Source organism: Stigmatopora argus, chromosome 14 (genome assembly GCF_051989625.1).
Source record: "Stigmatopora argus isolate UIUO_Sarg chromosome 14, RoL_Sarg_1.0, whole genome shotgun sequence".
Taxonomy (NCBI): Eukaryota; Metazoa; Chordata; class Actinopteri; order Syngnathiformes; family Syngnathidae; genus Stigmatopora; species Stigmatopora argus.
In genome coordinates, this window is record NC_135400.1 from 1479936 (window position 1) to 1624114 (window position 144179).

Genomic DNA, 144179 nt, shown 5'->3' on the forward strand with positions numbered 1-144179 from the left:
AGGCCTTATCAGGCCCCTCAGTCATTTTGCACCACATTTTCACATGGAGGCAGTTCATGTTTTCAATACTCTCCCGCGTCTCAATCAAATCAGCAGCCCCAGCTAACAGGATGCTTCCCTCCGCAGTCGACACATTATTTGGCAAGTCTAGAGTATAATAAAAAACGCAGGTTGGCAACCGTGCAAAACATTTAATTGCCCGTTTTGAATCTCTTTTTGTCTTTTAACCACCATATTCCCGCTAGCGGATGGGATCAAAGCCAGGCCAAGCTGCAACAGGCCATCTCATTCCAGTAAATTGACAGGATATTCAGGTGCTACTAACACAGACATTTTACACGTCTCTCCATTCGGATCTCTTATCCAAACCGGAACTGTTTCCGAAACGGCGGTATCCTGACCACCTGCCGTTGTCACAAAGACCCTCCGTTTTGTATGCCTAGCACCTGGAATATCCATTTTAATTGCAGTTTTACAAGCTCCAGTATCACACAAAAATTCAAATCGAATTCCTTTCACGAAAAATGTGATCTCAGGTTTAACCAAATCAAATGCCAGTATTTCCATTAAATTTAGCTCAACATCTCCATATTTAAAGTCTTCATTCAATTTGTTTTGAGCAGGCATGCCGGCTAGTCATGCCGATTCGGCCCCATTTTTAGAGGCCTTCTTGTTTGGGCAATCACGTGATATATGCCCCAATTCTCCAAAAACCCAGCACGCAGCATTTTTGCAAACTCGATTTCTGTTTAACCTCCTCATTTATTTTCTCCCAATCTCTTGGCTAACATTCCTACGCTCTTACCACCTATCTTGGTAAAAAAATCTCCTTCAGTCGAGGAGGCCCCGCTATTCTTTTTTTTCACACAATTTTTTCATCATCTTCTTTTCTGCAGAACAAAATAGCATGCTTTGCTTTTCCAGCCGTCTCGCTCTTATCAAATATGCTCATTCCCACTCTGCTCAACTTTCTTTGCATTTCGATCGCACCTTATTTTGCCATAAAAAAAAAATCTTAACATTTCCATCACAACATTTTTTTCCATCAAGAACCAATAATTGGTATCATCATATCCATCCTTCTCCATTTTATATAGATCATCCCTTCGCTTAGTATGTATTTTATCCTGCAGGTCTATTATTTTATGCATATTAAGCTGGCCAGCAAACCCATATTTGTTTATCCATAAGTTTAGGTGTTTAACCCTTGAAGCGCTTTGATTTTCAACAAATTTCCAATCTTTACACGGCAGACGTTGTTTTGGATCGTCTTTACTAGCCGCCTTGTTATTCGATTTCCCCATTTTGAAGTGAGTTGGTGTGCAATTAGGTAGTACCGTATTTTCACGCCTATTTGGCGCATCGTTTTTTACGCCGCAGTGTCAGTAACGAGTGCTATTTCTGTATTTTAGACACACAAAGCACGCACCATTTCATTAGACGCATATATATTATATATTATATATGGATTAACATCGAAACGCAATAGCATTGGCTACCGGAAGCAGCTTATTTCCGGGTTCCGGTGCGCAGTGACTGCTGGGAAATATAGTTCTTGGACGCTACACCCACATGCTAAAAACACGCTTTAAAAAGGCAACAGAAGCAAAACTGAGTTCGGCAGTGCTTTATTTGGACATTTTACAACTTACTCACGTCATCATCACCCACAAATCCATCAAAGTCCTCATTTTCTGTGTCCGAATCAAACAATTGCCCAAATGAGTCTTCCAAAACGCTGGGTCCCGCGGTTGTAGTTCTTAAGCCTCCGGGAATGACGGCAAGCTCCGAGTTATTATATATAATATATATACATAGTTCACAGTCTAGCTTTGAATGCTCTGTTGACGCTAACATTTAGCGGCAGGATTTCTTTTGTAAATACAGCCGAAATGACGGCCAGCACCAAATTAGTGTGGTTGCCATCATACTAACTGTATTGAAGAACTGGGTGTATGAAGAACTCTATATCCCAGCAGTCACTGCGCAGTACTTTATCTACGGGAAAATAGTAGAGTCGGGGGCTGGTTTCCGTAGTTGTCCTATTGACTGATTTATTTTATTTTATCGTGATAACAATTTTAGTATTGGTCCATATATAAAGCGCACTAGATTATACGGCGCCCTGTCTATTTTGGAGAATTTTTTTGACTTTTATGCGCGCCTTATAGGCGTGAAAATACGGTAATTTCCTTTTTTTTCCCGCCTTCGTTTGTTTTCCTTAGGTTATCACTACACACGCAAAACACAAGTATACCCCCCCGCTCCCGGTATACTTTCGGAGTTTAAGTACCTACCGGCCCACAGTATAGGACACCGACGCCCTAAGTTTTATAGACTAATGCTCTCTCTCACCTGTTAGGGACTAGTATTCACAGGGTTTTATCGTCGCCGTCCCCAGGACGAGAGTCCACTTCTCAAAATGGAAGTTCACATGCAATGCTCCATCCCCGCATTTGGCAACCGTCAACATTGCAAAAATTCATGTGGGCTCACCAGAGATGTCTTCAGATGTCTCTTTTAGTAGGATGGGTCTTCAACCATCGTGAACCCAGGCGCTCAGCTGAAAATCCAGCCCGCGAAGGGTTTTAGATGCCGTGGCCACAGTCTTTACCAGATGTCGACCAAGCGCCCGGATTCCTTCGGTATGTTGACATCCGGCTCGAAGGACCAATATGATAGGTTCACCAATAGGCATTCCCAAATGCACCCACAAATAAAAGAGAGACTCCTCTGTGGTTTTCTTGCAAGAGAGAATCGAACCGACCCGTCTTAGTCCAAGTTCATTCTGGCATTAGACACATCTTTTTCCTGTTTATTAGCTTCAAGGATCAAGGAACCTAGTTACAATAGACATCTCAGCTCTCAAGGGAGGGGTGTGAAAATAGGAGTGAGAAGTCAATAGAAATGTTTAGCTCTCAAAACAAATGAAGGTTATGTTGAGCCAAAGGTTCTTCTCAGCATTCCAGCAGTCCAAGATGATTCGACATTCATTTGTTTGGTCTAACTAAGGAGCAAGCATTTACATGGATGCAAGCAGATGTTCATTGCGAGCAAATATATAATAATGTAAGACTAATAAGCTAAGTAAAGCAAAGCGTTCTTCATTGCGAGCAAATATATAATAATGTAAGACTAATAACCCTAACAATTACCTTCAAATTCTTCAAGATAACCTAAAGTCATCAGCCGGAAGATTGGGTCTTGGGCGCAGTTGGGTGTTCCAACAGGGGCGCAGTTGGGTGTTCCAACAGGACAATGACCCCAACACATCAAAAGTGGTAATGGAATGGCTAAATCAGGCTAGAATTAAGATTTTCGAATAGCCTTCCCAAAGTCCTGACTTAAACCCGATTGAGAACTTGTGGGCAATGCTGATGAAACAAGTCCATGTCAGAAAGCCATCAAATTTAACTGAACTGCACCAATTCTGTCAAGAGGAGTGGTCAAAGATTCAACCAGAAGCTTGCCAGAAGCTTGTGGATGGCTACCAAAAGCGCCTAATTGAAGTGAAAATGGCCAAGAGACATGTTACTAAATATTAGCGCTGCTGTATGTATATTTTTGACCCAGCAGATTTGATCACTAAAGTCATAAAAGAACCAAACGTCATGAATGTTTTTGTGACAAAGAAGTATCTGTTCCAATCACTCTATCAGAGAAAAATCAGAGTTGTAGAAATAATTGGAAACTCAAGAGAGCCATGACATTATGTTCTTCACAAGTGTATGTAAACTTTTGACCACAACTGTATCTGCCGTAATGCCAATATACATAATAGTCACAACTTAAAAGAGTTTCCGCAATTAGATACATTTGTAAATAATTAAAACAATGCTTTTTCTGTCATACATTTCACTCCTTTGTCTAGTAATTTTTCCTAGGCTTCCTTTAAATGCACAGACTTAAGCATGATAAAAAGAGAAACAACAACAATAATGATAGTGGGTGTGAAGTGTATTAACATGTTTACTGCCATACTTTTTGAAGTAACCAAAAAGAATGTTTCAAAACGTGTCATAGCCTTTATCCGTGTCACAGCCTTCATCCGTGTCACAGAGACTTTGCCCTGAAGATGTCTAAACGTGTCATTCCAAAGCCTCTATGACAACTTACTGTACGTACTGGGGTTTTTGGCAAGGAACAGACTGTGAATCACCTAACCTGACCTAACGTAGCCTAGCTGTTCGAGCTTTCTCCATCCTGCAGTCTGGTAATAAACCCATTTCCTTTAATTTTCTGGGTAGGAGGCCATTTTGGGTGGCCACTAGGCTTAGCCTAAGCTGGACCATGATATCTCGCCCCAGTAGGTTGATCGGACATTCGGAGCATTCGGAGCAGTGACTTTGTTTCCGTCCTCATCTTCTAGGACGATGGCTTGGGAATAGAATCTTCTTTGTGGAATGACGGCTACTCCTATAACCTGGAGGAACAGGGAACTGGATTTTTTCTTCCAAGGAGAAATCGAAACCGGCGAGGTCCCCGCTTCGTTCTGGCGTCACACGTTTCCTTTCTTGTTTATTAACTTCAAGGACCCTAGTTACAATGGACGTCTCAACTCTCAAGGGAGGGGTGGGAAACAGAAGTGAGACCTCAATATATTCAAAACAAATGAAGGTTTGAAAGTCATGTGCAGCTCAAGGTGTTTTGAATCTTCTTTGTTTAGTTCACACCAAGTAGTCCAAGGTCCAAGGCGTTTTGGTGTTTAGTCTACCTTAAGTTCTCAGGAGCAAAGCATTTACTTTGTTGCAAGCAACCATATAATAATAATATCAAACTAAGTTTAATAGTAAAGCAAAGCATTCTTCATTGCAAGCAAATATATAATAATGTAAGACTAATAACCCTAACAGATTTATTTGTCCGTCTGCTGTTATTTGAATCATTTAAATCTCATACTTGTATAATGACAATAAAAGTATTCAATTTAATTGAATTCAATTCAACCTGCTGCCCTCTGGAAGGCGCTACAGAGCTTAATCAGCCATGACAAACAAACTCAAGGACAGTTTCTTCCCAAGAGCCATCACCATACTCAACTCAAGTTCTGCACCTAGGACCTACTCAAGACTTATTACTACTACTTATTTATTATGTTGACCACTTATTTTGTCGTGTCTTTCGGCGACATTGTGGTGAGGAAACATGGAGTACGACCCAATCGCAGGGAAACAGGCGAGGACGAGGAAAGTGGTGCTCAATCGAAAATTAATAACTCAGGCAGGATCTTTAGAAAATGACAACGACTTGGAAATCATATCACAAAATCAAAACTGACGGGAAGACATGGGGAAATGAGGAACATGGAACAGGGAGCATGGCATGGCAACTTGGCATAGTACAAACAAAGCAGACAATCCGACAATGATCCCAAACACAGCCAGGGCAACAAAAGAGTGGCTTCGTAAGAAGCATTTCAAGGTCCTGGAGTGGCCTAGCCAGTCTCCAAATTTCAACCCCATAGAAAATATGTGGAGAGAGTTGAAAGTCCGTGTTGCCCAAGGATAGCCCCCAAACATCACTGCTCTAGAGGAGATCTGCATGGAGGAATGGGCCAAAATACCAGCAACAGTGTGTGAAAAGCATGTGAAAAAAATTCATTTAAGTTAAATTTAAAGTTTAAGTTATGTTACGAGCGTGTTGCCGTCTGTCAAGTCTCACTCCTATCCTTCTCTGTCTCTCTCATCCGCACACTCCGCGGTAAGTCTGTACCGAGTAATGTTATATTTTAGTATTGAAGATCATAACCACTAGATATGTATTTATTACTTTGTGAGTAAGAGGTGAATTAGAACAAATAAAAATGTCAGGAGCGGCCCGTTTGTCCCTCCTGGCTTGCCATCAAGGCAGAGCAGCTGCAATCAATCTGGGATTACTTCCTGAGTTTGTATTCAAACACAAATGAGTTTTATTATCAGTGTCGGATCGTCCTGGATGCTCCTGCAAACTCCTGGATGTCACTGCGTGAATTCCATTGCCATGCAGCCATGCTACCCTTCTCCTCGATACCACTTGTGTTCCTGTTTCTGGTTTGGTTTCGTTTCCGTTTCACAAGTCCTCGTTTGTTTTGTAAGGTCCCTTCTGAGTATTAAAGTTATTGTTTTGAAGCTAACTGCCTTGTCCTCACCTGCTTCCCCACGACTGGCCCCTAATGCATTCCCGATCGTGCCACGACGCAGCGGTGCGATCATAACAGAACGATCCGACCAGAATGGACCCAGCAGGAAGCCACCCACGCTCGAGCCGACGCTCCCGTCGACGCCAGCCACCCTTCTCGAAGCCGACCGACCATATTGATTCAGCGGGAAGCTCCCCAAAATCTTTTAGGGAATTTATAATGACTACACCGTGGTGTGGGTATCTTAGAGACGTTCTGGCAGTGGAGGAATCCCGACTAGGAGGTAATTCTGAGCCTCCATCCACCTTTAAACCGACCCTTCGCTCAGCCCGTCGCACCGGGCTGCCAGCACAGCTAAGTCAGAATACCCAAGGTCCGACACCCCCTGTTCATCGCCTGAGTTATCTGAATTCAAACTTCAGCGAGTCTTTTCCTCAATGGAGGGAGAATCCCCAGCCTCCATTGGCCCTGTTGGAACGCCACATATTTGTCGGTTAGGACTCTGAATTTTCTGATGGTGAGGACGACCAGGAGCGAATTGATTTGTATGCTGTAGATTCGGACTCGGACAGTGATTTTCTCAGCCGATTCGGACTCCAATACACTCCACCGGAGGACGTTGACCCCTACTCCTTCTCCGATTACTCCGACCTGGATTACCCTGACCAGCATTTGCCGTGTCGGCTGGCCATGTACAGTGGTCCACCGCGTGGCGGCCGGCGGGGAGGCTCAGGTAGGAGTTTTGAACACCGCCCATCTTGTCTTTGTGGGGAGGCGCAGCAGCGAGGTATTTCACCGTGTCGGCTGGCCATCTACAATGGGCCACCACATGGCGGCCAGTGTGCTGTGCCGTCCTCCCGGAGGAGGCGGCGAGCGCCGCGCCACAGGGAGAAGTGGAAGGAGGGGCTGGACGCTCGAGCCCCTGACCGAGCTCCTCGCTCGACCTCGCCCGTCTAAGCTCCTCGCTCGACCTTGCCCGTCCAAGCTCCTCACTCGACCTTGCCCGTCCAAGTTCCTCGCTCGACCTCGCTCGTCCAAGTTCCTCGCTCGACCTCGCCCGTCCAAGCTCCTTGCTCGACCTCGCCCGTCCAAGCTTCCCGTATTCCCATGCAAAATCCACGCACAATACTCCCCTTGCCGGCTGAGCCGCCAGTCGCACCCGTGCCGAAGCCACGAACCAGGCTTCCCGTGCCGGCAGGACCGCCAGTCGCACCCGTGCCGGCAGGACCACCAGTCGCACCCGTGCTGAAGCCACGAACCAGGCTTCTGATGCCGGTTGGCCCGCCTAGTTCCTGCCCGCCAAGTTCCTGCCTGCCAAGTTCCTGCCTGCCAAGTTCCTGCCTGCCAAGTTCCTGCCTGCCAAGTTCCTGCCTGCCTAGTTCCTGCCTGCCTAGTTCCTGCCTGCCAAGTTCCTGCCTGCCTAGTTCCTGCCTGCCTAGTTCCTGCCTGCCTAGTTCCTGCCTGCCCACCTCTTGCCCGCCCAGCTCTTGCCTTAGAAGTGACTGCGTCTCTCCGGCGCCCCTGGACGAGGGGGTCGGCGGCGGCGAGAGCGACTCTCCGGCGCCCCTGGACGAGGGGGTCGGCGACAGCCAGAGCGACTCTCCGGCGCCCCTGGACAAGGGGGTCGGCAGCGGCGAGAGCGAATCTCCGGCCCTCCCGGCCGAGGGGGCTGGCGGCTACCCGAGCAGCCAGGGTAAGGTGCCCAACGACCGTTCTAAGATTCTGGTGTCTGTTAAGGGCAGGTGGCTTGGCCAGCACTTAAAGGACCAGCGGGGAGGCCTGCCGGACTGGCTGCTCCCACTCCTCTCCAAATGCCTACATGGACGCCCGCCGGATAGGGCTCTCTTACGCCTCTTCTCAGTCCGGCGTGGACGCCCGCCGGATCGGCCTCGCCTACGCCTCGTCTCGGGCCGGTGCGGATGCCCGCTGGATCGGCCACCCTGACGCCTTGTCACCGGCCAGCGTGGACGCCTGCCAGACCGACCACTTCCTCGTCTCGTCTCAGGCCGGCGCGGACGCCCGCCAGACCGGCCACTCCCACGTCTTGTCTCGAGCCGGCTCAGACGCCCGCCTGACCGACCAGTTCCTCGCCTCGTCTCAGGCCGGCGCGGACGCCCGCCGGACCGGCCACTCCCACACCTCGTCACTGGCCGGCGCGGACGCCCGCCGGACCGACCACTTCTTCGCCTCGTCTTAGGCCGGCGCGGACGCCCGCCAGACCGGCCACTCCCACGCCTCGTCACCGGCCGGTGCGGATGCCCGCCGGACCGGCCACTCCCTCGTCTTTTCACGTGTTGGCGCGGACGCCCCCGGACGATGAGATTTTTCTCTCCCATTGAACTACACCAGAACTGACTTTGGGTTCATTTAGTTTTTTGTTAACACTTACATTTACCGTATTTTCTCGCATATATGCCGTATTTGTAGCTAAAAAATGATGACTGAATCAAGGGTACGGCTTATATGCAAATACAAATTAGGCTTGACATGCATGAAACTGCTAGTTGACAAAGAGGAAACGCCATAACGCAAGGCAATGTGGTCATTTATTTCAAAAATAGAGAAACTGGTAAAATGCTAAACAAAATGCATTTTGATGTCTTTGAATGAAATAAAGAAAAACATATCTTGCATAAAACGTGAAAAAACTCACTTAATTGTGCCTGCCATTGCTCGCTCAGGGTGCCACCATCTTACCGTAGTTAAACGTGCTTAGACTAGCCATACCCGAGTAGCCTTGATATGTGTTCGTAGTGTTTACAATGTCAGCACTGCACACGTAAGTTCCTTTTTTCGATATGATTTTTTTCGTTTTATTTCTTGTTCGAAAGTGACAACTATTGCAGTAATATGAACCATTGCAAGACTCAAGATATTTCTTTGTTAGAAGTAATCAGTGGCGGGCGGTGCATTTTCTGGTAGCGCCTTCAACGTATCAATCTAACCCTCAAAAACTATTTTATGGCTATAAAACCTCTACTGCAGCTACAGCTGCGACACATAAAAAATAATCAATAAATTAATGCACAAAAATGGGGTAAAATCCACTTCCTAGAAGCATTTCATAATTAAATACAAATACTGGAGCTTTTCAGACATTAAAACCAGGCCAGGGGGTGATTTTCCCAGGAAAAGACAGCGATGAACGTCAATGGCGTACGGGCAAACATTGCCCGAAAATGGGGTAAAATCCAGCCAAAAACAGCATTTACAGACGCTCCCCCTACTTACGAACATATATATATACATATATATACATTTTATATATATATATATATATATATATATATATATACACAGACGCTCCCTTACTTACGAACATTCAACTTACGAACATCGGTACATACGAACATGTCTGCAAATTGCGTTTAAGTCGAAAAATGTTCGTAAGTCCAATTTTGTATTTTTTTCCGAGTAGTGCTGCTTTCCGCCGCTAATACGCCTGGCGCTGTGAGGGCTCAGCTCAACCAGCATCTACCTTCTTCGTTGCAATCCGGAAGTGCGTGAACGTATCTCCAGTGGGCAAAGAACCTTTTTCATTTGTATCATTAAATATCTCGTGAATCCATTATTGAATATGGTTGGTAAAAAGCGAAATGCTTCTATTGAGGGAGTTGCAAGGAAGAGGCAAGCCATTTCATTTGAAACGAGTGGCAATAATAACGAAGCTTGATGCGCGTGAGAGTGGTGAGCGTTGCACATTCAGTACCATTTATAAACAGAAAGATCGAGCAGCAGGACCCATATATTGAACGTTGCACAAAGTTTGCAAATCAATTGGATGATGCCATACAGTGCTACCGCATCATTTATGATGAAAAAAAGAAGAATACTGTGCAATCGTCGTTAGATCGCTTCTTTCGGCCAGTTTCTAATACATAAATCTCTCTCTCTCTATACAGTACTGTACATATTTTCTCCATTTGAGTAAATGTTTTTTTCAGTACAAACCAATGCGTGTTACTTATACAAGCCTTAAACATACAAATACACTTATATAAACCTTCAATATACTTATATAGGCCTTAAACATAAATTATAATACAAAATATAGCACTGAATCAACTTACAAACAAATTCAACTTATGAACAATCGCTCGGAACCTAACTCGTTCGTAAGTAGGGGAGCGTCTGTATTGATTAAATACAAATACTGGAGCTTTTTAGACATCAGAACCGGGCCCGGAGTATCATTTCCCCGGTAAAAAGACAGCGATGAACGTCGATACGTCCATACGTGAAATGACAAAAAAATGCACTAAAATTAGGTAAAATCCACTTCCTAGCATCATTTATTGATTGATCACAAATACTGGAGCTTTTGAGACATTACAACCAGGCCAGGGGGGTGATTTTTCCCGGGAAAAGACAGCGATGGACGTCAATGGTGAAACGCCAAAAATTAAACTGGGGTAAAATCCACTTCCTAGCAGCATTTTGTGATTAAATAAAAACACTGGAGCTTAAATACAAACACTGGTGCTTTTCAGATATCAGAACTTGGCCCACAATTGAAATATTATTTAGGAATCCATATTTTACTCACCAAAAATCCTTTTTACACAATATCCATCCTCCTTTCTTTCTTCCTTCTTTCCTATCGCCATCGAAGTTAATGATGAAAGTCGAGCCTGTCCTGTCATATTTCCGGAATAGTCCGTTTTGAAAATAGCTTTAAATCAATACAACAATATACTATTTGCTTGTGGAGCTAAGTTAGCGCGCTGAAAGTGCCCCACACACCATTTTCCCGGCTGTAACAGGCTTGCTAGCTTCGGAGTTGACTGCCCTTTCTTAATGATGTCCATTTTTTTCTGTAAAATTCTGTCTGGAAAATAGCTTTGTGAGCAAACAGAATCCATTTGTTTTTGCTTCTGTCGGCCATTGTGGGTGGGTGGAGTTTGCGATTTCGGCTGCCTCGGGTACTGCTTTGGCCCGCCTACTAGCCAATCATAGTTTGTGAAAGCAATGACATGTCCCAGCCAGCAAAATGCTAACGCCTATGAAAAATCATTGTGGGGTTGCCAACTCGAAATCTGATTGGTTAAAAGCAACAGTCTAGTTTAATGCAGCAGAGCCCGCAAGAACTGATTGTGAAGGCTTTGAGGCAGATCTGATCTGGCAACAAATAATGGCTGAAATGTGATTGGTTAAATGCTTCAATATGAAAACACACATGTGGTAGCAGTGCAACCAGGGGGAAAAGCAATGAAAGGAAGCTAACAGACCATTTGGAATAATAAGTATTGATGGACAAAATATAATATGATTCAGATATTTCTTAGGCCAGCAGAGAAGGTCTTGAAGGCCCTGACGGCCCGCCACTGGAAGTAATATGGCCACCACAACATCTTAAACTTTTGGTAAGAAAATTGTAATTTCTGTCATTAAAAAGCATCAGGTTCTCATCAAGATTGTTAGGTTAGGTTGGGTTGTGTTATTCCCTTTTTCCCTGTGTGTGTGCGTGTGTGCTTTTCGCCCCTTGCGTCCTTCCAGGCTTCCCTTTTCCTCTCGATTGTTTGGTCATTTTCGGATGGCCTGCTTTACTCTGCTTTGTTATGCTCCATGTTTCCATGTTTCAAGTTCCTCATTACCCCATGTCGTTCCACGTCAGGTTTGATTTTGTTATTCTATTCTAAGTTGTTGTTAACTTTCGTGAAAGCCCTCCTGCCCAAGGAATTAAAGTTTTGTTAGAGCACTCCATCTTTGTCCAGTGCCTGCTTCCCTGCATTTTGGTCCACTCTACATTGCCACACTTGACGTCGCCAAGACGTAATAGCGGCCTCTGAAGTTGCCCCTGTTTTGGGTGAGTGGCTCCGTCACTTCGCTGTCACCGCTCCAGAGACTGTCCAGGGCGAAACGCCTGGCTACTGACTCCTGGACTGGCCAGCCTGACGCGCCCTCACGGGCCGGACCGGACGACCGCCAGACCGACCAGACTAGGTTTCGAAGCCTCACCACGCCACACCACGTTATATAGCCAGGCTTAATATACTAATCCTGGCTAACGGGGGGTTGGTGGTTTAATCTCATCTCATTTTCTCATCTCATTTTCTGAACCGCTTTATCCTCACCAGGGTCACGGGGGTGATTACTCCTTGTTTATCATACACATTTTGTTTTTTCAACAACAAATCCCATTTATTAATAAATAATGTATTACTGATATTAGCACCTAATTTCTTCAACAGCTCCCAGGCCATTTGATGGATTGACACCAAATTAACACAAATGGGTGCTTACCTTTTGTTTATCGTAGTGATTTTAGTTTTTTAATCACAAACCCCATTTTTTAATTCTTAATTTATTACTGTTATTAGCATCTAATTAATTCAATAGCTCCCATGCCATTTGACCCATTGACTCCAAATAAACAAATGTAATGGGTGATGGCCTTCTGTTTATCATACACCTTTTAGTTTTTCAATTACAAACTGTTTTTAATTATTATTTTATTCCTGTCATTAGCACCTAATCACTTCAATAGCTCACAGGCTCCTTTGCGTTTTGACACCAGATTACTACCTGTTTCTCCTACACTTTTTGGTTTTATGATGACAAACCCCATTTATTCCTTCAATTAGCACCTAATTTGTTCAAAGGCTCCAAGGCCATTTGACGTATTGACAAAAAAATCAACACAAATGACGGGTGATTACATCATGTTTATCTTTCACGTTTTGGTTTTTCAATGACACTCCATTAATTAATTATGATGTATAGGAACTTTATGGTGACGTCATCTGTCATATTTCATTAAACGTACTTAAAAAATAAATGGCGTCATTTTATTTAATTGATTTAAAGAGTGACGTTTATTGGTCAAGACAGCATCTTTACATTTAATTAAATTGCAAAGCAGGACTCGAATGAGAGGGAGTTGAAATTAAATGCCCGAAGCGCTCGATTGGGATGCGTCGGCGACGTCGTCGTATTCTTTTTTTTCTCTGTTCATGCGCGCGCCAGTCATTTCCTGTCTGTTTTCCGTAAAACCTGAAGGAAAGGGGCAACCGAGAATGAAGCACAGCTGCCTAGACTTCGGAAAGAGAACAGAAGGCTCACTTGACCGCAGTCTGATGTCGAAGGTGAGCCATCTTGTGTTTATGAACAGGGCACGGACGGTGAGACTATATTCTCAAATGAACATAGTCTGCTGGTATATTGTCCCGTAGACTGTAACACCATGGGAGATGTGAGTTTGCTGAGGGCTTTCTTACTTTTAAGTGTACAGAAACAGTGGAGCTAACGAGAAATAGCTACTATGCAAGGGGTAGAAATATTTGATTTTCTGTACTCAGATGGTCGTTTTTTGGATAAAACAGTACCACCACACAGGCAGAGAAACTTTGAACTTATCACTTACCAGTCAATGATTGAACAATTTGTAAACACCAACATTTTAGCTCCAGCTTGTTAGCTTGCGAACGACGGCTGACAGCATTGGAGATGCGTCAATAGGCTATATTCTAAAACGGGGTTGCTCACGCTTTTTTTTGCTCCAAGATCTACTTTTCGAGGAGTCAACCTCCCACGATCTACTTTTTTCAAGGAGCCAATCTTCTGGGGGTTTGTCGGCACAGAGGTTGCGGGGCGGACAGCTCAGACGCGTGATTAACAACCAAGTGCGCCAAAATTAAGTTCAGCATAACAGGTAGCTGTGACAGGTCGTAAATAATAGCCCAGGCTGTCGCATTCCTGTCAATCTCGGCCAATTGCTCCCCTTATTAATGATTGCAGTTCCCCCTATTAAGCTATAATAAACCGTACATACACAATGCAGCACATATTTACTCACGTAGGCTGCACTCAAGTCTCAAATTTTCCCCAAAGTGGATGGGGTGCCCAATCAGTCGGTGCACCTTTTGTATGCACTAAATTCAAGATTCTGTAGATGTCGCTGTATGACGTTGACAGCTTGATTGTCTGGGTACTGTTAGTTTTCGTACCATATTTACTCACATATAAGCCGCTTTTGTCGGACAAAAAATTATGACTGAATCGAGGGTACAGCTTATATGCGCATAAAACACGTCATGCAAAAAACTGCAAATTGACGGTGCCGTGACACAATGACGTCATGACAAAATGGAGCCGTTGCGTCGGTGCGTGACGACATGATGCAAGCGAATGCAGCCGATACTTTCATTTATTTCAAAATAGAGAAAAATATAAACAGATAAAATGCTTTTTTTTTTTATTTTGACGTGAATGAAATTCAAGAAAAAAAAACGTTCGTATCTTGCATAAAACCTGAAAATCAGACATTCCTGTCACTGCTCACTCGGGGCACAGCCATCTTACCTAGGTCCCGGGCAGCCATCTTACCTTGGGCGGTGCCGTCTAAACCTAGTTAAACATGCTCTGACTGGCCAGACGCGAGTAGCCTTGATTTTGAAATGAAACTAAATTCCAGTTTGATTTTTTTTCGTTGTATTTCTTGTTTGAAAGTGTCAACTATTGGAGTAATATGAACCATTGAAAGAATTGAGATATTTTGACATTAGAAGCAATATGGCTCCCACAACATCTTAAACATCTGGTAAGAAAATTTTAATTTCTGTAATTAGAAAGCATCAGGTTCTCATCAAGATACACTTATTTCTTTTTTCAAATTAAATAATTTAATATTTTGCATTTACAAAGACAGGCACACTAACTGCCTTATGATATTGACCCTAATAATGTGCTTTTGATTCATACACTATCTCAGAAATACCACTTGTGATGATTTTTCTTAAGATTTTTCCTTAAAAGTAACACATATGTACTCCCTATTAAAACCATGAATATCGAGGTGAAAATTGGGAGTCAGTGGGGCAGCTTATACGCGACAAATTTTAAAATTCAAATATTTCAAGGCAATTTTCAGGGTGCCTCTTATACGCGCAGGCGGCTTATACGCGACTAAATACGGTAATTTTGTTCGGGAAGATTTTGTGAGATAAGTGACAAAACATAGACGAGACATTTTTTAAGCTTCAATGGTCAGTTCTCTTTCTTCGCAAGGGAAAATAGAATTTGCTCGTGATCTGACTCCTCCTTAACAGCTTTCTCTTCCCCAGCCCAAAGTGGGCGTTAATTTGAATATAAGTGGGTGGGTTTCAGTTACAAAGGAACATACAATGCCCTTAGCTAGTTTGAAAACAAATACCAGTGGGTTTTAACTTAAACATCCGTTGGGGCAAAGATCTCAAGATATTACACTTCTCTTTGAACTATAAGAACAGGATATTTGGACACGTTAGGAAAAGCTTTTACAATGTTTGTTTTTCTATGAACGGCTTTTACAACTGCCAGAACACAGCTCAATGGTTTATAATGCAAACACCAGGGCCACATGCTGTGGTCATACATTACCGTGACCAGGCTACACAATCCAATGATCAAATAGAAGCAGGAACGATCAGCAAGCATGAAGTCATATATGCCTACATTCTGGTGGAATGTATACTGTATTTTCACACCTATAGGGCGCACTTAAAAGTCTGACATTTTCTCTAAAATGGTCGATGCACCCAATTGGTTGGCGCTTTTTGTCTGTGCACTAAACTCAATTTCTGTATGGCCCTGACCGCTTGAGTGACTGGTTTTATTTCTTCCCGGCACACTACTAATTGCGATCAACCCAGCGGACACTCACCCTAAAAATAGCCTCCCCGTGCATTCCAAGCATTACGGTAAATCCATTCAAAACATCCCAGGGGAGTGGCAAGGCATTTGACTTCCGTTTGCTTGCAGCGCTTTTAACCCTCAAAAAGACTCGCAATACTTAAAGAAATAGCACATCAGAGCTATACAGAGGAAATGCCTGTCGTGAATGACAACACACTGCGGGTGTGAACGCTTGGAAAATGGACTGAAGCCATGGATCGAACACAATTTAACAGCTTTGCTAACGGATTGCTAACGGATGGCCAACATTGTAGTTCGGGCAGGCAGCGTCGCACGACTTACGTGACGATTTGGAATGAATTGTTGACGCTGATATAACAGCGAGGAGAATCAAAGGCTTGGGAGTAATGCATGTCGCAAGTTGCAATGGATTGTGGGTGACTGGGCTCAAGCGTCGGCCAGCACTCCTGTTCGAGCTTTCCTTAAAGCTGGAATCAAGTTCCCGGAATACCCAACTCTGACTGACAGTGGAGCCTAGCATGTTAAACGCCCAACTCTTTATATCACAGTGTACCTTGGACCTCAATAAAGCATTATCAAACTTAGTTTTGTCCGTGCTGTCTTTAAAAAAACACGCTAGTGCCAAGCCTAACAGACGCTTGCAACTAGCATAACATACGCTAGCGGATAGCATAACATAGGTACGCTAGCGGCAAGCATAACATACGCTAGCCTAGTGTCATGCTAGCGCCTTATCGGACGAGGCGTCCAATGTATTGACAATAAACAGAAAATATACACGCAAATGAGACTGCGCCCTATCATACGGTGCGTGTTATAGGTGTGAAAATACGGTATTTTGAATATATCACAAACGGGAATTTATAATTTGAATATATGAACGTACATTGCTTGCTGACCCGCAGTGACGGAGACGATAAGGATTTTACCCGAAATGGGTAAAACAAGATTGGTCTTACAAAAACCGTACTTGTTTCCCGTATAAAAGTCGTTATACGGTGTACCCAATTTGAAATGATTACAAAAACATATAAAACACGGGAAAAACATACCGTAGTTACTCGCGTATCAGCCGCCCCCTGATTCCCAATTTTCACCTCCATATTGATGGTTTTAATAGGGAGTACAAATGTGTTACTTGAAGGGAAAATCTTAAGAAAAATCATCAAGTGGTATTTCTGAGATACTGAATCAAAAGCACATTTTAGGGTCTATATCATAAGGAAGTTAATATGTCTGTCTTTGTAAATGCAAAATATCAAACTATGCAATTTGAAAAAAGAAATAAGTATCTTGATGAGAACCTGATGCTTTCTAATTACCTCACTAAGATGGCTGCGCCCCGACCTCACTAAGATGGCCGTGCCCCCAGCGAGCAGTGACGGGAACGTTTTGCGTTAAATACAAGATACGTTTTTTTCATGAATTTCATTCATAGACGTCAAAATCAATTTTGTTTATCGTTTTTTCTGTTTATCTTTTCTCTATTTTGAAACAAATGGCCGTATCGGCATTCGCTTAAGTCCTGGCGTCACGGCGCACGTATGGGCGCCATTTTGAAGTGACATCATCGTGTCACGGCGCCGTCAAATTGCATTTTTTTTGCAAGTCGTGTTTTTTTGCGCGTATAAGCCGTACCCTCGATTCATTCATCATTTTTTGTCCGACAAAAGCGGCTTATATGCGAGTAAATACGGTAAATCGATAGGTATGCTGTCGAGACCACACTTGCCGTATTTTCTTGCATATACACCGTATTTGTCTCAAAAAATGATGACTGAATCAAGGGTATGTATGGCTTGTATGCGCACAATTTATATTTGACATGCACGAAACTGCAAGGTGACAAAGACGAAACGCCATTACGCAAGTCTATGCGGCCAATACGGTCATCTATTTCAAAATAGAGAAAAGCAGAGCTGCCAACTTCTCAGGAATTTCTGGAGTTCACCCGGACAAGTAACGCAAACTCCGGGACTCCTGACAACCTCCCTAAACTCCGGAAATCCAAAAAAATTGCCACTTATTTTTTTTTATGCAACCATATCGGAAAAGTACCAAATTTCCAATTTAAATGCTTCAAAATTCACACATCAATAGGGTATCGGGATCTTCCGCATTTGATTCAACTGCAATGTAAACTGGATGAATTCGTAACACGAGTGCATTGTGAATAATCCGAGTTACAAGTTGTGACAAATGGTTCGTCTTGTGCAACTTCAGCGTGCCAATCGATTTGGGATTGATTGTATAGGTAGCCTCTATCGCTTTAACATTTTCGTTTTTGTCTTTTTCATAAGGGAAGTAATTATTATAAAGGCTGACTAAACCACCAGTCTTTTGTTTTGAAACAAATCCTATCTTTTCTGGCATTGTTCTCAAGGAAGTAGTAGTACACAGCACTGGTAAGTCTTATCAATATGCCTGCTTGGGATAAGCGCAAAATGGATGGCAATTTGGATGAAATTTCTAATATTCTAATATAAAATTAGACAAAATCTCCCACGTTGAAGCCTTCTCCAAAAGGACCGACATTTGCACATTGCACAACATGCAAGTGCAGGTAAGACCAGCTGAAAAACTTAATGTTGTTGAAATTTGAATTTGCCAATAAATGATCAACAAATTATACTTTGTTCACTTCTTATACTTATTTTCATTATGCTGTACTTTTTTCAATAGTTTGCAAAAACACTAATGTTCAATTCATGTAAAAACATGATAATAACAGTTACATTTAAATAGTCCGTTTTTTTTTTTTTACATTTTATATCGATTTTGTGTGAATTGCATTAACTCCAAAAAAACTCCAAAAATTGGATAAGGGTTCTCCTGAAATGGGATCGACGGAAGTTGGCAGCTCTGGGAAAGATAAACAGATAAAAAGCTAAACAAAATTTATTTTGACGTCTATGAATGAAATGCAAGAAAAAAATAAACCGTATCTTGCATAAAAAGTGGAAAAAAAACGTAAAACGTGCCCTGTCTGACCAGACGCGAGTAGCCTTCATACATGTGTTTGTACTGTTTACCGTGTAGGCAGATAGTAATTAACGCTGTTGGAAGGTCTTGAGGTCGATCATTAAAATATCAGCCTTGATACCTGCGTGATGTGTATGTTGGTATCATGGTATTACTACACACAGAGACTTGGTGAAAACTAGACCGCTACAAACACATTTCCTGGTTGTACTGCTCACGTGACTTCCTTTTTTAATTTTTCTACGTGCAGGCAACACCCTTTTGGAATGTGCAATCCAGCAGACGATCATTTCGATTCATACAGTATCTTAGAAATACTAGGTGCGATGATTTTTCTTAGGATTTTCCTTTCAAAGTAACACACTTGTCCTTGCTATTAAAACCATGAATGTGGAGGTGAAAATTGTGAATGAGGGGGAGTCTTATTCGAGAGAAATTGTAAAATTCAACGATTTTAAGGCAATTTACGTGAACAGCTTATACACAGAGGCGGTTATTATGCGAGAAAATACGGTAGACCCTGATGAAACCTTAACGACTGTTAAATGAGTCAGATATGCATGTTCAAACTAAAATGTGAGTAATGTGACGGGCACATTGTGGTGTCGCTGTACAAACGAGACATTGTTCAGGCCTGAAGGAAACTAACAAATTGGATCAAATCTTACTCTCAGGCGATCTACCTGTAGTACCTTGGCGATCAACGTAATGAGCACCCCTGCACTAAGCTCTGCTGTCACTGGACAAAGTGGTGGATCCTCTTCTCTTCAGACTTTGGCAAACTCTTTGATGGGTGGACCACTCCCCACTAGTTCTGCTTTGGCTGATGAGGGTGATCAAAGTGACCAAAGCCCTGAAGGGTCTGCAACGGAGGGCCTTGCTGCTCCTCAAACGGGCTTTTGGGATGCCTTTGTCCTATCTCCACCTGTTGTGTCCGTATCACCGAACGTACACACTGCTTCGCCCACTCAGGATGTTGGGCAAGGGGTTGCGGGAATGGCCGGACCGGGCCCCCTAACACAGGTCTACTCCGCTTCTTGGGATCCGACACGTAGTATGGACTGGGACAACGAAAAAACTTCTCAGCCTGCTATTTTAAGAATAAAGAGGTAATGTACTTTTCAACAATACAATAAAACCCCAACAAATTGTTTTCTCAAAAGTTTTAAAATCATGACATGAGAGCTGATGTTCTAATTTGCGTGAATTGTTTGCAACTGTTAATTCTATTAGCTGAAATTTGGGGCTAGATTAGTCTCAAAAGAAACACATGGACTTTTTCAATCCACACACGGGTGACAGGAAACACATTCACATTTTCAATGCACACACATGTGGCACAAAACACACGTATCTTTTGAGATTTGTAAACACATCTGACGCGAAAAGCACATGCCTAAGATGTGCGATCGCGAATTGTCTTACGTGCACAAATAACATGCTTTGCATTTGAAATCTGCCCTTAAGGTTGTGACAATTGTTGAGACTTAACTTTCGCAGAAGAGAAACACATTCGTAAGTTGTGATTTACAAATACGTCTGCCAGGAACACACAGGTTTTTGGGGATTTGTAAACACATCTGACATGAATCACGCTAATATTAATACAATTTGTGTGTGAATTGCCTTTTGCGCACATATGTGCTTTGCATTTGTACTTAAGGGTGTGAGAATCGTTTGGAGACTCATCTTGCGCAGCTGAGAAACATTCGTGCATTTTTCTTCTTTCAACCCCTTGTGTAGCCAAGCCGATGCCTCCAACTTTTACAGCAAAAAACATGAGCTGAAATGTTGTGTAATGTCACTGCTGTGCGCCCTTGTTAGGATACATGGTAAATGTAATGGTATCAGCCTGACGAATGGATATTTTGACATACATTTTTATTCCTATGTTTATTACTTTTAATGTATACATAGAGGTTGCTGCGATAATGGTGAACTTCGATAGGCCTACCCGTCGAGCAAATTGTACTTTGAACGTCAAATCTCCATGAATATATCTTTATCTGCAGTCATCTTTTAGATTAAGTGAAGTTGGTCTGAAAATGCTCAGTAGCAAAAACTCAAATTCCAGTAGCTGCGTCCACGTGTTCTGTATGCCATGTGTTTGCATCAAAAATGTGAATGTTTTCTGTGATGTGTGTGCATTGAAAGTTAATCTTTTTCTTTTGAAACACTCACACTCAAAAAATGTTTGAGCAAGTTAAACGCTCTAGTTCATAGGTGTCAAAGTGGCAGCCCGGGGCCAATTCTGGCCCGCCGCATCATTTTGTGCAGCCCGAGAAAGTAAATCATGAGTGCCGACTTTCTGTTTTCGGATCGAATTGAAATGAAGATTATAGATGTATATCATATTTCCTGATTTTCCCCTTTTTAAATAAATAATTGCAATTTTTCTAATCCAATTTTTTTCTTTGTGTTTTAATTCAAAATGCCTTTTGTAAAATCTAAAAATAAATGTATAAAAATATTTTGTTTTCCACTTTAATATTGAACATAAATATTTAGTTTCCTTTTGAAATGAAAAATAAATGATTAATAGTTGTTTTCCCTTACTAAGAAAAAAAAGCTCAACATTTAGGGCTTTTGATCCAGTTCTTTTAATCAAATTAAAAAAAAAATAATAATTAAATATTAGATCTAAAATGGTGCGGCCCACATGAAATCGAGTTGATGTTAATGCAGCCCACGAAACAACCCGAGTTTGACACTTGCTCTCGTTAGTGACGTTGAAATGGTGGCATAACTATATTTTGTATTGTAGGGATATCATGTCTATCTACAAGGAACCTCCTCCAGGAATGTTTATTGTCCCTGATCCTCAAGATATGACCAAGGTAAAACACCATATTAAGACTGTGGTCAAGCCAGGGGGCGTTCGTGTTCTTGTGGTCAAATGAGCTGATGCTAAAAATAGCCCACCCGCACCATCCACGCATTAGGGTAAATCCAATCAAAACATCCCAGGCGAGTGTCGAGGAAGTTGACCTCTGGGGGCTCGCTTCACCCTCAAAAGTACTCTCAATACTCAAAGAAACAACACCATAGCTTGACCATTGTCATAATTTAAAAATGAAATAAAGTTGCTCAATTAAAAAGACATACTTAAACTTATATGCACGTTACGTTCATGGTCACAACAGCACAATATTATGTGTTGGAGAGGTTATTTGGACTGTATAAGTTGCTCTCTCAATGTGGGTTATGCTCTATTCGCTGGGGGGGTTGGGGAGGGGTGGATGTGGCTCCATCAGAACACGGAATTGAAGATAAAACTTGTTTTTTTGGCACTTAAATCCAGAACTTGGTACAAGGCACTTAGCAGTGTGTGCAATCAGGGCATTTTAGAGTGAATGGGAGGGTGTGTGTATGTCCGTGTGTGTGTGTGGTTCTGAAATGACACACATACAGCATATCAGTGCTGAGGTGAACAATTTGACTGCTAAGCAATACACTACACAATACAATACAGTGCAATGAACAAAATACAAAGGATCCCTAAATGCACGTGCACCCAAAAGTGCACCACATTCGTACGTCCTCTTGATGATAATAATAATAATAATAATAATAATAATAATAATAATAATAATAATAATAATCGGACATAGGCCCTGTCGTCATCATCAACAACAAAAAGCCTACTTGTCATCACACCCAGAAACTGCGTATGACGAAATTGGTAGTGCTTCTCCATAAGGTGCGTTTACTCGGCAAAAGACCTAAATAAGTGATAGTTACGGACTTGTAATTTGGCATTCTGCTGTTATGAATACAGGTCACTTACCTCTCACTGTCTTTCACTTACCTTCAGTCAGCTAGTAGGAGGCAGATCACCACCCAAACATCTTTTCATATTACCTCAGAAGGGAATGTGTGTTGTGTTACCGCAAATTTAGAGTTCTGATGGATGTGGGGAAAAAACTGTCCTTAAGCCTATTTGTCCGTACTTTGTGGGACCTATAGCGTCTGCCAGAGGGCAGCAGCTGGAACAGATTGTGACCAGGGTGGTATGGGTCCCCTATGATGTTCCTGGCTCTGCTGAGGTAACGAGGGCTGGCAATGTCTTCCAGTGAGGGCAGAGAGCAGCTGAAAATCCTCTGGGCAGTGTTAATCACTTTCTGCATGGCCTTTTTGTCTGCCGCCGTGCTTCCAGCGTACCACACTGTGATGCAGTACACCAGGATGCTCTCTACAGTGGTTCTATAGAAGGTTATCAGAAGCTTAGTGTCCAAGTTGTTCCTCCTGAGTACCCTCAGGAAATGAAGTCGTTTCTGGGCCGCCTTCACTACTGCTGTGGTGTTTGTGGACCAGGAGAGCTTGTCCGTGACGTGGACCCCCAGGAATTTAAAGGACTGGACCCCGTCTACACATACTCCATTTATGAGGAGTGGGGCCAAATCTGTGCCGTAATTGCGAAAGTCCAGGATTATTTCTTTAGTTTTCTTGGTGTTCAGTGTGAGATTGTTCACCGTGGTGCTCGGTGAACAATCTCACACTGAACACCAAGAAAACTAAAGAAATAATCCTGGATTTTCGCAAACACGGCACAGATCTGGCCCCACTCCTCATAATCTTCTGTCATAAAGGTGGCATTGAAAAGGCACTCAGCATTCAGTTAGACTCTACAGTATACAAACAAAGTAAATGAACAAGTTCCGTAATAAGATACTGTGGTACCTCGACATACGATCGTAATCCGTTCCGAGACTGAAATCGTATGACGAGGTTCTCGTAACTCGAGCGGACGTTTCCCATTGAAATAAATGGAAAACAAATTAATTCGTTCCAGCCCTCTGAAAAAACACCAAAAACAAGATATTGGATTGGAAAAAATGTTTTATTTCTTCTAATTCCCCATCTATTAACAAAGTAACACATAACTAGTGGTTTAATAGAAATAAAATGTGTTTAATCTAACTAAAATTGGGCGGATTTCGCCGAGGGGAGAGGGAAAGGCGCACAAAAGAGGCGGGGGACTTCGTTTTTTTTTTCCACACAACGCACTCGTAAACGGAACAAACACTCCACCCTCACGTTCGCCATCGATGGGCTGTTTGCTGTTGTACTATTCCCTTCAAAATATTCCGAAAATGATGCACAGAAATGTCCTCACAATCGGATAACGCACGACCACTTGCCAACGAGCAGCAGTCTTTTATCAGCGATCGCTCCGCTGCTCATGGGAGCTTCGGGGGCGCTGGCTAACGGCTCCCTTTTAGCTTGTAGCATCTGTGGTCGCAAACGCTTTGAACGGCGCCTATGATAAAGTTGCTACCGGGGATGCTATTGCGGGGAGTTGCGAGCCAGTGCCCCTGATGTTCTTATGAGCAGCGAACGAGAAGTAATATAATACTCCTCGTATTAGATAAAAATAACAGGAAATGCAGCAGCTGAGCTTACCCACGTATTGATTGTGGGTAAAGTTTTATTCTGTGAAAGAGTGCCATTGCCTTTCGGTGTTGTGTGCACGAGTATACTTCATTACCCCCCAGAAAGCCCTCTTTTTCCCGCGCATGCGCGTTGTGCGTTTCCTGGTCTGAATAACTCATTTGGTGCTCGTAAATATTGTTATACACAAAAGATATGCAAAAAAGACAGTGCCATGGCCACCTGGCTTGGTCGCATCACGAAATTTTGATCGCATGACGGGCGAATTATTCGATCGAAATTTCCGTCGTAAGACGAGAATATTGTATGACGAGCGGTCGTATGAAGAGGTACCACTGTACATTCGTGTCACGAACATGACGTAAACAATGGTTAACTGTTGCGAGGACACACGGGATATACCACTACAGCCACTGTTACTACGACAGCATTGCAACTGCAGGGCATGTACAGTGCAAGAAAGTAATCCCTCGAATATCGCAGATATTGTAGACCAGACATGGTCGTGATTAATCAAAAAACGGGAAGTAGGATCACCTCTATTATTACGACATACCATAATACATGTCGCACCGATACAAAAATACAAGTACACAAGTACAATTATTGAAATGTATTTATTAAATTGTAAATACTGTACACGGTGAAAATATTTCCTTTCCGCTTGATATAAAACCAAAAAACAGGTGAATGGGAATTTGAGGCCAAGCCCTTGAAGGAGGGCCCTCTTTCAGCGAGGTACAGCTTCGCGTTCGGGATAAAACAGTTAGTGAAGGCTTTCTTGATTCAGGCATTCCATTTGCTCATCCAGTATAAGGGCAGCAAGGCTTTGTTCTTAGTTGTATTAAGTTAATTTTGTCTTCTGGCCATGTCTGGTCTACATTATCCGTGATATTCGAGGGATTACTGTACTCGCCTGACGAAGCGTGGGATCGAAACATGTCAGGTAATAAAATGACCTAAAAACACCATTGTCTTATATATATGAATCAATAAAAACATAGGATTTGTCTTTGGTTTTTTTGCATGAAGACAATCAAACTTGTTGATTACAGTTGGCTTTACTATTAAGCCAGCCAGCATCATCCCTACACATGAAGAACGTCAGGCGATGCGTGTGAACCATAGCACTTTCAGTTAATTTTGGAATAAGAATGTCTGGGAAGGCATCCTTTTCCCAAAAACGTGTTGCTCCCTGTTCTGGCGGGGGCCAGGTCGCGGGGCAAACCTTGCTCCCCGCTGGATCGCCGGCCGACGGGCTGCTTGAAGCGGCACGCAAAAGCCGCCGGATCGCCGACCTCGGTTCCTCTTTTCAGCCATCTCCTTGCTACGCAACAGGGAGGTGGCCCCGGCAATGATTCTTCCGCAGGAAGGAGGCATTTTAAACAACGATTCAAAATCCAAACAAAGCTGGAAAAGGCTCGTTGTTGGCTTTATCTATGTGGTAATGTGCGCAATGGTAAACTCAGTTGCAACAAAACAGGAGAAAGCAAGATCTTGTGCTACAGTAATTGGATTGGATTGGATAACTTTATTCATCCCGTATTTGGGAAATTTCGTTTTCACAGTAGCAAGAGGGTGAGGATGCAGAAATAGGAAAGGCATTTTAGACATAAATAGTTAGGTAATAAGTAAGTTAATAAATACATAATAATAATAATAATAATAATAATAATAATAATAATAATAATAATCGGACATAGGCCATGTCGTCATTACCACAACACAAAAAAGCCTACTTGTCATCACACGCAGAAACTGCGTGTGACGAAATTGATGGTGCTTCTCCATAAGCTACGTTTAATCGGCAAAAGACCTAAATAAGTGTAAGTTACGGACTTGTAATTTGTCATTCCGCTGTTGTGGATACAGGTCGCTTACCTCTCGATTACATACAGGTCGCTTACCTCTCGATTACCGCACACTGTCTGCCACTTACCTTCCTTCAAGTCAGCTAGTAGGAGGCAGATCACCAACCAAACATCTATTCATATGCCGCAGAAGGGAATGTGTGTATGTTAGCGCGAGTTTAGATGTCTGATGGATGTGGGGAAAAAACTGTCCTTAAGCCTATTTGTCCGAGCTTTGTGGGACCTATAGCGTCTGCCAGAGGGCAGCAGCTGGAACAGATTGTGACCAGGGTGGTAAGGGTCCCCTATGATGTGCTTGGCTCTGCTGAGGTAACGCGGGCTGGCAATGTCTTCAAGTGAGGGCAGAGAGCAGCCGACAATCCTCTGGGCAGTGTTAATCACTTTCTGCATGGCCTTTTTGTCTGCCGCCGTGCTTCCAGCGTACCACACTGTGATGCCGTACGCCAGGATGCTCTCTACAGTGGTTCTATAGAAGGTTCTCAGAAGATTGGAGCCCAAGTTCTGAGAACCTTCTATAGAACCACTGTAGAGAGCATCCTGGCGTACGGCATCACAGTGTGGTACGCTGGAAGCACGGCGGCAGACAAAAATGAATGATGAAACGCATGAATAAATATATAAATAAATAAGCGTGTTGCTGAAATATATAAATATATATATATATATATTTATACATATACACGTGTACATACACATTTATATACATACATACATACACACATATATCTAAGCATATATATTATAATCATATATATAATACCTCAAATATCGCGGTTAATGTAGACCGGACATGGGCACGATAAATGAAAAACTGCGAAGTAGGACCACCCCCATTATAAATACCACAATACATGTTTTCGTGCCTATACAGCTATACAAGTACACAAGTACAATTATCAAAAGTGTATATCTATTAAATTTTACAGCTATAAGCATGTCAAAAGAGTCATGTATTAATATTTAAATATAATATATATATATATATATATATATATATATATATATACATATATATATATATATATATATATATATATATATATATATATATATATATATATATATATATACATATATATAAATACTTTAAATACTGTACTTACAGTGAAAATAGTTCCTCTCCGCTTGATATAAATCCCCCAAATCAGGTAAATTTAATCAAAATCCTTTGTCTTCTTGTGGCTATGGGTCCATTGTCTTCGATATGCGAGGGATTACTGTACTTAGGTCAAGTACCAAAACTACTTAAAAAACACCATTGTCTGTTATAAATGAATCTGTCAAAACAAAGCTTTGTTCTTGTTTTTTTAAACCATGAGGCCTGTGGAACTTGCTGATTAAAGCTGGCCTTACCATGAGGCAGGCAGCAGCATTCCAACACATGATGATGATGATCTACAAGTTCAGATAATCTTTGAATAAAAATGTCCGCCTCGACGTCCCGCCATGCTCGTTGAACTTGTTGATTATGTAAGGCAACCAGCAGCATCCCCACACGTGATTCGTGTGACATGTGATTCTCAGTTCACTTCCTCTTTCAAAATACTTGTAGCTGCCTGTTGCAAGTCAAACCTCCCTCGCCGCCGAAGCTCCGGCCGTCGCAAGTGTTCAGCGTGCCCTTTCTCTTTCTGTGGTATATTTGCTTCGTTGCTGCTTAGAACCAACCATTTCAGCGCAGAAGAGGAGGTGCCCTGACTTCCGCCATTTTTTGCCGCCATTTTCACTGCCATTTTCACTTCCATTGATAGGTTCATTAATAGATATACTTTAATAAAAGGAAAGACATCGGAGCACATAATCCAGCGTTAACTTGCAAGTGAGAATCCATCCTGACTCGTCCCCGTCACGGATCATTCTAAAGAAAGACATCCTCTTCTGTCCATTTAGTTGCATTAGAATCAAAACAAATAAGGTTATCTTACTCAAAACAATTGCATAAGCTAACCGAATAACACAATTAAGGTCAAAAAACAACTGCAACAAGAATTGCATATCATGTCTTAAAAACAACAATTAAGGTCGGAAACCAAAAACAACTGCATAAGAATTTACACAAGCAAGCAAAACAATTTCCATATTAGGTGAAACGAGCAACACTATTTTAAAACAATATGCGAGTATTTTCGGAAGTCGATTCGATTATCTCCATCTCCGGAATCCAAGTCAAAGCAGTTTAAGAGTCCTCCACAGATCTTCATTGCGAACCCAGATCAACAGTCCTCGGAGCCCGGGACTGGGTGAGCTGTCAAGTCAATAGTCCTCGAATCAGGGCAAAACAATTAAATGTCCTCGGAGCCAGCTGCAGGGGAAAGTGTCCTTCGGTAACAGTTATACTGAGTGTTTGTTTGCTTATAATGATTGCACTCATGCCTGTGATCATGAAGTGCTTTGAAAAGTTGGTAGCCCGCCATATCAGGAAAACAATCCCTCCCTCAATTGACCCTCACCAGTTTGCTTATAGAGCAAACAGGTCCACTGAGGATGCTATTGCCATTGCTCTTCATAAAGCACTGAGCCACCTGGAACACCATGGGAACTACATGAGGATGCTCTTCGTTGACTATAGCTCAGCCTTCAACACCATAAAACCGGACTTTCTGACTGACAAACTCTCCCACCTTGGACTATCCTCTTCAATCTGCTGCTGGATAAAGAACTTCTTGACCAACCGACCACAGACTGTTAGACTTGGTCCCCACCTCTCTTCCTCCATTCCTCCCGTTCTTCATGTTTCCTCACCCCGAAGTTGTTACACAGAGGGGATTGTGTGTCGTCCTACTGCAAATTCAGAGTCCTGATGGCTGTGGGAAAGAAGCTGTCCTCAAGCCTCTTTGTCAGTGCTTTGTGAGACCGGTAGCGCCTGCCAGAGGGAAGCAGCTGGAATAGGTTGTGACCAGGGTTGGCAATATCTTCCAGTGAGTGCAGAGAGCAGCCGACGATCCTCTGGGCAGTGTTAATCACTCTCTGCATGGCCTTTTTGTCTGCTGCCGTGCTTCCAGCGTACCACACTGTGATGCCGTATGCCAGGATGCTCTCCACAGTGGCTTTATAGAAAGTTACCAGAAGCTTAGTGTCCAAGTTGTTCCTCCTGAGTACCCTCAGGAAATGGAGTCGTTTCTGGGCCTTCTTCACTACTGCCGTGGTGTTTGTGGACCAGGAGAGCTTGTCCGTGACGTGGACCCCCAGGAATTTAAAGGACTGGACCCTGTCTACACGAACTCCATTTATGAGGAGTGGGGCCAGATCTGTGCTCTGTTTGCGGAAGTCCAGGATTATTTCTTTAGTTTTTGTGTTGTTCAGTGTGAGGTTGTTCACCGAGCACCACAAAGACAGTTTGTTGACCTCTTCTCTATAGGCCGCCTCATCCCCTTCTGAGATGAATCCAACCACACTGGTGTTATCAGCAAATTTGATGATGTAGTTAGACTGGTGGATTGGTGTACAGTCATAAGTGTACAGGGAGTACAGAAGAGGACTCAGTACACAGCCTTTAGGGGAGCCAGTGCTCAGTGTAATGGAGGAAGAAAGGTGGGAACCAACTCTAACAGTTTGTGGTCGGTTGGTTAGGAAGTTCTTTATCCAACAGCAGATGGAGGAGGATAGTCCAAGGTGGGAGAGTTTGTCAGTCAGAATGTCCGGTTTCATGGTGTTGAAGGCTGACCTGGCAGCGCTTCTTCTCACATAGCTAAGTCACATTTGGCTTGAGGGAGGAAGCAGTGGAGACCCTCAGTAGAGCTTGAAGATGCTCATCAGTAAGTCTGGACCTGTACTTGGACTTATTGAAGTTCAAGGTGGAGAAGAGCTTCTCACACAAGTATGTGCTCCCAAAAAGGCACATGGTCCGCTTGAACATTCGGGAAAGTTCAGGGAAGCTGGGGGTCAACTCTCAAAAATTGCCCAAGCTTGTCTGCTTCTCCACTCACCTCCCTGAACTTGGCTTTGAGTGCAGAGTTGCACTGCAGGTCAATGAGCTCTATTTGAAGCTCAGGAGGGGCATCTTGCACATCAAAGGAGAAGGGGTCCACAAAAATTTGAAATGTGGCTTTGTGTGTCTTGAAGTCTGCAAATCTGTGATCAAATTCCTCCTGTAGCTTGGAAATGGCCTCAACATACTTATCACCACTGAATGGTGTGCCTGCATCCACGAGAGCCTTGCATGCTGGGAAATGGCAAAGGTTTGTCTGAGAGAGCTGGGCTTTCCATAACACAAGTTTAGTGCAGAATGTTCTCACGTTGTCATAGGCAGCACTGACAAGTTGCAGCTGGCCTTGTAGCTTCTTGTTCAGTACATCAAGCTCATGTGTGATATCAACAAGAAAAGCCAAGTCCATGAGCCATTTGGGATCACTTAGCACAGGAACAGCAACCCCGTCTATCTCCATGAAGTCTTTTACTTCTGCTCTCAACTCAAAAGATCTCTTCAACACGTTTCCCCTGCTGAGCCAACGTACCTCAGTGAAGTAGAGCACATCCCCATATTCTGACTCCATTTCCTCTAAAAAAGCACGGAACCTTCTGTGCTTTAAGCCCCTGGATCTGATTTGGTTGATGCATTTCACAACGACAGACATCACATTGTCAAACTTCAGGCATCTGCTGCAAAGGGCCTGCTGATGGATAATGCAGTGCAGAGCAATGGCCTCCTCCACACCCTCCTCTTCCAGTTTTTTTTGAACAAGTGCTACCAGTCCATTCTTCCTCCCTGTCATTGATGGGGCTCCATCGGTTGTTATTCCAACAAAGCTCTTCAATGGCAAACCGGCATTCTCAATGGCATCACACAGCTGGTGAAATATTTCCTTAGCGGTGGTCTGGCCATGCATTGGAATTACTGTGAGCAACTCCTCCATTACTTCAAAATTGTCATCAACACCACGGACATATATTGCGAGCTGGGCAGTGTCTGTGATGTCTGTGGTTTCATCAACTCATCAAAAGCCACTGAATATACACTGAAACATTGTGCTTTCTCACACATTTGATCATAAATGTCACTTGACAGGTGAGAAATGCGCTCTGCCACGGTGTTGGCAGAAAGGCTGATGTGGTTGAACTGACTTTCCTTTTCTGGACAGACAATATGTGCAGCCTGTAATATGCACTTTTTGATAAATTCACCTTCTGTGAATGGCTTTCCTGCTTTAGCAATCAACTCACAAACGGCGTAGCTAGCTTCGACTGCTGCATTACTGTCTTTGGTAGCCTTCTTGAAGAAATCCTGTTGCCTCAGAAGACGTGTTTTAAGACTGGCAACCTGGTTGGCTCTCTCATCTCCCTGATATTTTTCGTACTCCTCAGCATGTCTCGTAGTATAATGATGTTTCAAATTGTATTCCTTGTGCACCGCAACTTTTTCAGTGCAAATGAGACACGTCGGAGTGCCCCTGTGTTCAACAAAGAAATATTGCACTCCCCACTTTTCTTGAAACTGTCTGTGCTCATCACCGACCTTTCTCTTCACGGCAGGCTTTGAAAGAGACATCTCTGGGGCTCTGTGATATGTTTCCACTTGGAATGAGTCTCGGGTTGATCTTTCACTTTCAGTCGCGCGGGTCTGTGGCGCATGCACACTTTCGCTCTCCGTTTCTCCGTTTCACTTGCGGAGATGGCTACAGACACTGACACAGGCTGAATCACGGATCATAGCGCCTCATTCAGTTCTATGCTGAGAGCAGCGGAGAACTGTGCGCGCCGAGCGGAGTGATCGGCTTCACGGCTTCTCCTCCGCCCAGCTGATTGGAGGAATGAATGAGTGAGCGAGGCACTGGACAGCCCGGCCGATGTCCCGCCCTCCAGAGCCGTATACCTCACCATGATTGGTTCATTCAGCTCCGAACACAACAAGTGTCATTCATATCAATCTTGCGGGCCGCACGAACATTAATCTTTCATATTAAGACGGGGGCCGCAAATTATCGTCCCGAGGGCCGCAGTTGGCCCACGGGCCGCGAGTTTGAGACCCCTGATGTAGAGCAATGGTGATAGCATCCTCAGTGGATCTGTTAGCTCTATAAGCAAACTGGTGAGGGTCAACTGAGGGAGAGATTGTATCCCTGATATGGCGGGCTATCAACTTTTCAAAGCACTTCATGATCACAGGCGTGAGAGCAACAGGCCTATAATCATTCATGCTGTCAATGGTTGGCTTTTTGGGGACAGGGATAATGGTGGCAGATTTCAGGCAGGATGGAATGATGGATTGTTGCAGGGAACAATTGAAGATTTTTGTGAAGACTCCAGCCAGCTGGTCAGCACAGGCTTTGAGCACCTTCCCAGGTATTCCATCAGGGCCAGCAGCCTTCCTGGTATTCACAGACCGCATTTCCAGTCTCACTTCCTGTTCCTGGAACTTCAGTGTATTGCTGCAGGGTAGTGGTGGGGGTGTTGAGACTGGGTCTGATTTGTCAGTCTCAAAGCGTGCAAAGAAACGGTTCAGTTCCTCCGCTAGTGAGGCATCTGCGTTAACAGACGTATTATTGTTATTGTAGTTGGTAATATGTCGTATTCCCTGCCACATCTTCTTTGGGTTATTTTCTGTGAAGTGCTCCTCAATTTTCTTAGTATATTCTGCCTTGGCCTTTTTAATGCCTCTTTTCAGCTCAGCTCTGGCAGCTCTATATTTCATCTTGTCCCCTGATCTGAAAGCGGTGTTACGGCATCTGATTAGTGCCTGTGTCTCCTTGGTCATCCAGGGTTTTTGGTTAGGAAAAACCCGTATTTGTTTATTTAGATTGACGTTGTCCATGCAGTTTTTGATATAGGAAAGTACAGCGTCCGTATAGTCCTGGAGGTTGTCGCGTTCAAAGAGTTCCCAGTTGGTGCGGGAAAAACAGTCCTGCAGCTGAGAAAGGGTGTCCTCGGGCCAAGTTTTTGTTTTCTTTATTTTTGGCCTTGTTAGCCTCCGGAATGGAGTGTATGCTGGGGTGAGGGCTAGACAGAGGTGATCTGATCCAGCTAGGTGAGGGAGGGAAGTGGCTTTGTAAGCATGTTTGATGTTAGAATAAACACGGTCAAGAGTTTTGTCTTCCATCGTGTGACATTTTACGTATTGGATAAACTTAGGTAGAACAGTCTTTAAACATGCTCTGTTGAAGTCACCAGCAACAATAAAGACTCCATCGGGGTGGTCAAGCTGTTGTTTGTTTACAGCCATTAGCAGGAGGTTTAATGCCGTGTTGACGTTAGCATCAGGAGGTATATAGATCGCCGTTACTATGACGACCGTTAGCTCTCTCGGTAGATAGTAGGGCCTACATCGTACTGCCAATAGCTCTAAGTCCGGGGAACAGTGAGTGTCAATGATCCTACTGTCACCACACCATTCATTATGTATGAACAAGCAAAGTCCTCCTCCTCTGCTTTTGCCTGTTAGTTCCTTTGAACGATCGTTCCGAAAAAGCGTTCGGCTAGCTAGCGATACCGCAGCGTCAGGGATTTGCGGGTGTAGCCACGTTTCCGTGATGAGAATAATGTTACAGTTCTTAACAAAGCTGTTGGTAGCAATTCGAAGTTCCAACTCATCCATTTTGTGGGTGATGGATCTGGCGTTGGTCAAAACGATACTCGGAAGCGGTGCTCGGTGTGGTTGTTGACTTAGCTTAGCAGCAAGGCCCGCCTGACATCCGCACTTTTGCTTCCTTTCTCTCTGCCGCCTTCGCCTCCTTCGACGTGCTTTGAGTGGGCTGACTATCCACGGAGATCCCGGAGGTCTCGAGATGCCCTCGGGGATATCGTAGGTTCGTTGGTAGTTTGTTGTGAAATCGGATATATTGCATCTCCTTCCGATAGCAATTAAGTCGTGGCGACTCTAGGCAAAGTTTGCCTCTCAGATGTTGGTAAATAACGATAGGATTGAGAAAAGAAAAAACCAAACTGGAGAGCAAAGAGCCGCTGCACCCGTGTGCGCCGCCATTTTGGTTATTGCCACAAATCCCTGTTCAGTATAATTTCCAAATTTTTGGACATTGTGATACAGGCAATTTATCCTATCCACATTTTTGTTTGGGGTAATTAGAAGAAAAATAGACTCCCAACCTGCTGCGACCTGATTAGCCAGCTTATACTCATCCGGTACGCCCCGGGGGATGCCAATCGCATCAATGTATGTTGGATCCCCCTCTCTCCATACCGATCGACGCCGTCGGGACGGACCCGCCATCATACTGGATTTCTGAGCAGCCAATTGTATCTCCTCCACTGTAGATGGAAAAACAGACACTGGTAAGAGCAGTGAGACCAAGGCACAAAGTCCTGCCGCGTTTCGGCTGGAGTCGTATAATTTATTTCCACCACACGACCACCATAGGTCAGAACGTGGTATCAAGGGTGCAGTCTGTTTTAGGATGCGGGCACACCACGTCTCATTTATCGCCCCCAGCTTCAGACCATGCCCTGTAAGGTTTAAGCAGGTAAAATGATCAATGGCAACATGTGTTGAAAAGCTAGGTTTGTCCTTTGCTGCTCTTGTAACAGGGTAAACATTATTCCATTTCTCACAATTTGGCTTACATCTTTTATCATTATCTCCTTTACACAGTCAGGGGTGATTTGCGCGGGTACTACTCGTAAAAGAGGTCGGGGCCCCATACATGTTATGCAGGTTTGATTTATAGTAGTAGCTGCATTTTCCATCAACAGCAACGAATTATTGCCCGTTTTTGGAAATCTCTGCTTCAGAAATGAATTCATCATCCCTGGTCATCTCAGATTTCATTTTTACTATTGCGGGTCCGGGTGTTTCCGTCTCTGACGGTTTTCTCACAGCCTCCATAGGTATGGTCATTCCTGTTGAGAAACAAATGTAAAATTTGTAAAAAAGGGTCTTCTCCACCTGACCATGGACTTAGGAAAAACGTCAGACAAGGATCTTTTCCACAAGTTAATTTGTCAGTCTGAATAATGATTTGCAATATGGGTAAATTTTATCAGAGGCCTGATGGCTTTTGCGCACGCATGTGTCATCCAAACTTGCCAATCTTGACCAGTTTCTGCAACAAGGCTTCCACAATATCTGCCTAGGGCTGTTATGTACCACACATATTCTCTATAAAATCCATATGTATCCTTTGAAATGGATATGTAGCTTTTGGGAATTGCCCGCGTTTTGGCCGTATATGGGGGTTATGCCGAGCACAAGTCAAACATGCTCTGCAAAAATTCTTTGCATATAGATTAAATCCATAAGTTTTGTAGTACCATTGTACCAAGGCTACCATCCCCCTGTTGACACATGGGATCTCCCATGACTCAAAATGGCAGCCCACCTAAACAAGTCTATTGTTTTTGTTTAACCCCCAGTGTTCCTAAATTTTGCATTGCAGAGCAGATTAATTGTTTCTCCACGTTAAGTTTCAAATGTGGAGTACTGCTGCTGCATTCTCGTCAAAAATTTCATTTGGCGAAATTCTTTTTCTTTCTTTTTGTTTTTGTCCTAATCTGCCGCCGCCATCCCCGAAAGGCTTATTGGCGATTTCAGAAATCAATTTCAAATTTCCAAATCCTTTTCCACCTTTATATTTGATTGATAGATTACATCTTGGTGGCCAGCCAATTAAAAACACAAAAGACAGACAATCATCCACGCTCACACTCATAATCAGGGGAATTTAGGGTGTCCAACCAGTCTAGCATTCATACTTTTGGTTTGTTGGAGTAAAACTGGAGTACCCGGAGAAAACACACAAATTCTTGAGGACACCAGGACTACTCCACACTCTGGAAGGTCTGGATCCACCCCGCTTTCATTAGTAGATCCTCAAACCGCAAGGTTGATGTGTTAATCATTAGTCTTTCAATTTGGGTCGTTCACCCATACATCAGTGACCCGTAAATTTTCATCACAGGTGTAAGCCACCATCCCCAGTGGGGCTTCTTGGTAGTTCACCCAATTTTGCTGCCCTGTCAGCAATAATCATTCCAAAAGGAACTAGGTAATTAATGTATTATATATGTGTGCCACACATCTACAAATAGAAATTTGTTTTGGAAGTTCAATTGCCGCCGTTCGTCGCCCTAGTCAGTCAGCATGAGCGACTGCCATCCGAGTGGCTGTGGTTAACTATCTGTTTGCTAATAATGCAATAACGGAAAGGTTGTGACACATTGAAACACCCCCCCCCTCCCACTCAAGTATTTTAACCGTTTGTAAAAAACTTTTACCTCACTGTTTTTTGCATTTAGTTACACGCCCTGTTAATGCTATCAGTTTAGCCATTTGTACGCAGAATTGAGGTGGCAATGGTTTCACCTCTAAAGCTTGTTTTAGTAATCAATGTATCTCGCATTCTGTTTGAATTTTGCCCATTCCATTTTATTCTTAGTCAACCCATCTACTTAAAGCATTACTCAAAGGTTGATATTTTATCATTTGGAAATGCTATTTTTGAACATAAACATAATTTCCTCACTTGTTTCATACCATGAAAGGCCCCACCAGAATTTGGGCATCCAGTGCCAAATAGAGCCTATTTCCAAATTTCCCTCGAATTTGTTGTAGATATGGGATTCCCATTCCCCAAATATCCCAGAATTCATGCGCCAACGCATTTTGTCAAACCCAAAGCGACAAACATATTCTGCTTCTCAGCCAGATTTTGGAACTTGGAGAATTGTTCCTTTTCCCACTTATCTAAGCTTGTTATTGCCAATCGTTATCCCTGTAACATTTACCGTAATTACTCGAATATAACACGCACTCGAAAATAACACGCAGGTAATTTTGGGCCAAAAATATCTGGAAAAACGCAGTAATCGAATATAGTGTGCACCTAAAATTTCCCGCTGACGAAAATCAGAAATCTTACCTTTTTTTCTTCGTTTCACGATTGTTTTGTTCAAACAAATTTATTCATTAGAATCCTTCAAATGAAGAGTTCCTCTCTCTCTTTGTCTGTCCTCTTGTTATGATCGCGCCGCGTCACTGGGTCGTCGCAGCGCGATCGGGGGCATCTGTTACGGTCGCGCCGCGTTGTGCGACGCGACCGTGGATGTAGGTAGACCCAAATGCAGGAAGCAGGAGAGGACGAGGCATTCAGCGTGATACGGAGTCCTTTAATGAATCAACCAAGGCGTGGAAACAAACGTGGCCGCATGCGGCGCGCATACGGACAGAGGCAACAGAATAACGACAGCTAGCGACCGCTAGCAACCGCTAACAACAGTCAATGATAGTCAACGATAGTGAACGATCCGGCAACGTGTGATGACGCGTCGCTACTTAAATACAGGAAACGAAAGCAATCAATGGATTGGCTACAGCCGGTATGCGTCAACGGCAACCCAGGAGGGCCAAAAGGGCCACTCCTGACACCTCTCATACATCTCTTCGTTGAGAATCCTATCAACGTCCACGCTTCCTTCATCCACTTCCTCTTCCTCCCACAACACATCATCCGATTGGCTTTACGAGATGACGTAAAATCCGTGCGTCGGCTCTACGAGATGACGTAAAATCCGTGCGTCAAAGTGAGTTTGACAATGCTTTTTTCGATCGAAAATTTGTAATTTATTTTAGTTATTGATTATAACACGCACCCCCAACTATTGGAATTAATTATATAGCAAAAATCTGCGTGTTATATTCGAGTAATTACGGTAGGTGCATTAACCCCATAATTGCAATGCTGTAAGTTGTAAGCTAAAGTTCTCCTAATCTGTATGCCCTTAAAGCAATAGAAAGCAACGTCATTTGGTTGTATCAATTGATTAATGCTTATCCAATCCGTAATATCCTAATAGTCATCTACATGACCCACGCCAAAGCATATTTCACCCGCTCAGGACAAACGGAATGTTCTTCTGTGCACTTGAAAAACACTCCATGTTTCTTCAGTCCTAGGGAAATTATGCCTATCCTAAATCAATTATTTTATCTACCCCAGCCAGGTACAATTTACCTAATTATTTGGATGAATGCCATGAATTTTCTCATGCTATTTCTGCATTGTTAATTTCATGTCTGATATTATTAACAACCAAATAACTCTCAATACCTAAGATCTAATTCGCATCTCATATGATGTTTACTTAAGATAAGAGCTATTTTCAGTAGTTGACCAATTGTGATACCTACAATAAACCCTACAATAATTACATTAGAGAAACCAACCTTCTACCAGGCATTTCCTAATTACAAATTTCAATGTTTAATAAAGGACCCACAAATTTTCACCAATATGCCATAATATGGTAGATTTCCCATTCCTTTTTATTTAACCAGCCAATCTCTTATGTTAAAGTATTTTGAACAAACCAACCATTCAAAAACTGTATTAATATTCTTTGATTCTCCAAAAGCTAGTTCTCTTTAATTAAGAGCCCTTCGAAATCCACAAATTGGTCAAAAATGGCTATTTTGCTCTATTCCCAATTCCAAAGCTTTTACCAAATCAATCTTTACCAAACAGATTTTCTATCACCTCGAAAGACATTTCTGATTAAATCCGAAAAATAAATGTGATGGTAATTGCGGAACCCTGCATTCCTTGCAGACCATGTTTTGCTCTTATTCGGTAACAGTTATACTGAGCATTTGTCTGCTTATAATGATTAATATTTCACATACATATAATGATTAATATTCCACATATAATGATTAATATTTCAAGCACATTTATAATAGTACCCAAAATAACCCCAACAGCCATTTTCATCTTTGCACACATCTACCATGTGGGTGTACTCGACGCTGCTCTTTTCCCGCAACTGTCACAGCGTGCTTTTTGCGAGTGACGTGAGGCAAAAACAGGAAGTGCTGTTTTTACTCACATATAAAGCCGCATTTGTCGGACCAAAAAAAAGATGAATGAATCCAGGGTACGACTTACATGCGCATAAAAAGATGACATGCACGAAACTGCAAGGTGACCAAGACGAAACGCCATAACGGAAGACACTGGGGCCGATACGGTCATTTATTTCAAAATAGAAAAACGATAAACAGATAAAACGCTAAACAAAATTCATTTTGGCATCTATGAATGAAATTCAAGAAAATAAAAAATATATCTTGCATAAAACGTGAAAAAACTGTCAATGTTCGCTCTTCGTCTTGTGCGACTTCAGCGTGGCAATCGATTCAGAATCGATTGCATAGGTAGCCTATTTAACATTTTCGTTTTTTTTTCATAAGGGAAGTACTATTATGGCTGACTAAACAACCAGTCTTGTTTTGAAACAAATCATTTCCGGGGTTGTTCTAAAGAAAGTAGGCGTACACAGCACTGGTAAGTCTTATCAATATGCCTGCTCTGGTTAAGCAAAAAATGGATGGCGATCTGGATGAAACTTCTAATAAGAAACCCAGACACTGGCAGAAGTTTATCAATCAAAAATCAAAATCAAAAGCCTTTATTGTCATTATAGACAGCCGCGTATAACGAAATTGGTGGTGCTACTCCACAAAGTGCGTTTTTCCCAGTAAAAACATAAGTAATTTAAAAAGTCATGTCCGGGCAAGGTAATTCTAAAAAATTGCACAATCTAAGATATTGCATTGTTATTGCACACCCCAAAGTTATTGCACAGAAGGGATTGTGTGTCATGCTAATGCAGGTTCAGAGCCCTGATGGCTCTGGGAAGAAAAACTCCCTAATTCTATTTGTCCGTGTTTTGTGAGACCTGCCAGAGGGCAGCAGCTGGAACAGGTTGTGACCGGGTAGGTAGGGGTCCCTAACAATGTTCCCGGCTCTGCTGAGGTAGCGAGGGCTGGCAATGTCATCCAGTGAGGGCAGAGAGCAGCCGATGATCTTCTGGGCGGTGTTGATCACTCTGCATGGCTTTTCTGTCTGCTGCTGTGCTTCCAGCGTACCGCACTGTAATGCAGTATGCCAGGATGCTCTCCACAGTGGCTCTATAGAAGGTTACCAGAAGCTTAGTGTCCAAGTTGTTCCTCCTGAGTACCCTCAGGAAATGGAGTCGTTTCTGGGCCTTCTTCACCACTGCCATGGTGTTGGTAGACCAGGAGAGCTTGTCCTTGACATGGACCCCCAGGAATTTGAAGGACTGGACCCTGTCTACGCATACTCCATTTATGAGGAGTGGGGCCAGATCTGTGCAGCGTTTGCGAAAGTCCAGGATTATTTCTTTATTTTTCGTGGTGTTTAGTGTGAGATTGTTCACCAAACACCACGAAGATAGTTTGTTGATCTCATTTCTATAGGCAGACTCATCCCCCCTGAGATGAGTCCGACCACAGTGGTGTCATCTGCAAATTTGACGATGTAGTTAGAGTGGTGGGTCGGTGTACAGTCGTATGTGTACAGGGAGTATAGAAGAGGACTCAGTACACAATCTTGAGGGGAGCCAGTGCTCAGTGTAATGGAGGAAGAGAGGTGGGAACCTGCTAGATCTTCTTTGGGTTATTTTCTGTGAAGTGCTCTTCAATTTTCATTGTATATGCTGCCTTGGCCTTCTTAATGCCTCTCTTCAGGTCTGCTCTTAATTGTAACTTCTCCCCGCTGTTACGGCGTTTAATGAGTGCCTGTCACTGGTCATCCAGGGTCTTTGGTTAGGTTTTTGGTTCGTATTCAACGAAATATCCCATGTTGAGGCCGTCTTCAAAAGGACTGACATTTGCACATTGCACAACATGCAAGTGCGACTTCAGCGGGACACACGTTGGAATTGCTGACTGTAAAACGCACGTATCAGGATCCAAACACAAAGATAAACTTAATTTCATCATTCTGTACTTTTTCAATAGTTTGCAAAAACAATATTTCAATTAATGTAAAAACATGATAACATTTGATTTAAATAGTCTTACGCTTATTTTTGTTTCCATATATACACTTACACATACACACACAAACACACACATTCCCACACACATACACACATACATACGCTAATCACTTTTTTTCGCAGATAATGTAGAGCAGACATGGCCGCGATAATCGATAAAACGCGCAGTCGGATCACTCTTATTACTACATACCATACTACATGTTTTCTAAGGGAGATTCCGGACATCCTGCGGAGGAAACTCATTTCAGCTGCCTGTTCTTTCGGTCAAAAGCCACAGTTCGTGACCATAGATGAGGGTGGGAACGTAGATCAATCGGTAAATAGAGAGCCTCCTCGCCTGTTAGCTCAGCTCCTTCTTCACCACGACGGACCGGTGCAGAGTCCGCGACACTGCAGACGCCGCACCTATCTATCTGCCTGTCGATCTCCCGCTCCATTCTTCCCTCACTCGTGAACAAGACCCCAAGATACTTAAACTCCTCCACCTGGGGAAGGACCCGATCCCTGATCCGGAGAGGGGATGCCACCTTTTTCCGACTGAGGAACATGGTCTCAGATTTGGAGGTGCTGATTCTCATCCTGACCGCTTCACACTCTGTTGCGAATCGTTCCAGCGAGAGTTGGAGATCATGGCCTGATGAAGCCAACAGAATTACATCATTTGCAAAAAGCAGTGGATATGAGTTTAGTGTGTTCCGAGACTGAGCTCGTATGTCGATTTACTCGTATCTCAAATTAACGTTTCCCATAGAAATAAACTAAAAACAAATTAATTTGTTCCAAACCTCTGGAAAAAACACCGAAAAACAGGATATCAGAATGGAAAAACATTTTTATTTGTTCTAATTCGACATCTATTAACAGAGTAGCAAATAACTTGTGGTTATGATGTTTAATAGTACTAAAATCAGACGGATTTCGCGGAGGGGGGAGAGAGGGACAGCGAGAGCGAGAGAGACTTTTTGCACGGCAACGTGCTCGTAACATAACAAACACATTTGAATGAACTTGGATCATGATACAGACAGTCAAAAATAAGTTTAATCTGACCTTGCACTAAACTAAATTTTTTATACCTTTCTTCTCCCGGGTTGGCTCTATTTGCCCCGCCTCCATCCTAAATTTCAGCTGCAGTTTTTAAAAGGAACTTTTCGAGGGTTGTTTGCTTTGGTCTTCCCTTGAAAATATTCTGAAAATGATGCACACAAATGTCCTCAAAAATAGGCTAACGCACGACCACTTGCCAACGGGAAGTAGTATACTCCTCTCGTATTGGCGAGCAAGCTCCACCACGAGTATAACATTCTGAAATGACTAACAGGAAAAAATACACAAAAAATGCAATGCTCCAACCAGTGCTCGTAGAGACATTTACACGAGGGAGTTGCGGGGAGCAAGACAGCAGCCTCTCGGGACGGCTGTATGCTCATATATAAAAATTTGTCTCGTATCTCAAGGTAAATATTTGCTCGAGATTTTACTGTATCTCAAATTGTTCGTATGTCGGGGCCCTTGTATGTCAAGGTATTACTGTACTGAGGCCACCACACCGGACCCCCTCAATGCCACAGCTGTGCCTAGATATTCTGTCCATAAAAGTTATGAACAGAATCGGTGACTTAGGGCAGCCCTGGCAGAGTCCATCCCCCACTGTAAACGTGTATGACTTAAGTTGGCTACGCGGTCCAGACTCTGACACCGGTCATAAAGGGAACGGACCCTGCGTTTCAGGTTGAACACCTTCTCCAGGGCCACAAAGCACATGTAGCACCCTGCTGAGGTTGTAGAGCTGATCCACTGTTCCACGGCCAGGACGAGAACCACACTTCCGCTGCTGAATCCCTGATTCGACCTCCCAGCAGACCCTCCTGTCCAGCACCCCGGAATAGACCTTCCTAAAGAGGCTGAGGAGTGTGATTCCCCTATAATTGGAACACACCCTCCGGTCCCCCTTTTTTAAAAAAGAGGAATCACCACCCCGGTCTGCCAATCCAGAAGCACTGTCCCCGATGTCCCCGCGCTGTTACAGAGGCGTGTCAACTAAGACAGCCCCACAACATCCAGAGCCTTTGGAAACTCCAGGCGGATCTCATCCACCCATGGGGCCTTGCTACCGAGGAGTTTTTTAACCACCTCAGTGACTTCAACCATGGAGATAAAAGAGTCCGGCCCAGAGTTCTCTGTTTGCTCATGGGAACGCGTGTTTATGGAATTGAGTAGGTCTTCAAAGAAGTCGGCCCACCGATTCACAACATTCCGAGTCAAGGTCAGCAGCGCCCCATCCCCACTATACACTGTGTTGACGGTGCACTGCTTCCCCCTCCTGAGACGTCGGATGGTGGACCAAAATTTCCTTGAAGCCACCTGAAATCGTTCTCCATGGCCTCACCGAACTCCTCCCATGCCCGGGTTTTTGCCTCAGAGACGACCAGAGCCGCGTGTCGCTTGGCCACCCGGTATCCGTCAGATGCATCCGGAGTCCCATGGGTCAAAAGGGCCCACTAGGACTCCTTATTCTGCCTAACGGCATCACTTACCGCCGGTGTCCACCAGCGGGTTCTGGGGTTGCCGCCATGACAGGCCCCGACCACCTTGCGACCACAGCTCCGGTCTGCTGTCTCAGCAATAGAAGCGCGGAGCATGGTCCACTCGGACTCAATGTCCCCCGCCTCTTCCCAGACATGAAAGAATCTCTGTCGGAGGTGGGAATTGAAACTCCTATTACAGGTAGCTCCGCCAGGCGTTCCCAGCAGACCCTCCCAAAAAGTTTGGGTCTTCCGGGCCGTACCCGCATGTGCCCCCACCATCGGCGCTAACTCAAAACCAAGTGATGAGCGGTTGACAGCGCCACCTTTCTCTTTACCCCAATGTCCAAGACATGCAGCCGCAGGTTCCATGACACGAACACAAAGTCGATCATCGAACTGCGGCCTAGGGTGTCCTGGTTCCAAGTGCACATATGTAGACCCTTATGGTTGAACATGGTGTTCATTATTGTCAATCCACGATGAGCGCAGAAATCCAACAATAGAACACCACTTGGGTTCCGATCAGGGGGGCTGTTCTTCCCAATCACTCCCCTGCAGGTCTCACTGTCATTGCCCCCGTGAGCATTGAAGTCCCCCAGCAGAGCGAGGGAGTCCCCCGAAGGGCAAGGACTCCAAAAAGGGTACGCTGAACTGCTGTTTGGTGCATACGCACAAATACGCGTTTGCGATGTAAAATTCACTCGTAACAAAAGAGGAAATGGCAAGACGCAATGCATCTAGGCAATGTATATGTAATATTTGGAGCGCCCATTCTCTATTGTAGATACCATATTTTCTCGCATATAAGCCGTATTTTTAACAAAAAACAAAATGATGACTGAATCAAGAGTATGGCTTATATGCGCACAAGACTTGCTACACTCTTTTTCACCAGTAGGCAAAGTAACATTTACTATTTGTGGGTTATTTTCTGTTGTGCAGTAAGAAAATAACCATTACTGGATGAATTAATTCCTTATGATTTTGACTCTAATATGTGCTTTTGATTGATACAGTATCTCATAAATACCACGTGCGATGATTTTCCCTTCAAAGTATCACATTTGTACTCCCTATTAAAACCATGAATATGGAGGGGAAAATTGTAAATCAGGAGGGGGCTTATATGCGAGAAATTGTAAAATTCAATGATTTTTAAGGCAATTTTAAGGGTGCAGCTTATACGCGGGGGTGGCTTGTATGCGAGTAAATACGGTACATTCTTTGGTGCTGAGAGATGAAGCGCTGCCCTGACGTCCGCCATTTTCACAGCCTTTTTTCAGCCTTTTTTCATCTGTCTTCCGGTTAGTGTAGATTTAGACATTTTTATGATTTTTTTAAAATATCTCAGACAAATCCACGTTGCAGTGAAGCTGCAAAAGTTGAAACCGCAAAGAAGGATCACAGTACAGTCGTACCTCAACTTAAGAAATTAATTGGTTCCAGAACTTCTTTTGTAAGTTGAAAATTTCACAAGTAGAGCAGTACTTTATATGTACAGACGCTCCCCTACTTACGAACGCAATTGGTTCCGAGCGATTGTTCCTAAGTTGAATTTGTTTGTAAGTTGATTCAGTGCTATATTTTGTATTATAATTTATGTTTAAGGCCGATATAAGTATATTGAAGGTTTATATAAGTGCATTTGTATGTTTAAGGCTTGTATAAGTAACACGCATTGGTTTGTACTGAAAAAAAAACATTTAATAAAATGGAGAGAATATGTACAGTACTGTGTACAGTACTGTAGAGAGAGAGAGAGATTTATGTATTAGAAACTGGCCAAAAGAAGCGACCTAATGACAATTGCACAGTTTTCTTCTTTTTTTCATCATAAATGATACGGTAGCACTGTATGGCATCATTCAATTGATTTGCAAACTTTGTGCAACGTTCAATATTTGGGTCCTGCTGCTCGATCTTTCTGTTTATAAATGGTACTGACGGTCGAACGATGTGCAACGCTCACCACTCTCACGCGCATCAAGCTTCGTTATTATTGCCACTCGTTTCAAATGAAATGGCTTGCCTCTTCCTTGCAAATCCCTCAATAGAAGCCTTTAGCTTTTTACCAACCATATTCAATATTGGATGCATGAGATATTTAATGATACAAATGAAAAAGGTTCTTTGCACACTGGAGATACATTCACGCACTTCCGCATTGCAACGAAGAAGAAGGTAGATGCTGGGTGAGCTGAGCTCTCACAGCGCCAGGCGTTGGTATTAGCGGCGGAAAGAAGTACTACCCCGAAAAAGGCGAAATACAAAATTGGACTTGCGAACATTTTTGGACTTAAACGCAATTTGCAGACATGTTCGTATGTACCGTTGTCCGTAAGTTGAATGTTCGTAAGTAGGGGAGCGTCTGTACTCTAATCCGTTCCACGGTACATGTACATATATACATATATGTATATATACATATATGTATATATACATATATATATATATATATATATATATATATATATATATATATATATATATATATGTGTGTATATGTATATATATATATATATATATGTGTGTATATATATATGTATATATGTATATGTATATATATATGTGTGTGTATATGTATATGTATATATATGTGTATATATGTATATGAATATATATGTATATATGTATTTATATATGTATGTATGTGTGTGTGTGTATACTTATTTATTTATATATTTATTCATGTATTTATTTATTAACTTACTTATTACCTATCTATTTTTGTCTAAAATGCCTTTCCTATATCTGCATTTTCACCCTCTTGCTACCGTCACAACGAAATTTCCCGAATACAGGATGAATAAAGTTATCCAATCCAATCACACAACTACCAACTTAACCATTTAAAATTGGTGTCCCAAATTTTGTATGTAAGACGTGAGAAACACAAAGTGAGTGAAACGTATAAAAAATGATTTATTAATGTCTCAAAATGAATAACAAGCATACACAATTTATCCGTGTTGAGACACAGGGGAACAAGAGGAAGCTAACGGTGGGCAACAGAGAACAGACGAATACACAACACATGAACACACCTCATAAACGCAACATTAAGATTTCAAACAGCAACATTAACAACATTAATCAACAACTTTTGTGATTTCTTTGGAATTTAATTTTTCACCCATTTCATTAGTCACTACTGGTTTTTACCTGTTTGGATTTAAATTGCCCTTCTGCAGTGCTCGTTGATGGGCGTTTTGGAAAAAATATATCCAAAGACGATTCCCTTTGACGACTTTTAATAATGTTTCGATAATGAAACAAACAAACTTCGTCAAAGTGGGAAATCGAACGACTCGTAAACACTTTCTGGAGGTCTTTTCTACGAAGGCACAAAGTTCGTGAAATTTCTCCCGAATTTCTTATGGTTTTTGCTGTTGGAATGCTCCCTGCGTCCTTCTCGTCCGCCTTCTCGTTATATTATTCCTGAATTGCCAAGTGCTCAATTAACTCTAGAGAGTTTCCTTTTTATTCCACTCGACCAACCTGACAACGTCCTGCTCACTGACCACTTCCTTTCATTCGGACTGGTAATTTTCTTAAGAGGCGTGATGATAAAAAACAGAAGAAGCTGCTTTCTTGAGTAAAATTACCACTGTAAACTGCACAAACACCTTCACAATAGCAGGCTTGTCTGAAAGTGTCTTAAAATTATTTGGAACCATTTTTCTTGCTCATTTTCTGTTCTTTTTAAGATCCATGCCCTGATTACGGGTCCATTTGACACACCATATGAGGGTGGTTTCTTCCTCTTCCTGTTTCGATGCCCTCCTGACTACCCTATTCACCCACCAAGGGTCAAGCTCATCACCACTGGTCAGAACACTGTCCGGTTCAATCCCAACTTTTACCGTAATGGCAAGGTCTGCCTCAGCATCCTCGGGTGAGTCCTAAATTACTAATTTAATATCAAGTGCTCAGTTACTATTTTTTTTTATTAATGTGACTTTGAAATGAACAATATTGCAACTTTGTGGGGATTGTGATTTATTATTTACAGTAATACCTTGATATACGAGTGCCCCGACATAAGTGGAATGTGAGATATGAGTAAAATTCCAAGCAAATATTTATCTTGGGATACGAGACAAACTTTGAGATACAAGGTGACCGAGACGCGAGAGGCTGAAAGTTTCTTAAAATAAATGCATAAAACGTGAAAAAAACTCCAGTTTCCATCACTGTTGCTGTTTGAAATCTTAATGTTGCGTTTATGAAAGGTGTGTTCATTTGTTGGGGGCACGGCCATCTTACCTAGGACGCTACCATGTAAACCTAATTAAATTAGTTCTGACGGGCCAGACGCTTGATTTTGAAATAAAACAAATTTCCACTTTGATTTTTTTCATTTTATTTCTTGTTCGAAAGTGACAGCTATTGGAGTAATATGAATCATCGAAAGAATTGAGATATTTTGACATTAGAAGCAATATGGCTGCCACAACATCTTAAACTTCAGGGAGAAAAAATACTATAGAAGAACTAAGTTTTTTCCTCACCTGTTTCTTCAAACGTTTCAACTGAGAAAACCTTTGTGACCCATGGGCACCGGAGGAGGTGCGACTGCCAGCATTGCCAAGCAGGAAAAAAACATCTACCTGTACATCAACTGAATTTCTGGAAACCCAGTGACTACTGTGAACAGGGCAGCTGGAGTCCAGGAAAAACTGGGTGGCAGCAGGGAAAGACCGCACAGGGAGTGGGTGGCTAGTTACCCAACCCACTAGTCCATCGTACGAGGGACACCTACCTTTAACTACAAAGAATGCAAGGAAAAAACACCCCGGAGGCCTTGCGAGAGGTGGGAAGGAAGATGGGCCTAACAGGACAGACCATATATCAACAATGGCAACGGAAAAGGACAACTAGTATACCAGAACTCCAGTTAATGAGAATATCCTCTGAAAGTGTGCTTGGGAAAAGGCGACCACGTACAGGAAACTACAAATCCACCAGGGGAAGGCAAAGTGTGATCAGAGAGGCTAACAACGACTTTGCACCGCGGCAGCGGGTGAGACAGGGACCAGGAGCTGGGTAGAAAACCACAGTGCCAAAAGGCCCAATGTTGCTGAAAGCTGGGAAGGCCCAAAAGAAGAAAGCCCCTCGGTGGAGGCTGAGCCCCCTCGTGAACACTAAGACCCGGCCCACACCATCTCCCACAGAACACATCCACAAGCAGAGACCAAGAAACCAGTAGAAGGAATAAGATAAAAGGGCCAAAGTCAAAGGAAGCAGATACATGGCTCTCTTTGGACACAGACCCAATCAAGAGCCTGGAGGAAAGGTTGCAGGGTGGTGTAGAAGCCAAGCTTAACCTGTTTGGGGATGTCATATCCCAAACCTGCAGACAGGTTCAGTGAAATTACTTTCAGGTAAAAGACCACTCCAAAAGAAAGAGGGAGGAGTGTTGGAATATTGATTCAAACCTTTTAAATCATTATTAGTAATATTTAATTAAAATAGGAAAACATCTTTCAACAAATTCTGCTTACAACTTGCAAGGAGGTGCCTTGTGACGTCGTCTCAGTCCACAAAGCATTCTGAATTGCAGTAACTGAATCATTGTATTTAATTGCGACATTCTTTCCGAACACCCAAAACAATGGTGTGAGGAATTGCATAATATTTTCATTATAAGGTAAACAAAGTAGTATTATAATGTAAACAAAGCCGTATTTTCAAATCTGCTGCTAGAGTCTCGTCATAACAGTCTCATTGGATCCTGCCGGAGAAGTGTCCGAAACAATGTGTCCTCGAGCTTTGGCCTTGAGGAGACGATGATGTGGAGGAAAAATGTCCATGTTCCCATGACTGTTTATAGCCTTACTACTTATTTAAAAATGCTTACAACACATATAGAATATTCCATAATAATTCTAACATTCCCTCCTTTTACTATATGTTTGTTATTCATTTTATGACAAATCCAAAAAGAGACAGGGATATCTCCGTTGGTTGTTTTAATTTTACCCGCTTAGGCTCTACTCGTTCGGCAGGTCTGAAAAGCAGAAAACAAGATCATTTTCGCCCAATTCATCCTCGGAATTACCATGCTCCTGGAATTCACTGCTGCTTCAGCACGTTTCATCAGTAGGGGATATAATTCATGCAATTTAGAATTTGTAGGGGCAATCGCAGTGGTTGTAAGTCGGCTTGTCAAAGATCTTAAGCAGGGAATAATACAACACCCACATAATGTCAAAATCGTAGCAAAAAGGGCTACGGAAAATGCCACAAATTAGGCCAAATCATTATTAGTATGGCCACAAATCTGTCAAGCGGATAATAATTCTACTCCAGGATGCTTTTTCATCTTGCGGTTTTTGTGGGACCCAGTGGGGGGCGTGTTGTTGAGTGCAACATTTTCGAACATTGCATACGCCCCCTGCTCCTTCAAGAAGCATTTCAACCGCTGCACGATCCTGGAACGCCATCAGACTAGTGGCTGCCAGTTGTTCCTTTATCGCCACAAATCCCTGTTCAGTATAATTTCCAAGTTTTTGGACATTGTAATGCAGGTAATTTATCCAATCAACATTTTTGTTTGGAGTAATTAAAAGAAAAATAGACTCCCAACCTGCTGCGATCTGATTAGCCAACTTATACTCATCTGGTACGCCCCGTGGATGCCAATCGCATCAATGTATGTCGGATCACCCTCTCTCCATGCCGATCGACGCCGTCGCGAGGGGCCCGCCATCATACCGGATTTCTGTGCAGCCAATTGTATCTCCTCTACTGTAGATGGAAAAACAGACACTGGTTATAGCAGTGAGACCAAGGCACAAAGTCCTACTGCATTTTGGCAGTAGTCGTATAATTTGTTTTGAACCCACCACCACCATAGGTCAGAACGTGGAATCAGGGGTGCAGTCTGTTTTAGGACGTGGGCACACCACGTCACATTTATCGCTTCTAGTGCCGGACCGTGCCCTGTGAGGACTAAGCAGGTAAAATGATTAAACGCGACATGTGTTGAAAAGTTAGACTTGTCCTTTGCTGCTCTTGTAACTGAGTAGACATTATTCCATTTCTCACACTTTGGCTTACATCTTCTCCTTTACACAATCAGGAGTAATTTGTGCGGGCACTACTCGTAAGAGAGGGCGGGGCCCCATACATGTTATGCAGGTTTGATTTATAGTAGTAACTGCATTTTCCATCAACAGCAACCAATTATTTCTTACCGCCTCCCGTTTGGGAACTCCCCGTTGCAGAAATGAATTCTCTGGTCATCTCAGATTTTAATTTTACTATGGCGGATCCGGGTGTTTCCATCTCTGACGACTTTCTTACCGTCTTCATAGACATCGTCATTGTTGTTGAGACACAATTGTAGCTTTTTGTAAAAAGAGTCTTCTCCACCTGCCCATGGACTTAGGAAAAACGTCAGACAAGGATCCACAAGTTAATTTGTCAGTCTGAATAATGATTTGTAATGCCCCCACCGTATGGTTTAATTTTATCGAAGGCCTGATGGTTTTTTCGTGTGTCATCCAAGCTTGCCAATCTAGACCAGTTTCTGCAACAAGGTTTCCCCAATCTGTTTTAGGACTGTTATGTACCACACATATTCTATAAAATCCATATGTATCCTTTGAAATGGATATGTAGCTTTTGTAGCTTGACATAAGGGGGAATCGCCCGTGTTTTGGCCATATATCTGCATATAGATTGAATATGTAACCTCCCCCTTTTTTGAGGCATGAAATTTACCATGACTCAAAATGGCAGCCCTCCCAGATAAGTCTTTTGTTTTTGTTTAGTCCCCCAGGTTCCCAAAATTTCCCATTGCAGAAATCAAAAAATTTCATTTGGCGAAATTCTTTTCTTTTTGTTTCTGTCCTACTCTGCCTCCGCTGTCCTTGAAAGGCTTATCAGCGATTTCAGAAATATTCCACCTTGATATTAGAATATTGATATACAGACGCTCCTCAACTTACGAACGCAATTGGTTCCGACCGATTGTTCATAAGTTGAATTTGTTTGTAAGTTGATTCAGTGCTATATTTTGTATTATAATTTATGTTTAAGGCCGATATAAGTATATTGAAGGTTTATATAAGTGCATTTGTATGTTTAAGGCTTGTATAAGTAAAACACATTGGTATGTACTGAAAAAATAATAATAATAAAATGGAGAGAATATGTACAGTACTGTAGAGAGAGAGAGAGATTTATGTATTAGAAACTGGCCAAAAGAAGCGACCTAATGACAATTGCACAGTTTTCTTCTTTTTTCCAATCATAAATGATGCAGTAGCACTGTATGGCATCATTCAATTGATTTGCAAACTTTGTGCAACGTTCAATATTTGGGTCCTGCTGCTCGATCTTTCTGTTTATAGATGGTACTGACGGTCGAACGATTAAATGCCCGTGAAACGCTCACCACTCTCACGCGCATCAAGCTTCGTTATTATTGCCACTCGTTTCAAATGAAATGGCTTGCCTCTTCCTTGCAACTCCCTCAATAGAAGCCTTTAGCTTTTTACCAACCATATTCAATATTGGATGCATGAGATATTTAATGATACAAATGAAAAAGGTTCTTTGCACACTGGAGATACATTCACGCACTTCCGCATTGCAACGAAGAAGAAGGTAGATGCTGGGTGAGCTGAGCTCTCACAGCGCCAGGCGTCGGTATTAGCGGCGGAAAGAAGTACTACTCCGAAAAAGGAAATACAAAATTGGACTTGCGAACATTTTTGGACTTAAACGCAATTTGCAGACATGTTCGTATGTACCGTTGTTCGTAAGTTGAATGTTCGTAAGTAGGGGAGCGTCTGTATCTTGGTGGCCAGCCAATTAAAACACAAAAGACAGACACTCATCCACGCTCGCACTCATAATCAAGGAATTTGCTTTGAGTGCTCCCCCAATCATCCATAATTTTGGTTTGTTGGAGTAAAACTGGAGTACCCAGAGAAAACCTACGAATTCTTGAGGACACCAGGAATACTCCACACTCCGGAAGGTCTGGATCCACTCCGCATTAGTAGATCCTCGAACCGCAAGATTGATGCCTGAAGAAACTAGATAATTAATGTATTAGATTCACATGCCACATATCTAAAAATAGAAATTTGTTCAATTGCCACCGCCCCTTACCCCAGTCAGTCAGCATGTAGACTGCCATGCGAGTGGCTGTGATTAACTATCTATTCGCCAATAATGCAATAACGGAAAAGTTCTGACAAATTGAAACACACACACACCCCCTTTTAAGTATTTTAACCGTTTGTAAAAACTTTATCTTTATGTTCTGCATTAAGTTACACCCCCTTTCGAATTGTATCGAATTTTGCCCATTCTAGTCAACCCATCTACTTAAAGCATCTCTCCAAGGTTGATATTTTATAATTTGGAGATGTTATTTTTAAACCATAGACATTATTTCATCACTTGTTTCACACCATGAAAGGCCCCACCTGAATTTAGTTTTTTTTTGTTGTAGATATTCCCCTTTATCTAAGCTTGTTATTGCCAATCGTTATCACCATAACATTCAGGTGTATTAACCCCATAATTGCAATGCAGTAAGTTTTGGCCAAATTCTTAATTTGTATGCCCCTAAAGTAATAGACAGTAATAACGTCCCAATAGTCATCAATATGACCTATACCAAAGCATATTCCCCCTTTAGGCCAAACAGGGAACGTCTTTTGTGCACTTAAAGACGCTCCATGTTTCTTCTAGGGAAACTATGCCTATCCTTAACGAATTATCTTATCTACCCCAGCCAGGTTGAATTTACCTAACAATTTGGACGAATGCCATGAAATTTCTCATTCCTGCATTGTTAATTTCATGTCTGATCCCTTTAACAACCAAATAACTCTTAATACCTAAGACATAAATTGCAAATCACCCCATACTATGTTTACTTAAGATAAGAGCCATTTCTTATAGCTCCCTGTTACCACAAGAAAAATCTACAATAATTAAATTAGAGAAATCCACCTTTTGCTAGGCATTTCCTAATTACAATTTTCAATGCTTAATAAAGGACCCACAAATTGTCACCAAAATGCCATAATATTGTAAAAAAATCCATTCATTTTTCTTTAACCAGCCAATCTCCTATATTAAAGTATTTTGAACAATCCAACCATTCAAAAACAGTAATAATCTCGTTTTATCCTCCAAAAACTAGCTCTCTTCAATTAAGAGCCCTTTGAACATCACAAAAGAAAAAAGAAAATAATAATAATAGCATTATTCCCAATTCCAAAGCTTTTACCAAATCAATCTTTGCCAAACAGATTTTCTATCACCTCGAAAGACATTTCTGATTAAATCCCAAAAATAAATGCGAAGATAATCGCGGAACCCTGCATCCCTTGCAGACCATGTTTTGTTCTTATTCTGAAATGTTTAAACGGAAGCGCGCCCTTAGCCGCTGACTGTGACCTTCACGCTCGCTGCAGAAGCAGCATTCTTATCTTTTGTTTACAAATTCCAAAACGCTCTCTTTTCTTTTTGTGCACAATGCTTCGTCTCCTGTGCCCAATCAATTATATTTTTAGAGAAGACTAAATTAATAAACTAAATTAATTACTCTCCCGATATCCAACTATATCACCATATTTTGCCAAGACCCCATAATCACAATATGCTGCAAGCACAACTATATCATAGCAAAACCCATTTCTGCCCTCAAGTTTGCTTCAGCGCCCTCAAGGCCAATTATTGTAATATTCTCCACGGAAGGGGTCCCCCAAAAATTTTAGTCGCTTGTGCGGTCCGCGCGCCTACTATACTGTATTATAATGTCTAACACCATCAAATCAGCCGCACCAAAACAGAGCGCTTCCCCCGCAATCAAAGCATTATTCGTAGTATGACCAAAACGCAGTTTTGGCAACCCCGCTAAACATTTAATTGGCTGTTTTGTATTTCTGTTAACCAAAATATTCCCGCTAGTCGACGGGAACGAAACCAGGATAAGCCACAATAAGCCATTTCATTCCAGTACATTGACAGTACATTTAGTTACTATTAACAAAGTATGCCTAGCAAAACAACCATTTTAATTGCCGTTTTACAACTTTCAGCATCACACAAAAAAATCCAATTGAATTCATTCACAAAGAATGTGATCTCTGGTTTACAATTAGCTCAACATCCTCATGTTCAAAATCCTCATTCAAATCATTTTGAGCAGGCCTGTCTTGTTTTTAGAGACCTTTTTGTCCAGGCAATCACGCGATATATGCCCCAATTCTCCACAACCCGATTTCTATTCTGTCCCCGTCAGCCGAGGAGGCCGCGCTGTCTTTTATTTTTTCACACAACGGACCCGTTCTATCACTCTTCTTTTTTAAAACCTCTTCAGCATGGACCGCCTGATTTACGTATTGTTCAAGCGTGCCCGTAGGCCTATCAACCCAGTGTTTTTCAATCCATTCCCTAAGCGTATAATTTGAATGAGCATGCAACACATTTTTTAGCTGCTCCTGATAAAGGCTGCCCACCGCGTGGTCTTCAGCGATGCCGCTGTTGGCCTTAAAACAAGCCGTCATCCTGATTTGATATTCTGCAAAAGGCTCACCATCCCTCTGCCTAGCTCTGCTGATCACGGTATAATTAGCTTTTGTTTTAAACTTCCCCGTAACCCGATCAATCAGTTCATGCACTCTCAAATTCAAATCACGACCGTCATGACACAACGGGCCACCATCAGCTTTTGGATTCCAATCACCTCTAACAGCATGCCAATCACCTTTTAACGCGAACATCCAAATTTGCTGCGTTTCCACCCCATTCAGGTGATAAGATCGTCTAATGTCCTCCATTTGCAAGACAAACTCCCCCACATCAACCTTATGCGACGTGATGCCTTCTACGGCCTTTTTCACGTCGTCCTGCGTCCAAGTCCTGTGAACCAGGATAGTAGGAGCCTGCTCCTTGCCCACATTAGGATTAGCAACTTCGATCATGGGATATTGTTCAATAAACACATCACTCATTGGCGGCGCCCCAGGCTGGGGAGATAGCGTTTCTCCCCATGTCTTTGACCATTCCTCCACGGGCCCTCCCGACCTGGTCAGCCGATCGTTCATATTTGTCGGAGGGGGCCTCGGCAATATCTCCTCCTTTTTAACAACAACAACACACTTCTTCCCCACCGGGCCAGTCTCATCGTCCTCTTTTCTGTGGAATAACACAGCCTCTGTGTTTCCAGTCCCACCGTTATCAACTGATTTAACCCATCCATTACTCCGTTTCCTTGCCATCATAAACCAATAATAGGTATCATTATATCCCTCCTGCTCCATTCTGTTAAGGTTTCCCCCATGCTTAGCACGTATTTTATCCTGCAGTATCAATATCTTATGCATATTAAGCGGGCCAGCAAACCCATATTTGTTTATCCATAAATTTAGGTGTTTAACCCTTGTAGCGCTTTGATTTTCAACAATCCAATCTTTACACGGCAGACGCATCTTTGGATCGTCGTCAATAGCCGCTTTACTGTTTGCACCACCCATTTTTGGAGTGGATTTGTGTGTATCCCCGTAGTACCTTTTTTTCTGTTTCTCCTTAGGCTTTAACAATACGCACACACAACCAACGTCGACCACCACATTTTTATAGACCCCACCGTGTCTACCTGCTAGTGACTAGTATCCGCAGGGTTTTAAAATCGCCATCCCCAGGACGCGAGCCTTACTTCTCTAAATAAGGCCATCGCGTGTGATGCCCTTCGCGCATTTGGAACCCGTCAACAATATGCAGCCATCACACGCGGACTCGGCAGAAATGTCGATAGATGCTTACCCAGAGGATAGTCGCCAACCGATTAGAATCTAGGTGCTGCTGAGAAATAATCCAGCCTGGAAAAGGGATTCTCGCCGTGCACGGTCACTCCAGATATTAAACTGCAGCGTCTGGATTCCTTATCGGTGTGTTGACCCCGGCTACTCGAAGGACCAAATGTTGGAATAATGATTCAAACCTTTTAAATCATTATTAGTAATATTTAATTAAAATAGGAAAACATCTTTCAACAAATTCTGCTTACAACTTGCAAGGAGGTGCCTTGTGACGTCGTCTCAGTCCACAAAGCATTTTGAATTGCAATAACTGAATCATTGTATTTAATCGCGACATTCTTTCCGAACACCCAAAACAATGGTGTGAGGAATTGCATAATATTTTCATTATAAGGTAAACAAAGTAGTATTATAATGTAAACAAAGCCGTATTTTCAAATCTGCTGCTGGAGTCTCGTCATAACAGTCTCATTGGGTCCTGCCGGAGAAGTGTCCGAAACAATGTGTCCTCGAGCTTTGGCCTTGAGGAGACGATGATGTGGAGGAAAAATTTCCATGTTCCCATGACTGTTTATAGCCTTACTACCGTAATTACTCGAATATAACACGCATATTTTTGCTATATAATTAATTCCAATAGTTGGGGGTGCGTGTTATAATCAAGAACAATTTTTTTTTTTTTTTTTTTTTTTGTCTTGTTACATGGCCCTTAGCCTGGTGCTTTTTCTTGCCAAATAAATTGAATTGAAATTGAATTGAATAAAATAAATTACAAATTTTCGATCGAAAAAAGCATTGTCAAACTCACTTTGACGCACGGATTTTACGTCATCTCGTAAAGCCAATCGGATGATGTGTTGTGGGAGGAAGAGGAAGTGGATGAAGGAAGCGTGGACGTTGATAGGATTCTCAACGAAGAGATGTATGAGAGGACAGACAAAGAGAGAGAGGAACTCTTCATTTGAAGGATTCTAATGAATAAATTTGTTTGAACAAAACAATCGTGAAACGAAGAAAAAAAGGTACGATTTCTGATTTTCGTCAGCGGGAAATTGTAGGTGCGCACTATATTCGAGTACTGCGTTTTTCCAGATTTTTTTGGCCCAAAATTACCTGCGTGTTATTTTCGAGTGCGCGTTATATTCGAGTAATTACGGTACTTATTTAAAAAAATGCTTACAACACATATAGAATATTCCATAATAATTCTAAGGTTGCAGGGTGGTGTAGAAGCCAAGCTTAACCTGTTTGGGGATGTCATATCCCAAACCTGCAGACAGGTTCAGTGAAATTACTTTCAGGTAAAAGACCACTCCAAAAGAAAGAGGGAGGAGGGAAAAGGAGATCGCCCAGCTCGTGCAAAGATGCCGACAACTCCGTAAAAACTGGAGGAAGACAACCCAGCCAGAGAGAGAGGGCCTGAAAGTCCTGTGGGAAGAGGTCAGGCAAAGACTATCCAGGCTTTGCAGAGCTGAACGCATCCGCAAGGGAAGCAAACGGAAGCAGAAAGAGCGAGCCAGCTTCTACAAGGACACTTTCAAACACGCCAGACAACTGCTGGAGGAGAAGTCTGGAATGCTCAAGACCACTGTTCCCTCTAAGCTGCGCGCGTGCGCAATTGCGCACTACTCTCGTCTTCTCTGCGCAGCAGAAATCCTATGGCGCGCAGTAAAAAAAAAAAAACGGATTTTTTTTTTTTTTTTTTTTTTTTTTTTTTTTTTTTTTTTTTTTTTTTTTTTACCCCTTTCTTCATGATGGGCTCGGTTCTAATGTCCAAAGAGCTCCAGTATTTGTATTTAATCATTAAACGCTGTTTTCGGCTGGATTTGACCGAATTTGAGAGCATTTTGAGCTGTTTGGCGAATGGACGTATATAGACGTTTTTTTGCCTCCATCGCGATATCATCACGACATTTTACCAAGGAATTCACTTCCCTGGGCTCGGTTCTAATGTCCAAAGAGCTCCAGTATTTGTATTTAATCATTAAATGCTGTTTTAGGATGGATTTGACCCGATTGCTGTCATTTTACGGCTCGGTTCTGCTACATCTGCCCGCCCAAGAGTGCTTATTCCCGGGCTGCCATTGATGGTAGACTAACATTGATTTTTACTATAATTTGGACAACACCGGCGGCGGGCCGGATTAAAAATCCTAACGGGCCGTATATGGCCCGCGGGCCGAGGTTGAAAAACTTGTACACACACGATCCGGGGGCGGGGCGAGCGCGCGAATCCCGTTTCGGCGAAACCTCCGTTCGGCCGAATGAACGTTCGGCGGAACGTCCATTCGGCGTCCTGCCCGTCTGTCAAACGTCCGTCGGCGAAACGTCTTTAGGCGAATCATCCGAGTACCGATGATGTCGCTCACACTGGTACTCAGTGCGCTCAGGGAGGTTGACTTTCTGCTCAGACCAACGAAAAATTAGAGGGAACATTGCTCAAGACCACCAGGGAGCTAATGGAACAGCACATCAGAAGGCAATACAGTGACCAACTAAGAGATGTCCCACTAGGAACACCAGGGTACATACCCCGGCCCTCACCATCAACGGCTGAGTTTAACACCATGCCCCCCATCTCAGCGAAGTCAGGCAAGAGGTGAAGTAGGCAAGGTCCTCATTAACACCGGGCCCCAATGGAGTCCCCTATAAGTTCTATAAAAACTGCCCCCCAAGGTATTAGAGCTACTCTGGTACCTAATGAGAACTGACTGTAAGAAGCAGCTCATTCCATCGGATTTGCAAAGGGCTGTAATGATCTTCATCCCGAAGGAAGTGAACTCCAAAGAAATAGGCCAATTCAGAAGCATCACCCTGAATGTAGAGGGGAAGATCTTCTCGGTGTTAGCCAGAAGGATGACCACCTACCTTCTAGAGAGTGACTACATCAATGCCAACTGCCAAAAAGCAGGAATCCCAGGCTTTTTTTAAAAAAGATACCAAAGCAGCACAAACACAAACTGAGCAGGAACGGACGGAGCTACCGCTACTGGCTGCCACTTGAGCGGCACCATCTTGGTTGCAGTAGCAAAAACAGATACAAACACAAGAAAAATATATTGTAGAGTTAGATAAAACTGAAACCACACACCAAGTTTTCCACAAGGTGGGGAACTTCTGCAGACTGAGACCGAGGTTGAAAATATGCAGAATCACTCTTCCAAGCGTATCCGAGCCAACTCCCTGGAAAGTTCAAGTTCTGGTGCTATTAGTTCACAGTCTACAGGAGGGTAATGTGGCCCTTGAAAATGAGGAAGATCTCTGCATCTACCGTGAGAAAGATGGATGAAAAAGCCATTTCATTCATCAGAAACTGGCTAAGTCTACCACGGGGCCTTTCCAAAACGGCCTCTTTGGAAGGAATGCACTGCAACTGCCACTGCAGTCAGTCTATCAGTCTGAGCTACAGGCAAGAGAAGTCTAGGCTGGTTCTCAAGCTAAGAGAGTCCACTGACCAGTCAGTTAGGAACGCCAACATCAAGGTTCCCACTGGCCCGAAGTGCCTGAGGTTGACCAAGCCGTCAATAGACTGCATCATCTGGAGATCATGGGCAGAGTCCAGGCAGGAAGAGCAGGGCTAGGATGGGGAGAACCACCACGATTCTGGTTCAAGGCTAACCGTAAAGAGAGGAAAGAGATGGTGGTGGCAGAGGTGACAATGATGGGGGAAGAGCGCTACAAAATGAAGGCCGTGTCGCAGGGCCGACAAGGAAGCTGGACAACCCGGGAGGGAGTTGTGAACCGAAACATCAGTTGGTCCGACCTGTGTAAGTTCCCACGGGCAAGGATCAGCTTCTTCTACCAGGTCAAGAGAGACACTAAGGCCCTTTTCCCGTGGTCAGGAGTGGGACATGAGCGTTGACCTCATCAGGCAGCTCCGATTCCCAATGGAGATCATCAGTACATCACTCCGCCCAGACATTGTGGGATGGTGCTCCAAGGCAGTGCACCTCATAGAACTAACAGTATCATCAAAGGAGGGGATTGAGGCCGCCTTCAAGCGCAAGAAGGCCAAATAATTGGAGCTGGCAGCTGAGTGCCAGGAAAAGGGCTGGAAGTGCACCATCTACTCAGTCAAGGTTGGCTGCCGAGGCTACGTTCGGCTGTCAACAACACGCCTTCTGATGGATGCAGGGGTGACTGGAAGCAACCTGAGAAGGCCATAAAAGAGCTGGCAGAGAAGGCAGAGAAAGGCAGATTTGGGCTCTGGCTGAGGAGGAAGGACAGGAGCTGGGGAAACAACAGCTAACCCCAACAACGGCTGCAGGAGCCAACAGCTATCAGCTGCAGGGGGTGACAGGGAGACGTCTCTGTCGCTTCTCCGCCACCAGGAGATGTTCCAGGATTAAAGGAGCGAAACATCAATGAAAGGTGGTTCGTGGCTGATGACCCTGCAGCTCTCCCGTGGGCACCGGAGGAGCTGCAACAGACAGCAGTGCGAAGCAGAAAAAAAATCCACCTGTACATCAACAGTGCGAAGGATGGATGCACATCCCCTTCTCGGCTCTTTTCATGTCTGCTGGTTGGTCGGCAACACTTTGGGTCGTACCAGTGCTTCCTCTTTTTGCTCCAGGTGAGGACCCAGTCTCCTGCCACCACTGTTGGTCTATTTGCTGTTAGGAAGCACAATCCCCGACTGCTAACCTGAATCTGATGCGCTTCTCCAAAGATTTCCCAACATAGCAAAATTTGCCTCGTCATCTAATTCCCATTGCGTAGTGAATAATGCCACTGAATGGTCAATCATAAAAAATGTTAGAAAATTTCAAACCAGTTGAAGAAAACATCTACAAATGAATAGACAATACTTCTTCCCTTCACTGTCATTTAATTTGATAATATCCATACGGAGTCTTTGAAATGGACATGATTTGGGGGATTGACCAAGCCTTTGCTTTTATTTCCATGGGGATTATATCGAGCACAGATAAAACAATCCCTTCAAAAAGATTTTCTGTTTAGAAAACAAATAAACCCAAAGTTGTATAGTGGCGGTGCACCCAGCCCAAAACCCCCATTGTTGAGACATGAGACTTCCCATGAGTCAATATAGCAAGCCCTCCCAAGAAAGCTTATAAACAAATTTTGTTCCCAAAATGCCCATTTCGCAGAGCATCTTATTTGTTCATCCACACCTTAAGTTTCAAATTTGGATTTTGCTGCTGCATTTTCATTAAAGTTTTATTTAATGAAATATTTCTGCCATAATATGTCGCTACCATCCCTGAAAAGGGCTTATTGGCAATTTCAGAAATCGATTCCAAATTCCCAAATCTTTTCCACTTCAATATCTGATCGACTGATCACCGTATTTACTCGCATATAAGCCGCCCGCGTGTATAAGCTGCACACAACCCTTAATTTTTTTAGAATTTTACAATTTCTCGAGTCTAAGCCGCCCCCGATTCCCAATTTTCACCTCCATATTCTTGGTTTTAATAGGGAGTACAAATGTGTTACTTTGAAGATAAAATCTTAAGAAAAATCATCACAAGTGGTATTTCTGAGATACTGTATGAATCAAAAGCTTAGCTTAGCGTTGCCTCATCTACCCAGATACTCCAGTCAGAGAGTGAGACGAAGGCACACAGATGATTCTTCAGCTTCTTTTATATCAAATCCAAGTAATTGACAATGTAGAGCACATGTGTCAAACCGATTCCGGCGAGGGCCGCAGTGGGTCCTGGTCTTTGTTCCAACCGATCCAGTGCCGACATTTTAACCAATCAGGTGTCTTCTAAAATAAGAGGCACCTGACTTTAATTAACTGATTACACTTGCAAAAGGTATCCTCTTGTTGAGTTGGAATGAAAACGTGCACCCACTGCGGCCCTTTGAGGACCGGTTTGACACCCCTGATGTAGAGCATTCTACTTTGACAACACATTCCAGTCAACTTTGATGAAGAATGAATCAAACGTTCGCGGTGCTCTCTACTAAAGACTACAACTCAAACTACAACTATAGGACCCCAAGCTGTCCGCCTAGGTTCCTGAACGAAAAGAAGGATATAACCTGCCTTTTAATGAAAACAACGGAAAACATAGGACATTTATAACAATCACAGTGGAATTTTGTTTTATTTCAAAATCAAGGCTACTCGCGTCTGGCCAGTCAAAGCTCGTTTAACTAGGTTATACGTCAGTGCCCTAGGTAAGATGGCTCTGCTGGACCTAGGTAAGATGGATGTGCCATTTGCTGTTCCATTAGCAAAATCATTCCCAAAGGAAATAGGTATTAATGTATTAGATGTGTGCGTCACACATTTACAAATAGAAATATGTTTTGGAGACCAAACTGCAGCTATTAGTCGCGACAGTAAGTGAGCAGGTGCAACTGCCATGCCAGTGGCTGTGATTAACCCATTGTTTGCCAGTAATGCAATAATGGGCAACACCGTGACACATCGAAAACACACCCACACACACACAATAACTAACATATTAGCCCATTGTATACATTTTAAACCTAATCAGTTTAGCTGTTTGTGCATCGAAATGGGGTGATAATACTCCTCCCTCAAAACATTTAGTAGCGGTCAATATATTATATCCTGTTCAAGTTTTGCCCATTCCATTAATTCTTAGATTATGCATCTACATAAAGAATTGTATTACTCAGAGGTTGATATACCATACTTTGGAAGTGCTAATGATGACCATACACTAGCACTTGTTTTATGCCATGAAAGGCCTGCCAAATCTTGGTCGTCTAGTGCAAAATATAGCTAATTTTCAAATTTCCAGAAAATTGGTTTTAGAAATGAGAGCCACATTCCCTAAGTAATTTAGAACCCATCCACCACCAGTTTGTCAAACCCAAAAGCGACAAACAATCTGTTTCGTGTCTTAGCTAGAGGTTTTGGTTCTTGGAGAATTATCAATTTACCATTTTTTAAGATTGTCCTTGCCAGTCATTCCATTAGTACAGTAATACCTTGAGATAAGAGATTAAGGCGTTCCGGGATCGTGCTTGTATGTCAATTTACTCGTATCTCAAATCAAATTTTCCCATGGAAATGAATTAAATACAAATCTGTTCCCACCCTCTGAAAAACACCAAAAAACATGACATTACAATGGAAAAACATCTTTTAATTTGTTATAATTCATGACCTACTCAAATTAACAAATATCTAGATGTTATGATCTTATATTCTAAAAGGTGACATTTTTCAGTACAGACAGACGTGAAATGCGCGGGAGGGAGAGGGAGTGGGAGCGAGAAGGAGAGGGAGAGAGAGGGAGAGGGAGAGAGGGGGAAATTTAACTTAAATGAACTTAGATTACTATACACACTTAAAAATATCTTAAAAATCTTCCGTTTCAGTAAATTTAAACCTTGTGCAATAACAGAGGCAAAGATGTTCATGTATTCTACCGTGGCTTACGAGCCGGAACTTCCTGGCTTCTCCATGGCTCACAACAAAGTGTTCCTGTTTTAAAATTATCGAACAAGCCATGACTCGTTTTGAAGGCTTTCGCTGGTATCTTTTTCAGATGCTTCTTTTGCTTTCAAATCCATGTAGATTCCACTGGCTTTTTCGCAGATTATGGACTCGGTCACGCTATGGATGCTTGTCGTTATCTTTTCGCGAGGGACATGCGACGAGAAAGACAAAAGCGATGCTATTCTCACAAGCAGCCTCTCGCATACTTGGCCACCCGGACGACCGCATCGGGAACCATATGGTATGCTCGTATCTTAAATTTGTCTCGTATCTCAATTCAAAAATGTGCTCAGAATTTTCCTTGCATGAAATTGCTTGTATGTCAAGGTATTACTGTACTCTAACATTTAGCTGCATTAAACCCTGTAATTCCAATGCCAAGTCTGTACGTTTTAAACCTAAATTCTCTCAATTTGTATGCCTTCAAAGCACTAGAAAGCAACCTCATCAAGTTGACATCAATTGTTCAATGCTTATGCAATCCGTAAATATTCTTATGGTCATTATTATGATGCATGACAAAGCATATTCCACCCGCCCATGACAGAACATGGAATGTCTTCCGTGCATTGAAAACACTCCATGTCTCGCCAGTCCTAAGGAAATATTATGCCTATTCTAAAATCAATTAATCTATCCAAACCAGCCAACTACCCTCTGCCTAATTGGTTGAATGAACAACGCACTCGTAAACGGAACAAACACATTTAAATTAACTTGGATTAATATATACAGACACTCAAACATACGTTTAAAGTAACTTTACACAAAACTGAATTCTAATTTTGTTTTAGTCTTTTTTTTTTTTAAACCTTCGTTCTGGCCGGGTTAGTTGTTTGCAATGTTCCCTCTAAGCTGCGCGTGTGCCCAATTGCGCACTACTCTTGTCTTCTCTGCGCACAGCAAATCAAATGGAGCGCACAAAATAAAATCCCTTTTTTTTTTTTTTTGCTGTGAGGCCGACGCGCGAACCAATCATCCGCCGGGCTGCCCGTTCATAGATATTAATCATTACATTTTATTGTTACTAAATCATTTATGTGTAGTAGACATACACCTGCTTATGGCAGGTGTGATACTGGTGTGTGCCCATAGCGAGCAATGATGATGTTGCTCACACCGGTACTCAGTGTGCTCAGGGACGTTGTCTTTCTGCCCAGACAAATAAAAATTAGAGGGAACAACTTGTTTGCCACGCCTCCACCCTCAAGTTCGCTATCAATGGGCTGTTTGCTGTTGTACTACGTATTCCCTTCAGAATATTCCGAAAATGATGCACACAAATGTCCTCACAATAGGATAACACACGACCACTTGCCAACGAGAAGTAGTCTTGTAGTATTAGCGATTGCTCCGCTGCTCATAAGAACATCAGGGGCACTGGCTCCCAACTCCCTCGTTGTAATATCTCTGGTCGCAACCGCTTTGAACGGCGCCTATGAGAGAGAGTTGCGACCAGAAATATTCCGAAGAGGGAGTTGCGAGCCAGTGCCTCTGATGTTCTTATGAGCAGCGAACGAGAAGTAATATAATACTCCTCGTATTAGAAAATAACAGGAAATGCAACACCTGAGCTTCCCACGTATTGATTGTGGGTAATTAAGTTTTATTCTGAGAAAGAGTGCCTTGGTCTATTGGCGTTGTGTGCACGAGTATACTTCATTACCCAGAAAGCCCTCTTTTTGCCTGCGCATGAGCATTGCGCGTTTCCGGGTCGAAACTCCTCTGAATAAATCGTTCGGTGCTTGTAGATATTGTTATACACGAAAGAGATGCAGCAAAAAAAGACAGTGCGCTACAATGATAAACAGCCTCTGTGGCCTCATGGCCACCTGGCTTGGTCGCATCTCGAAATTTTGATCGTATCAGGGGCGAATTATTCGATCAAAATTTTCGTCGTACCACGAGAACTTCGTAGGACGAGCATGTTGTATCACAAGGTACCACTGTATCCTGTTTTTGGTGTTTTTTTTAGAGGCTTGGAATGAATTAAGTCTTTAATGGAATTTACAATTTCAAACTTTAAAGTCTAATTCATCATCATATTTAATTTTTTTCTAAGTCTGAATGATCATCATCAGATTCACCAAACAATTGATTCCATTCTTCTTGAGCAAGGGGAGTGCTCCCTGGGCAGACTCGTTTCCCTGGAGCAAATGTTTTAACATTTTTACAACCCTATATTATCCTATAAACTTGCCCAGGCTATTTGGAGAGGGCTGGCTTTTGTAAAATAAGGTAGATGGTTGCGATCTAGCAGACAAAGACAGGTTCTACGTCTCCCATTATACATAACAGCTGCGGAGGGGACTTTTTCACCGGCAGTGGGGAGTGTATAATGCGCACCCGAACTTTGCTTCAGTTTTTTAGTACTAAAGTTTGCACGTTATGCTCGAATAAATACGGTATAGCGTAATTACTCGCATATAAGCCGCCTGCGCATATAAGCCGCCTGCGCATATAAGCCCATCCCTTAAAATTGTTGAATTTTACAATTTCTCGCGTATGAGCCGCCCCCTGATTCACAATTTTCGCCTCCATATTTATGGTTTTATTGGAATACAAATGTGTTACTTTGAAGGGAAAATCTTAAGAAAAATCATCACAGGTGGTATTTCTGAGATACTGTATGAATCAAAACCAAATTATTAGAGTCAATATCACAAGTTAATATGCCTGTCTTTGTAAATGCAAAATATAAAATTATTCAATTTGAATAAAGAAATAATTCTATCTTGGTGAAAACCAGGTGCTTTTTAATGACATAAATTACAATTTTACAAGTTTAAGATGTTGTAGTGGCCAAATTGCTGCTAATGTTGAAATATCTCGATTTTATTCGATGGTTCATATTACTGCAATAATTGTCACTTTCAAACAAGAAATACAAAGAAAAAAAAATCAAAGCATAATTTTGTTTTATTTCATAATCACAAATGTACAATCATGGCTGTTCTCTGCACGTACACAAATTCAAAAAGGAAGTAACATAAGCACAACCAGGAAATATGCCCATAGCGGTATACACAGTGTTCACCAAGTCTCTGGGTGCAATAATAACATACACATTACGCAGGTACCAAGGTTTATATCTTAATCGACTGCAAGACCTTCGATCAGCCTTAACTATTGTAATGTGCTGACATGGTAAACGCTACGGTCAGAGCACGTTTAACTACGGTAAAATGGCGGCGCACTGAGAGAACAATAGCAGACACAAGTAAGTGTACTCGCGTCTGGCCAGTCAAAGCACGTTTACCTACGGTAAGATGGCCGTGCCCCAGAGTGAGGAAACGTGAGTTTTTTCACGTTTTATGCAAGATAGTTTATTTTTTCCTTGAATTATATTAATAGATGTCAAAATACATTTTGTTTAGCGTTTTATCTGTTTATCTTGTCTTTATTTTGAAATAAATTACCGTATTGGCCGCATTGTCCTGCGTCATGACATCACGGCGCCATTTTGTCATGATGTCATCGTGTCATGGTGTTGTCAACTTGCAGTTTTGTGCATGTCGTGTTTTTATGCGCATATAAGCCGTACCCTCGATGCAGTCAAAAAAATGTGTCCGACAAAAGCGGCTTATATGCGAGTAAATATGGTACCTTTTTCCTCATTTTGTTAAACTGGCCAGCATAGTCATATTTTGACATTCATAAATTTAAGCGTTTATACCTCGAGGCGGATTGGTTATCAACAAATTTTCATTCCGTACACACGAGACGTTGTTCCGGGCTATTATCATTAGCTGATTTACTGTTGGATTTACCCATCTTGGAGTAAATTCATATGTATCACCCATAGTGACTATATCAACTTTACTGGATCAGGGCTGCAATTTCCCCATACTCCTGTTTATCCTTAGGTTATCAAAACAAAAGCATCACAATCATCCTCCCACGAATAGATATCTATATGATCGAATAACTGAGTTCACACATTCGGAATCCTCTCACGAATGGACACATTCACGTGGACTCCCCAGAGTTGTCTTCAACTCTTTTGGAAAAGTTGTCAACCTTGAGTACCCAGGTGTGTAGCTGAAGTCCAGCCCATTAGAAGGATTTTATATGCCGTGGCCACAGTCTTCAGCAGATGTCGGCTCAGCCTTTGGATCCCTTACGGTATATTGACTCCCAAGCTCGAAGGACCAATAAGTTATTGCCAATATATTTTATATTGTTTTGAAATTGGACATTTTTCCAAAGTGTGTCATCTACCACGCCCTCAGGCGTGCAACAAATATTTACATTTAATTTGCACAATGCATCTCTTCCCAACAAATTTACTGGTGTCTGCTCGGATACCAGAACTGGCATTGTAGTTGTTTCACCTCACCGTTAGTTGAACTGGAGCTGTCATTGGTATTGTTTGAATTGTTCCCGAGAATCCCCCTGTTTTGACGAATTTGCCAGACATAGGAAGGTCTCATCTTATCTCATTTTCTGAACCGCTTTATTCTCATTAGGGTCAGCTGACTCCGGGCCAGAGGTGGGGGACACCCTGAATTGGTGGCCAGCCGATTGCAAGGCACAATGAGACAGACAACCATACACACTCACACCCATACCTAGGGGCAATTTAGAGTGTCCAATATGCCTACCACGCATGTTTTTGGAATGTGGGAGGAAAGCGAAGTACCCGGAGGAAACCCACGCAGACCCGGGGAAAACATGCAAACTCCACACAGGTGGACGTGACCTGGATTTGAACACAGGACCCCAGAGCTGTGAGGCTGATGCGCTAACCACTCGCCCCACCGGCCAGACATAGGAGAAAGGTACGAAGTGTATTTGGGCTCAAACAAGTGTAGGTTGCTCCAGTGTCAGCCAACATAGCTATTTGTTTCCCTGCAATTTGGACTTCTATCACTGGTTCATTTCTTGTTATAGATGTGAGTATTGGCAACTGACGTTCCGCTGCAGGCTTCTCTGGGCACCCCTAATATATCCCCAGCATCTTGGAGGAGCCTGAGGAGGAACACCCTGTTGCTGATTTCTCCTCCTCGCTCTGCCCTTCGATGCCGTCTGAGGCTGCCTCCTTGACTGTAGAACTTGCTGGGCATACACATTGACGACTGGAAGGGGTCAGGACTGCCACGGCTGTTGGAGATGGAGTTGGTGCTTCCGCGCTTGACTTGAGTTCTTCGGCTGAGGCTTGAACCCTCCTTGTTCTTGGTGGACAGTTCCCCAAGCTGTAGCTGAGCTACTTTCCTTTGCAGTTCGCTTTCTTGGTCCTTCAGCCGTTGTTCATTCCGTCTGTATTTTTTGATGGCATGCACCACGTGCTCACAGAACTCTTGCTTCGACTTTGACGCTAGTCCACCAACACCCTCCAGTCTGCTTGTCACTGGAGTTGGCATGGCTTGTTCTGAATAGCTTCATCATCAGAGGACTTGTCAACAACCTCTTCTGTTTCTTGTTTCCACCTTTTGAGCTACCGACTGATGTATCCGGCAGGGTTTTCCGTATTGGTGATCAGGTGTCCTTTCAGGGCCCTGGGATCAATCTTAATTGGATATTCCCTCCTCAATGTTGCCCACAAGTCTCCCCGGTACCGATTGAACACAACTCCATCCGCCTCTGGGTTACGTATCCAATGATGTCCCTTCAGGTACAGGACAAATTACATTGTTGGTATTCCCAGAACTCTTGCCCACACTGCTTTGCTGTCGCCCACTCCCAGTATTTTGCCCACTTTGTCTTCTTAAAGCGCCCTTATCCACTTGCTGGCACCCTCATTAATAGCAGGAACCTGCGCCACAAATTCCTAAAGGTTCAAGGTTGTCCATGGTACAGACGCTCCCCTACTTACGAACATTCGAGTTACGAACAACGGTACATACGAACATGTCTGCGCATAGGTTTTTTCCCCCTTTTTTTCCCAAGATGGTGCCGTCACGCGGAAGCCAGTGACAGTAGCTCTGTATTTTCTTATGTTTTTCGTGTTTTACAGCCCTTCTATCTTTTTTTAAATTACATTTTAATATTTCTTAATACATTCCTCTTTACTTTACTTTGTACAGACGCTCCCCTACTTACGAACGAGATAGGTTCCGAGCGATTGTTCATAAGTTGAATTTGTTCGTAAGTTGCTCAGTGCTATATTTTGTATTATAATTTATGTTTAAGACCTATATAAGTATATTGAAGGTTTATATAAGTGCATTTGTATTAAGGCTTGTGTAAGTAACATGCATTGGTTTGTACTGAAAAAGACATTTAATAACATGGAGAGAATACATACAGTACTGTATACATACATTAGAGAGAGAGAGAGATTTACTAGAAACTGGCCGAAAGAAGCTATCTAATGACGATTGCAGTTTTCATCATAAATGATGCGGTAGCACTGCATGGCATCATTCAATTGATTTGCAAACTTTGTGCAACGTTCAATATTTGGGTCCTGCTGCTCGATCTTTGTTTATAAATGGTACTGACGGTCGAATGATTCAAGTTGTATTCACGTGCAACGCTCACCACTTTCTCACGCGCATCAAGCTTCGTTATTATTGCCACTCATTTCAAATGAAATGGCTTGCCTCTTCCTTGCACCTCCCTCAATAGAAGCCTTTCGCTTTTCACCAACCATATTGAATAATGGATGCACGAGATATTTAATGATAAAAATGAAAAAGGTTCTTTGCGCACTAGAGATACGTTCACGCACTTCCGCACTGCAACGAAGTGGGCAGAGGAAGGTAGATGCTGGGTGAGCTGAGCTCTCACAGCGCCAGGCGTCGGTATTAGCGGCGGAAAGAAGCACTACTCGGAAAAAGGCGCGCAATACAAAATTGAACTTACGAACATTTTTCGACATAAACGCAATTTGCAGACATGTTCGTATGTACCGTTGTTCGTAACTCGAATGTTCGTAAGTAGGGGAGCGTCTGTACTTTTTACTTTAATGTTTTTACAACTTTCTTTGTTCTGTGAACCTGGCTTCTTTCGGCTACTTCTTGTAGTGCTTCTTTCCGCCGCTAATACCGACACCTGGCGCTGTGAGAGCTCAGCTCACCCAGCATCCACCTTCCTCTGCCCAGTTCGTTACAGTGCGTAAGTGCGTGAACGTATCCAGTGTGCAAAGAACATTATCATTAAATATCTCGTGCATCCATTATTAAATATGGTTGGTGAAAAGCGAAAGGCTTCTAGTGAGGGTGGTAGTGCAAGGAAGAGGCAAGCCATCTCATTTGAAACGAAAGTGGCAATAATAAAGAAGCTTGATGCGGGTGAGAAAATGGTGAGCGTTGCACGGGCATACAACTTGAATCGTTCGACGATCGTTCGTTAAATGTTTTTTTCAGTACAAACCAATGCAGGTTACTTATACAAGCCTTAAACATACAAATGCACTTATATAAACCTTCAATATACTTATATAGGCCAGAGACTTGCGCACAGACAGCAGCCCTAACATTTTTTAGTTGTAGTACACATTGATACACACAATAATTTAGTCTGTTCTCATAGCGACTGTATGACTGATTTCACAAGCACAAGCTGGCTTGAACACTCATAGGTGGGTTACCTTCCGGACCAAAAGATCTCTGGTATTCCCATGAGAAAACCAACTCAGTGTGACGGCCGCGGGCCAGCTGCCCTCTTTTCAGTAATCTTTTCCTTCCATCCAATGAGATTCCAATCAGCTGATTAACAGCTGGACTCAAGTCTTTTTTTAAATAAAATACACAGAGACCTTTTTGGTCTCAATGCAAGTGAGCTCTTCCCTCCTATCTTTTTCAACACAAGTCCTTATTGCCTGGGAAGTTACAATTATAATTATTACAATTAGAACTACCGCTTTGATGCCAGCCACTCAAACATACAACGTATGGCCAATCAAATGGTAAGAAATTGTACCTTATTACGGAACTACGGCCGTAAAACGGTGCGCGCGGAGCAGTCAGCATACAACGCCTCTCCCTTTGGCTCCTGGTTCTGTCACGCAAATTATTGGAGTTTGAAGAAAATGCACACTATGCTCCGGTTCCAGACAGGAGGCAAAACTCGGCCAGCATCTCTTATAGGCTGAGCACAGTACAGTGAAAACATGGACATCTGCACTCTTTCGTCATCGTCTTGGCCAAAACACATCTTCTGATATCTTTCTTGGTAGGTCAGCCAGACCCCTGCTCACATAAACACAGGATGTTATCAAGACTATCGGGCGCCACAATATTCCACAATAGTATCATTAATTCAGGTCTACAACTACTCAAATGTGTCCAAACGCCTAAACGCAGCACTTCTGTGGTAATAGAATTTAAGCAATAAAACAACATTATTTACCGATAATTTAACCCACCAGGCGAAACTGAATACGTAACTAATTGGTAAGGCAAAGTCTGTCTTATCGCTAAATTTACTTTGGAGTCTTCTAATCACTCAGTAAAGATACTAAGGGGCTAAAGAAACATTTTATTGCTTTTGCTTCATGGCTTGACGTGGTCTGTGCGTTGCAGGTCTTTTTTTGTCTTCACCAGCAATCAATTGTTATTAAATATGATTTACTAGTAGTAGATAGGCTTACTCTATTGTTCTCTGTATTTTCAAACCTCCTTCACTCATCAAACCACGCATGCACTCACGAAGCTCAATTCACTTGTAACTCTACTTACAAAATTAATCTGTTCCAGAAGTGGTTTCACCACTTGAATCTTTTGTAGAGACACATTTTACATGTAAAAGCACTAATTTGTTCCAGTGTCCCCAATAATACCAACTAAACGCTTTAGAAATGATCAAATTATTCCGATGTTTTATGAAATATGTGAGAAACATACAAAAAGAGGAATAAACTTAAGAAAATTATCAAGTCATTAAAATAAATAAACAGAAAACATTTCAATTGTTTTTGTAAAGGTGACTGCGTAAGTGAGAGAGGAGGAGGCAAACATTTGGCAACTGACAAAACATGCAAACACACAACCTAACAACTTCAAATTATGAATTCAAAGGAATGTAACTGTCTTGGGTTCCATTAAGAAAAATAAAGAAAAACGTTGCATTTACCACTCTAGAAAAACTGTTGAAATCTGTGACGACAAACGGCGGTCGAAGGCACACAAAAAGCATCAGCTCCCTCCGATAGCAATGGTTGTTCGGGGACAGTTAATGGGAGGCCAGGGAGGTGTTGAGAGAACCAATGGGAGAGAAATTATATCATGCCAAATTGAAAATAAAATCCAAGACATTGGAAGTTTATTTACGTTTCAGCAGTGGCGGTCGGTGCATGTTCTTGTAGCACCTTCAACGTATCAATCCAACCCTCAAAAACTATTTTATGGCTATAAAACCTCTACTGCAGCTAGAGCTGTGACACATAAAAAATAATCAATAAATCAATGCACAAAAATTGGGTAAAATCCACTTCCTAGCAGCATTTTATGATTAAATAGAAATACTGGAGCTTTTCACACATTAAAACCACCAGGCCAGGGGGGCGATTTTCCCGGGAAAAGACAGCGATAAACGTAAATTATAAATTTATGACAGGACATCCTAGCAGCACTTAGTGATTAAATACAAACACTGGAGCTTTTCAGATATGAGAACCGGGCCCACAATTGAAATATTATTTAGGAATATAGCCATATTTTACTCACCAAAAATCATTTTTAACTGTACACAATATCCATCTTCCTTTTTTTCTTCCTTCTTTCCTATTGCCATCGAAGCTAATGATGAAAGTCGAGCCTGTCCTGTCATATTTCTGGCATAGTCCGTTTTGAAAATGGCTTTAAATCAAAACAACAATATACTATTTGCTTGTGGAGCTAAGTTGGCGCACTGAAAGTGCCGCACACACCATTTTCCCGGCTGTAACAGGCTTGCTAGCTTCGGAGTTGACCGCCCTTTCTTAATGATGTTGAAAATGATTTTTTTCTGGAAAATAGCTTTGTGAGAGAAATCTGCAACAGAATCCATTTGTTTTGGCCACTGTCGGCCATTGTGGGTGGAGTTTGCGATCTCTGGCTGCTTTGGCCCGCCTACTAGCCAATCATAGTTGCTGAAAGCAATGACATGTCCCAGCCAGCAAAATGCCAACGCCTATGAAAAATCATTGTGGGGTTGCCAATTCGAAATCTGATTGGTTAAAAGCAACAGTCTTGTTTAATGCAGCAGACCCTGCAGAACTGATTTTGAAGGCTTTGAGGCAGATCTGATCTGGCAACAAATAATGGCTGAAATGTGTTTGGTTAAATGCTTCAATATGAAAACACATCTGGAAGCAGTGCAACCAGGGGGGAAAGCAATGAAAGGAAGCTGACAGACCATTTGGAATAATAAGTATTGATGGACAACATATAATATGATTCAGATATTTCTTAGGCCAGCAGAGACTGCCCCACCACTGCGTTTCAGGGATGTTTGATTTGGATAACTTTGATTGTTTTTTTAACCACAACCTTGAATTTTTTTCCCCAGAATGTATGTTTTGTACCTTGAATTTCCTCTGTATCCTGATAAAAAAAAATCCCATTAAGGCGTTTTGTAACGTGTATATTTCCTATATAGATTTTTTTATAAGTAGAGGTTTTGAGGTTGAGGTATGTATTGTTGTTTTCACTTGTCTGTCCATCCTGCCATATCACTGTATTGTCATACTGTACAAAACAATTACTATTTGCTAGATCATTAAAACACTTTCAAAAATACATTTACCTTATTATATCCTTATATTATATTTTATTTTTTCATAAAGATAATGACTTGATTATGCATATGTGCATTCTTGTGCAGAACATGGACAGGACCAGCGTGGAGTCCTGCTCAAAGCATCTCCTCTGTTCTCATATCAATTCAATCTTTGATGACAGAGAAACCTTATCACAACGAACCAGGATTTGAACAGGTAAACTCTGTAGGCTTTCATTTTCATTTTTTTTTAAATACACATCAATTCATTATTTTATCACTTTGGGAGACTTTACTGAATAATAAACCAAAAAATGGATATAACAGAGTTCTATTCCCATTTTAATGTTGGCCTGAAACCCAGAGTTGGTTACTGGACACGATGTTGCGGAAGGTAGGCTTTTTAATGCGCTGCACCCTTGCTTCATTGCTATAGTGATCAGCATTTGTTGCTGTTTTTTCCAAGAATTTTAATAGTTTTATCGTAAAAGGTGGTTAATAAATCTTGTGTTGGAAATTACCCCAACATGAATTTAGCTGATATATTTCCGTTTGACCAAGCGGTGAGCTGAGTGGATATATCACATACAAATTGACCAGTCTATAAGTAGCCTATTCTGTTGTTTTGATCAATGAAATTTATTGAAGACTGCTTTCAAAAAGTGACAAATTATGTTTTTCCAATGAATAATTGTGATGGTAACATGGGCACCAAAACGACAAAGATTCAACCGGCATTTTGGCCTCAGCCTCGGTTTAATATTTTTTAAGGGCGTCCCGGTGGGGCGAGTGGTTAGCACGTCGACGTCTCAGCTCTGGGGTCCTGGGTTTAAATTGGCCACCAATTCAGGGTGTCCCCCCGGAGTCAGACCCTAATGAGGATAAACCGGTTCAGAAAATGAGATGAGATATTTTTTAATCGCTACGCTTACTTGTAAAGTTGAGAGGCGTAAAACCTAAGATATTTACCATTCATTAGGCGCCTGTGATCCGATTTTAATGGGGCCAAAGATCCTTTCAGGTCCAGCGCACTCTCTCACTCACTTGTCTTGTATTATGAGGATTCTGTCTCCAGTTTGAACGTGTATGGTAAAATCTCCCCAGAATCAGGTTCTTTAGGACTCACTTTTTTCTCTGAACCAAATCTTTGTTTTCGTCTTGTTGCATGATAAAGACAACCAGTCTCGATTCTTTCCACTGAGTCTCTAGGAACCTGCATTTAAAGCCACCTGTTAACTCCTTATTTCTGATGGTTCCGTGCGTGTTCATTCCCATATAAGAACTCCAGTAAAAAGCCACTTGTTCTAAGCCAAATAGTTGATTAACTTGACAGAGGAGTAATATAATTACCAAAACTCTGCCTTGTAAGCATTATTAGACAAGTTGAAAACAAACCAAAGAGTTCTCTGATTGGTCAGCAGTCCATTAACTTGTGCCCGTCGTCCGTGAGGTGTGGGGGATTTCGGTTTCCCAGATGTGCATTCTTCTTAGGAGATAAGGGAGCGTCCAGACACCCTGTGGAGGAAACTCATTTCAGCCACTTGTATCCGGGGTCTCGTTCTTTCGGTCACAACCCACAGTTCGTGACCATAGATGAGGGTGGGACGTAGATCGACCGGTAAATCCTCACATCACTAGAGACGCTGCACCGATCCGCCTGTCGATCTCCCGCTCCATTCATCCGTCTCTCGTAGACAAGACCCCAAGGTACTTAAACTCCTCCACCTGGGGAAGGGCCTGGTCCCTGACCCAGAGAGGGCACGCCACCTTTTTCCGACTGAGGACCATGGTCTCAGATTTGGAGGTGCTGATTCTCATCCCAACCGCTTCACACCCGGCTGCGAATGGTTCCAGTGAGAGCTGGAGATCACGGCCTGATGAAGCCAACAGAACCACATCATCTGCAAAAATCAGGGAGGCAATAATGAGGCTACCAAACCAGACCCGCTCAATGCCACGGCTACGCCTAGATATTCTGTCCACAAATGTAATTAACAGAATCAGTGACATAGAGCAGCCCTGGCGGAGTTCAAACCCCACTGGAAACGGATCCGACTTACTGCTGGCTGCGCGGAGCAGACTCTGACTCCAGTCATATACGTATCAGGGGTTCCGGAACCCCATACTCCCGGAGTACCCCCCACAAGAGTCCCCGGGGGACATGGTCGCTCGCCTTCTCCAAGTCCACAAAGCACGGCCAGGGCGAAAACCACACTGCTCCTCCTGAATCCGAGATTCGACCTTCCGGTGGACCCTCCTCTCCATTACCCCGGAATAGACCTTCCTGGGGAGGCTGAGGAGTGTGATTCCCCTTAAATTAATAGCACACCCTCTGGTCCCCCTTTTTAAAAGGGGGATCCACCACCCCGGTCTGCCAATCCAGATTTCCACGCAATGTTGTGGAGACATGTCAACCAAGACAGCCCCACAACATCCAGAGCCTTTTAAAACTCCCGGCGCATCTCATCCACTCTCAGGGCCTTGCCGCCGAGTAGCTTTTTGACCACCTCATTGACTTTAATCCCAGAGATAAGAGAATCCGTCTGAGAAGGTGGAGTTGATGAGGTCTTCAAAGTATTCAGCACACCGATTCACAACATCCCGAGTCGAGGTCAGCAGCGCCCCATCCCCATTATACACTGTTGATTTCGCAATGCTTCCTCCTCCTGAGACTTCGGGTGGTCGACCAAATTTGCCTCGGAGACGACCAGAGCCCCGTGCCGCTTGGCCACCCGGTACCCGTCAGCTGCCTCCAAAGTCCCGTGGGCCAAAAAGGGCCGATAGGACTCCTTTTTCCACCTCCCTTCCAGCATCCCCTACTGCCGATGTCCACCAGTGGGTTCAGGGATTGCCGCAATGACAGGCTCCGACCACCTTGCGGCTGCAGCTCCGGTCTGCCGCCTCAGCAATAGAAGAACATGGTCCACTCGGACTCGATATCCCACCGCACTTCCCGGGCATGAGAAAAGTTCTGTCGTAGGTGGGAATTGAAACTCCTAATAGGGGACTCCGCCAGGCGTTCCCAGCAGACCCTCACGAAACGGAGCCATCGGAGACAACTCACCACCTGTTGGTGATCGGTTTACCGCTCCGCCACCAATGTTCCCTCTAATTTTTCGTTGGTCTGAGCAGAAAGTCAACCTCCCTGAGCGCACTGAGTACCAGTGTGAGCGACATCATCGGTACTCGGATGATTCGCCTAAAGACGTTTCGCCGCCGGACGTTTGACAGACGGGCAGGTCGCCGAATGAACGTTCGGCGGAACGTCCATTCGGCGACCTGTCCGTCTGTCAAACGTCCGTCGGCGAAACATCTTTAGGCGAATCATCCGGTCACGACATCATCATTGCTCGCTATGGGCACACCAGTATCACACCTGCCACAAGCAGGTGCATGTCAATGTTCCCTCTAATTTTTCATGTAAAACATGCTGTAAAACACGAAAAACATAAGTGGACAGAGCTACTGCCACTGGCTGCCGCTTAAACGGCGCCATCATGGGGAAAGGGGTAAAAAAAATAAAAATAAAAAAAATAAATAAAAAATCCGATTTTTTTTACTGCGCGCCATATGATTGCTGCTGCGCAGAGAAGACGAGAGTAGTGCGCAATTGCGCACGCACGCAGATTAGAGGGAACACTGTCCGCCACTCCCTTAACCGAGTGTCCAAGACATGTGGCCCAAGCATCGATCGTCGAGCTGCGGCCTAGGGTGTCCTGGTGCTAAGTGCACATATGGATACCATTGTGCTTGACCATGTTCATCATTGTCATTCTACGACAAGTGCAGAAATCCAACAATAGAACACCACTCGGATTCCGATCAGGGGGCCGTTCTTCCCAATCAATCCCTTCCAGGTCTCACTGTCATTGTCCACGTGAGCATTGAAGTCCCCCAGCAGAACGAGGGAGTCCCCCGATGAAGCACTCTCCAGCACCCCCTCCAAGGACTCCAAAAAGGTGGGTACGTTGAACTGCTGTTTGGTGCTTACGCACAAACAACAATTAGATCCCATCCCCCACTCGAAGACGGAGGGATGCTCCCTTCTCGTCCACCGGAGTAAACTCCAACATACAGGCACCGAGCCGGGGGGCAACAAGTCCACACCCGCTCGGTGCCTCTCACCGTTAGCAATAGTTCTGCTTCTAAATTTTTATTAGCGGTCAATATATTGTATCCTCTTCGAGTTTTACCAGATAAACCGTCTACATAAAGAATTTTGCATTACTCAGAGGTTTGATATTTCATCATTTGGAAGTGCGTCTTGTGCAAAATAGAGCTAATTTCCAAATTTCCTCGAATTTGTTTTAGAAATGGGGCCCACATTCCCTAAGTAATTTGTAACCTATGCGGCACCACATTTTGTCAAACCGAAACGCAACAAACAATCTGTTTCTTAGTTGAGGTTTTGGAGCTCTGAGAATTGTCAATTTCCCGTTTTTTAAGATTGTCCTTACCGATCGTTACATTTGTACTCTAACATTTAAACCATGTACCGTATTTTCACGACTATATGGCGCACCGCATTTGAAGGCGCAGTCTCCGTAACGAGTACTATTTCTGTATTTGACACACACACAAGACGCACCGCACCAATACACGCAGCCAGGCATGGCAAAACATACACCAGCTTAAACATACACCAGCTTAAACATACACCAGCTTAAACATACACCAGCTTAAACATATGGACACGCGCTAAAAACACGTTTTTAAAAAGGCAACGGAAGCAAAACTGAGTTCGGTTGTACTTTATTTAGCCGTTTTACTATGTACTCACGTTTTTTGATCAATCATCACCCACAAATCCATCAAAGTCCTCATTTTCTGTGTCCGAATTGAACAATTGTCCAAATGATTCATCAAAAACGCCGGGTTCCCTCTCTTTGTTGTCAGAGTCACTCACATTGCCATGTGGCTCGACAGAAATGATGCCGGCTTTGGCAAAAGCTCGAACAACAGTGCAAGCAGACACGTTAGTCTAAGCGGCCACAATCCATTCGCAAATAGTGGGGTAACTAGCCTATCATCCATTGTTCCCCTGCCGCTCGCAACTTTGCTTTGAACGCCCGGTTGATGCCGATGTCCAGCGGTTGGAGTTCTTTAGTTAAGCCTCCGGGAATGACGGCAAACTCAGAGTTCATTTTCGTGACTTGGTTTTTCACTGCTGATGTGAGATGAGCATGTATAGAGTCGCAAATCAAGATTGACGGCGAGCCGTGAAAAAAGCCATATGGTCTCTTAACATACACCTCACGTAGCCATTCTCTCATTTTCTCCTCGTCCATCCAGCCCTTTTGGTTTCCCTTCACAATGATGCCGGCTGGAAACTTTTCTTTCGGCAGCGTCTTTCGCTTAAAAATCACCATAGGTGGTAGTTTCTGTCCATTAGCATGGCAACCAAGAACGATAGCAAAAGCCGACTTCTCGTGCCCCGTTGTTCGTATCGCTACCGTGCTGGTCGGAAGAATTGAAAATTGAACATTTTCAAGGAGGTCCGTCTTGATGCTTTCGCTTTATGAAACGGCACCATCTATCCATTAGAGCGAGGACAACTGTGAAGAAGGGTCTTCTCCACAGTGTGGTTCACCGGAATGTTGAAAGTCAGCGGTACCTCGTCCATGTTCGTTATGTGGTTAGGCTGTATAAGTTTGTCGGTAATCTTCTTGGTGCACTAGGTGCGGAAAACGGCTAGCCTTTCAATGTAGTCCGCTGGAAGTTGCTGTGCCACTGTTGTCCTCGCTCTAATGGATAGATGGTGCCGTTTCATAAAGCGAAAGCCCCAAGACGGACCTCCTTGAAAATGTTCACTTTTCAATTCTTCCGCTAGCGTTTTTGCCCTCAGTCGAATGGTGACGGTGGATACGTTTCTCCCAGCTGCTCTTAGATCAAGAATCCACCGCTCCAGTTGATCTTCCAAGTCAGGCCACCTCGACTTGTTTCCACGGAAACTCATCTTCCTCTTATTGACTTGGCGAAGCTCGTTCTCCTGCTTTCTCCAATTGCGAACCATAGATTCATTGATGTTAAATTCCCTCGTGGCTGCTCTATTACCATGTTCCACTGCATAATCGATGGCTTGAAGCTTGAACTGAGCTTTGTAAGCGTGCCTCTTTGTATTATTCATTTTCGGGGGGCCTTAGAAACCAAACCGAAATTGTTTTGCAATAAAGCACATGCCCACACTATATACTGGTACCTGGTAGGGGCGTGGCTTTAGCGTCTTCTCACATACACCCCCTCCGCAAGCCTTACCCCACCCACGTCCGCCTTCTCTCTATATAAAAGGCGTGTCGGCCAGAAGTGCCCTCAGTCAGGATTTGGAGCTCGGAGCATACACACGGTGCCCTGTCTATTTTGGAGAAAATTTAAGACTTTTTAGTGTACCTTATGGTCGTGAAAATCTGGTAATTGTAAGATCTAAACCTAAGTTCTCTCAATTTGCCTTCAAAGCTCTAGAAAGTAACCTCATCTAGTTAACATCAATTGTTCCTTGCTTATGCAATCCGTAAATAGTTATCAGTATGATGCATGACAAAGCATATTCCACCCGCCCAGGAAAGAACAGGGAATGTCTTCCGTGCACTGAAAACACTCCATGTCACCCCAGGCCTCGGGAAATTATGCTTATTCTAAAATCCATTACCACATTTTTTCGCATGTAAGTCCAAAATTCTTCATACGACTGTAGATGTACTGGGAAGGTCAGAAGGAGCCCATATTGTGTTGTTTGTAGGTAGAGAAAATCAATGACAGGGTACCGCAAGAGGAACTGTGGTACTTCATGAGGACATCTGGAGTAGCAGAGTAGTATGTCAGAGTAGTTCAGGACTTGTATGACAGTTGTACTATAATAGTAAAGTATGCAGTAGGAGTGACACAAGACTTTGGTGTTGAGGTGAGATTACACCATGGGTTAGCTCTAACTCCTGTTTTTATTTAGGCATGGTGATGGCTAGACTGACAAATGAGGTGAGACTAGAAGCTCCTTGTAATATGAGGTTTGCAGATGATATTGTGTTCTGCAGTTAAACCAGGGATCAGGTAGAGGCTCTTGTAGAAAAATGAGGAATCAAGGGGAACAAGAAGAACACAGAATAAACAGATGTGTAAAGGAGAACATCCCAGGCAGAACAGTGAAGATAAAACATGGCTGTAAAGAAGGTAGGGGACATCAAGTCGTTAGGGTACGGGCTGGTGGAGAATGTGGAAATAAAGTGAACAATTGAATTGAATGCCTTTATTGTCATTATACAACTGCAATGAGATTTAAAGCTTCACCATGAAGTGCACACATTAATAAGTAGTCATACAAAGATTCATCTCATCTCATTTTCTGAACCGCTTAATCCTCATTAGGGTCGTGGGGGGTGCTGGAGCCCATCCCTGCTGACTTTGGGTGAGTCAGGGGACACCCTGAATTGGTGGCCAGCCAATCGCAGGGCACAAGGAACAAACAACCATTCCCGCTCACACTCATAACTAAGGACAATTTAGAGTGTCCAATCAGGCTACCGTGCATGTCTTTGGAATGTGGGAGGAAACCCGAGTACCCGAAAAAAACCCATGCAGGCCCGGAGAGAACATGCAAACTCCACACAGGTGCACCGACCTGGATTTTTTTGTTTTTTGTTGATGTTATGTTTTGTATGTGTTTTAGGTAAAAATGAAGCCAAAATGAACGACTAATTACTCTGAATATTTTACGACAACTTTACTTTTTTAACTACATAAAACGTGTTCAAGTGTTTAATTAAATAAGGGTTCTGAGTATGAAACAAAAAATCTCAATAAAAAAATGTGCCAAATCATGTTTTTTTTAAGTGCTGCTGTTTAAGATTTTTCTCTGTAAGTAAAGCGCTGATATAAATTGTCAATTACTCATAAATTCTTTGAACAAAAATGTACCAGTTTTTATTTAACAAAGAATGTAGCACCACCAATTTAAAAAAGATTATTATATGAACACTGATTATAAACTTTACACATTACAACTAATGCACCTGCAAAAACTTTCTTGCAACTATATGAGGTCATTAGACTACATGATGACTAATTCATAGTTTATTCAAACAGAAAACTTAGAATTTCCACATTTTGATTAATGGCAGATTTGAAGCAACAATTTTGTTGCATACTGCCACCTACTGTAAAAATGATTAATCGCAGATTGGAAGCAACAATTAGTAGATACTGCCATCTACTGTACAAGAGTGTCACACCCAACCTTCATTTTCACCCGCAAAATATTTTACGACAATAATCGATATTTGAAATTAGTTCAGGATGTGTAAAAAAAAAACTCCCATACTTAAATGTTGTCGCACACCGGCCTTTGAAATTTACTGGACTGTAAATGTTTTTACTAGCACCATATTTTATCTTATATCCTGACCATTTGTCCTTAACTTTCAGGAGCGTCATCCTGGGGATATTAAGAACTACAATGAGTGTATCCGTCATGAAACTATGAGAGTTGCTGTGTGTGACATGTTGGAAGGCAAAATTCCCTGTCCTGAAGCCTTGTGGCAAGACTTTACTTTCCCTTCTCTTTTGTGCTTCCTTGCTATGCTCTTGTCATTTTACAATCTGACCCTTGCATGTCGATGTGTTTATTTTAAGGAGTGTGATGGAGAAGTCCTTTCTACAATACTATGATTTTTATGAAGGAATTTGCAAAGAGAGGCTGCATCTACAAGGACAGAAATTGAAGGTGAAAACTTATTCATTAAACGATGTCTCAATATAAGAAGTCATTTCATTAAGAAATACTTAAAAGTGAGTCTAGATTTACTGACAGTTAAGGCACACATGAATCACCTGCTTCTACAAGCCAAGCCCACATTTTCACAGAATAGGCATACATTAAAAGAAGGCTGAGACATTAATTCATTCATTTTCCATACTGCTTATCCTCAAAAGGGTCACGGGAAGTTCCGGAGGCATTTCCCATCAGACTGCGGCCACCAGGTGGGGGACACCCTGAATTGGTCCCCAACCAATAGCTGGGCAAAGGAGATAGACAATGCTCACACTCATATCTAGGGGTAATTTAGAGTGGTCAACCAGCCTGTGTGCGGTCGATTGGTCGCCGGTCTTTTGGTCACCGTCTTTTGGTCGCCATCTTCTGGTCGCCGGTCTTTTGGTCGCAGTCTTTTGGTCGCCCCGACCGCGACAACGGGCGACCAAAAGACTGGCGACCAAAAGACCGACGACCAAAAGACCGGCGACAAGACAAGGTAAAACAACACGGTCCACGCATCAATAAAAGCCAACAATGGCCATGAGCAGTTTCATTGAGCCGACGTGTGAGTGTATGAGTTTGTATGTACATGTGTTTCCCTTTAAGAAGCTAAGTCAGTCAGGGTCTTAAATAGTTCTCCAACAAAAAACAATAAAAGTCTGGGAAATTTGGAGCTTTTCTTTAGCCTAATAATTACTAGGGCATTAAGTATGACTAAATAGTAATTTGCGGTTTGTATTTAGGGAATTTGAGCAACGGTTTAAATGGTAATTATCACTTCCCTTCCGGGCGATCAAAAGATCGGCGACCAATCGACCGTGTACCAACCCGCCAACCACGCATGTTTTTAGGATATGGGAGGAAACCAGAGTACTCTGACAAAACCCATGCAAGCATGGGGAGCGCATGCAAACTCCGCACAGGAAGGTCCAGACCTAGGATTGAACCCTCGAAGTCAGAACATTGAGGGTGACGTGCTAACCACTCGTCCACCGGGTCCCCCCACATTAGGTCTCTGTTTCTAAAAGGACAACCATGGACGGTCAGGATGATTCTACAGTCGTACCTCTAATTACAAAATTAATTGGTTCCAGAACTTTTTTCGTATCTTGAATATTTCGTAAGTAGAGCAGTACTTTATATGTAAATTCTGTAATTCGTTCCATGGTCCTCAGAAAAATACCAACTAAACCCTTTAACAATGATCAAAGTCTCCCACTTTTGTTTGACATATGTAAGAAACATAAAAAAAAAAGAAAATGATATTAAAATCCTTTATTCATGTGTTAAAATGAATAACAAGCATGCAAAAAATGTGCAGTGGCCCAGTACAGTAAAGAGGAAGCTAATGCTAGCACATGAACACATGCACATAAACACACCTCTAAACAACTTCAAACTTCGAATTCAAAACGACTTAGCATTAAATAGAACTGCAAAGGACTAACAGTCTTTCCATCTCGTCGTTCAGTACAGAGAAGCTATGCCAAGGAATCGTCTCTTTTAATGCTTCATTCTGCTTCAATAGCGTAGCGATCCTCGGTGATGGGTTACAGCCAGTCATATTGTCTTGCAATATCAGTCAACCACACGTCACTTTCTTATCGTCTGTTTTTTGATGAATAACAGGGCCCATTTATTCACTTCATTCGCACCAATAATTTTAAATAGAGAACGGTGAAGACAAACCGCGGACAGGAGAGTTGTTGTTCTAAAAGGCACTAACCGGAAGTAAAACTGGCCACAATAATATTACAAGGACATTTTAAAAATAAATTAACAAATACAGGAAATACATTTACGTTCAGGGGGATTTCGTACCTTGGATATTTTTTTTGTATGTTGGGCCATATCAATGGGTTTCGGAACCTGAACATTTCGTATCAAAAGGCATTTGTAAGTAGAGGTACGACTACTCCGTTTGGTTTATTTTTTACATGGCGGTCAAATTTGGCAAAAAAAAATAGTTTTAGTAAAATGTTAAGTTAGCACACGAACACATGCACATAAACACATCTAAACAAATTCAAATTATGAATTCAAAATAACTTAGCCATAAATAGAACTCCAAAGGTGTAACACTCTCTCCTTCTCGTCGTTCAGTACAGAGAGGCCCTGCCAAGTAGTCGTTGCTTTTAATACTTCCTTTTGCTTCAATAGCGTAGCAATGCTAAAAGGTGGGTTACTGCTGGATATCCTTGCAAAATCAGTCACTCGCACAGCACTTTCTTATCTTCTGTTTTTCCTCGCTGAATAACAGGGTCCGCTTATTAATTTCATTCGCACCAATAATTTTAAATAAAGAACACTGACGATAAATAGCGGTCAAAAGAGATGTGTTGTGAGGCTCAATGCCAACCTCTCGACCGACTATCGCTAAGCAAATCTATTTTAAAATTACGAAAGGAAATGGCATTCTTCCTAAAACCATGATATGTTTGTGGGTGTGTTTGCGTGTGCTTGTGTGTGTATTACGGAATAAATAAACTGTAGCCTGATTGTCGTATAAACCAGTTTTTCCCAACAATTTTTGAGAAGTCACACACTTTTTGCAGTTTTTGCATTGCAAAGATTTCAAGGCACACCACGATCTGCAAATCATCTCATTTAAAACTGTCACCTATAGCTACCAAATAAAGTCATTCTCATCAAAGTTTTATCAACAGGAATCAAAGAAACAAAAAAAGTATTTCAATATCTAATTTTCTACACCACCCTTATGTCGTCAAAAGTTGAAGTCCATGGACCCCAAAACAACTTCCAGTTCAAGTGATGTTTCTTCCAAGATTACTTCAATCTTTTAATATTACCGGAAAAAGCAATTTTGTGGTCAACGTTACGTCACCAAATGTTGAAACCGGGAAACCAAACAAGTTCCAGTTCACGTTACTTTATAAATAAGCAACAAAATGACTTGTCTTGTCATATGATTTGAATCTTGAAAAATTACAATACAGTAATCTCTCGAATATCATTGTTAATGTGGACCAGACATGGCCAAAATAATAAAATAACCACAAAGTAGGATCACCCCCATTATTACTACCACAATACATGTTTTTGCGCCTTTACTGAAATGCAAGTACACAAGTACAATTATCAAGAAGTGACTCATCTCTCATCTCATTTTCACTCACATGCATAATCATTATTAAAAGTCAAACCAGGTTCATAAACTCATTACTAAAAGTCAAAACCGCAATGAGAACTGAAGCAGCAGGAAGCCTCTTTGAGCGTCCATGAAGAAGATTTATGACGAAGGTGGAGTGCTCACTTCAGGTCACTCTCCCGCGCCGCATCTCTTTGTTTAGACTAAAGAAGGCATACAACATCAAATCTTATACTTCATTGTAAGCAAGCATCATAAAGTATGATTTGTGGGGAAAAAGCCTTATATTATCAAAACAAGTGCGATTTATAGTGTAAAAAAGGTTTTACTTAGTTATTTTTCCAGTTAGATAAACCGTTCAAGTCAAGCCAAATGTACAGACGCTCCCCTACTTACGAACATTCAACTTACGAACAACGGTACATACGAACATGTCTGCAAATTGCGTTTAAGTCCAAAAATGTTCGCAAGTCCAATTTTGTATTTCGCGACTTTTTCGGAGTAGTACTTCTTTCCGCCGCTAATACCGACGCCTGGCGCTGTGAGCGCTCAGCTCACCCAGCATCTACCTTCTTCTTCGTTGCAATGCGGAAGTGCGTGAATGTATCTCCAGTGTGCAAAGAACCTTTTTCATTTGTATCATTAAATATCTCATGCATCCAATATTGAATATGGTTGGTAAAAAGCTAAAGGCTTCTATTGAGGGAGTTGCAAGGAAGAGGCAAGCCATTTCATTTGAAACGAGTGGCAATAATAACGAAGCTTGATGCGCGTGAGAGTGGTGAGCGTTTCACGGGCATTGAATCGTTCGACCGTCAGTACCATTTATAAACAGAAAGATAGAGCAGCAGGACCCAAATATTGAACGTTGCCCCAAAGTTTGCAAATCAATTGAATGATGCCATACAGTGCTACTGCATCATTTATGATGAAAAAAAGAAGAAAACTGTGCAATCGTCATTAGGTCGCTTCTTTTGGCCAGTTTCTAATACATAAATCTCTCTCTCTCTCTCTACAGTACTGTACGTATTCTCTCCATTGTATTAAATTTTTTTTTTTCAGTACAAACCAATGCGTGTTACTTATACAAGCCTTAAACATACAAATGCACTTATAAAAACCTTCAATATACTTATATCGGCCTTAAACATAAATTATAATACAAAATATAGCACTGAATCAACTTACAAACAAATTCAACTTATGAACAATCGCTCGGAACCAATTGCGTTCGTAAGTAGGGGAGCGTCTGTATTTAATTCCTCCATCTTCCACACTGCCTATCCTTGTAAGAGTTGTGGGGGTTGCCGCAACCTATCCCACCTGACTTAGGGCGAAAGGCAAACTACACTCTAGACTGGTTGCCAGTCAGCCGAATGACATGGAGACAAACGACCATTCACACTCACAATCATACTGCTACCTGCAGAAATCGAGCCTGCGCCTAAGTCAGGTGAGCTAACCACTACACAGACGGTGCCAAATGTATTTATAACCCTAAATTATCGATTACACCTCTGTAAGAACAGAAGAATATATAAAATATATAATATATATAAATACAGAAAAACAAAATTGTCATTTATACCTGTTAATTGTTTGAGATATTTCGCATGATACGAACGTCACAACGTAGAGTTTTTTAATTGAATGCTTTTATCGTCATTATGCAAGTACAGACGCTCCCCTACTTACGAACGCAATTGGTTCCGAGCGATTGTTCATAAGTTGAATTTTTTTGTAAGTTGATTCAGTGCTATATTTTGTATTATAATTTATGTTTAAGGCCGATATAAGTATATTGAAGGTTTTTATAAGTGCATTTGTATGTTTAAGGCTTGTATAAGTAACACGCATTGGTTTGTACTGAAAAAAAACATTTAATAAAATGGAGAGAATACGTACAGTACTGTAGAGAGAGAGAGAGAGATTTATGTATTAGAAACTGGCCAAAAGAAGCGACCTAATGACGATTGCACAGTTTTCTTCTTTTTTTCATCATAAATGATGCAGTAGCACTGTATGGCATCATTCAATTGATTTGCAAACTTTGGGGCAACGTTCAATATTTGGGTCCTGCTGCTCTATCTTTCTGTTTATAAATGGTACTGACGGTCGAACGATTCAATGCCCGTGAAACGCTCACCACTCTCACGCGCATCAAGCTTCGTTATTATTGCCACTCGTTTCAAATGAAATGGCTTGCCTCTTCCTTGCAACTCCCTCAATAGAAGCCTTTAGCTTTTTACCAACCATATTCAATATTGGATGCATGAGATATTTAATGATACAAATGAAAAAGGTTCTTTGCACACTGGAGATACATTCACGCACTTCCGCATTGCAACGAAGAAGAAGGTAGATGCTGGGTGAGCTGAGCGCTCACAGCGCCAGGCGTCGGTATTAGCGGCGGAAAGAAGTACTACGAAAAAGTCGCGAAATACAAAATTGGACTTGCGAACATTTTTGGACTTAAACGCAATTTGCAGACATGTTCGTATGTACCGTTGTTCGTAAGTTGAATGTTCGTAAGTAGGGGAGCGTCTGTATAATGAGTTTTCAGCGTGACCGGACGTTTCGTCGAAAGACGTTTGGTCCCCAGATGTTTGGTCCCCGGACGTTTGGTCGACCGGACGTTTCGTCGTCGCGGGATTCGCGCGCTCGCCCCGCCCCCGGATTCGTGTGTGTAAATTTTTTTTCAACCTCGGCCCGCGGGCCATATACGGCCCATTAGGCTTTTTAATCCGGCCCGCCGCCGGCGTTGTCATTATAGTAAAAATCAAGGACCTCATTCATTTCCCTTTGCCCTGCAATACCGCTCATCACTCTCAATTTAAAGACTGCTCTCTTTCGTTGAATAATAATATGTTCTTAATGTTGAAAGTAAATTTGAAAATAAATTTTCACCTTCAATTTTGTCTTTTTTATTGTATTTCAATCCCCAGGTTTGATAAATTACATTGCGTGCCCAAATGCTGTCAAATTTTAGTATCCATTCTGGCCCCCAAGTCAAAAAGTTTGCCCACCCCTGGTTTAGACAAACTTGCCTCTTTTATACTACCGTAATTACTCGAATATAACACGCAGGTTTTTGCAAAATAATTAATTCCAATAGTTGGGGGTGCGTGTTGTAATCAAAAACTAATTTTTTTTTTTTTTTTTTTTGTCTTGTTACATGGCCCTTAGCCTGGTGCTTTTTCTTGCCAAATAAATTGAATTGAAATTGAATTGAATAAAATAAATTACAAATTTTCGATCGAAAAAAGCATTGTCAAACTCACTTTGACGCACGGATTTTACGTCATCTCGTAGAGCCGACGCACGGATTTTACGTCATCTCGTGAAGCCGAGACCACCACTGCCCCCCTCTAGCCTCGTACCCGTCTCAGTTCACCCTCTCTCAGTTCAGTGTTATAATCAATAACTAAAATAAATTACAAATTTTCGATCGAAAAAAGCATTGTCAAACTCACTTTGACGCACGGATTTTACGTCATCTCGTAAAGCCAATCGGATGATGTGTTGTGGGAGGAAGAGGAAGTGGATGAAGGAAGCGTGGACGTTGATAGGATTCTCAACGAAGAGATGTATGAGAGGACAGACAAAGAGAGAGAGGAACTTTTCATTTGAAGGATTCTAATGAATAAATTTGTTTGAACAAAACAATCGTGAAACGAAGAAAAAAAGGTAAGATTTCTGATTTTCGTCAGCGGGAAATTTTAGGTGCGCACTATATTCGAGTACTGCGTTTTTCCAGATTTTTTTGGCCCAAAGTTATACCTGCGTGTTATTTTCGAGTGCGCGTTATATTCGAGTAATTACGGTATTATTGTCCCAAATTAAACACTATCAATAAGCTGGCATTCAAAAAGTTTGCCTACCCCTGGTATAGACAAATTTGCCTCTTTTATACTATTATTGTCCCAAATTAAACACATTATCAATAAGCTGCCATTGACTGCGGTAGACGTCCGATTCATGTTGACTGAGGTGCAGAAGCTATTTCTGTTATTAGTCTACCGCCGTCAATGGCAGCCAGATGTGCGGCTAAATAAAAGTCTTAGTATACTTTTAGCCCAGAACTTTGACATTAAAATAAAAGGCAATAAGTAAAATTATTTTATTAAAAATTTTATTAAAAAGAAGACAGCAAATTCACAGATGATGTGATTGCAGGGCAAAGGGAAATGAATGAGGTCATTGACTTTTACTATAATTTGGACAACGCTGGCGGCGGGCCGGATTAAAAAGCCTAACGGGCCGTATATGGCCCGCGGGCCAAGGTTGAAAAACATGTACACATACGAATCCGGGGGCGGGCGAGCGCGCGAATCCCGCGACGACGAAACGTCTGGTCGACCAAACGTCCGTTCTACCAAACGTCCGTTCTACCAAACGTCCGGTCGACCAAACGTCCGGTCGACCAAACGTCTTTCGACGAAACGACCGAGTGCCGTTTTCAGGCATCACCAAGTCCACAAATAACAACAACAAAACAGAAAAATAAATCATCAATAAATAATAATTAAATGATTTGCTTATTTATTTGATTATTGAATAATCCTGTTTGTATATCCTCTGCAAACCCATTCAGGACCCATTTGGAGAAAAGCGTGGCCGTTTTGACTATCAACGCCTGCAGATTCGTCTCGGCACCATTCATAGGCGAATAGGGGAAAAACGTGCAATGTGTGATCCCAATGACGATTCTGACTCTGAAACCAGCTCCTCGGAGATGGACCCTGACAGCCAGGGTAGCATCCACCCATGACGCTGTAAAACACAGATAATGAAAATTTATAATTTAAAAAGAAAGTAATGAAAATTAGTTCATTAAATGGCACATTATCATCTGTCATATGTTCCTTATATCTCTACATGGGTAAATGATGGCATTAGGTCCCTAACTCATTGGATGTGGGTATTACATTAGTTTGGTGATAAATCATTTCAATAGTAATTTGAGAAGCTGTTCAACCTTAGTCAAGAAACTACACTTACAAAATAGCCTTTGTTATTGTAATGATTTTTTTTTAGTTTTTAGTACAGACACATTCTTTAGTTCATCCTTTTTGCATCACTTGGGTTATGGGGGTGCTGGAGACTAAACCAGCTAACTATGGGCGGTAGGCAGGGTACACGCTGGACTGGTTTTGGCAAGTCGTAGGGCACATAGGGACAATTCACACCCATTAACATGTCTAAGGAAAATCTGGAGCATTAACTCAGCCTACCACACACGTTTATGGCATGTAGGAGGAAACCAGTGTATTTATCCTAAGAAATCTCATGCCGGCGCGAGGAAAACATACACCACACAGAAAGGCCAGGCCCCTCCGAGATTGAACTCAGAAATTTGTGTCAGACCTGCTCAATTATTTTATTCCTCAGGGGATATAAGATTAGCACGTTTTTCTTTAGTCCTAATAATGTCCTTTTATTCAGCCAAAAGTCAAACATTCTGGTATACTGACATTGCCTCCTTTTCTTTGTAGTTTTTCCCCCAAATCCATGTCTGAAACTACACGACCTGTACCAGAGCAGCAAAGCAGCCGATCACCATTCCAAATGAAAGTACGGCTAGATAGATTAACCTATAGTACCTTAGGTAGAACAAAATGTCACAAGCACAATTGAATTTATTTGCGTGATGTAAAAAACACTTTTCAAATGTCCCAAAGCTCGGGAAAACAACCGTTCATACACATTGAATATACACACAACCTAAGGAGTGGAGTAGGACTAACCCTAAAGTGGAACGGCACATCCAGCAAGAGTGGGGCATCTTTGACTGGTTGGCAGGCGCCGGGGCCAGCCATCCTCTTCCTCGGCCGTGCCCTGGAGGAACCACCCAGGGAACAGCGACTGTGATCCTTGGTACTGCTGGAGCTCAGCGGCTCGGGCAAGAAAACTACAACTGAGAGCACCTCCGCCGGCATTGCACCAGCTCACAGTACACCGTGAACCATGTTTGTTTTATAAGGTCACATGCAACAGCGTGCGTAGGTGCAGCAGAGCACATAATACCTTAGGGAAAGTTTTGACGGGTTGGCAACCTGTTGGCAGAGCTTGATTACCAAGTGATGAATAAAGTTGCATTTTTGCTGAATGGCCCCCTGACAATGCTTAGTTCTTGTATCGTGGGAGAAGGCCAAAAATTGCTTTTTATTAAGCAGATATAATGGAACCTCTAGTTACGAACATGTCTATGTACATACGAAATATTCCGGTTAGAAACAGCTCAAGGGAGAATTTTGCTTATGAAAGAAATTCTAACATCCCCTTGAATGTAATTCTATTTTTAGCATCCTGTATTTCATTTTGAAATGTGTGTGATAGAGAGTTCCGACCTCTTTGGCAATCAATACCTCACTAGCATCTTATTGGTCGGGGTGGGGGGTGGGGGGCAGTGCATGGGTACCCATGCTGGTTTTTGTGTGCCTTCAACCCTTGTTCATCACAGAGTTCTAACATATTGTTTAATAAATTTTCCTGTGTTCTTAATGCAACTTTATTCTTTTGTTTATCCTCATGGGCTGCTTGTCTTGGCAACATTGGGTAAACTGTTTGTTCTGCGTCGGTTGGAAAAAAACAGGATCCCTGGCAGCCCTTGACCATCTGTTTGTGAACCCCTGGTTTAGGGAGTCATATTGGGAAACTCGGAATGGGTTGGGGCCTTAATAATATGCGACTCATGAAAAACTCAAATTACAAAACCACTTTTAGGACGAATTAATTTCGTATGTAGAGGTACCACTGCGCCCTGTTATGGCCTGCCCACAAATCTTGTTGTTTGGACATATGAAGCAATTTATTTCTGTAACTCAGCAAATCAGTACTACATTAATTGTTTTTATATGCATCATCCATTCTCAGAACTTATTGTAAACATGTAGAAATTCAATTAGAGCCCTTTACATTTCACTCTTAAAGTATGACATTAGTCCAGGGGTCTCAAACTCGCGGCCCGCGGACCAACTGCGGCCCTCGGGACGATAATTTGCGGCCCCCGTCTTAATATGAAAGATTAATGTTCGTGCGGCCCGCAAGATTGATATGAATGACACTTGTTGTGTTCGGAGCTGAATGAACCAATCACGGTGAGGTATACGGCTCTGGAGGGCGGGACATCGGCCGGGCTGTCCAGTGCCTCGCTCACTCACTCATTCATTCCTCCAATCAGCTGGGTGGAGGAGAAGACGTGAAGCCGATCACTCCGCTCGGCGCGCACACTCCTCCGCTGCTCTCAGCATAGAACTGAATGAGGCGCTATGATCCGTGATCCAGCCTGTGTCAGTGTCTGTAGCCATCTCCGCGAGTGAAACTGAAACTTAACAGTAAGTGCGTTAACATGACACTTGAGAAATTCGGAGCACTGCCGTAATCCAATACGATCGGAGAGCGAAAGTGCGCACACACCCCGACGTGTCTCATTTGCACTGAAAAAGTTGCGGTGCACAAGGAATACAATTTGAAATGTCATTATACTACGAGACATGCTGAGGAGTACGAAAAATACCAGGGAGATGAGAGAGCCAACCAGGTTGCCAGTCTTACAACACGTCTTCTGAGGCAACAGGATTTCTTCAAGAAGGCTACCAAAGACAGTAATGCAGCAGTCGAAGCTAGCTACGCCATTTGTGAGTTGATTGCTAAAGCAGGTAAGCCATTCACAGAAGGTGAATTTATCAAAAAGTGCATATTACAGGCTGGACATATTGTCTGTCCAGAAAAGGAAAATCAGTTCAACCACATCAGCCTTTCTGCCAACACCGTGGCAGAGCGCATTTCTCACCTGTCAAGTGACATTTATGATCAAATGTGTGAGAAAGCACAATGTTTCAGTGTATATTCAGTGGCTCTTGATGAGACCACAGACATCACAGACACTGCCCAGCTCACAATATATGTCCGTGGTGTTGATGACAATTTTGAAGTAATGGAGGAGTTGCTCACAGTAATTCCAATGCATGGCCAGACCACCGCTAAGGAAATATTTCACCAGCTGTGTGATGCCATTGAGAATGCCGGTTTGCCATAGAAGAGCTTTGTTGGAATAACAACCGATGGAGCCCCATCAATGACAGGGAGGAAGAATGGACTGGTAGCACTTGTTAAAAAAAACTGGAAGAGGAGGGTGTTGAGGAGGCCATAGCTCTGCACTACATTATCCATCAGCAGGCCCTTTGCAGCAGATGCCTGAAGTTTGACAATGTGATGTCTGTCGTTGTGAAATGCATCAACCAAATCAGATCCAGGGGCTTAAAGCACAGAAGGTTCCGTGCTTTTTTAGAGGAAATGGAGTCAGAATATGGGGATGTGCGCTACTTCATTGAGGTACGTTAGCTCAGCAGGGGAAACGTGTTGAGATTTTTTTAGTTTAGAGCAGAAGTAAAAGACTTCATGGAGATAGACGGGGTTGCTGTTCCTGTGCTAAGTGATCCCAAATGGCTCATGGACTTGGCTTTTCTTGTTGATATCACACATGAGCTTAATATACTGAACAAGAAGCTACAAGGCCAGGGGCAACTTGTCAGTGCTGCCTATGACAACGTGAGAGGATTCTGCACTAAACTTGTGTTTTGGAAAGCCCAGCTCTCTCAGACAAACCTTTGCCATTTCCCAGCATGCAAGGCTCTCGTGGATGCAGGCACACCATTCAGTGGTGATAAGTATGTTGAGGCCATTTCCAAGCTACAGGAGGAATATGATCACAGATTTGCAGACTTCAAGACACACAAAGCCACATTTCAAATTTTTGCGCACCCCTTCTCCTTTGATATGCAAGATGCCCCTCCTGAGCTTCAAATTGAGCTCATTGACCTGCAGTGCAACTCTGCACTCAAAGCCAATTCAGGGAGGTGAGTGGAGAAGCAGACAAGGTTGGGCAATTTTTGAGAGTTGATCCCCAGCTTCCCTGAACTTTCCTGAATGTTCAAGCGGACCATGTGCCTTTTTGGGAGCACATAGTTGTGTGTCTTCTCCACCTTGAACTTCAATAAGTCCAAGTACAGGTCCAGACTTACTGATGAGCATCTTCAAGCTCTACTGAGGGTCTCCACTGCTTCCCCCCTCAAGCCAAATGTGACTCAGCTATGTGAGAAGAAGCGCTGCCAGGTCTCTAGCAGCAAGAAGTAGGCAAGAGAAGCCGTGTTCAGAATATTTCATGTTCAATGTTCCATTCAAGTTCAGAAAGTTAAAGGTTAAAGAGCTGTTAATACTGACATTTGAAACGGAATAAAAATAATTCATTTTCTCTACTTAGCCAGCCAGTGTATATCTACTGTATGCTCATTATTATTTTATTTTTGTATTACTGATTGATTTATTTTTTATTCATCTTTAAGTTAATTTATTTAATTCATTATTTTTTGTCAAAAAATAAAGATATTTGATAACGTTGGAATGTTTTATCAGCGCTTTTCTTGTGGAAATCCTGATGCGGCCCAGTCTCACCCAGACTCTGCCTCTAGCGGCCCCCAGGTAAATTGAGTTTGAGACCCCTGCATTAGTCCATCCGTTGTAGCTACAACAGCTTTAACTATTGTAGGAAGGTTTGAATTACAATTATTTGACCATTCTTTCAGAGACAATTAGTGAAATTACACACTGATGTTGGTTGAGAAGGCTTTGCACTGTTTCTGCTTTAATTCCTAAAAGTTTGTTTGTCAGGTCAAGATTCTATATAACAATTATTTTCTTCCAAACATAAACTTGCATGTGTTTATGTACATCCTCATGAAGTAGGAACAGACTAACAACATTTATTTGCCACAGCATGGACTTAAATCCATTCAGTATACAAAGTCAGCTAAATATACATAAATGAAAAGCTTGGTTGTGCTAAATCTTACTGTTCTTTACAAAGTCCTGACTTTGACGCATAAGGACACATTTAGGAGAAATCAGTGACGGGCCGTGAATTTCAAACCGACGCCTTAAGTGCTATGTCTGAATCAATCCAAACCTCAAAAACTATTTTATGGCTATAAAACCATTACTGCAGCTACAACTGCGACACGTATAAAAACGCATCAATAATAACCTCATACAATTGAAATATTTTTTAGGAATATAGCCATATTTTACTCACCAAAAATCCTTTTTGTCTGCACAAAATTTACCCTCCTTTCTTTCCTCCTTTGTTTCTATCGCCATCGAAGCTAATGCTGAAAGTCGAGCCTGTCCCATCGTATTTCTGGCATAAGTTTTTATTCGATTTAGTGCTGAAAATGTTCGTTCCCGGGTGTGAGGCTTGCTTGCTTTGGAGTTGTCCGACCTTTCTTAATGATGTCCAGCTCTTCTTGAAAAATCCGTCTTGAAAATGGCTTTGACAGTAAATCTGCAAACAAATCCATTTCTTCTCCTTCAGCCATTGCGGGTTGACAAAATATATATCAAAATATATATAAATTATACTTCAACACAACAATATATTTGCTTGTGCAGCTCGCTCCGGATACAGTTTGGTAGCTCTGGTTAGTCCACTCTATCAGTAGTGTTGAAGGAAGAGCACTCTTGTCTTCCTTCTCTGGTTCGATTAATTTCGGATGTGGAAGATGTTGGTTGTCCAAATTCAGGCTGGAGGCGATGAACAGTGACTTTGAAGCTTTTATTACAGAATATTCCGGGCACAGGCGAACCACAGGCAAGGCTGTCGTTCACAAATGCGCCAAGACAGACAACTTAAATTCACCTTTATTCTCTCAAGAGGGTGGTACCGAAGCCGAACAGGGATGGGATTTTCCCCTACTTCATACAGTAAGCTATTTGTTATGAACTGGCAAATAGAAGATAACGACAATGTTGCAAGTCTTCAAGGACACATCTAGGTACAGGACAGAGCTATAATAAAGAGAAGCTTGAGACTCATGGAGTCATGACTGGAAACGGGCAAAATACACATTTCAAAATGAGACCCACTTCACTAGCCAATCATAGTTGGTGAAAGCAATGACGTATCCCTACGCCTGTGAGAATTCGATTAGATTAGAACTTTATTTCATCCCGTATTCTGGACATTTCTTGGTTGCAGTAGGAAGACAGACACACAAGACATTGTAGACTAGCACAAAGAAACCAAGCCACGCGACGGGTGGGGCCGAGTCGCAAAGGCCGCAGAAAAACAGCAAAAAGCACAAAGCGGATGTAGCTACCGCTACTGGCTGCTACTTGAGCGGCGCCATCTTGGTTGCAGTAGCGAAAACGGATACAGACTCAAGAAAAAGACGTTGTAGAGTTGGATAAAACTGGAACCACACACAGGAAGTCTTCCACAAGATGGGGAACTTCTGCAGACTGTGACCGAGGTTGAAAATATTTAGTGTCACTCTTCCACGCTTATCTGCAGAGTCCCTCAGTAGTCTGGAGCTGAAGAATCAACAGTAGCAGAGCATAACCCCTCGACTCCGTTTCCGGCCTGGTAAGCGCCGGCAGCTCTTCCATCTAATCAGGGAGGGATCTCACTTTCCCCATAATAATAGATGGAATGGTTGGTCTGCAGCGTTGCTTCTTCTCCCGGAACTTTTGTCCAGCTGCGGATTTCCAGCGGCATTGAGGTGTTGCTCCTTCTGCTGCGTATTGTTCACAGCTAGTCCCATGTGTATGACAGCGTAGGCATGGCTGAATGGTTCCAAAAAAGAAGTAGCAGAAAGAACCCAGGCTAACAGAACAAAGAAAGTTGTAAACATTAAAGTAAAAAGTATAAAGTACAAAGTAAAGTAAAAAGGAATGTATTAAGAAATATTGAAATGTAATTTAAAAAAAGATAGAAAGCCTGTAAAACACGAAAAACAAATAAGAGTGGACAGAGCTACTGCCACCGGCTGCCGCGTGACGGCGCCATCTTGGAAAAAAAAATAAGGCCTTGGTGTCACCAACTCGAAATCTGATTGGTTAAAGCAACAGTTTTATCGACGCTTGTTTTATGCAGCTGAGCCTGCAGAACTCATTGGCAGATTTCTGACCCTGTCAACAAATATTGGCTGAAATGTGATTGGTTAGATGCTTAAATATGAAAACACATCTGGAAGCAGCGCAACCAGGGGAAAATCAATGAAAGGAAGCTGACCGACAATTTGTTTTTATTTATTTAATAAGTATTCATTGACAAAACATAATTAACATCGGTCTGTGATTGAGATTTTTTTTTAGGCCAGGAGAGAAGGCCTTGCAGGCCCTGACGGTCTACCAATCCCAGCTGACTTCGGGCCAGAGGCGGGGGACACCCTGAATTGGTGACCAGCCAATCATAGGGCACAAGGAGACAAACAACCATTCACGCACACACTCATACCTAGGGGTATTAGAGTGTCCAATAAGCCTACCATGCATGTCTTTGGAATGTCGGAGGAAACTGGAGTACCCAGAGAAACCCCACAAAGGTGAGCATGCAAACTTCACACAGGTGGACTGTACTGGATTTGAACCCAGGCCCCCCACTGAGGCCGACGTGCTAACCACTCATCCGCTGGGCCGCCCACCTTTTGATATGTTTATAGTTCTAATATTTAATAAATATATACTTTTTGATAATTATACTTGTGTACTTGTATTTCTCTATAGGCACAAAAGCTTGTAAAGTATGTATTGTGGTAATAATGGGTGTTATCCTACTTTGCGGGTTTTCGTTTATCGCACCCATGTCTGGTCTACATTAACCGCGATATTCGAGCGATTACTGTATTTAGGAAATTTGGGAGTTCATGTTATTTTCTCTGAAGGATATACTGGCATGCAGAACACGGCTCTATTTAGGAAATTAGGGAGTTCATTCAGTCATGACTAGGTATGGGCAAAACACACATTTTAATGAGGCCGACTTCACTTTTTTTTCCCAAGATGACGCTGTCAGCAACCAAGGAAATTTCCCGAATACGAGATGAAATAAAGTTCTAATCTGTCGTCCACAAATGTGCGCATTTACAATGACCTTTATACTGTCATATGGGTGGTAGCAAAACTGAACAAGCATGGGTTTTCCACGAAACTGAACAACGATGGGATTTTCCACTTTGTACTGTAAGCTTTTTTTTTTATGAACAGGCAAATCCAAGATAACGACAATAGTTCTTCAAGGCCGAATGTGGTTACAGGACATAGCTCTACTGAGGAGAAGAGGAAGTACATGCTGTTGTGACTAGATAAGGGCAAAATATGCATTTTAATGAGACCCACTTCAATTAGCGTCCATTTATAGTTATGTGGTTTAATTTATATAAGTATTACAGCTACATGTAGCCAGTCTTAACTCCAATCCTGGCTAACGGGGAGTTGGCGGTTTAATTCCATTAACAAATATACTAAATTCATTCATAATTTGTTTCTGAATGCTAATTGATGGCAATGCAACTATTGAAAGGAGGTTTTCAGAACTCCTGGGATGAGCCCATTTTAGTCTTTTAATTTCTCTAATATGTACTTCTCATCTCATTTTCTGAACCGCTTTATCCTCATTAGGGCCGTGGGGGGTGCTGGAGCCTAGCCTATCCCGGCTGACTCCGGGCCAGAGGCGGAGGACAGCCTGAATTGGTGGCCAGCCGATCGCAGGACACTAGGAGATGGACAACCGTGCACACACACCCATACCTAGGGACAATTTAGAGTGTCCAATCAGCCTACCATGCATGTCTGTAATTTGGGAGGAAACCGGAGTACCTGGAGGAAACCCACCCCCTTGTTCTGCCGGAAGTCCAGGATGAGTTCTCTGGTTTTGGAGACGTTCAGCGGCAAGTTGTTGAGAGCGCACCACTAGCTAAGTCTAAGGTCCTCATCTCTGTAGGTCGTCTTATTCCTCTCTGTGATCATCCCCACCACCGTTGTATCATCCGCAAATTTCACAATGACGTTCTCAGGGTGCGTGGGTCTGCAGTTGTGTGTGTAGTGTGAATAAAGTCCTAAAGTAGTGAACTTCAGCACACAGCCTTGGGGCGAGCCAGGGCTGAGCGAGCGGGCCGATGAAAGGTGACGACCCAGCTTCACGTGCTGGGGTCGGTTTACCAGAAAGTATTTAATCCATGACCAGGTGAAAGGTTGGCCAATTGAGAGATAAGAATGTCCAGTGTTAAAGACTGAGTTGCAGTCAATGAAGAGTGTTCTGACAAAGCTCGTTCTTTTTTCAAAGTGGCTCAGTACAGTGTGGAGGACGGTGGTAATTGCATGGATGAGGGGAAGACAGGCTTTGATGTCTTTCAGTAACAGTTTTTCAAAGCACTTTGTGATGATTGGTGTGAGAGCTACTGGGTGGGAGTCGCCCAGATTGTTTTCGAGTGACTTCTTGGGTACTGGGATGATGGTGGCCACTTTTAGGCAGGCTGGGCTGGTGGTTTGATCTAGTGACAGGTAGAAAATTGTGCTAGTTGGTCAGCACTGCATTCCTACCCTCATCTATGGTCTCGAGCTGTGGTACCCGACCGAATGAACAAGATAGTAAATACAAGCAGCCGAAATGAGTTTCCTCCACAGGGTGTCTGGTAATGGTCGACCGATAAATTGGTTATCGGCCTCCTCTAACTACTAATAATCAGTATCGGTCCTGAAAAACCCATATCGGTTGATCACTAGTGTCCGGGCTCTGCGTTAGAAATGAGGTGAGAAGCTCGGTCATTCGGGAGGGTCTCTAAATAGAGCCACTGCTCTTCCGCATCGAGAGGAGCCAGATGAGGTGGCTCGAGCATCGAGGCCTCTGCCTCACAGCTCTGGGGTCCTGGGTTCAAATCCAGGTCACGTCCACCTGTGTGGAGTTTGCATGTTCTCCCGGGGCCTGCGTGGGTTTACTCCGGGTACTCCAGTTTCCTCCCACATTCCAAAAACATGCATTGTAGGCTGATTGGTCACTCTAAATTGCCCCTAAGTATGGGTGTGAGTGTACATGGTTGTCCATCTGCTTGTGCCCTGCGATCGGCTGGCCACCGATTCAGGGTGTCCCCCGCCTCTGGCCTGGAGACAGCTAGGATTGGCTCCAGCACCCCCCGCGACCCTAATGAGGATACAGCGGTTAAGAAAATGAGATGAGACATTTTAAAACTCATTGTAATTATATAATGACAGTAAGGGCATTCAATTCAATTTACATAGAAGCATGTGATAGTCTAATTCCGCCATCTATTGGTTCAACACTGTAACGTGCTCAATTATTCAGTCCACTCAAATAATAATGCAAATTATGAGTTGGTTCATGTTTAATACAAAAAAACGTTTTTCTCTAAAAATGACGAATATAAATGTTTTGATCAACAATTAAAATTTAAGGGGAGTTAAGATTGAAAGAAAAGAGTTCTTGGCACAATACAGTATCATTTCATTTCTTGTTGTGAGACTTATTCCCTGTACGATCAGGGAGTGAATAACCAGTCTCTATGGATTCAGTAAACCGACGTTTCTGTTGCCCCCGTGAGGTTTTTCCTTGTTTTTCTCCCCAATGCTGCAGGTGCACGGAGGTCAGCCAGGGGCACTCATTGACGCAAGCGGTAATTGGCATTGGAAATGATCGATTATGGTGCTTGATGACTTAAACTGATTTCTTAGTGAGTGTTTTACCACTCTTGTTTTTCTTTGACCTCATTTGTTGTATTTCTTTGTACCTGCTGAAAATAAAATGAAAAAGTATGTAAGCACTTACTCAAGACTGTCAAAATCAGTCTCAATATGTTGTGTTCTATCATGGTGAATGCTGCTGTGCTTCGAAACATCATGTCCACACCTACTGCAAGTGGGTCACCCACCCGCTACCTGTCATTGACAACAAATTTCTCATAAGCACCAAGAACCTTCCCCGTTTCATTCTTTGCAGCATGTTGACATTTTTTTTAAATGGGAGGCTTTTTTTAAAGTAAAAATAAGGCCAGCTTTCAAGCCATGGCTGCCAATAAGAATGTTAATTTATCCTATCCCCCTCTCCCAGTCAAAATGGATCGGACGTATAGCGCTGTCTATGACAGCTAATGAGCTAAAGAAGGCAATATTTGTGTCACTAGCATAGAGCGAGAGAGGTTTTCACTACACTTGCCAAGAGGTTTTGACTATATTGCACGCAAGCTTTTGACTAGAATGTAAAAGCAAATCACGTTTCAGTATACAGTGCGCAAACTTTTGACTCTACTGTGCGAAAGCTTTTGACTAGTGTGTATAAGTTTCACTAAACAGTGTGCAAGCTTTTGACCAGTATGTATAAGCAAAACATGTTTCATTATACGTAGAATATAAGCCCTTTTGACCAGGGTGTGTGACTAATCCTGAATTATGTGCCTAACCGCACCTCATAAAACCTGCGGTCAAGCCGTTTTTCTTTCATTCATTTTCTGAACCGCTTATCCTCACAAGGGTCACAGTGGGTACTGGAGCCTATCACAGCTGAATATGGGCACAAGGCGGGGGACACCCTGAATTGGTGGCCAGCCAATCGCAGGGCACGAGGAGACGGACAACACTCACACCTAGTGGCAATTTAAAGTGTTCAACCTGCCTTCCATGCACAGAGCTGCCAACCTCCGTTGACCCCATTTCAGGAGTACCCTTGTCCCATTTCTGGAGTTTTTCCCAGAGTGAATGTGATTCACGCAAAATCGATATAAAATGTAAAAAATAACAATATAGGACAATTTAAATCAAACTTATTATCGTAGGGCGGACCGGTGGAGCGAGCGGTTAGCGCGTCAGCCTCACAGCTCTGGGCTCCTGGGTTCAAGTCCAGGTCAGTTCACCTGTGTGGAGTTTGCATGTTGTCCCCGGGCCTGTGTGGGTTTTCTCTGGGTACTCCGGTTTCCTCCCATGTTCCAAAAACATGCATAGTAGGCTGATTGGACAGTCTAAATTGCCCCCAGGTATGGGTGTGGGTGTGTATGGTTGTCCGTCTCCTTGTGCCCTGCGATCGGCTGGCCACCGATTCACGGTGTCCCCCGCCTCTGGCCCGGAGTCAGCTGATCCTAATGAGAATAAAGCGGTTCAGAAAATGAGATAAGATGAGACGTTCCTGGGATTGGCTCCAGCACCTCCCTAATGAGGGTAAAGCGCTTCAGAAAATGAGATGAGATTTTTTTTGTCTGTTTGTTTGTTGTTGTATTTGTGCACTTTAAATCTCATTATACTTGTATAATGACAACAAAAAGCATTATTGCGCGGTGGGCGCGTCGGCCTCACAGCTCCTGGGCCCGGGGTTCAAAGCCAGATCGGTCCAACTGGGGGGAGTTTGCATGTTCTCCCAGGATAAAGCGGTTCAGAAAATGAGATAAGATGAGCTGTTGTTATCATGTTTTTACATTAATTGAAACAGTGCCTTTGCAAACTATTGAAAAAGTAGAGCATAATGAAAATAAGTTTTTCTTTGTGTTTGTGGTCCTTCTACGTGCGTCAGTCAGTAATTCCACCATGTGTCACGCTGAAGCCGCACATGGCATGTTATGCAATGTGCAAATGTCGGTCCTTTTGGAGACCGCAACATGGGGTATTTCGTCGAAAACGAACAAAATAAACTTCTACAAGTGGTGTGTTTCTTATTAAAAGTTTCATCCAACTTGCCATCCATTTTGCGCTTAACCCGAGTAGGCATATTGATGAGACTTACGTGTGCTGTGTACGCCTACTTCCTTTAAAACAACCCCAGAAATGATAGGATTTGTTTCAAAACAAAAGACTGATGGTTTAGTCAGCCTTAATAATACTTACTGCCCTTATAAAAAAAACGAAAACAAAATGTTAAAGCGATAGAGGCTACCTATGCAATCTGATAGGTTCACCAATAGGCATTTCCAAATGCACGCACAAATAAAGAGAAAAGACAATCTTCTTGATTTCTTCTTGCAAGGAGAACAGAACTGGTCATGCCGAGTCCCCGCTCTGTTCTGGCCACACGCTTCTTTTCTTGTTTATTAACTTCAAGGACCCTAGTTACAATGGACGTCTCAACTCTCAAGGGAGGGTGTTAGGGTTATTAATAAGTCTTACATTATTATATATTTGCTTGCAATGAAGAAAGTGCTTCGCTTACTACATCTAATATGCCTGCTAGTGTGACATGCTAGAGTGTTTGATTTATTAAAGATTGCATGTTGGGGGTGTACAACTAGTTTGGATTGAGTGTTTATCAGTGTTTGATTGTTGATGCCTTGATCCACATAGCAAGTGACATTTTAAAGAGAGTATCGGTATTCGATTATTGATGCCTTGGAGCACATAGCTTGAAACACGGGAGATTTTTCCCATAAGAGTAAAGTTGGATTGAGAAACAACAACGGATCACTGTTCTGATTATTTCTCCCTGTGTTTCAAGGTATGCTGGTTAATGTAGAGGCCGGTTGAGTTTGTGGTTTGCAATATACACTGTTTAGCATGTGAGAAAGAAGTTAATGTTTAGTAATGTTTATTTACTTTAGAATTGCGAGCGTGAATGTACGAGTATCTGGTCATGCACATGGCTATAACATTCAGCACGCTACCTTCAGCCGCCATTATCCCGTTGAGTGTCTATGACGGTCATAGCAAGGAAGTTATGTTATTGATATTTCATTGTTTGCCCTGTTGGATTGTTGAGAAGGACTTCTCGAAGTTGTAAAAAGGTCTCTCATTCTCTTGGTCTACCTCTCTCTCATTCTGTCGTCTGCCTCTCTCTCATTCTGTAGGTCTGCCTCTCTCTCATTCTGACGGTGTGCCTCTCTCTTATTCTGTCAGTCTGGCTTTCTCTCATTCTGTCGATCTGCCTCTCTCTCTTTCTGTCGTTCTTCCTCTCTCTCATTCTGTCGGTGTGCCTCTCTCATCCTGTCAGTTTGCTTCTCTCTCATTCTGTCGGTCTTCCTCTCTCATGCAGTCGGTCTTCCTCTCTCTCATCCTGTCAGTTTGTTTCTCTCTCATTCTGTCGGTCTTCCTCTCTCATTCTGTCGGTCTACCTCTCTCTCATTCTGTCAGTCTACCTCTCATTCTGTCGGTCTACCTCTCTCAATCTTCGGGTCTACCTCTCTCATTCTCTGGGTCTACAACTCTCTCATTCTCTGGGTCTCCCACTCTCTCATTCTCTGGGTCTAACTCTTTCCTTCTCTGGGTCTACCCCTCTCATTCTCTGGGTCTTCCTCTCTCTCATTCTGTGGGTCTGGCTCTCTCTTGTTCTTTCAGTCTGGCCCTCTCTCATTCTGTCGGTCTGGCTCTCTATCATTCGGTCAGTCTGGCTCTCTCTCATTCTGTCGGTGTGGCTCTCTAATTCTGTCAGTCTGGCTCTCTATCAATCTGTCGGTCTGGCTCTCTGTCATTCTGTTCATCTGGCTCTCTCTCATTCTGGCGGTCTGGCTAACTAACATTCTGTCGGCTTGGCTCTCTCTCATTCTGTCCGTCTGGCTCGCTCTCATTCTGTCCGTCTGGCTCTCTCTCATTCTGTAGGTATTGCTCTCTCTCAATCTGTCGGTCTGGCTCTCTCTCATTCTGTCGGTCTGCCTCTCTCTCATTCTGTCGGTCTGCCTCTCTCTCATTCTGTTGATCTTCCTCTCACTCTTCTGTAGGTCTTCCTCTATCTCATTCTGTCTGTCTGCCTCACTCTCATTCTGTCAGTCTGGCTCTCTCTCATTCTGTCGGTCTGCTTCTCTCATTCTGTTGGTCTACCTCTCTCTCATTCTGTTGTCTACCTCTCTCATTCCGTTGGTCTACCTCACTCATTCTGTCGGTCTACCTCTCTCATTCTCTGGGTCTACCACTCTCTCATTCTGCCAGTCTGCCTCTCTCTCATTCTGCCAGTCTTCCTCTCCCTCATTCTGTCGGTCTACCTCTCTCTTTTTCTCTGGGTCTACCTCTCTCTCATTCTCTGGGTCTAACTCTCTCATTCTCTGGGTCTAACTCTCTCTCATTCTCTGGGTCTAACTCTCGCTCTCATTCTCTGGGTCTACCTCTCTTGTTCTTTGGGTCTACCTCTCTCATTCACTGGCTCAACCTCTCTCTCATTCTGTCGGTCTACCTCACTCTCATTCTGTCGGTCTACCTCTCTCATTCTGTCGGTTTACCTCTCTCCTTCTGTCGGTCTACCTCTCTCATTCTCTGGGTCTACCTCTCTCTCATTCTCTGGGTCTACTTCTCTCTCATTCTCTGGGTCTACCCCTCTCATTCTCTCTTTTTCTCTCATTCTGTGGGTGTACCTCTCCCTTTCTCTGCGTCTACCTCTCTCATTTTCTAGGTCTACCGCTCTCATTCTCTGGGTCTACCTCTCTCATTCTCTGGGTCTACCTCTCTCATGCTCTGGGTCTACCTCTCTCATGCTCTATGTCTACCTCTCTCATTCTCAGGGTCAACCTCTCTAATTCTATGAGTCTACCTCTCTCATTCTGTGGGTCTACCTCTCTCATTCTCTGGGTCCACCTCTCTCATTTTCCGGGTCTACCTCTCTCTCATTCTCTGGGTCTACCTATCTCATTCTCTGGGTCTACCTACTCTCTCTCAATCTTTTGGTTTACCTCTCTCATTCTGTCTGTCTACCTCTCTCATTCTGTCGTTCTTCCTCTGTCTCTCTCCTTCTGTCGTTTTACTTCTCTCTCTCTGGGTCTACCTCTCTCTCAATCTGTTGGTCTACCTCTGTCTTTCTGGCTGTCTACCTCTCATTCTGTCGGTCTACCTCTCTCATTCTGTCGGTCTACCTCTCTGATTCTCTGGGTCTACCTCTCTCATTCTCTGGGTCTACCTCTCTCATTCTCTGGGTCTATTTCTCTCATTCTCTGGGTCTACCCCTCTCATTCTCTCTTTTCTCTCTCATTCTGTGGGTGTACCTCTCCCTTTCTCTGCGTCTACCTCTCTCATTTTCTACATCTACCGCTCTCATTCTCTGGGTCTATCTGTCTCATTCTCTGGGTCTACCTCTCTCATTCTCTGGGTCTACCTCTAGCTCGTTCTCTGGGTCTACCTCGCTCTCATTCTCTGGGTCTACATCTCTCTCATTCTCTGGGTCTATCTGTCTCATTCTCTGGGTCTACCTCTCTCATTCTCTAGGTCTACCTCTATCTCGTTCTCTGGGTCTACCTCGCTCTCATTCTTTGGGTCTACCTCTCTCTCATTATCTGGGTCTACCTCTCTCATTCTCTGTCTATCTCTCTCATTCTCTGGGTCAACCTCTAATTCTATGAGTCTACCTCTCTCATTCTGTGGGTCTACCTCTCTCATTCTGTGGGTCTACCTCTCTCATTCTCTGAGTCCACCTCTCTCATTTTCTGGGTCTACCTCGCTCTCATTCTCTGGTTCTACCTATCTCATTCTCTGGTTCTACCTCTCTCATTATGTCGGTCTACATCTCTCATTCTGTTGGTCTACCTCAATTTAATTCCGCCGGTCTAGCTCTCTTTCATTCTCTCGGTCTACCTCTCTCTCTGGCTCTACCTCTCTCTCATTCTCTTGGTCTACCTCTCTCTCATTCTGTCGGTCTACCTCTCTTATTCTGTCGGTCTACCTCTCTCTCTCTCTGGGTCTACCTCTCTCATTCTGTCTGTCTTTCTCTCTCATTCTGTGGGTCTACCTCTAATTCTGTCGGTCTACCTCTAATTCTGTCGGTCTACCTGTGTCTCATTCTGTCGGTCTACCTCTCTCTTATTCTGTCGGTCTATGTCTCTCTGATTACGTGGGTCTACCGCTCTCTCTTTCTCTCAGGCTACCTCTTTCTCATTCTGTCTGTCTACCTCTCTCTCTCTCTCTGGGTCTACCTCTCTCTCTCTCTCTGGGTCTACCTCTCTCTCTCTCTCTGGGTCTACCTCTCTCTCTCTCTGGGTCTACATCTCATTCTGTCTGTCTACCTCTCTCTCTGGCTCTACCTCTCTCAATCTGTCTGTCTACCTCTCTCTCTCTGGCTCTACCTCTCTCTCAATCTGTCTGTCTACCTCTCTCAATCTGTCTGTCTACCTCTCTCTCCGGGTCTATCTCTCTCGCATTCAGTCTGTCTACCCCTCTCTATTCAGTCTCTCTCTCTCATTCTGTTTGTCTAACTCTCTCTCAATCTTTTGGTCTACCTCTCTCATTCTGTCTGTCTACCTCTCTTATTCTGTCGTTCTACCTCTGTCTCTCTCCTTCTGTCGTTTTACTTCTCTCTCTCTCTCTCTGGGTCTACCTCTCTCTCAATCTGTTGGTCTACCTCTGTCTTTCTGGCTGTCTACCTCTCTCATTCTGTCGGTTTACCTCTCTCATTCTGTCGGTCTACCTCTCTCATTCTCTGGGTCTACCTCTCTCTCATTCTCTGGTCTACCTCTCTGATTCTCTGGGTCTACCTCTCTCATTCTCTGGGTCTACTTCTCTCTCATTCTCTGGGTCTACCCCTCTCATTCTCTCTTTTTCTCTCTCATTCTGTGGGTGTACCTCTCTCTCTCTCTCTGGGTCTACCTCTCATTCTGTCTGTCTAGCTCTCTCTCTCTCTCTGGCTCGACCTCTCTCTCAATCTGTCTGTCTACCTCTCTCTCTCTGGGTCTACCTCTCTCATTCATTCTGTCTACCTCTCTCTCATTCCGTCTCTCTCTCCCTCTCTCTCTCTTTCTCTTTCTCCATCTGTCTGTCTCTCTGTCTTTCTCTCTCTGTCTGACTCCCTCTCTCTCTCTTTCTCTCTCTCATCTGTCTGTCTACCTCTCTCTCTCCGGGTATATCTCTCTCTCATTCAGTCTGTCTACCCCTCTCTATTCAGTCTCTCTCTCTCTCATTCTGTTTGTCTAACTCTCTCTCAATCTTTTGGTCTACCTCTCTCATTCTGTCTGTCTACCTCTCTTATTCTGTCGTTCTACCTCTGTCTCTCTCCTTCTGTCGTTTTACTTCTCTCTCTCTCTCTCTGGGTCTACCTCTCTCTCAATCTGTTGGTCTACCTCTGTCTTTCTGGCTGTCTACCTCTCTCAGGTCTACATCTCTCATTCGTTGTCGGTCTACCTCTCTCATTCCTTCGGTCTACCTCTCTCTTATTCTGTCAGTCTACCTCGCTCTCATTCTCTGGGTCTATCTCTCTCTCATTCTCTGGGTCTACCTCTATCTCAATCTCTTGGTCTACCTTGCTCTCATTCTCTTGGTCTACCTCTCTCATTCTCTGGATCCACCTCTTTCTCATTCTCTGGGTCTACGTCTCTCATTCTCTGTGTCTACCTCCTTCATTCTGTCGGTCTATCTCTCATTCTCTGTGTCTACCTCCTTCATTCTGTCGGTCTATCTCTCATTCTGTCGGTCTACCACTCTCTCCCTCTGGGTCTACCTCTCATTCTTTCGGTCTACCTCTCTCTCTCTGGGTATACCTCTCGCATTCTCTCGGTCTACCTCTCTCTCGCTCTCTATCACTTGGTTTGTCTCTCTTCCTCTCTTTCTATGTCTGTCTGTCTCTCCGTCTCTCTGTCTCTCTCTCGCTCCATCTGTCTCTGTCATCGTCTGTCTCTTTGTCTCGCTCTCTCCCTCCATCTTTCTGTCTCTCCGTCTCTCTGTCTCTCTCTCCATCTTTCTTGGTCATTGTCTTTCTCTTTGTCTCGCTCTCTCCCTCCATCTTTCTGTCTCTCTCTCTCTTTCTATCAGTCTCTCTGTCTCTCTTTCTCCATCTGTCTGTCTCTCTGTCTTTCTCTCTCTCTCCATCTGTGTCTCTTTCTCTGTCTTTCTCTCTCTTTCTGGTCATCGATTTTCGGAGGAATCCTCAACAGACCACTCAGGTGAACATCCAGGGTACAGACATTGAAATCGTGGAGAATTTTAAGTACCTGGGTGTTCACCGCAACAACAAACTAGACTGGTCCACAAACATAGATGCCCTGTACAAAAGGGGCCAGAGCCGCCTCTACCTACTGAGGAGTCTACGGTCCTTTGGAGTGTGCAGGACACTGCTGAGGACTTTCTACGACACTGTGGTGGCCTCTGCAGTGTTTCATGCAGTGCTCTGTTGGGGATGCGGGAGCACGGAGAGGGAAAGGAACAGGCTGAATAAGCTGGTCAGGAGGGCCAGATCTGTTCTGGGCTGTCCTCTGGACTCTGTGGAGGAAGTGGGAGCGCGGAGAATGCTTACCAGGATGATGTCCATCATGGACAGCACCTCCCAGCCCCTGCATGAGTCTGTGGAGTCCCTCCGAAGCTCCTTTAGGAATAGACTGCGGCACCCTCATTGCAGGAAGGAGCGCTTCCGCAGATCCTTCCTCCCATCAGCTGTCAGGCTCTTTAACAAAAAAATGGCTGAGTGTTAAGACCTACCGTATGCATGCATGTATATTTATGTGTATGTATGTATATATGTGCTAAGCAACACGCTTATTTATTTATATATTTATTCATGTATTTATTTATTAACTTACTTTATACATATCTATTTATGTCTAAAATGCCTTTCCTATTTGTTGGAATAATGATTAATACCCTTTAAAAATCATTATTAGTAATATTAAATCAAAACTGGAAGACATCTTTCAACATAACTGGTTACAACTTGCAAGGAGGTACCTTGTGATGTCGTCCTAGTCCACAAGGCATTCTGAATTGCAGTAACTGTATCATTGTATTTAATCGCGACACACGGAAAACATGTTATGTAATCGAAACATTGTCTTAGACAGTACAATAACACCCTAGATGGTTAGAAAAACAACTGTGTAAGAATTGCAGAAGTAAGGATAAAAGTTGAACAAGGCAAAACAACGGTGTGAGGAATTGCATAATATTTTCATTATAAGGTAAACAAAGCATTATAAGGTAAACAAAGCAGCCGTATTTTCAAACAATAATGCAATTATCGCCATCTGCTGCCAGAGTCCCGTCCAAACACAGGTTGTGTTTTGCCGAAAAGCGTCCTGAAAACAATGTGTCCTCGAGCTGTAGGGCCTTGAGGAGACGATGGGGAGGAAAAAATGTCTGTGGTCCCATGAATTAATTTATAGCCTTATTACTTATTAAAAATGCTTACAACACATAGAAACATTCCATAATAAATCCAACACTATTCCTGCATCCTCACCCTCTTGCTACTGTGACAACGAAATTTCCCGAATACGGGATGAATAAAGTTATCCAATCCAATTCAAACAGAATGAGAGAGAGCCAGACAGACACAATGAGAAAGAGCCAGACAGTCAGAATGAAAGAGAGCCAGACAGACAGAATGATGAGAACCAGAGAGACAGCCAGACAGATACAATGAGAGAGAGCCAGACAGACAGAATTAGAGAGAGCCAGACAGACAGAATGAGAAAGAGCCGGACAGTCAAAATGAAAGAGAGCCAGACAGAAAGAATGAGAGAGAGAGAGCCAGACAGACAGAATTAGAGAGAGCCAGACAGACACAATGAGAGAGAGAGCCAGACAAACAGAATGAGAGAGAGCCAGGCAGATGGAATGAAAGAGAGCCAGACAGACAGAATGAGGGAGAGCCAGACAGAAAAAATGAGAGAGCAATACAAACAGAATGAGAGAGAGCCAAACAGACAGAATGAGAGAGAGCCAGACAGACACAATGAGAGAGCCAGACAGAGAGAATTGGAGAGAGCCAGACAGAATGAGAGAGAGCCAAACAGACAGAATGAGAGAGAGAGCCAGACAGGCAAAATGAGAGAGAGCCGGACAGACAGAATGATAGCTCTCTGTTACCACAATAAAAATCTACAATAATTAAATTAGAGAAATCAACATTTTACTAGGTATTTCCTAATTACAATTTTCAATGCTTAATAAAGGACCCACAAATTGTCACCAATATGCCATAATATTGTAAAAAAATTCCATTCATTTTTCTTTAACCAGCCAATCTCCTATATTAAAGTATTTTGAACAATCCAACCATTCAAAAACAGTATTAATATCGTTTTATCCTCCAAAACTAGCTCTCTTTAATTAAGAGCTCTTTGAACTTCACAAAACAAAAAATAAAATAATAATAATAATAGCATTATTCCCAATTCCAAAGCTTTTACCAAATCAATCTTTGCCAAACAGATTTTCTATCACCTCGAAAGACATTTCTGATTAAATCCAAAGAATAAGTGCGAAGGTCATTGCGGAAACCCTGCTGCTTTTATTATGAAGTGTTTAATGGAAGCGCGCTCTTAGCCGCTAACTGAGACCTTCACGAATGCTGCGAAGCAGCTTATCAATGTTGACATTCCTAAGCGACCTCTTTTTCTTTCTGCGCACAATGTTTCGCCTCCTGTGCACAATTACAACGCTTTTTAGAGAAGACTAAATTAATTCCTCTACCGATATCCAACTATATCACAATATTTTGCCAAGACCCCATAATCACAATATGCTGCAAGCATAGCAAAACCCATTTCTGCCCTCAAGGCCAATTATTGTAATGTCTTCACGGAAGGGGTCCAAAAAAATTTAGTCGCTCGTGTGGTCCGTGTGCATACTGATGCCTAACACCGTCAAATCAGCCGCTACGCGGTCCACATGTTTTTTCGCGTTCTAATCAGCAGCAAAGACAGCCGCGCTCCCCTGCAGCCGACACATTATTTGACTAGTTTAGAGTATGACAAAAACGCAGGTTTGGCAACCCCGCTAAACATTTAATTGGTCGTTTTGTATTTCATTTCGACTGTTAACCAAAACATTCCCGCTAGCGGTACAGGATAAAATCAAGATAAGTCGCAATAAGCCATTTTATTCCATTAAATTGACAGTACATTTAGGTACTATTAACAAAGTACGTCTAGCTTTTGGAAATAACCATTTTAATTGCCGTTTTACAACTTTCAGCATCACACAAAAATTCCAATTGAATTCCATTCACAAAAAATGTGATCTCTGGTTTAAGCAAATCAAATGCCAGTGTTTCCATTAAATTTAGCTCAACATCCTCATGTTCAAAATCCCCATTCAAATCATTTTGAGCAGGCCTGTCTTGTTTGTAGAACAAAACAGTCCATCGCCTCGCTCCTATCAACCAGCCGAGGACCGCTATCATTTACAAAACAGCACGTTTTGCCTTTCCCCACCTCGTCATCAAATCAATAATTTGTATCTGTGGAACAAGCCGTGTCGCTTCTATCTCCATTCATATATTATACATATATATTACCTCTATGCATTAGTACGTACATTATCCCGTAGTATCAATATCTTATGCATATTAAGCTAGCAAAACCATATTTATTTTATCAATAAGTCTAGATGTCTAATTCTAAAAGCGCTCTGATTTTCAACACATTTCCAATCTTTACACGGCAGACGCATCTTTGGAGCGTCGTCAATAGCCCGCTTTAATGTTTGAGCCACACATTTTGGAGTGGATTCGTGTGTAATCTCGTAGTACCTTTTTTCCTGTTTCTCCTTAGGCTTTAACAACTACGCACACAACCAAAACAACGTCAACCACCACATTTTATAGACCACACACGTGGCTACCCGCCAGTGACTAGTATTCACAGGGTTTTAAAAATCGCCATCCCCAGGACACGAGCCTTATTTCTCAAAATAAGGCCATCACGTGTGATGCCCTTCACGCATTTGGAACCCGTCAACAATATGCAGACGTCACACACGGACTCACCAGAAATGTCGATAGATGCTTCCAAAAAATGGATAGTCTTCAACCGACCAGAACCCAGGCGCTGCTGAGAAATAATCCAGCCTGGAAAAGGGATTCTCGCCATGCACGGTCACTCCAGATATTGAACCGCAGCGTCTTGATTCCTTATCGGTGTGTTGACCCCGGCTACTCGAAGGACCAAATGTTGGAATAATGATTAATACCCTTTAAATCATTATTAGTCATATTCAATCAAAACTGGAAGACATATTTCAACATAACTGGTTACAACTTGCAAGGAGGTACCTTGTGACGTCGTCCTAGTCCACAAGGCATTCTGAATTGCAGTAACTGAATCATTGTATTTAATCGCAACACACGGAAATCATGTTATGTAATCGAAACAATTGTCTTAGACAGTACAATAACACCTTAGATGGTTAGAAAAACAACTGTGTAAGAATTGCAGAAGTAAGCATAAAAGTTGAACAAGGTAAAACAACGGTGTGAGGAATTGCATAATATTTTCATTATAAGGTAAACAAAGCATTATAAGGTAAACAAAACAGACGTATTTTCAAACAATAAGGCAATTATCGCCATCTGCTGCCAGACTCCCGTCCAAACACAGGTTGTGTTTGGCCAAAAAGCGTCCTGAAAACAATGTGTCCACGAGCTGTAGGGCCTTAAGGAGACGATGGGGAGGAAAAAATGTCTGTGGTCCCATGAATTAATTTATAGCCTTATTACTTATTAAAAATGCTTACAACACATAGAAACATTCCATAATAAATCCAACACTATTCCTGCATCCTCACCCTCTTGCTACTGTGACAACGAAATTTCCCGAATACGGGATGAATAAAGTTATCCAATCCAATTCAAACAGAATGAGAGAGAGCCAGACAGACACAATGAGAAAGAGCCAGACAGTCAGAATGAAAGAGAGCCAGACAGACAGAATGATGAGAACCAGAGAGACAGCCAGACAGATACAATGAGAGAGAGCCAGACAGACAGAATTAGAGAGAGCCAGACAGACAGAATGAGGGAGAGCCAGACAGACAGAATGAGAAAGAGCCGGACAGTCAAAATGAAAGAGAGCCAGACAGAAAGAATGAGAGAGAGAGAGAGCCAGACAGACAGAATTAGAGAGAGCCAGACAGACACAATGAGAGAGAGAGCCAGACAAACAGAATGAGAGAGAGCCAGGCAGATGGAATGAAAGAGAGCCAGACAGACAGAATGAGATAGATCCTTACAGACAGAATGAGAGAGATCCAGGCAGGAAGAATGAGAGAGCGCCAGACAGACACAATGAGAAAGAGCCAGACAGTCAGAATGAAAGAGAGCCAGACAGACAGAATGATGAGAGCCAGAGAGACAGCCAGACAGATACAATGAGAGACAGAGCCAGACAGACAGAATTAGAGAGAGCCAGACAGACAGAATGAGAGAGAGATCCAGGCAGAAAGAATGAGAGAGAGCCGGACAGACAGAATGATAGAGGGCCGGAAAGACAGAATGATAGAGGGCCAGACAGACAGCATGATATAGATCCAGACAGACAGAATGAGAGAGATCCAGGCAGAAAGAATGAGAGAGCCAGACAGACAGAATGAGGGTGAGCCAGACAGACAGAATGAGAGAGTGCAAGACATACAAAATGAGAGAGGGCCAGACAGACAGAATGAGAAAGAGCCAGACAGTCAGAATGAAAGAGAGCCAGACAGAGAGAGAGCCAGAGAGACCGCCAGACAGTTACAATAAGAGAGCCAGACTGACAGAATTAGAGCAAGGCAGACAGAAAGAATAAGAGAGAGCCAGACAGAATGAGAGAGAGCCAGACAGATAGAATGAAAGAGAGCCAGACAGACAGAATGAGAGATAGCCAGACAGACAGAATGAGAGCAATACAGACACAATGAGAGAGAGCCAGACAGACAGAATGAGAGAGTGCAAGACATATAATAAGATAGAGCCACACAGACAGAATGAGAAAGAGCCACACAGTCAGAATGAAAGAGAGCCAGTTAGACAGAATGAGAAAGAGCCGGACAGACATAATGATAGAGAGCCAGACAGACAGAATGAGAGAGCAATACAGACAGAATGAGAGAGAGAGCAAAACACACAGAATGAGAGGGATCCAGACAGACAGAATGAGATAGATCCAGACAGACAGAATGAGAGAGAGCCAGACAGTCAGAATGAAAGAGAGCCAGACAGACAGAATGAGGGAGAGCCAGACAGAAAAAATGAGAGAGCAATACAAACAGAATGAGAGAGAGCCAAACAGACAGAATGAGAGAGAGCCAGACAGACACAATGAGAGAGCCAGACAGAGAGAATTGGAGAGAGCCAGACAGAATGAGAGAGAGCCAAACAGACAGAATGAGAGAGAGAGCCAGACAGGCAAAATGAGAGAGAGCCGGACAGACAGAATGATAGCTCTCTGTTACCACAATAAAAATCTACAATAATTAAATTAGAGAAATCAACCTTTTACTAGGTATTTCCTAATTACAATTTTCAATGCTTAATAAAGGACCCACAAATTGTCACCAATATGCCATAATATTGTAAAAAAATTCCATTCATTTTTCTTTAACCAGCCAATCTCCTATATTAAAGTATTTTGAACAATCCAACCATTCAAAAACAGTATTAATATCGTTTTATCCTCCAAAACTAGCTCTCTTTAATTAAGAGCTCTTTGAACTTCACAAAACAAAAAATAAAATAATAATAATAATAGCATTATTCCCAATTCCAAAGCTTTTACCAAATCAATCTTTGCCAAACAGATTTTCTATCACCTCGAAAGACATTTCTGATTAAATCCAAAGAATAAGTGCGAAGGTCATTGCGGAAACCCTGCTGCTTTTATTATGAAGTGTTTAATGGAAGCGCGCTCTTAGCCGCTAACTGAGACCTTCACGAATGCTGCGAAGCAGCTTATCAATGTTGACATTCCTAAGCGACCTCTTTTTCTTTCTGCGCACAATGTTTCGCCTCCTGTGCACAATTACAACGCTTTTTAGAGAAGACTAAATTAATTCCTCTACCGATATCCAACTATATCACAATATTTTGCCAAGACCCCATAATCACAATATGCTGCAAGCAAAGCAAAACCCATTTCTGCCCTCAAGGCCAATTATTGTAATGTCTTCACGGAAGGGGTCCAAAAAAATTTAGTCGCTCGTGTGGTCCGTGTGCATACTGATGCCTAACACCGTCAAATCAGCCGCTACGCGGTCCACATGTTTTTTCGCGTTCTAATCAGCAGCAAAGACAGCCGCGCTCCCCTGCAGCCGACACATTATTTGACTAGTTTAGAGTATGACAAAAACGCAGGTTTGGCAACCCCGCTAAACATTTAATTGGTCGTTTTGTATTTCATTTCGACTGTTAACCAAAACATTCCCGCTAGCGGTACAGGATAAAATCAAGATAAGTCGCAATAAGCCATTTTATCGCCTCGCTCCTATCAACCAGCCGAGGACCGCTATCATTTACAAAACAGCACGTTTTGCCTTTCCCCACCTCGTCATCAAATCAATAATTTGTATCTGTGGAACAAGCCGTGTCGCTTCTATCTCCATTCATATATTATACATATATATTACCTCTATGCATTAGTACGTACATTATCCCGTAGTATCAATATCTTATGCATATTAAGCTAGCAAAACCATATTTATTTTATCAATAAGTCTAGATGTCTAATTCTAAAAGCGCTCTGATTTTCAACACATTTCCAATCTTTACACGGCAGACGCATCTTTGGAGCGTCGTCAATAGCCGCTTTAATGTTTGAGCCACCCATTTTGGAGTGGATTCGTGTGTAATCTCGTAGTACCTTTTTTCCTGTTTCTCCTTAGGCTTTAACAACTACGCACACAACCAAAACAACGTCAACCACCACATTTTATAGACCACACACGTGTCTACCCGCCAGTGACTAGTATTCACAGGGTTTTAAAAATCGACATCCCCAGGACACGAGCCTTATTTCTCAAAATAAGGCCATCACGTGTGATGCCCTTCACGCATTTGGAACCCGTCAACAATATGCAGACGTCACACACGGACTCACCAGAAATGTTGATAGATGCTTCCAAAAAATGGATAGTCTTCAACCGACCAGAACCCAGGCGCTGCTGAGAAATAATCCAGCCTGGAAAAGGGATTCTCGCCATGCACGGTCACTCCAGATATTGAACCGCAGCGTCTTGATTCCTTATCGGTGTGTTGACCCCGGCTACTCGAAGGACCAAATGTTGGAATAATGATTAATACCCTTTAAATCATTATTAGTCATATTTAATCAAAACTGGAAGACATATTTCAACATAACTGGTTACAACTTGCAAGGAGGTACCTTGTGACGTCGTCCTAGTCCACAAGGCATTCTGAATTGCAGTAACTGAATCATTGTATTTAATCGCAACACACGGAAAACATGTTATGTAATCGAAACAATTGTCTTAGACAGTACAATAACACCTTAGATGGTTAGAAAAACAACTGTGTAAGAATTGCAGAAGTAAGCATAAAAGTTGAACAAGGTAAAACAACGGTGTGAGGAATTGCATAATATTTTCATTATAAGGTAAACAAAGCATTATAAGGTAAACAAAACAGACGTATTTTCAAACAATAATGCAATTATCGCCATCTGCTGCCAGACTCCCGTCCAAACACAGGTTGTGTTTGGCCAAAAAGCGTCCTGAAAACAATGTGTCCACGAGCTGTAGGGCCTTAAGGAGACGATGGGGAGGAAAAAATGTCTGTGGTCCCATGAATTAATTTATAGCCTTATTACTTATTAAAAATGCTTACAACACATATAAAAACATTCCATAATAAATCCAACACTATTCCTGCATCCTCACCCTCTTGCTACTGTGACAACGAAATTTCCCGAATACGGGATGAATAAAGTTATCCAATCCAATCCAATTCAAACAGAATGAGAGAGAACCAGACAGACACAATGAGAAAGAGCCAGACAGTCAGAATGAAAGACAGCCAGACAGACAGAATGAGAGAAAGAGAGCCAGAGACAGCCAGACAGATACAAAGAGAGAGAGACAGACAGACAGAATTAGAGAGAGCCAGACAGACAGAACGAGAGAGAGGCAGACAGACAGAATGAGAGAGAGCAGACAGACAGAATGAGAGATAGCCAGACAGACAGAATGAGAGAGCAATACAGACAGAATAAGAGAGAGAGCCACACAGACAGAATGATAGAGGGCCAGACAGATAGAATGGAAGAGAGCCAGACAGACAGAACGAGAGATAGCCAGACAGACAGAATGAGAGCAATACAGACAGAATGAGAGAGAGCCAAACAGACAGAATGAGAGAGAGCCAGACAGACAAAATGATAGAGTTAGACAGACAAAATGAGAGACAGCAAAACAGACAGAATGAGAGAGAGCTAGACAGACAGAATGAGATAGATCTAGACAGACAGAATGAGAGAGATCCAGGCAGGAAGAATGAGAGAGCCAGACAGACAAAATGAGAGAGAGCCAGACAGATAGAATGAAAGAGAGCCAGGCAGACACAATGAGAGAGAGCCAGACAGACAGAATTGGAGAGAGCCAGACAGACAGAATGAGAGAGCAATACAGACAGAATGAGAGAGAGCCAAAAAGACAGAATGAGAGAGAGCCGGACAGACAGAATGATAGAGGGCCAGACAGACAGAAAGATATAGATCCAGACAGACAGAAGGAGAGAGATCCAGGCAGAAAGAATGAGATAGAGCCAGACAGACAGAATGAGGGTGAGCCAGACAGACAGAATTAGAGTGCAAGACATACAGAATGAGAGAGGGCCAGAGAGACAGAATGAGAAAGAGCCAGACAGTCAGAATGAAAGAGAGACAGACAGAAAGATTGAGAGAGAGAGCCAGACAGATACAATGAGATAGAGCCAGACAGATACAATGAGATAGAGCCAGACAGACAGAATTAGAGAGAGCCAGACGGACAGAATGAGAGAGAGCCAGAAAGACAGAATGAGAGAGTGCAAGACATACAGAATGAGAGAGAGCCAGACAGTCAGAATGAAAAAGAGCCAGACAGTCAGAATGAAAGAGAGCAAGACAGACAGAATGAGAGAGTGCCAGAGAGACAGCCAGACAGATACAATAAGAGAGCCAGAAATACAGAATTAGAGAGAGCCAGACAGACAGAACAAGAGAGAGCCAGACAGACAGAATGAGAGATAGCCAGACATATAGAATGAAAAGGAGGCAGACAGAATGAATGAGAGATAGCCAGACAGACAGAATGAGAGAGCAATACAGACAGAATGAGAGAGAGCCAAACAGACAGAATGGGAGAGAGCCAGACAGACAGAATGAGAGAGAACCGGACAGACAGAATGAGAGAGATCCAGGTAGAAAGAATGAGAGAGAGAGCCAGACAGACAGAATGAGCGAGTGCAAGACATACAGAATGAGAGAGAGCCAGACAGAAAGAACGAGAGAGAGCCAACCAGACAGAATGAGAAAGCCAGACAGATAGAATGAAAGAGAGCCAGACAGACAGAATGAGAGAGCAATACAGACAGAATGAGAGAGAAACAAACAGACAGAATGTGAGATAGCCAGACTGACAGAATGAGAGATAGCCAGACAGACATAATAAGAGACCAATACAGACAGAATGTGAGCGAGCCAAACAGGCAGAATGAGAGAGAGAGACAGATAGATAGAATGAGAGAGAGCCAAAAAGACAGAATAAGAGAGAGCCAGACAGACAGAATGAGGGAGAACCAGACAGACAGAATGAGAGAGAGCAATACAGACAGAATGAGAGAGAGCCAAACAGACAGAATGAGAGAGAGCCAGAAAGACAGAATGAGAGAGAGCCAGACAGACAGAATGAGATAGATCCAGACAGACAGAATGAGAGAGATCCAGACAGACAGAATGAGATAGATCCAGACGGACAGAAAGAGAGAGAGCTGGACAGACAAAATGATAGAGAGCCGGACAGACGAAATGATAGAGAGTTAGACAGACAGAATGAGAGAGAGCCAAACAGACAGAATGAGAGAGAGCTGGACAGACAGAATGAGAGAGAGCCGGACAGACGAAATGATAGAGAGTTAGACGGACAGAATGAGAGAGAGCCAAACAGACAGAATGAGAGAGAGCTAGACAGACAGAATGAGATAGATCCAGACAGACAGAATGAGAGAGATCCAGGAAGAAAGAATGAGAGAGAGCCAGACAGACAGAATGAGAGAGAGCACGACAGACAGAATAGAGTACAATACATACAGAATGAGAGAGAATCAGACAGACAGAATGAGAAAGAGCCAGACAGACAGAACGAGAGAGAGGCAGACAGACAGAATGAGAGAGAGGCAGACAGACAGAATGAGAGATAGCCAGACAGACAGAATGAGAGAGCAATACAGACAGAATGAGAGAGAGAGAGAGCCACACAGACAGAATGAGAGAGACAGACATACAGATAGAATGAAAGAGAACCAGACAGACAGAATGAGTGATAGCCAGACAGACAGAATGAGAGATAGACAGACAGACAGAATGAGAGAACCAAACAGACAGAATGAGAGAGAGAGAGAGCCAAAAAGACAGAATGATAGAGAGCCAGACAGACAGAATGAGATAGATCCTTACAGACAGAATGAGAGAGATCCAGGCAGGAAGAATGAGAGAGCGCCAGACAGACACAATGAGAAAGAGCCAGACAGTCAGAATGAAAGAGAGCCAGACAGACAGAATGATGAGAGCCAGAGAGACAGCCAGACAGATACAATGAGAGACAGAGCCAGACAGACAGAATTAGAGAGAGCCAGACAGACAGAATGAGAGAGAGATCCAGGCAGAAAGAATGAGAGAGAGCCGGACAGACAGAATGATAGAGGGCCGGAAAGACAGAATGATAGAGGGCCAGACAGACAGCATGATATAGATCCAGACAGACAGAATGAGAGAGATCCAGGCAGAAAGAATGAGGGAGCCAGACAGACAGAATGAGGGTGAGCCAGACAGACAGAATGAGAGAGTGCAAGACATACAAAATGAGAGAGGGCCAGACAGACAGAATGAGAAAGAGCCAGACAGTCAGAATGAAAGAGAGCCAGACAGAGAGAGAGCCAGAGAGACCGCCAGACAGTTACAATAAGAGAGCCAGACTGACAGAATTAGAGCAAGGCAGACAGAAAGAATAAGAGAGAGCCAGACAGACAGAATGAGAGAGAGCCAGACAGATAGAATGAAAGAGAGCCAGACAGACAGAATGAGAGATAGCCAGACAGACAGAATGAGAGCAATACAGACACAATGAGAGAGAGCCAGACAGACAGAATGAGAGAGTGCAAGACATATAATGAGATAGAGCCACACAGACAGAATGAGAAAGAGCCACACAGTCAGAATGAGAGAGAGCCAGATAGACAGAATGAGAAAGAGCCGGACAGACATAATGATAGAGAGCCAGACAGACAGAATGAGAGAGCAATACAGACAGAATGAGAGAGAGAGCAAAACACACAGAATGAGAGGGATCCAGACAGACAGAATGAGATAGATCCAGACAGACAGAATGAGAGAGAGCCAGACAGTCAGAATGAAAGAGAGCCAGACATACAGAATGAGAGAGAGCCAGACAGACAGAATGAGGGGGAGCCAGACAGACAGAAATGAGAAAGAGCCAGACAGTCAGAATGAAAGAGAGCCAGACATACAGAATGAGAGAGAGCCAGACAGACAGAATGAGGGGGAGCCAGACAGACAGAATGAGCGAGTGCAAGACATACAGAATGAGAGAGAGCCAGACAGACAGAACGAGAGAGAGCCAACCAGACAGAATGAGAAAGCCAGACAGATAGAATGAAAGAGAGCCAGACAGACAGAATGAGAGAGCAATACAGACAGAATGAGAGAGAAACAAAAAGACAGAATGTGAGATAGCCAGACTGACAGAATGAGAGATAGCCAGACAGACATAATAAGAGAGCAATACAGACAGAATGTGAGCGAGCCAAACAGGCAGAATGAGAGAGATAGACAGATAGATAGAATGAGAGAGAGACAAAAAGACAGAATAAGAGAGAGCCAGACAGACAGAATGAGGGAGAACCAGACAGACAGAATGAGAGAGCGCAATACAGACAGAATGAGAGAGAGCCAAACAGACAGAATGAGAGAGAGCCAGAAAGACAGAATGAGAGAGAGCCAGACAGACAGAATGAGATAGATCCAGACAGACAGAATGAGAGAGATCCAGACAGACAGAATGAGATAGATCCAGACGGACAGAAAGAGAGAGAGCTGGACAGACAGAATGAGAGAGAACCGGACAGACGAAATGATAGAGAGTTAGACAGACAGAATGAGAGAGAGCCAAACAGACAGAATGAGAGAGAGCTGGACAGACAGAATGAGAGAGAGCCGGACAGACGAAATGATAGAGTTAGACAGACAGAATGAGAGAGAGCCAAACAGACAGAATGAGAGAGAGCTAGTTAGACAGAATGAGATAGATCCAGACAGACAGAATGAGAGAGATCCAGGCAGAAAGAATGAGAGAGAGCCAGACAGACAGAATGAGAGAGAGCACGACAGACAGAATAGAGTGCAATACATACAGAATGAGAGAGAGTCAGACAGACAGAATGAGAAAGAGCCAGACAGACAGAACGAGAGAGAGGCAGACAGACAGAATGAGAGAGAGCCAGACAGACCGAATGAGAGATAGCCAGACAGACAGAATGAGAGAGCAATACAGACAGAATGAGAGAGAGAGAGCCACACAGACAGAATGAGAGAGACAGACATACAGATAGAATGAAAGAGAACCAGACTGACAGAATGAGTGATAGCCAGACAGACAGAATGAGAGATAGACAGACAGACAGAATGAGAGAACCAAACAGACAGAATGAGAAAGAGCCAGACAGACAGAATGAGAGAGAGCTGGACAGACAAAATGATAGAGAGCCAGACAGACAGACTGAGAGAGCAATACAGACAGAATGAGAGAGATCCAGGCAGAAAGAATGAGAGAGCGCCAGACAGACACAATGAGAAAGAGCCAGACAGTCAGAATGAAAGAGAGCCAGACAGACAGAATGATGAGAGCCAGAGAGACAGCCAGACAGATACAATGAGAGAGAGAGACAGACAGACAGAATTAGAGAGAGCCAGACAGACAGAATGAGAGATCCAGGCAGAAAGAATGAGAGAGAGCCGGACAGACAGAATGATAGAGGGCCGGGAAGACAGAATGACAGAAGGCCAGACAGACAGCATGATATAGATCCAGACAGACAGAATGAGAGAGATCCAGGCAAAAAGAATGAGAGAGCCAGACAGACAGAATGAGGGTGAGCCAGACAGACAGAATGAGAGAGTGCAAGACATACAAAATGAGAGAGGGACAGACAGACAGAATGAGAAAGAGCCAGACAGTCAGAATGAGATAGATCCAGACAGACAGAATGAGGGAGATCCAGACAGACAGAATGAGATAGATCCAGACGGACAGAAAGAGAGAGAGCTGGACAGACAGAATGAGAGAGAACCGGACAGACGAAATGATAGAGAGTTAGACAGACAGAATGAGAGAGAGCCAAACAGACAGAATGAGAGAGAGAGCTGGACAGACAGAATGAGAGAGAGCCGGACAGACGAAATGATAGAGTTAGACAGACAGAATGAGAGAGAGCCAAACAGACAGAATGAGAGAGAGCTAGTTAGACTGAATGAGATAGATCCAGACAGACAGAATGAGAGAGATCCAGGCAGAAAGAATGAGAGAGAGCCAGACAGACAGAATGAGAGAGAGCACGACAGACAGAATAGAGTACAATACATACAGAATGAGAGAGTCAGACAGACAGAATGAGAAAGAGCCAGACAGACAGAATGAGAGAGAGGCAGACAGACAGAATGAGAGAGAGCCAGACAGACCGAATGAGAGATAGCCAGACAGACAGAATGAGAGAGCAATACAAACAGAATGAGAGAGAGAGAGCCACACAGACAGAATGAGAGAGACAGACATACAGATAGAATGAAAGAGAACCAGACTGACAGAATGAGTGATAGCCAGACAGACAGAATGAGAGATAGACAGACAGACAGAATGAGAGAACCAAACAGACAGAATGAGAAAGAGCCAGACAGACAGAATGAGAGAGAGCTGGACAGACAAAATGATAGAGAGCCAGACAGACAGACTGAGAGAGCAATACAGACAGAATGAGAGAGATCCAGGCAGAAAGAATGAGAGAGCGCCAGACAGACACAATGAGAAAGAGCCAGACAGTCAGAATGAAAGAGAGCCAGACAGACAGAATGATGAGAGCCAGAGAGACAGCCAGACAGATACAATGAGAGAGAGAGACAGACAGACAGAATTAGAGAGAGCCAGACAGACAGAATGAGAGATCCAGGCAGAAAGAATGAGAGAGAGCCGGACAGACAGAATGATAGAGGGCCGGGAAGACAGAATGACAGAAGGCCAGACAGACAGCATGATATAGATCCAGACAGACAGAATGAGAGAGATCCAGGCAAAAAGAATGAGAGAGCCAGACAGACAGAATGAGGGTGAGCCAGACAGACACAATGAGAGAGTGCAAGACATACAAAATGAGAGAGGGACAGACAGACAGAATGAGAAAGAGCCAGACAGTCAGAATGAAAGAGAGCCAGACAGAGAGAGAGCCAGAGAGACCGCCAGACAGATACAATAAGAGAGCCAGACGGACAGAATTAGAGCGAGGCAGACAGAAAGAATAAGAGAGAGCCAGACAGACAGAATGAGAGAGAGCCAGACAGACAAAATGATAGAGAGTTAGACAGACAGAATGAGAGACAGACAAACAGACAGAATGAGAGAGAGCTAGACAGACAGAATGAGAGAGAGCCGGACAGACAGAACGAGAGAGAGCCAGACAGACAAAATGATAGAGAGTTAGACAGACAGAATGAGAGACAGACAAACAGACAGAATGAGAGAGAGCTAGACAGACAGAATGAGATAGAGCTAGACAGACAGAATGAGAGAGATCCAGGCAGAAAGAATGAGAGAGCCAGACAGACAAAATGAGAGAGAGCCAGACAGACAGAATGAAAAAGCAATACAGACGGAAAGAGAGAGAGCCAAACAGATAGAATGAGAGAGAGCTAGATACACAGAATGAGAGACGGCCGGACAGACAGAATGATAGTGAGCCAGACAGACAGAATGAGTTAGATCCAGACAGACATAATGAGAGAGATCCAGTTAGAAAGAATGAGAGAGAGCCAGACAGACAGAATGAGAGAGAGCCAGACAGACAGAATGAGAGAGAGCCAGACAGTCAGAATGAGAAAGAGCCACACAGTCAGAATGAAAGAGAGCCAGATAGACAGAATGAGAGAGAGCCGGACAGACATAATGATAGAGAGCCAGACAGACAGAATGAGATAGATCCAGACGGACAGAAAGAGAGAGAGCTGGACAGACAGAATGAGAGAGAACCGGACAGACGAAATGATAGAGAGTTAGACAGACAGAATGAGAGAGAGCCAAACAGACAGAATGAGAGAGTGCTGGACAGACAGAATGAGAGAGAGCCGGACAGACGAAATGATAGAGAGTTAGACAGACAGAATGAGAGAGAGCAAAACAGACAGAATGAGAGAGAGCTAGACAGACAGAATGAGATAGATCCAGACAGACAGAATGAGTAAGATCCAGGCAGAAAGAATGAGAGAGAGCCAGACAGACAGAATGAGAGAGAGCACGACAGACAGAATAGAGTACAATACATACAGAATGAGAGATAGCCAGACAGACAGAATGAGAGAGCAATACAGACAGAATGAGAGAGAGAGCCACACAGACAGAATGAGAGAGACAGACATACAGATAGAATGAAAGAGAACCAGACTGACAGAATGAGTGATAGCCAGACAGACAGAATGAGAGATAGACAGACAGACAGAATGAGAGAACCAAACAGACAGAATGACAAAGAGCCAGACAGACAGAATGAGAGAGAGCTGGACAGACAAAATGATAGAGAGCCAGACAGACAGACTGAGAGAGCAATACAGACAGAATGAGAGAGATCCAGGCAGAAAGAATGAGAGAGCGCCAGACAGACACAATGAGAAAGAGCCAGACAGTCAGAATGAAAGAGAGCCAGACAGACAGAATGATGAGAGCCAGAGAGACAGCCAGACAGATACAATGAGAGAGAGAGACAGACAGACAGAATTAGAGAGAGCCAGACAGACAGAATGAGAGATCCAGGCAGAAAGAATGAGAGAGAGCCGGACAGACAGAATGATAGAGGGCCGGGAAGACAGAATGATAGAAGGCCAGACAGACAGCATGATATTGATCCAGACAGACAGAATGAGAGAGAGCCAGACAGACAGAATGAGAGCGAGGCAGACAGAAAGAATAAGAGAGAGCCAGACAGACAGAATGAGAGAGAGCCAGACAGATAGAATGAAAGAGAGCCAGACAGACAGAATGAGAGATAGCCAGACAGACAGAATGAGAGCAATACAGACAGAATGAGAGAGAGCCAAACAGACAGAATGAGAGAGAGCTAGACAGACAGAATGAGATAGAGCTAGACAGACAGAATGAGAGAGATCCAGGCAGAAAGAATGAGAGAGCCAGACAGACAAAATGAGAGAGAGCCAGACAGACAGAATGAAAAAGCAATACAGACGGAAAGAGAGAGAGCCAAACAGACAGAATGAGAGAGAGCTAGATACACAGAATGAGAGACGGCCGGACAGACAGAATGATAGTGAGCCAGACAGACAGAATGAGTTAGATCCAGACAGACATAATGAGAGAGATCCAGTTAGAAAGAATGAGAGAGAGCCAGACAGACAGAATGAGAGAGAGCCAGACAGACAGAATGAGAGAGAGCCGGACAGACATAATGATAGAGAGCCAGACAGACAGAATGAGAGAGCAATACAGACAGAATGAGAGAGCAATACAGACAGAATGAGAGAGAGAGCAAAACACACAGAATGAGAGGGATCCAGACAGACAGAATGAGATAGATCCAGACAGACAGAATGAGAGAGATCCAGGTAGAAAGAATGAGTAAGTGCAAGACATATAGAATGAGAGAGAGCCAGACAGACAGAATGAGGAAGAGCCAGACAGACAGAAATGAGAAAGAGCCAGACAGTCAGAATGAAAGAGAGCCAGACATACAGAATGAGAGAGAGCCAGACAGACAGAGTGAGAGAGAGCCAGACACACAGAATTAGAGAGAGCCAGACAGACAGCACGAGAGAGAGAGCCAGACAGACAGCACGAGAGAGAGCCAGACAGAAGGAATGAGAAAGAGCCACACAGTCAGAATGAAAGAGAGCCAGATAGACAGAATGAGAGAGAGCCGGACAGACATAATGATATAGAGCCAGACAGACAGAATGAGAGAGCAATACAGACAGAATGAGAGAGAGAGCAATACACACAGAATGAGAGGGATCCAGACAGACAGAATGAGATAGATCCAGACAGACAGAATGAGAGAGATCCAGGTAGAAAGAAAGAGTAAGTGCAACACATATAGAATGAGAGAGAGCCAGACAGACAGAATGAGGAAGAGCCAGACAGACAGAAAAGAGAAAGAGCCAGACAGTCAGAATGAAAGAGAGCCAGACATACAGAATGAGAGAGAGCCAGACAGACAGAATTAGAGAGAGCCAGACAGACAGCACGAGAGAGAGCCAGACAGACAGCACGAGAGAGAGCCAGAGAGACAGAATGAGAGAGAGCAAGACAGATAGAATGAAAGAGAGCCAGACATACAGAATGAGAGAGAGCCACACAGACAGAATGAGAGAGTGCGAGACATACAAAATGAGAGAGCCAGACAGTCAGAATGAAAAAGAGCCAGACAGTCAGAATGAAAGAGAGCCAGACAGACAGAACAAGAGAGAGCCAGACAGACAGAATGAGAGAGAGCCAGACAGATAGAATGAAAAAGAGGCAGACAGACAGAATGAGAGATAGCCAGACAGACAGAATGAGAGAGCAATAAAGACAGAATGAGAGAGAGCCAAACAGACAGAATGGGAGAGAGCCAGACAGACAGAATGAGAGAGAGCGGGACAGACAGAATGATAAAGAGCCAGACAGACAGAAATGAGAAAGAGCCAGACAGTCAGAATGAAAGAGAGCCAGACAGACAGAATGAGATAGCAAAGAGACAGCCGGACAGACAAAATGATAGTGAGCCAGAAAGATAGAATGAAAAAGAGGCAGACAGACAGAATGAAAGATAGCCAGACAGACAGAATGAGAGAGCAATAAAGACAGAATGAGAGAGATCCAGGTAGAAAGAATGATAGAGAGCCAGACAGACAGAATGAGGGAGAGCCAGACAGACAGAATGAGAGAGTGCAAGACATACAGAATGAGAGAGAGCCAGACAGTCAGAATTAAAAAGAGCCAGACAGTCAGAATGAGAGAGAGCCAGACAGACAGAATGAGAAAGAGCCATACAGACAGAATGAGAGAGAGCCAGAGAGACAGCCAGACAGATACAATGAGAGAGCCAGAAATACCGAATTAGAGAGAGCCAGACAGACAGAACAAGAGAGAGCCAGACAGACAGAATGAGAGAGAGCCAGACAGATAGAATGAAAAAGAGGCAGACAGACAGAATGAGAGATAGCCAGACAGACAGAATGAGAGAGCAATAAAGACAGAATGAGAGAGAGCCAAACAGACAGAATGGGAGAGAGCCGGACAGACAGAATGATAGAGAGCCAGACGGACAGAAATGAGAAAGAGCCAGACAGTCAGAATGAAAGAGAGCCAGACAGACAGAATGAGAGAGCAATGAGACAGCCGGACAGACAGAATGATAGTGAGCCAGACAGATAGAATGAAAAAGAGGCAGACAGACAGAATGAGAGATAGCCAGACAGACAGAAAGAGAGAGAGAGAGAGAGCAATAAAGACAGAATGAGAGAGAGCCAAACAGACAGAATGAGAGAGCAATACAGACAGAATGAGAGAGAGCCAAACAGACAGAATGAGTGAGAGCCAAACAGACAGAATGAGAGAGAGCTAGACAGACAGAATGAGATAGAGCTAGACAGACAGAATGAGAGAGATCCAGGCAGAAAGAATGAGAGAGCCAGACAGACAAAATGAGAGAGAGCCAGACAGACAGAATGAAAAAGCAATACAGACGGAAAGAGAGAGAGCCAAACAGACAGAATGAGAGAGAGCTAGATACACAGAATGAGAGACGGCCGGACAGACAGAATGATAGTGAGCCAGACAGACAGAATGAGTTAGATCCAGACAGACATAATGAGAGAGATCCAGTTAGAAAGAATGAGAGAGAGCCAGACAGACAGAATGAGAGAGAGCCAGACAGACAGAATGAGAGAGAGCCGGACAGACATAATGATAGAGAGCCAGACAGACAGAATGAGAGAGCAATACAGACAGAATGAGAGAGCAATACAGACAGAATGAGAGAGAGAGCAAAACACACAGAATGAGAGGGATCCAGACAGACAGAATGAGATAGATCCAGACAGACAGAATGAGAGAGATCCAGGTAGAAAGAATGAGTAAGTGCAAGACATATAGAATGAGAGAGAGCCAGACAGACAGAATGAGGAAGAGCCAGACAGACAGAAATGAGAAAGAGCCAGACAGTCAGAATGAAAGAGAGCCAGACATACAGAATGAGAGAGAGCCAGACAGACAGAGTGAGAGAGAGCCAGACACACAGAATTAGAGAGAGCCAGACAGACAGCACGAGAGAGAGAGCCAGACAGACAGCACGAGAGAGAGCCAGACAGAAGGAATGAGAAAGAGCCACACAGTCAGAATGAAAGAGAGCCAGATAGACAGAATGAGAGAGAGCCGGACAGACATAATGATATAGAGCCAGACAGACAGAATGAGAGAGCAATACAGACAGAATGAGAGAGAGAGCAATACACACAGAATGAGAGGGATCCAGACAGACAGAATGAGATAGATCCAGACAGACAGAATGAGAGAGATCCAGGTAGAAAGAAAGAGTAAGTGCAACACATATAGAATGAGAGAGAGCCAGACAGACAGAATGAGGAAGAGCCAGACAGACAGAAAAGAGAAAGAGCCAGACAGTCAGAATGAAAGAGAGCCAGACATACAGAATGAGAGAGAGCCAGACAGACAGAATTAGAGAGAGCCAGACAGACAGCACGAGAGAGAGCCAGACAGACAGCACGAGAGAGAGCCAGAGAGACAGAATGAGAGAGAGCAAGACAGATAGAATGAAAGAGAGCCAGACATACAGAATGAGAGAGAGCCACACAGACAGAATGAGAGAGTGCGAGACATACAAAATGAGAGAGCCAGACAGTCAGAATGAAAAAGAGCCAGACAGTCAGAATGAAAGAGAGCCAGACAGACAGAACAAGAGAGAGCCAGACAGACAGAATGAGAGAGAGCCAGACAGATAGAATGAAAAAGAGGCAGACAGACAGAATGAGAGATAGCCAGACAGACAGAATGAGAGAGCAATAAAGACAGAATGAGAGAGAGCCAAACAGACAGAATGGGAGAGAGCCAGACAGACAGAATGAGAGAGAGCGGGACAGACAGAATGATAAAGAGCCAGACAGACAGAAATGAGAAAGAGCCAGACAGTCAGAATGAAAGAGAGCCAGACAGACAGAATGAGATAGCAAAGAGACAGCCGGACAGACAAAATGATAGTGAGCCAGAAAGATAGAATGAAAAAGAGGCAGACAGACAGAATGAAAGATAGCCAGACAGACAGAATGAGAGAGCAATAAAGACAGAATGAGAGAGATCCAGGTAGAAAGAATGATAGAGAGCCAGACAGACAGAATGAGGGAGAGCCAGACAGACAGAATGAGAGAGTGCAAGACATACAGAATGAGAGAGAGCCAGACAGTCAGAATTAAAAAGAGCCAGACAGTCAGAATGAGAGAGAGCCAGACAGACAGAATGAGAAAGAGCCATACAGACAGAATGAGAGAGAGCCAGAGAGACAGCCAGACAGATACAATGAGAGAGCCAGAAATACCGAATTAGAGAGAGCCAGACAGACAGAACAAGAGAGAGCCAGACAGACAGAATGAGAGAGAGCCAGACAGATAGAATGAAAAAGAGGCAGACAGACAGAATGAGAGATAGCCAGACAGACAGAATGAGAGAGCAATAAAGACAGAATGAGAGAGAGCCAAACAGACAGAATGGGAGAGAGCCGGACAGACAGAATGATAGAGAGCCAGACGGACAGAAATGAGAAAGAGCCAGACAGTCAGAATGAAAGAGAGCCAGACAGACAGAATGAGAGAGCAATGAGACAGCCGGACAGACAGAATGATAGTGAGCCAGACAGATAGAATGAAAAAGAGGCAGACAGACAGAATGAGAGATAGCCAGACAGACAGAAAGAGAGAGAGAGAGAGAGAGAGCAATAAAGACAGAATGAGAGAGAGCCAAACAGACAGAATGAGAGAGCAATACAGACAGAATGAGAGAGAGCCAAACAGACAGAATGAGTGAGAGCCAAACAGACAGAATGAGTGAGAGCCAGACAGACAGAATGAGATAGATCCAGAAAGACAGAATGAGAGAGATCCAGGTAGAAAGAATGAGTGCGAGCCAGACAGACAGAATGAGCGAGTGCAAGACATACAGAATGAGAGAGAGAGCCAGACAGACAGAACGAGAGAGAGCCAACCAGACAGAATGAGAGAGAGCCAGACAGATAGAATGAAAGAGCCAGACAGACAGAATGAGAGAGCAATACAGACAGAATGAGAGAGAGCCAAACAGACAGAATGTGAGATAGCCAGACTGACAGAATGAGAGATACCCAGACAGACATAATAAGAGAGCAATACAGACAGAATGAGAGAGAGAGACAGATAGATAGAATGAGAGAGAGCCAAAAAGACAGGATGAGAGAGAGCCAGACAGACATAATGAGAGAGATCCAGGTAGAAAGAATGAAAGAGAGCCAGACAGACAGAATGAGGGAGAGCCAGACAGACAGAATGACAGAGTGCAAGACATAGAATGAGATAGAGCCACACAGACCGAATGAGAAACAGCCACACAGTCAGAATGAAAGAGAGCCAGATAGACAGAATGAGAGAGAGCCGGACAGACATAATGATAGAGAGCCAGATTGACAGAATGAGAGAGAGCCAAAAAGACAGAATGAGAGAGAGCCAGACAGACAGAATAAGGGAGAACCAGAAAGACAGAATGAGAGAGAGCAATACAGACAGAATGAGAGAGAGCCAAACAGACAGAATGTGAGATAGCCAGACTGACAGAATGAGAGATAGCCAGACAGACATAATAAGAGAGCAATACAGACAGAATGAGAGAGAGAGACAGATAGATAGAATGAGAGAGCCAAAAAGACAGAATGAGTTAGAGCCAGACAGACATAATGAGAGAGATCCAGGTAGAAAGAATGAAAGAGAGCCAGACAGACAGAATGAGGGAGAGCCAGACAGACAGAATGACAGAGTGCAAGACATAGAATTAGATAGAGCCACACAGACCGAATGAGAAACAGCCACACAGTCAGAATGAAAGAGAGCCAGATAGACAGAATGAGAGAGAGCCGGACAGACGTAATGATAGAGAGCCAGATTGACAGAATGAGAGAGAGCCAAAAAGACAGAATGAGAGAGAGCCAGACAGACAGAATAAGGGAGAACCAGACAGACAGAATGAGAGAGAGCAATACAGACAGAATGAGAGAGAGCCAAACAGACAGAATGTGAGATAGCCAGACTGACAGAATGAGAGTTAGCCAGACAGACATAATAAGAGAGCAATACAGACAGAATGAGAGAGAGAGACTGATAGATAGAATGAGAGAGAGCCAAAAAGACAGAATGAGAGAGAGCCAGACAGACATAATGAGAGAGATCCAGGTAGAAAGAATGAAAGAGAGCCAGACAGACAGAATGAGGGAGAGCCAGACAGACAGAATGACAGAGTGCAAGACATAGAATGAGATAGAGCCACACAGACCGAATGAGAAACAGCCACACAGTCAGAATGAAAGAGAGCCAGATAGACAGAATGAGAGAGAGCCGGACAGACATAATGATAGAGAGCCAGATTGACAGAATGAGAGAGAGCCAAAAAGACAGAATGAGAGAGAGCCAGACAGACAGAATAAGGGAGAACCAGACAGACAGAATGAGAGAGAGCAATACAGACAGAATGAGAGAGAGCCAAACAGACAGAATGAGAGAGAGCCAGAAAGACAGAATGAGAGAGAGCCGGACAGACAGAATGATACAGAGCCAGACAGACAGCATCAGAGAGCAATACAGACAGAATTAGAGAGAGCCAAACAGACAGAATGAGAGAGAGCCAGACAGACAGAATGAGATAGATCCAGACAGACAGAATGAGAGAGATCCAGACAGACAGAATGAGATAGATCCAGACAGACAGAATGAGAGAGATCCAGCTAGAAATAATGAGAGAGAGCCAGACAGACAGAATGAGAGAGAGCCAAACAGACAGAATGAGAGAGAGCTGGACAGACAAAATGAGAGAGAGCCGGACAGACGAAATGATAGAGAGTTAGACAGACAGAATGAGAGAGAGCCAAACAGACAGAATGAGAGAGAGAGCTAGACAGACAGAATGAGATAGATCCAGACAGACAGAATGAGAGAGATCCAGGCAGAAAGAATGATAGATAGCCAGACAGACAGAATGAGAGACCAATACAGACAGAAAGAGAGAGCGCCAAACAGACAGAATGAGAGAGAGCCAGACAGACATACAGATAGAATGAAAGAGAACCAGACAGACAGAATGAGTGATAGCCAGACAGACAGAATGAGAGATAGACAGACAGACAGAATGAGAGAGCCAAACAGACAGAATGAGAGAGACCCGGACAGATAAAATGATATAGAGCCAGACAGACAGACTGAGAGAGCAATACAGACAGAATGAGAGAGAGAGAGCCAAACAGGCAGAATGAGAGAGCCAGACAGACACAATGAGTTAGAGCCAGACAGTCAGAATGAAAGAGAGCCAGACAGACTCATTCTGTCTGTCGGGCTCTCTCTCATCAATATCATCATAGGCGCCGTTCAAAGCGGCTGCTAGTTGCAGTGGCTCCCTAAACCCTCACTCGTATTCTGTGTTTTTAGGGCTTTTTTAGAGCTTTTTTATCCTTTATTTTTACATTTTATTGTCTCTTAAGATTTTACTTGTTACTTTGCTTTATATATTATATTCCAAACTTTAATGTTTTAAAACTTTACTTTCAAGACTCTACTCCGAGACTCAAGTTGTGCGAGAGGCAGTCTTTGAGCTATTAGTTTAGTTCATCTTTTGGGAATTCTGGACATTATATTTTGACCCACTCAGCCATGCCTCCGCTGTCTTACACAAAGGATCAGCTGTTAGCGCTACGCAACACCTGGATTCCCCTGGACCTGGACCTGGACCTCCCCGCGGAGTTAAAGAGGAAGAGAAGAGGATGCAGAGCTGGACGAAAATGTCAGGAGAGAAAGCGACGCTTCAGACCCAGCATTCCATCTATTATTATGGGGAACGTAAGATCTCTCCCCAATAAGATGGAAGAGCTAACGGCGCTGACCAAACAACAACGACAATATCGGAATATCTGCATTATGTGCTTCACGGAGACCTGGCTGAATGAACTAATTCCGGACTCTCTCGTCTCCTTGGACGGTTTTCAGCTGGTGAGGGCGGACAGAGATGCTGAGGAGAGCGGTAGGAAGAAAGGGGGGGGACTAGCTGTTTTTATTAATAGTAGATGGTGCAGCCCCGGGCACATTACTGTGAAGGAGCGACTCTGCACTCGAGATATCGAGCTAGTAGCTGTTAGCATCAGGCCATTTTACATCCCCCGGGAGTTCTCGCACGTTATCATAATAACTGCGTATATACGTCCCTCGGCCGATGCGACAGTCGCCCGCGAGCTGCTTCACGCCACTGTGTCCCGGCTGCAAAATGTCACACCCCCAGTCTCTCCTTCTTATCTCTGGTGACTTTAACCATGCTCCCTTGGCTTGTACTCTCCCCACCTTCACTCAGTTTGTGAAGTGCCACACCAGGGAACAAAAAACTCTGGACCTGCTGTATGCCAACACAAAGGAGGCATACAGCTCAGTCCCCCTCCCCCCACTGGGCCGCTCAGACCACAACCTGGTCCATCTGATCCCCACCTACATCCCTATGGTGAGGAAAATAAAACCTACCACGAGGATCATACAAAGATGGACCGAGGAGACCAGCATGGTACTGAGGGACTGTTTTGAGACCACTGACTGGGAGGTGCTGTGCAATTCACATTGTAATGACATTGACAGCTTGACCCACTGCATCACAGATTATATTAACTTCTGTGTTGAGAACATTGTACCCTCCAAGAAGGTCCGTTGTTTCTCCAACAATAAGCCGTGGGTCACCAGGGATCTAAGGGCCCTCCTGAACAAGAAGAAGAGGGCTTTTAGGTCTGGGGAGAAAGAGAGCCTGAAAATGGTCCAGAAGGAGCTGAAGAGAGAGATAAGGAAGGGTAAGACCATCTACAGGAGGAAGCTGGAGAACCAACTCCAGAGAGGCAACACCAAAGAGGTCTGGAGGAGCTTGAGGACTATTTCGGGCCATGGAGGCAACAGCGAGAGAGACCCGGAGTCTGGCAGCAGGGAGTGGGCCAATGAACTGAATCAGTTCTTTAATAGATTCAGTCCTGCCCCCACTCCCCTGACCCCCCAGACCAGAAGCAACGCTCCCCCCTCGTTCTCCTCCTCCTCCTCTTCCTCCCCCTCTTCCACCGGTCTCTGCATTACTGTCGATCAGGTGATAAAACAGCTCAAGAAGATCGAGGCAAGGAAGGCTACCGGTCCAGACGGCCTCAGCTCCAGACTACTGAGAGAGTGTGCGGATCAGCTTGGTATAGTGATTCTGCATATTTTCAACCTCAGCCTCAGTCTGCAGAAGGTCCCCACCTTGTGGAAAACTTCCTGCGTGGTCCCAGTTCCTAAGACTGCGTACCCCAGGGAGCCAAACCACTTCAGGCCGGTAGCATTAACCTCTCACCTGATCAAGACATTGGAGAGAATCATCCTCAATCACCTCAGCCCCCTGATGAATGCAGAGCTGGACCCTCTGCAGTTCGCCTATCGTCCAGGCATTGGTGTGGAAGATGCTACCACCTACCTGATGCACAGGTCTCTTTCACACCTGGAGAACGCGGGAAGCACGCTGAGAATGATGTTTTTTGACCTCTCCAGTGCGTTCAACACCATTCAGCCGGTTCTACTGAGAGGGAAACTGGAAGAGGCTGGAGTAAGGAACCACCTAGCCGCATGGATCATCGACTTCCTCACTGACAGACCACAATATGTGAGACTCCAGGACTGTACGTCTGATGTGGTAGCTTGCAGCACGGGGGCCCCACAAGGCACAGTGCTCTCTCCACTCCTCTTCTCCCTCTACACATCGGACTTTAAACATAATACAGACACCTGCCACCTCCAGAAGTTCTATGACGACACCGCTATTGTTGGACGAGTGACGGACGGGGACGACCTAGAGTACAGGGGAGTCATCACAGCCTTTGTTGACTGGTGTAGGCAAAACCACCTCTACATCAACACCAGTAAGACAAAGGAAATGGTCATCAATTTTCGGAGGAATCCTCAACAGACCACTCAGGTGAACATCCAGGGTACAGACATTGAAATCGTGGAGAATTTTAAGTACCTGGGTGTTCACCTCAACAACAAACTAGACTGGTCCACAAACACAGATGCCCTGTACAAAAGGGGCCAGAGCCGCCTCTACCTACTGAGGAGTCTACGGTCCTTTGGAGTGTGCAGGACACTGCTGAGGACTTTCTACGACACTGTGGTGGCCTCTGCAGTGTTTTATGCAGTGCTTTGTTGGGGATGCGGGAGCACGGAGAGGGACAGGAACAGGCTGAATAAGCTGGTCAGGAGGGCCAGCTCTGTTCTGGGCTGTCCTTTGGACTCTGTGGAGGAAGTGGGAGAGCGGAGGATGCTGACCAGGATGATGTCCATCATGGACAGCACCTCCCACCCCCTGCATGAGTCTGTGGAGTCCCTCCGAAGCTCCTTTAGCAATAGACGCCGGCACCCTCATTGCAGGAAGGAGCGCTTCCGCAGATCCTTCCTCCCATCAGCTGTCAGGCTCTTTAACAAAAAAATGGCTGCGTGTTAAGACCTACCGTATGCATGCATGTACATTTATGTGTATGTATGTATGTATATATGTCCTAAGCAACACGCTTATTTACTTATATATTTATTCATGTATTTATTTCTTGACCTACTTATTACCTATCTATTACCTATCTATTTATGTCTAAAATGCCTTTCCTATTCCTGCATCCTCACCCTCTTGCCACTGGAACAACGAAATTTCCCGAATACGGGATGAATAAAGTTATCCAATCCAATCCAATCCAATCCAATTCTGTCTATCTAGCTATGTCTCATTCTGTGTGTCTGGCTCTCTCTCATTCTGTTGGTCTGGCTCTCTGTTATTCTTTCTGTCTGGCTCTCTCTTATTCTGTCTGTCGGGCTCTCTCTCATTCTGTGTGTCTGGCTCTCTCTCTTTCTGTCTGTATTGCTCTCTCATTCTGTCTGTTTGGTTCTCTCATTCGGTCTGTTTTGCTCTCTCTCATTCTGTCTGTATTGCTCTCTCATTCTGTCTTTCTGGCTATCTCTCATTCTGTCTGTTTGGCTCTCTTTCTCATTCTGTCTGTACTGCTCTCTCATTCTGTCTGTCTTGCTCTCTTTCATTCTATCTGTCTGGCTCTCTCTCATTCTGTCTGTCTAGCTCTCTCTCGTTCTGTCTGTCTGGCTCTCTCTATTTCTGTCTGCCTGGCTCTCTCTCATTGTATCTGTCTGGCTGTCTCTCTGGCTCTCTCTGTATCTGTCTCTCTGGCTCTCTTTCATTCTGACTGACGCTCTGCCCGGTACTCGCAGAGACATTACACAGAGGGAGTTGCGACCAGAGAGACATTACACGAGGGAGTTGCGGGGAGAGAGAGATTGCCCATGATTTTCTTATGAGCAGCATCTCGCGTCCGCTGTCTGCTCGTATATCAAAATTCGTCTCGTATCTCAAGATAAATATTCAAAAAGTCAAAGTACGCTCAGGTTCAACAGGTAGATATATAACAGTAATCTTTATGACCATAAATTAAACACTATTTCTTCACAATTATTCACAAAACTCACTAATCAAATTTCAAAGAAACCTAAATAAGGCTCCAACACTCTCTGTCTGTCTGTCCGTCCGTCCGTCCGTCTCCCTCTCCCTCTCCCTCTCCCTCTCCCTCTCCCTCTCCCTCTCCCTCTCCCTCTCCCTCTCCCTCTCCCTCCCCCTCTCCCTCCCCCCCCCCCTCCCCCTCTCCCTCCCCCTCCCCCTCCCCCTCTCCCTCTCCCTCTCCCTCTCCCTCTCCCTCTCCCTCTCCCTCTCCCTCTCCCTCTCCCTCTCCCTCTCCCTCTCCCTCTCCCTCTCCCTCCCCCTCCCCCTCCCCCTCCCTTTAGTTATTATTTATTTCATAAATAGTGTTATTTATTTCCTGTTTTTTTCTGTGAAGAACTCAGAGAGGGTTATTTAGTTATTTATTTCATTAATAGTGTTATTGTTATTATTTGTTTCCTGACTTTTTTCTGTAAAGAACCTGGAAAGGGTTATTTGATTGTGTGGCTTTCTGGAAAACCATTTTTTTTTAAGCTCCCCTACGATCGTCACACTTTTTCTGTTACAAACTGACACTGGTCCCCTATCAGAGAAGGGAAAAGTTGTGTGGCCCTCACAGGAAAAAGTTTGGGGACCCCTGGTCTAAGCCAACGTCATGGCTGAATCAGTTTAATCGGCACTTTGGAAAATTTTGCATCATTTGGAACGTAACCCAAGATTTTTTTTTAAAACACATTAAACTTTGTGTAATTAATTCACTGTAATTAATACGGTGTGTCCCCCCTCATAGTACATACATACTTACTGCATGGCTTCAATTCCCTTTTAATAAAAGAGCCAATGAATAAATCACCTCTTTGTGGCCTAACATTGGGGACAAAGAACAATAGAGAATGTCATATAATGGTTCTTGGTGGAAAACTGGTTTAAAAATATCTCTTGAGCCAAGGACTGCATAGAAAATTATGAATTCAATAAATCATATAATACAGAGGTGAACACGTGGGTCTCGATCATGCGGCACCCAGCCAAAATGAATGTGGCTCTTTGCTTCTTATCATATTTTTTATGTACTGTGGCTATTTTGCCTCGTTTCATGTTTCTGTTATTTAAATTCTCTCTTAAAACACACTCAAATTCATCAGAACCCATTAAAACATGATAAGTAAGGGGAAGAAAGTGTTATGGTGAATAATATGGTTTTAATTGTGTGTTTTTGTGTGTTTGTCTGTCTGTTTTGGTAGGTCACTGCGTGGTGTGGCTCTTTGTCTCCCACAGTTTAAATGTTTGCTCTTTGTGTCTAACTTGCTCGCCACCCCTAATATAGTGGCTCTCTATACTGACAAGAGTGGCGCGGAGCTCCATCAGGGTTTTGAAGTTAAACGAGAACCACGTAACTGCAAGCATGTCCAATCGATGCAAAAGAAGCAATTTTTTTAGTTTTTTTTTTACTGGTGTCTGAAGTTTACTTAATAGATTCGTCCCTTTATTAACCAAAAAATTATATTTCAAATTATTAAAATAATGCTACTAGTTTCACTATTAATAATATTATATAGTAAGACTTTCACAATGTAATTTAATGAAAGGCACATAAAGCCCTGCCATGTTTCGTGCCCTGTCCTTCTCCGTGCTTTGTTCTGTGTTGCCTTTCTTTATTCAAAGATAGAAACAAGCAGCACGAGAGGAGAAGGAAATGCAGCACGCAACAGGGGTCTTTAAGAAAAAAAAGGAGGGTGCGAAGGTGATGAGGGATGCAGCATTCGATGGTTGGAAGAATCCGCCGCCGTCTGTCGTAAAAACAGTAGGACGGAAAAAAAGAGCAAGAGAGAAGAGAGAAAGGGAATTCAATGCGGTGTGCCGCAATAAAATGATATGACTGCAATGAAAGTTTATAGCGTATAAATTTTTGAAGGTTAAGAACTAAACGGCTGTAAAGCAAACACGCTGAAAGAAAAGAGAAGGCGGCAGTATGGAGACAGTCAGAGACTGAAAATATTATAGCAAACGCGGACTCCTTTCAAGAAAAAAATTGCGAGGGCAAGATTAATGACGTAAGACAGCAATGATATATTTCAAATTATATACGCACACGATCTGTATTGATTATTTTAACGTTTAAAACATTAGTTAGGATGTTTTTATGTCAAAACTTTAATTTAAAAAATGGTTCTGCTGCCCTTTGATTCCACTGGCCGCCTGTTTTTTTTCTTTTCTTTTTTCTGTGTATGTGTATCCCGTCTTGCCTTCCTCGGTTGCATCCTCACAGTGTGGGTCATTAAAATAACTTCCCACCTCTGAGGAAAAAAACCCTCAAAATACAGCAAACGCTGAAACACTGAGTGTACTGGCTAACCTTCCGGCCTTGAGGGCACGACAAGGTCTGGGCTGGAGAAAAATCCGGTTTAGCACACGGGGAAAAAAGTGCAAAAGGGGCCTTGCAAATGTTTTTTTGTATGTGTGTGTTGCCCTCATCTGATAAGGACGAAGATTTCCAAGTGCTGAAGACGGTGCTTCGTGGCTTTTTAGATAGAGGTAGCATTTTTTTGTTTAATATTAATTATTATTATTTTAAAGATATTTTATGTGTTTGTAACTTAAAATTTTACAGGCAATTTTTGAACGTAAAACAACCAACCATCTCTGTTGTTGATTTATTTTAAAAAAATAATTCTATTGGGATTCGCAAACGTTTAAATTACTTTAAATAACGTCAAATATAGCTTGCTGGAGCCTATCCTAGCCAACTACGATGACCATCGGGGTACACCCTGAATTGGTCGCCAGCAAATAGCAGAGAACAAGGAAATGGACAGCGATTCAGGCTGACACTTATAGCTAGGGGTATTTTAGTGTTCATCCAGCCTACCAAGCATGTTTTTGAGGTGTGGGAGGAAACCAGAGTACCAGGAGAAAACCCACACATCCCTGGTGAGAAAATGCAACCTCCACACGGGAAGGGCCAAACCTGAAATTGAACCCTCGATCTAAGAACTATGGCCGGTGCACTAACCACCTGTCCACCAAATTTGTATATAAATTTTCATGTGTAAGACATTCGTTCCTGCCAGGTTTATAAGATATTATAATATTTTGATAATTCAGATCATTTGAAAGTAGTAAATATAACATATTTGAAACAAATAGCCTAGGTATGCAAAGTTCATATATTTGTACATAAAAACGATACTGATCAAGTTTAATTTTACAAAGCCTCAAATTTATTAGAGGTTTTTTTAATCAAGTCCCACATATAGAATGATATCCAATAAGTCGCAGTGTATTATCTATTTTCATAAGCTTTAGACAAACTTTTTCTCTCTGTTTTGTACGTTGTCTGCTGAATAAAACCATAATAAAAAACGCACATGAGAGACAAGGCTGAGTGCACGAAATAAAAAAATAGGGGCTCCTGCTTCGCATACGGATATGAGAATGACAAAAAAAAAAACACCGTTCCCCGTACCGCATCTTCAGTTCCCTTACTACTGCTAATCTTCAATTGGAGCACAGAATTTGTGTGTGCAGGGGGCCAACCAACCCTGATCAAAGACAGACCTCTTGATACAACATCTAACATTAATGTTCCACTTGGTGGCGCTCTTATACCGTTATTCTGAAAGAGTCAAGTCGTTTTCAAGGATTAGTGAACGTTGAGACGTGTCTTTTAAAAAAGCCTGTAAATAGGTATTATTCATCAAAATTAAGAGGCAATTTAGAAGGAATTAGCGATAAAGTAAATCATTCGTATTCTATGTTTTTGGGTGGATATGTTCATGTTCCTTTGTAACATAATGAAGAGAAAATACAACGACATACATTGCTTCCGTTTCTATACGTGTGTCTTAAGTTATTCAAAACAAAACTCGTACAAAACAAACTATTCAAATAATGATGCAAATGTGTACAATGTAGTGCAAAGTACTTTGGCCAGTCCTACTATTATAAATGAAATTTCGTTCCTTGTGAAATATACGTATACGATATATAGTGCTTATTTCAAATGGCTGCGTGCTTCAAAACTGGTTCATCGCTGGATAATGTTTGTTATAGAACCATTGTCTAATTTCTGCGTTGACTTTGCAGGTCACAGGGAAAATTGTACATTTGTTGACACGGATGCCTAGTAAAACTTAGCTCTTTGTTCAAGAATGATTTTAGTTTTTATGGAAAAAAATTCTGTTTGTCAATATAGTCTTTGGACTCACTTTTAGCAACAGCCTATAGAAACGAAACCTTGCATCTTACAACTTCACAAAGCGTTAAATAGCATCTTCAACCACCGTTCACACATAGACAGAAGGGACGACATCTGCTTGACGAAACGACAATTAAAAGCCTTGGTATTCTCGCTCGGTTCAGGCCATTTACGACCTCCGTTCTCGCAAAAGTGCGCTTATAACCCCCTTTGCGCTTCTCTGCTGTGAGGACGTAAACAAGCGAACACTACCCCGTCAGCTTTATGGGACTTTATAGTTGCTTAAACTGTTTACAGTGCTTATTAAACCCCCACCCTTCCTGCATGTATATTGCAATCATATTTATAAAATGATCAGAATGCGCTGTCCAGACCCTGCAGCTCGTTTAGCTGAGGCCACTTACGCTATAAGTGCGTAGCAATACTTGGGTGGGGTGTTCGTAATGATACAAAAGCTGAAGAATACATCTTATTATATTTCCCATACTGCCTATGTGTGCAATTGGTAAAAAATATATTAGCACGCTCACAAAATTATCTTTTTCATTCTGTTTCATCGATCTCTCCATCCTTTAGTTTTGGGTTAGACGCAGGCCAGATGACGCCAGCGAGAAACTGAAGTGAGCGTGCGCACGCTCGTGCATGTTTGTTCCTGCACAGAGAAGCCAATTGGACGAAGCGCTGATAATAGATGCAAATTATCCCGAAACACACATACTAGAGAGGGAGTGGAGGGGGGGGGGGGGTTGTTTGTTGGGGTGGTGGTATAGAGAGAGTGAAGATTTGTGTGTGTACGTGCGTGCGCGTGTATGTGGCGAGAGAGAATATGAAACAAGTCATTTGCAGAAGAGTAAATCACAGAAAAGCCGTTTGAGAGCAAGACGGGGCTCCAGCTTTCAACGCTACATTTGGAATTGTAATGCGCGTTCTTCTTTCCTCCGCCGCCGCTCCCTTTCTGGTTTGTTCATCGCTGGATTTTTCATGGAATCGGTGTGAAAGTTGTTGTTTTTGCGGTGGTAACATTCTCCGGTCCCTCTCTGGTTGTTTGTCGTCACCGGGTCCAGCTCGTCAGTTGTGGCCGTGAGGGAGAACACCACAACAGATCCTCGCTCACTCTCTCCCTCCCCTCCGTCTCTCTCCAGCCTGAAAACAACGGGAACACAACTGAGCGTCGCCGGACACTTGTACGCGCTCTCTACTGACGGGTGGGGAAAAAATCAGCTAAAGATGAGTTCATATTTCGTCAACTCACTCTTCTCCAAATATAAAAGCGGCGAATCGTTA

General features: G+C 43.2%; 2 protein-coding genes and 1 long non-coding RNA gene across 15 annotated transcripts in view; 2 read left to right on the plus strand and 1 right to left on the minus strand.

The window, feature by feature from the left end:
- Positions 1-12138: 12138 nt before the first annotated feature.
- On the minus strand, positions 12139-13954 carry LOC144088197 (uncharacterized). The gene is made up of 3 exons (XR_013304827.1): positions 13482-13954; positions 13181-13291; positions 12139-13111 (listed from the first exon to the last, which is right to left on the minus strand). It is a non-coding gene; the product is annotated as an uncharacterized LOC144088197 (long non-coding RNA).
- On the plus strand, positions 12973-105614 carry ube2z (ubiquitin-conjugating enzyme E2Z). 8 transcript variants are annotated; one of them, XM_077618503.1, is made up of 8 exons: positions 12973-13203; positions 19408-19842; positions 21498-21570; positions 46976-47163; positions 74262-74373; positions 82572-82684; positions 82779-82869; positions 104623-105614. In XM_077618503.1, exons 2-8 carry the CDS (start codon positions 19442-19444, stop codon positions 105286-105288), a joined length of 1644 nt encoding a protein of 547 aa, XP_077474629.1. In that variant the 5' UTR covers positions 12973-13203; positions 19408-19441; the 3' UTR covers positions 105289-105614. The 8 variants fall into 8 exon arrangements, with proteins under 8 accessions (XP_077474629.1, XP_077474631.1, XP_077474630.1 ...); XM_077618502.1 differs by having other exon boundaries at positions 13185-13310; XM_077618508.1 differs by lacking the exon at positions 104623-105614 and adding an exon at positions 91504-98545 and having other exon boundaries at positions 13185-13310.
- A 38043-nt stretch (positions 105615-143657) lies between these two features.
- LOC144088755 (homeobox protein Hox-B8a) overlaps positions 143658-144179 on the plus strand; it is a 5219-nt gene continuing 4697 nt past the window's right edge. For 2 of the 6 annotated variants that reach the window (XM_077619403.1, XM_077619404.1), the window contains exons 1-2: positions 143658-143885; positions 144038-144179. The exon at positions 144038-144179 is cut by the window's right edge and continues 376 nt beyond it. In XM_077619403.1, coding sequence (XP_077475529.1) covers positions 143815-143885; positions 144038-144179 — 213 coding nt within the window. In that variant the 5' untranslated portion in view covers positions 143658-143814. Of the gene's footprint in view, positions 143886-143959 lie in introns of all 6 variants that reach the window. The other 4 variants (XM_077619405.1, XM_077619406.1, XM_077619407.1 and 1 more) reach the window with 4 other exon arrangements.

What these genes read in the sequence shown, in the direction of transcription:
- ube2z (XM_077618502.1), top strand. An exon ending in GTCTGCCTCAGCATCCTCGG is followed by an intron (nt 47,164 to 74,261) that starts GTGAGTCCTAAA and finishes ATTCTTGTGCAG; the next exon opens with AACATGGACAGGACCAGCGT. An exon ending in CCCTGTCCTGAAGCCTTGTG is followed by an intron (nt 82,685 to 82,778) that starts GCAAGACTTTAC and finishes GTTTATTTTAAG; the next exon opens with GAGTGTGATGGAGAAGTCCT.